This window comes from Pipistrellus hanaki, assembly GCF_964339955.1.
Source record: "Pipistrellus hanaki genome assembly, chromosome: 15".
Lineage (NCBI taxonomy): Eukaryota > Metazoa > Chordata > Mammalia > Chiroptera > Vespertilionidae > Pipistrellus > Pipistrellus hanaki.
Window position 1 is genome coordinate 27,456,423 of NC_140517.1, and position 122,136 is coordinate 27,578,558.

Genomic DNA, 122,136 nt, shown 5'->3' on the forward strand with positions numbered 1-122,136 from the left:
ACGCCTGGCCCCCCAGCCCTCAAGGCTGCCCAGGGAGAAGTCTGGATGGAGCATGGCCAGCTTCTTCCAAGGATTCCATGCTGGATCTGGAAATGGGGTATTGATCCCAAAGTGACCCGCATTCAAAAATCAATCTGGCCGAAACCGGTTTGGCTCAGTGGATAGAGCATCGGCCTGTGGACTGAAAGGTCCCGGGTTCGATTCCGGTTAAGGGCATGTACCTTGGTTGCGGGCACATCCCCAGTATGGGGTGTGCAGGAGGCAGCTGATTGATGTTTCTAACTATCTATCCCTCTCTCTTTCTCTCTGTTAAAAATAAATTTTAAAAAAAAATTTTTTTAACTTAATAGAAAGGATCCAGTGTGTACACACACTCTCTCTAGGGCACACCTGTGACTTCTCCCGCTTCTTTCCTGAGACACCCCGTCTTTGCTTTCTTTCTCCGAGGGCCCTTCTTTTGTCCTGGTAACTTGTTTCCTGAGTCCACACAGCCCAGCTGGCTCACTGCTTCTGCCTCTGTGACTTCCTACAGGGGCAAGGGAGCCACGCCTAGGCTTCACTCTTCCTCACATTGCCAAAGGCCACGGCAGCTCCGTCTGGGCTCGGTCCGTTGCAATGATCTTGCTTCTATCTGAAGCCCTTCCTTTCACTGCCCAGCTTTAATAACGTACACTCACCATCACTGGGACTCGTGAAATCTTTCCTGCATGAAGCCAAGAATTTAGAGCCCACATCGCTGCCAACGCATCTTCATCCTTCCCCTCCCCCGACCCCCACACATTGGTTAGAGGGAAGAATGAATGAATGAGCGTCTTACTTTTCAGACACGCCAAACTCAGCCAGACTGTGGCTCATAGGATTGGTCGCTGTGAACAGACAGGCCCCGCACCCTCCCCTGGCACTCCTTTCTCAGGCCTTTTGTGGAGATGGCAGTAATTCTGAATGCTGCGAAGATCGATTCTAGTGGCTCAGCATCTGGGAAAGAGCTTTGTAAATTGGAAAGTGCCAAGTGAGGACACGTTCTGCTCGTCTCTGGGGCTAAGGGGCCATCTGGTTTGCACAACCAAGACTCCCAGGAACTTCCCTCTTGTCACTTGGCTCCGGGTTTTCCATTCAAGTCCAGATTTTCCTTGGTTCAGAAAGAGCCTTTTGATTTTGCAAATTTTCCTTTCTCAATAAGCATTTCCGGATCCTCAGGAGCACAGGTTCCCTCAGCCTTGCAGCACCTGCTGTCCTCTCTTTGGGGGTAAAACGTGCTCGGGGGCCCCAGCACCGCGAGGCAGACAGTGCGGCGGCCCGGAGCCCTTGCAGGAGCCCATGTCTGCCTCGGTGGGTGCTCCTGGTCCTGTGCAGTGAGAGGCACGGGGGATGTGTTGGGGTCGGGTGGGGGCTCAAGGGTGACAGCAGAGGAAGGAGAGAGGGCCTGAGGAGGGGGAGGAGCATGGTAGGAGGAAGGAGGGTTTGGAAACAGATTCAATTCCCATTTGCCAGAAAACTCATCTCTAAGCCACAGGTAGCTGCTGAAGTAGTGGCCACATCCCAACTAGCACCCTGGCTTGGGCCAAGGACCCTCTTAAAGTGCTTCCAAAGCCAGCTGCTGTGCCATAAGCCAGCACTGGGCAGCCGGCAGCGCTGGTGGTTTCACCTCCCCTGGCCCTGTGGAGGGAGGCTCTGCCAGCAGGGAGCTGGGGCTGTGGCACAGCCATGCTGGGGGCTGCTTTGTCCCGCGGGGCCTTCCCCGGGGCAGCGGGGCAGTGTATCTTCTGTACTGGATCTACTGATTCAAATGCTAATCTGTTCTAGAAACAGCCTCATGGAGACCACAGAAGTCAAGTTTGCCAGCCAGTTGGGCAGCCCTGAGCCCCGTCAGATAGACACATGCAATCAGCCTCCAGAGCAGAATGGTTGGGGTGCGCTCCCCATTCTGTCACAGAAGACATTTAAGAAGGTGATTACTAGGGGTTGAGATTTAATGTAAACCGTCATTCTGCTGCCTCATCAAGGACCGTCTAGGAGAAGAGGCATTTCTTTGTATGTGTGAGCATGAAAGACAGTGACCTGGAGCGCAGTGTTGATTGGGCTCAGACAGCCAGTTTTGCCAACTTTGCGTCTACGCCGTCAGTGCAAAGGTCAACTTGTGGAAAAAGCCAGTGATGCCTTAGTGCCATTGAGCAGCTGGTTTTGACCTCACCGACCCACAGAGAGAGCCCTGGGTCCTCGGGTTGGTAGACTGTGAGGAGCACTGGTGCAGAGGACCAAGTTCAAGCTCTCTGAGCGCCTCCCACATGCTGCACAGACCTTGAGAACCAGGCGTGGCCTTGCCAGGCAGTGCCATGCTTTGGGTTCCTTCCAGATTTCATGACCGACTCAGAATCCTCCAGTGGCTTCCCACTTCTCACAAAGCAAATCCCGGCTCCTTAATTCCAGCACTCCAACCTGACCTCAATCAGCTTTCACACTCTTCTCTCCCATTGCATATCGTCAAGCCCCAAGTTTCCACTGAGCGTGAACTGTCCACAGTGGGCACTACTGCCCTCTCCTCCCCTTTCTCCGTGTGCAAGTCCTGCTTATCCTTCAAGGACCAATTCAAATGTTGCTTTGTTCACAAAGCCTTCCTTGAACCCACCTGTCTGAATCAGATCAGATTTTCCTGATCCTTTCCTATCTTATGATATAGATATTTATATAGATGTTTTATAATAATCGGCAGGTGTGGGCTGTTCCAGCAGCTGGCAGAGGCCAGTGGATGGCAGGGTTGCTGGGCACTGGGCCCGGGACTTCCACAGGCGGTTTCTTGCAGCTCCCCATTTGCTAGATTCTAGATACCATGCTAACAGCTTTACATTAAATATCTTATTTAATTTTTATAACACCATCAGAAATAGGCATTCTTTTTTTTTTTTTTTTTTTTTTTTTTATCCCTAAGGGTGTGAGGTAATGGGGGTAACACAAATCTGGGAAAAATTATAATAACATTATAGAATAATATCATTGTAAGGAAATTCTTTGCTCTAGGCCATGGCAATTCCATTTCAAACTGGCTGTCCATTTCTTTTTGTATAGACAAGGTCTTAGTTACAATTTCTGCACCTCTCCCAGGGGCAAGTAGTGCTAGTTGTGACACCCTTTCTTTCGTGTCAACACAGGCCAGAAACCTCTCTTTAATTTTACACACAAAGGGGCAGTGTTTTGATTTTGTGTCATACAAAAAGGGAAGCTGGGTGGAGACCCGGTAGGCATTCTTTAGTTGAGAAAATGAGACTCAGTAAGATTAATTTGCTCCAAATCACACAACTATAACTTATAGATGTAGTGTATTGGGTCTTTATTGCTATTTGCCAATTACCCCCAAAATTTAGTGGTTTAAAATAACAAATATTTATTATCTCACAGTTTGTTTGGGTGGAGAATTTGGGCACAACCTCAGTTAGATTGAGAGGTCGCAGCTGGAATGTCAGCAGGGGCTGCTGTCTCATCTGAAGGCTCAGCTGGATCAGGGAGGAGCCACTTCCAAGGTGGGCAGGAGGCCTTAGTTCCTTCCAATCGGGGCTCTCCACAGAGCTGCTTGAGTGTCCTCACAACATGGCAGCTGGTACCACCAAAGCATGTGGTCCCAGTGAGAGCCAGAAGGAAGCTTAATGCCATTTATTACTTTACCCAAAAGCTATTCACCATTCCTCAAAATCCTGTTGTTGACACAGTCAGTCTTACCCAGTTTCTATGAGACTGTGGCACAGATTACCAGGAGGCAGGGTCCACCATGGCCATCTTGGAGACTGGCAGCCACAGGCAGGGTCAGAATCCAGATGTTGCCTGACTCTAACACAGGGGTCTGGAACTTCTACCCCAGGCTGCAGCTGACTAGAAAATTCCAAGTGCTTCCTGAGCTGACTCAGCGCCATCAAACCCCTTCTCAGTTAGCAGTGTGAGAGTCTGCAGCGGGAAGGTAATGTGTTCACAGTTTGCAGAAGCTCTCTTTGTGAGGAAATTGCTGCCAGCCAGATTTGTGTTTTGCTTTAATCGAGTGAAAAGGTGTGACCCAGACGCCCCCAGCAGCTTGAGCTCATTAAACTGGAGGTGTAAATGAAATTGAGGGAAGGGGGGGATGATTCCTACCCGCCGCTGTACCAGTTTCCAGGATGTTCAAGTGCAAGGATTCCCTCTGGAAAAGGTTGTGGGTTGGGAGTGGATGGGGGTCCTTGGGGCAAGGCTGAGCTGCACCAGAGCTCTGCCCAAGCTGTTGGGGCAGGCGGGAGCCATCCACCCCACCCAGAGGCAGAGACCACGGCTCCTCTTATCTGCCCCCGGAGAAACCGTGCCCATTCCTCAGCATTCATTCACCAACGCTTGCTCTGGATTCTCTGTTTGAGGGGCTGGCCACAAGGGTGCTGAGAATGCCAGCAGCAGTTACTGTTTATGAACAGCTCTAGGTGTCCTGGTCCTTGATCCTCACAGCAGGAGTAAGCTCGGACCTGAGGTGGGCGCGGTCATTGCCCCCTTTTGTAGATGGGAGCAGTCAGCCATCAACAAGGCTCCCGCACATTTGTGGGGGGCTCCCAGCTGGAAGCGTCTGCAGACTGAGAGGCAGCGCCGCGCAGCAGTGCAAAAGTCCTCCCCATGCAAGACTCCCTCCCAAGGGCACCTCTCCCCAAGTGCAGCTCAGGTCGGGAACAGATGGGACTCTCTCCGGGAGGGGGGAGGGGCAGTGAGGAGCCAGCCCCGTGGGCTCATCACCTCCAGGATGACAAGGGCTGCTCACCTCTAAGCTGCGGAGGTGCAAGGTGGCTGGCAGCACTTCTACATGCAGGGCAGCTCCCCACTACATTGAAGGGCCCTTGAGGCCATGCCGGCAACCTCACCACACGTGCAGCTGGCAGGGAGAATGTGTAGATTCAAGAGGCAGAGCTAGCAGCAATCTCGGAGTTTGTCTCTTGGGAAGATAACTGCTTCCATTTTTCACGTTTTCCTTTAGAACCTGTTCGCGTACACAGTGGGAAATCCCAGCGCACACAGTTTTGTATTCTAATTTTTAAATTGCAGAACTTGGGAAATTATTTTATGCTATTTTTAGTAACCACAGCTAGCTAGCAGCAATTCTAGTGTTTCTGTAGAGCTTCTCTATTATCCTTTTAATGGCTATGCTATCTTTCATTATTTTGCTCTCTCCTGATTTACTAAGCCTGCAGTAGGACACGTAGGTGGCTATAATAGAGAACACTGCCTTGAACACCTTTGAGGACACAGCTCATGGAAATGATTTGTTCTTTGTGGAAGGGGTTGCTCTGGTGTGTGTGGGGGGAGAGTGTGGTTTTAAGCACAGGGGCACATGTGTCTGTTCGTTTGGCCTCATAGCCATAGGAAGGTGAGGGGCATATAGCAGGGAGGCAGGACATGGAGTTCTGGGTTCCAGCCCCAGTTCTGTCACTTTGTAGGAGTGTGAGCGTAGGCATATGGCATAACTTATCTGAGCCTCTGTTCCCTCATTTTACAGCGAATACAATGCAGTCCTTTCCCAGGGAGTGCCATGGCTCATGGCCGCACTGCCCTCGGGCCCCTGCTCCTAGGGCTGCCCCTCCTCAGAGGAGCCCCGGGACCTCTGTGCCTGAAAGCCTTCCCCATCACTTTGCCTGGCTCCATTTTCCTTTATGGCACTTATCCTCTCTCTTAGTCAGCTAGGTGGCCAAAACAAAATGCCACGGATGGGACGGTGGGGGGTAAGGAGGTAAGAGGAGGGGATGGGCTTAGACAACAGACACTTATTTCTCACAGTTCTGGAGGCTGGATGTCTGGGGTGGACGTGGCAGTAGGTCTGGTGTCTGATGGAGCCCACTTCCTGGCCTGTAGTTGTCCCTCCGAGTGTGTCCTTGGGACTCTTATAAAGCCACTAATCCCACCCTGGGCCTCCACCCTCATGACCGCATCTATTCCTAATCGCCTCCCAGAGAACTCACCAGCACCATCACATTAAAGGGTTGAGTTTCAATGCGTGAATTTTGGGGGGACAGAAACATTCAGTCCATAACCTCATCACATGGCATATTACTTGTTTATTTGTCTATTCACTTTTCTTTTTCCCTCCAGTAGCATGTGAGCTACAGGAGGGGCACATTGCACCTGTGCAGACAGCTGCCTGTCTGTCTCACAAACTCTGGGAGGCCAAGGGGAGGCAGCAGGACCATGGGAGTCCTGTGGACTCTGTGGAGGTTGGAGGCAAGATGATAGGGTTTGCATGTAGATGGTAATCTGGTTCCTCTTCCCATTGTGTGTCTGGTGGACAGCAAATCCTTGGGATTCTCTGAAAGTGTTTAGGGAATCAGAGACAAGAATGCAGCCAAGGTGACAGTACTGGGCAGGGGCTGCCCGACAGCTGGGAGGAGCCACACTTACGTGGATACCTCTGAAGCACCTCCTCATCCCCTCTCCCTTAAATGTATTTCATGGTCTAGTTTAACTTTTACTTTATACACACGGCTATACATCCATCCACACAGTGTAAGGAACCACCCTCCCCTTCTGGATCACCAGAGGCATCTACTTTCAATGGATTCTTTTACTATTTATCACCACGTGCCTAAATATAATAGCCACCTCAGTCTCCCTTTAGATCTCTGTTTGCTCCTGTGATGGACAATCCGGGTTCACTCTCTCCCACCACACCCCTGTCCTCCACCCCACAGCCTTCCTGTGCCCCATCCCTCCCTCCCAGAGTCCACTATAAACTCGGTTAGATCAACATCCATGTTTGCATGTTCATGTTTACATTATAAATGTTGGCATTACTGTCATCCTGTAAACGTTATTGGGAATGGAGTCTCCTAAAACTTTGCCTTTGTTGCACATCTTCTGTTTTCCCAGTATTTCATCATCACCTCATTTTTTTTCTTGATCAGTTTTCTATGTAGTTCTGTCTTCTGTGCCCAACCTCTCCCTTAATTGTTTAAATTCCTCTCCATGGAGCAAATTAACCCAATATCTCATTAGAGTTGCCTTCCTGAGGATGACTATTCCCATCTGTCAGGTGGGGGTCCATCAGGAGTTGTAGGAGACCAGGCCAATAAGGAAGCTAAAATTTGACTCAGGTTTTAACTGGGCCACTCCAGCTGCCGTCCTAAGTACAGACTGGGGAGGGGCAATTAGGGAGACCAGGAGGAAGCTATGTTAGCAATCTGGGTGTGAGACAAGGGTTTTGTAGGGTCCCCTGGGGTGGTTGCAGTGGAGATGGTGGGAAGTGACTGATTCTGAAAGATTTTGAAGGAAAGGCCAACAGTACTGGATGTGAGGCGAGAAGGAAAGAGAGGAAGCAGTAAGACTGAGCACCGGGAATGAAGAACGAATGCAAAGGCTTAGGCAACTGTCTCAGTCCATGCAGCCTGCTGTAACAGACACTGCAGACAGGGAGTCTCATAAACAACAGATATTTTTCCCCATAGTTCTGGGCTGGAGGTTCAAGATCCAGGCGCTAGCAGATTCAGTGTCTGGTGAGAGCCGCATCTTCCTAGACGGCCATCTTTTCTCTGTGTCTGCCTCACATGGCAGAGGGATCAAGGGGGTTCTCTAGGGGCTCTTTTATAAGGACAATCATCCCATTCATGGCAGCTCTGCCCTCATGACTTAAGCTCCTCCTAATACCATCACATTGGGGGTTAGATTTTAACATATGAATTTAAGGAGACACAAATATTCAGACCATCTATATATATAAAAGCCAAAGCGACTGAACTCCCAAACGACTGGTCAGCTTGTCGCTATGACATGCACTGACCACCAGGGGGAAGATGCTCAATGCAGGAGCTGCCCCAGGTGGTCAGTACTCCCACAGCAGGGTGCCAGACACCAGGCTCATGACCGGCAAGCACAGCTGTGGCAGTGCTACCAAGCTGCAGTGTCAGCAGGCCCCGGGGCCCCTGCTCAGGCTCCTCCCTGGCTGTCTGCTACTTCGTGCACTACTATATCCCCCAAGGGGCCCCAGATTTCGAGAGGGTGCAGGCCAGGCTAAGGGACCTCACTGGTGCATGAGTCCATGCACTGGGCCTCTAGTAAGACCATAATAGGGAAGATCCTGAGTTCAGGTAGAGCCACATCAGGTGTTGGACTCCTTTGGACGTCCAAGTGAGATGTTGGGTGTACGGTTTAGGATCTTCAATAACCCCGTGTTCTGAAATATCCCAATGCTGTTTGCTCAGTTGCTATGGGCTCCCTTTTCCTCACTGCACAAGGCACTCTGCAGCCCTCATGCCCCTTGGTTCTGCTAATGTTCTTAAATTTGTTTAATTATTTCCTCCCCTCTGTCTTCTCTGCTTTCCCTTCCTAAAACTACTATATATTTCATTTGGGATCTCCTGGACAGACCCATTTGCCTTTCTTTCCTATCCTGTTTCCCATCTCAGTCCTTTGGTTCTGTTTCTAGATGTTTCATCCCTTCTTTACTTGGGCTATTGCATTCTTAATCTTCAAGAGCTGGAATGTTCTTTCTTAGAGCATCTTGTTGATTTATAACAGAGAATCACACTCGTTTCTTCTGCATGACATCTAGCAGTGTGGCAGCCAAGGCCCCCAAGTTCAAGTTTGGACCCATGTTCAATGCCACAAGATTCTCTGTGATCCAGCTTTTTCTCTCCCAACAAAACCATCCTCAGGCTCCTGAGGAATCTCAGGGGCTCGCCCAGGACAGGTCAGCTGCCTCTGCCACAACCACCAGGGAAGAAGAGGACACAGAGAAGATATATATGCTGCAACTGTGTGTACGTGGTTCTACAGATAATTTGTTTATTGTTTTTACAACAAAGTCGTCAAAGTTATTTTTATTTTAGAGAAGAAATAGAAACACACATTTCAGAAAACTGAATGGACTTTTATGTCTGGCTGTAAACGTTTTCTTTTGCTGTACCTGACGTTAAAACATCAGGATCCAGGTTCCAAGTCCTTTTCAAACCAGCAGGCTCTCCAATCCCAGGGAGGGCTGGGGGCCAAGATGTGTTTTAGATCGACCCGCTGTAAATTCTAATTTTGAGACGCTGTGGTCTAGAGCTGTGCTCTGCAATCGGGATAGTAAATTAAGTGAGATGCCTCGCTCAGAGCATACAGGGGACGAGGACAGGGGCGGGGTGGGGCAGGGCAGGGGGAGGGCGGGGGGAACGTTCGTGGTCGGAACCCGCCGCCGCGGAGTCGCGCCGCACCGGGGATGCACTTGGGCACCGGACGTGGGGTGCGCGAGCAGCTGCGGTTCCGGTTCCGACCCAGCGGGAGGAGGAGGAGCGGGAAACCGCGCAGGCAGAGGTAGAGCCCCTGCCCCGCCGCCAGCCCCGGCGTCTCCTCGCGTCCCCCAGACCCGCAGGCCTCCGCCGACCCGGCGGCTAGGGCCGCTGGCTCCGCGCCCAGCCCCTCCCCTTCCTCCTGCGGCCCGGCTGGCTGCCCTCTGCCTGACCGCGGGTGCCGGTCACGTGGACGGACTCTGCCCTTGGCGGGGTGCTGGCGGGCAGGGTCCCTCCCCGGGCAGGGGTCCCGGAAGGATGTTGGAATGAGTGGAGTCCAGGTGCAGCCATTGTTAGAGGAAAACTTGATCTGTTGTGTCTAAAATTCACTTCTGTTCTCATGGGGCCAGCAGGAATCATCCTAGAACCACCTTGAGTACGTAGGTGTATTTCTAAACAAACAGTGCAATATGTAAGTGCCAGGTATTTTGAAGGCCTTGTGAGCAGGCAACTTTCCGAAAAGAGGGGAGACTTTTCAAAGGAGGTGATATTGAGCCGAGCTTTGAAGGTTGAATAGGAGTTTGCCCAAAAGGGAAATGATGAGAACGTAAGATGTGGGAATCACCTGTTTGGGAAGTTGTTGATTCCCTCAAGAGGGGAGATGTTTGTGGTTGGGGGTTAGGCATAGACTGGTCATGGGGGGACAAAGTTGGGCCTAGGAGCACAGGATTCTCAGTGGGTTTCTGGGGGCAGTCTAGTGATCTTTCCATAGTCTCTGCTGTGGTTGTTGTAAAATGAGGCTTTGTTGCTCTCACCCCATATCCCAGAACCCGTCTTCAGGGCAGACTGAATTGGTGGATTGAACTGTGGGCCTGGGATAGCAGGCTTCCTGCCTCCAGGTGGCATTTTAAAAATAGTATTTTAGCCGAAACCGGTTTGGCTCAATGGATAGAGCGTCGGCTTGGGGACTGAGGGGACCCGGGTTCGATTCCGGTCAAGGGCATGTACCTTGGTTGCGGGCATATCCCCAGTAGGGGGTGTGCAAGAGGCAGCTGATCGATGACTCTCTCTCATCGATGTTTCTAACTCTCTATCTCTCTCCCGTCCTCTCTGTACAAAATCAATAAAATATATTTAAAAAAAAAAATAGTATTTTACTTGCTAATATGGATGGGGGTTTAAGTGTGTGTGTTCCCTTTTGGTTTTCTATTTGAATGCAGTACTCATGAATGCAGTGTGAATGTCTGTTACTTAAAAATGCAACATAGAAACAGCCTCCCCCAGACCGCAGGCTTTGTGTTGAAGCAAATGTCCTCCACCACAGGGAGAGTGAAGTTCACTTCTCCCACCCCACACCTCCCCAGGCCGCAGACAACAGGAAGTGCTGGGCTCTGCTTTAAACTCAGGGTCAGAGGGGTGAGGGGTTGGGTGATGTTAATCAGTCAGGTGCCATTTCATTCATTTTGAAACTAGCCACCTTCATTTGAATGCAAGTATCATTCTTATCAGGTAATTTTTGTCATGCAGCTCCATGGTGAGGATGGTGCAGCCACTTGCTCACCTCTTGGTGTGTGCCAGGTCATTCCCACAGAACTCTGTGAGCAGATCTTGTTTTTAGTCTGTCTATAGATGGAGCATTGAAGGCTTAGACAGGTGAAAAAAGCTAGGAAGAAGGAGGATGTTCCCGTCTGTGTCTGAGTTGATTGAAATCTGCCCTCTTACCCAAAAGATTGAACTTCCTGGTGTTGAGTGAGCGTTCTGAGAAGTCAGTGGACTGACTTGAGAAACTGGATGGTTAGAACACCCACTGGTCTCTGCTGGGTCTCCGGATGGGCTTCTGCCTCCCAGAGGAATCTAAGAACAACACGCCCTCTGGGAGAAGGCCGTCCTGGCTCACCAGAATGCAGGTTTCTGTGCTTTCCCATCAGTGCACAGCTGGCTAAGGTTGGATAGGGTACTAAGAGTAGTTTTATGAAGTTTGTTCATTGAAACAGAGAAAACTCTTGGTCAACTTGCATCTACTTGGTGGCAGCTGTGCCTCTAGGGGTGGAGAGCCTCATGACTAAAGGCTTGTGGTTGTAGGGTGGAGCTCTCTTCCTGGGGTCCAGAAAGGTCTGGACCTGGAGTGATGAAGACACAGACATCTTTCCTGAACCAATTTATTATTATTTTTTTTTTTTTTGCTTGTTCAGAGCAGTCCCCGATCCCCATGACTTTGAAGAGTTTAGCTCTGTATTGAAAGAATTATGACAGAGTGTTTCAGGGTCCCATACCTGCGGGACATAAAAGCTATTTTTAAAGGGTGGTGGCCCCGTGCTCCTAGTGTTTGGTGACAGAATAAATTAGTGCAACCTCTCTGGAGGCCACTCTGGCAATATTTACCCAAATTAAAATTAAATTTTCTTGTGAGGCTCATGTGGAGCACCGGGCAGGGTCACTTGTCAGCATCTGCTCCACGAACACCCAGATACGACCACAATTACAATTGGCCACCTCAGTCTCTGCTGCATATTTGCTTGCTGGCTCCTTCATCCTGAGCTCTAGCTCTGTTGCTCCTCCTAGGAGGGCCTGCCTGCAGGAGCACTCTGCTTAGAGACCAGGACTGTGCTGCCTGGCTCATGCCTGTCCCCATGCAGAACCCAACTAGGTATTGCCACCTCCCACTCAAGAGATTTGAAGGCAGGCAATGCAGGGTGGGAGGCATCCAGGTCTCTGGCTGCACAGATGCAAGTGCTCAGCATTAGCAAACCATGTATTTGAACTGCTTTTATCAAAACTTATGTTTTAATTGTCTGCATAGACCTTTTATGAACCAGTAGCTTTAATTGAGAGAAGAATGGTGTTGCCCAGGCCAGATGGCTCTGTTGGTTCTAGCGTCCCGTACATCAGGAAGGTTGCAGGTTTGATGCCTGGTCAGGGCACATACCTAGGTTGTGGGTTCCATTCCAGGTTAGGGTGTGTTTTGGAGGCAACTGATCAATGTTTCTCTTTTTTCCTCTTTCTCTAAAGTCAATAAAAAACATATCCTGGGTGAGGATTAAAAAGAAAAACTAAGAATGCTGTTATCACTTTTATTTACCTCTATCATTCTGAGAAGTCAAAGAGCTATATAGACAGTTACAAACACCCTATAGGTCCACCATCCAGAGCACATTTTTTATTTCTTTTTTTGTATAAAAGAAAAAAATAATGCTGAAGTTGAAGCATCTCCATTAAAAAAATAATAAATGGCATTTAGTAGACTTTTAAAGTCTGATTACAAAAGTCATGCATGCTAATTGTAAAAAGGCTGGAGACAGTTGAGAAGCACAAAGAAGAAAACAAAGGTCACCTGTAGCCCTGCAACCTTGTGACCACCTGGGTGTTTACTTTGAATCTTCTTTTTAACTCTGACCCTTGGCAGGATTGGGGAACCTCTCCCAGATAGCTTGTCCCACCCACAGTGGGGCTGTGGCCCCAACTCCTCACATGTATATGCCCTGATTTCCTCAGCCCTCTTCTGGGCCACTTGGTTCAGTTTCAGTTTTTCAGTATTAAATATCACACCGCGGTGAACATCCCATATGTGCATCTTCATGTTCATCTCTGCTTATTTTCTTAGGATACTTTTTAAGTACAACCATGGAATAAAGAACCCACGTTTTCTATTTTCATGTCTCATTTTTAAGTGATTGGGAAATGCCCTTTGGGATGGATGAGTCAGTGCCATGGGCATCACTACACTGGGACAGCCCTGAAGGTGAGGCACGGTTGAGTTAATAATATGTGATGTCCTCTCTCCCCATCACTGAGGACTCACCACTTAGGGCACGTGGCATCAGCCAAGTCGGGTTTGGAACACGTTTATCTCACATGTTTATCACACTTGTCTCTGTTCAAGCCTAGCTGTTTTCTTACAATATGTGAGGTTTCTTTATAGTAACGGAAATCCAGGGTATAGAACTAGATGTGAACCCGCCTCTGAGCCTTGTGTGGAGGGCAGAGAACAGAGAAGTCCTAGGGCACTCTCTCGTTTTTTCTTTCTATTTTTGTTTGCTAATCCTCACCCAAGGATATTCTTTCAATTGATTTTTATAGAGAGTGGAAGGGAGGGGGAGAGACAGAAAAAGAAAAACGTGAATGTGGGAGAGATACATCAATTGGTTACACGAACCCTAACTGGGGCTGAGGATGGAGCTTGCAACCCAGGTATGTGCCCTTGACCAGAATTGAACCTGTGACCCTTCACTCCCCAAGCCGATGCTCTGAGCACTGAGCCAAATCGGCTAGGGCCACTCTGGTTTTTAATAAATGGCCTCTTTCATCTGGAAACAGTATGGGCAAGTGTATTTGGAACTGAACTTTGCTAAAGGTCCTGAAGCCTTAAGGAATATTTGCACAGAACCTGGGAGCAGTCAGCCAGAGCTGCAAGGCCTCCTCATGAAGCCCCTCTGGGCAATGAGGGGTGTCTCTGAGGTGCAGGGTTTCCTCCCACCTGGTCTGGCTGGGAGACTATCTTACCAGGAGCCCCTGGCTGCTGGAGAAGCCAGCCAAGGAGGCTGATAGGCACAGGCCATTTCACATGTTTATCACACTACGTTTACCATACTAAGAGTGTCAGCATAGCTCGGCTCAGCCATTCTTATTGTTGAGGAGTTTGTTTTGTTATAAAGTACTAGAGGCCCGATGCACAAAATTTGTGCAAGAGTAGGCCTTCCTTCCCCTGACTGCCAGCACTGGCTTCCCTCTGGCCACCTGCAGGCACCCAGAGCCTGGGCTTCCCTATGGCCCCCAACTTCATCCAGATCTGTAAGGACATCTGATCTAATTAGCATATTTCTCTTTTATTATTATAGATTGTGAGAATCTGTTTTTTGAATTAAGAACAGAGAACAGATTGTTTTGTACATACATATAACAAACAATGGCACATTCCTTTTCCCTGGGTAACAAGTTAAGGACAGAGAGAAAAGTGTGGCTTTGTGAGGAAGAACGTGCTGAGCACGGAAGAAACAGATCCCTCCAACAGCTCTATGTGGGCAGGGTGTGGAAGACCGTAGAGAGAACTCTGAGGGGGGCAGTGCCAGCCTTGAGACAGCCTGGGCACCTCCTGCTGGGCAGGGCCACCTGCTGGGTGATTCCTGACCTTCCTAGATTTTCAGGGCCTGTCTGAAGGGGGTGTGTGTGTGAAATTTACGGCTTTTATTTTATAATGTTACTGGATGGCCCATGGGAAGGCATCGTGTCAGCCCCTGGCATTCAGAAGCACCCTCGGGGTTTCCTGTGCCTGCCCCACCCTTCAGGAAAAACTCAGCTAGGCCACCCCTCAGCCCCCTGTCCTGGGTGCTGCTCTGATCCAGAGCCACCATTGAAGCTGGGAGGGGAGCAGAGGCCAGACGGTGCGTGGGGAGGGTGGAACAGAGACCCTTCTTAGCTCCAGAGGCTATAATGGGAGGAGTGACTCCTGAAGGAGCTGTGAAATTGGGGCTTTCAAACCAGGGCAAATGGTTATTAACCTTAATAGGCTGCACTGGCACTGGGAAGGACGCATTTCCAATTACACTGTAGTGAGGAGTGTAGGGCAGCGGGTGGGCTCCTGACCTCTTGAACTGAGCTGAACTTCGGTTATAAACTGCCATCAGGGCACAAGCAATCGGAAAGCTCACTCACGGGACTGCCGTGTGGGGAAGTGTCCTAAGCGGAACGTGAGCCGGTCAGACGGGATCTTGAAGACTGCTCTTTGGACTGACTAGGGCCCTTGCCAGGTCTCTTCTTTCCGACTCCAAAGAATTCTAGTTGAAAGTCAGCTGATCACAGCCCCTTCCAGCGACTTCTCACTGACCATTTTGGTCGTTTTTTAGTAGTTATGTTTTAGGAGAGAGAGGGAAGAATTACGTTTCAGCTAAAAAAAAAAAACACGAAAATAGACTTCAGACACGTGAACTTTAAGACCTTGCTCATCACCAAGTTCCTGTATGTTCACCGTTTTGAGAGGAGAATCAAGCCCTGAGTCTGTGTGGGGGTGCTTGGAGTCCTCTGACCTCTGACCTCGCCTGCTGATGGAGAGGACATTTGCTTAGTGGCCCTCGGTATTTATTCCTCTTAGCTCGTCTTTTTTTCCAGGCTCAGACTTTTAAAAACCATTATTCAGAATTTACCTTAAGTATGTGGGGGTTCAGAAGGAGCCACCCCAAGATGTGCCTCATTGGTACATGGATTATTTTGAGCTAAAGGCAACTCAGACCCTGGGGGCTCAAGAAAAACTGCCCCTCTCCCCCTTAACTATCTAAAGGACTTTAATTTCCTAATTGCCCAGGAGGGATTTTCAGGGATAGCGTTTCTTGACCTGCCTATATGACAGGGCAAACTTCTAATTACTGCCCCTCTGCTCTCCCTACCCTCCTGCAGTGACCTTCCTCTCCTCTGAAGCCCACAGCTGCCTTACCTCATCCCTAGCTCAGAACGCCCTAGACACCCGACTAGCCCTTTCTACCTGAGCCTCTTCTATTGGCGGGGGGGGGGGGGGGGGGGGGGGGGTCTCTGATCTGCTCATGTCTGTGGGGCTCCCCTGCACATGAAATTAAATTTGGTTTTCCCCTTTCAATCTCTCTTGTTGATTGGATTATCATTTTAGCCAAAAGAGCCAGAGGAGGGAAAGGGGAATTTTTTCCTCTTCCCCACAAGTGCATTGGATTCTATGTGCTTCTCCTCAGTTATGCCTAGTTTAGTTCATTGTTTAAAAATCTTGTGTATTTTTGAAACCCTTAAACTAATGAGATTAAATGTTGGCTATTTAAATTTCAAAGGCAGTGTATTGTGAGAGTCATTGTTTCCTTCTTAGAATGTTACCTTAGGATGGAAAGTTAGGCCCACGTGGCCTGGTTGGGTCTTTTAAATCTGTGGGTGAGTTAGGACGGGGTCAGGCACAGTAACATGTGGTGCTCTCTCTTCCTCTTCCAGCCCCGCCCCACGGAAGCCAAGGTGTTGTTTGTCGATGCAGCAGTGCCACCCCGCGTGGTGATGACCTTCCAGCGCCTGGTATGTGCACTGGCCTCCCGCCAGCTGGCTCCCATAAGACATGGAGGAGGCCGCCCTCTGCACGTGGCCCATGCAGCTCGCGCTGACAAGAGCGCCCCCGTGTTCACCCGCGCCCTGGCCTTTGGAGACAGAGTTGCCCTCGTTGACCAGCATGGCCTCCACACGTACAAGGACCTTTACTGCCGCAGCCTCCGCCTGTCCCAGGAGATCTGCCGGCTCCTTGAGTGTGCCGGCCAGGACCTGCGGGAGGAGAGGATCTCTTTTATGTGCTCCAATGACGTCTCCTACGTGGTTGCACAGTGGGCCTCGTGGATGAGTGGCGGCATTGCCGTCCCTCTCTTCAGGAAGCACCCCCAGGCCGACCTGGAGTACTTCATCCAGGACTCCCGGAGCTCCGTGGTCCTGGCTGGCCAGGAGTACGTGGAGCTCCTGAGTCCAGTGGTCAGGAAGCTAGGGGTCCCACTCCTGCCTCTCCCACCTACAGTCTACAATGGGGCGGCTGAGGAGCACGGGGTGGGGGAGTTGCCGGAACGAGAATGGAGAGACCGGGGTGCCATGATCATCTATACCAGCGGGACCACGGGGAGGCCCAAGGGTGTCCTGAGCACCCATCACAACATCAGGGCTGTGGTGAGTGCTTGTGTGGGCCACCACTATTGGGAGGGGTCAGGCAATTGCAGACACAGTTATGACATGGCCGGTGGGGATGGTGTGGTGTTCGTGTACTTTTCTGTAGGGCATTTCATAGCTGACACCATCTTACCACCGTTTCTTGTGTGTTATTTTTGTGTTCTGTAGCCTTAGTTATCATCTTTGCAAAACTCCCCAGCTATGTTATTTATCTGTAATTTATACCTTTCTTCCTTTCAAAAAACTCTTCAATGCGCAATAAAGGCAGTTGCACAGTAGGAGAAATAAAACAGAAACTCAAACCACAAGAGGAAGGAGGTCAGTGCCATAGAGTCTAGGCTAACTCAGTCCCCTAAGTCAGTGGTAAACTGAATCCAGGCTGGCTGCAAGGGAGCACGATTGATATATCACCTAGACCTCCTAAAAAGATGTCCTTCTCACCTGGAGAGCTGCCTCTTGACTTGTATTTCTAAGGGGAGTGATTATCTCACATGTGTCTCCCCATAGTGGTCACGAGATAAGCAGGACAGTGTGCTCAGTGGTGACTTCAGGTGATTCGAATGGACGAGCCTCACACCGCTTCTCAGTAAAAGCTGAGGATATGCCTGGAACACCCAGCTCTGGGTTCCTTCACGGCCGAGCTGAGGATGGTGCTGGAAGTGCCAGGGAGCTCAGACAGCTGTCAGAGGTTGGGCAGCTGGATACAACACTGGCCTCTGGTGAGGCCCCAAGTCCCAGGGCCTGTCAGAGCTGAAATTGCACCTCTGACTTCCCCCAAGTGAGGGGGAAGCCACCAAGAGTGCAACTCTGAGCACCTGGGAGGAAGTCACCAAAAATGTTTGCAGAGGCCTTGGGGCACCAAATCGGAGACCCTTTCATAATGACTACAGCCCCTGACTGTGACTGTTCAACATGGGTAACCAAGTAAACCACAGTCCCTCAGTCAGACCCTCGTCATTCCGTTATCATCTCCTGTAGATGCCATTACGGGTGCAGTGACAAAGAACGAGCTTTCTGCCCCACCCCTCCTCTCCGCTGGGGAAGCCCCCGCTGCATTCCTCCACCTGCGGGGTGGCTTCCCTCCTGCCTGAGGCTGTGCTGTTGTCTTGCAGGTGACGGGGCTGGTCCACAAGTGGGCGTGGACTAAAGACGATGTGATCCTTCATGTCCTCCCTTTGCACCATGTCCATGGCGTGGTCAACAAGCTGCTCTGTCCACTCTGGGTGGGAGCCACCTGTGTGATGCTCCCGGAGTTCAATGCCCAGCTGGTAAGTGGTGACAAGCTCTCACCGTGGCCAAATTGGGCACCAGAGGACCAGGCATCTTCCTCTGGTGTAAGCTTTGCCAGCAGTTCAAGTTTTCTTACCATATCAAATGATCCCAATGTGGGGGTTTGTAACAGCCCACGTTTTATCATCTTACCGCCTGAAAGTCAGTGTCCAGAATGAGTCTTATGGAGCTAAAATCAAGGGGTCAGCAGAGTTGATTCCATCTGGAGGCTCCAGGGGAGAATCTCTTCTTGCCTCTTCCATTTTCTAGAGGCACCACAGTCCTTGCCTTGTGAGTGTGTCACTTCAGGCTCTGCTCCTGTGGTCACCTCTCCCTCTCTCTTAAAGATCCTCTGATCACAGTGGGCCCACCCAGCTACAGGGCCACCTCCTCATCTCGAGATCCTTAGCTTAATCACATCTACAAAGTCCCTTCTGCAACATGAGGTACCACATCCCTGGAGATGAGGGCATTTGGGAGCCATTTTTGAGCCAATTTCACTCGCTTTCAGCAGTTCTGGAGCAGATGGTTTAGCTGGGGGCTCTTTATTAGTTTCCTTGATTGTCCCCTTTTCTACACACTGTTCCTTCTGAACATGCCATGAGGTCACAGGTCACAGGGGAGGGACATGGGGTGTGGCCGTGTGGAGAAGGGAGTGGGAGCGGAGCCCTCACTACTGAGCAGGGCAGAGCCATGAAGGACACTGCTTTGAAGGGGAAAGGACGGATCTGACCTGCCGCTTGACACTTGTGACCTGTGTGCAGCTCCCTGGAGCTCTCACACCCTGTCCCGGGAGCCCGGCTCAGCTGTGGGGTGGTTGCTGGCAGGCAGGGCTCTGGGACTCCCTCCCCTCCTTTGGCCTTTGAGCTTGCCTTCATCTTTTTTGTGTTGTATTTTTCAGCTGCAGGACTCTTAATGGTTTACATGGTTTTACAGAAAGTCTGCAGCTTAAATATGCCCTTCAGGGCACGGTGCTGAGGCACTGTTTGCCTTCAAGCATAAAGACCTACCTGTGGCCTCTTAGCCCAGGGGTCAGGCCACTTCCTTCATCCCCCAACCCCCAACCCCGCTTTCATTGTGGGCCTCTGACTGAGGGCCCTTCCCAGTCTGTGATTCTTAGCACTGCTCCCTCCAGCGGCACTGAAGGGAAGTATGGGGGTGAGGAGTAGGCATCATCCGAGGCTGTTTGCGTAGTAGGATTTTTTTTTTTAATAAATTTTTATTGTTCATATTATTACAAATGTTCCTTTCCCCCCCCCTTCTCACCCCACCCTTTGCCCTTTCCCCACCCCCCATTGTCCTCATCCATAGGTGCACAGTTTATGTTCAGTCTCTTCCCACATCCCCCTCTCCCCTTTTCCCCAAGAATCATCAGTTCACTCCCTTTCCATACCTCTGATTCTATTATATTCAACAGTTAATATTGTTCCTCAGATTTTTTTTTTAGTTTCCTTGGTTTTTAGATTCACTTGTTGATAGTTACGTATTTGTTGTTCATAATTTTTATCTTTATCTACTTTCTCTTCTGAAAGAACCCCCTTCAGCAATTCATATAATTCTGGTTTGGTGGTGATGAACTCCTTTAGCTTTTTTTTATTAGTGAAGCTCTTTATCTGACCTTCGAATCTGAGTGATAGCTCTGCTGGATAGATTATCTTTGGCTGTAGGTTCTTACTATTCATCACCTTGAATATTTCTTGCCATTCCCGTCTGGCCTGCATGGTTTCTGTTGAGAAATCAGCTGACAATCATATAGGTGCTCCTTTATAGGTAACTATCTGCTTAGCTCTTGCTGCTTTTAATATTCTCTCTTTGTCTTTTGCTCTTGGAATCTTAATTATGATTTGTCTTGGTGTGGTCCTCTTTGGATTCCTTTTATTTGGAGTTCTGTGTGCTTCCTGGACTTGTAAGTCCAATTCTTTCCCCAGGTGGGGGAAGTTTTCTGTCACTATTTCTTTCAGTATGTTTTCGATATCTTGCTCTCTCTCATCTTCTGGGACCCCCATAATTCTGATGTTGGATTGTTTGAAGTTGTCCCAGAGGTTTCTTACATCATCTTCAATTTTCTGGATTCTCTTGCCTTCTAGCTTCTGCAGAGGAGTGTCTTCTGGCTCTTTATGTTCCAAATCTTTGACTTGATTCTTGCGATCTTCTATTCTGTTTTTAGGACTCTGTATAATATTTTTTATTTCAGACAGAAGGATTTGTTGATCCCTTTCATATCCTCATATGTCTCATTTATTTTATCGGCCTTTTCTAGGAAACTCTTGAAAAACCTTATAAGTGTGGTTTTGAACTCTATATCCAGTCGCTTTTTGTCCATTTCTTTCGTTTGTGATCTATTTGGTTTAGGCATTTTCGCAGGCAGCTTTCCTGATGGGGCGGGGTTTCAGGGTGGAGCCTACAGCCTTGGCTTCCGTCAGCCCCGCCCTATGCGACTCCTGAGACTCAGGGTCCTTCAGTACTTGTTGCAAGCACCGCTGAGAGAAAGGTGCCCTCGATTTTCGCCTGCTGCCAAACTGTCTATGCTCTCCCCCAGTGAGTCCGGTATTGGGGTTCAGTTCAGTTGGAAGTGGGATTGGTGGTGGAGTTCAGAGCAGTCTGGAGCCCCTGTCTCCTTCCCACCGGGGCAATCCTGCGGCACAGCTGGCTGCCCCTTCTCTGCGCGCTATGTGCGCGCCTCCGGGACCTCCTTTCGCCGCTCGCCCGGGGTTCCGCCTTACAGCCCAGCTCCCTATGGATGAGCCTGGGTCCCCAGGGTCTGGCCTAGAATTGGGGTTCAGAGCAGTTGGAGCTGGGCCCAGTACAGTCAGAGCTTTTCTCTCCTTCCCGCTTGGGAACGCCAGCCACGCACTCAGCCTCCCTCCTCTCTGGCTCCGTCCTCTCTGCGCACTGCGTGTCTCCGTACCTTGGGCTTTTACAGCTCCTCTGCGCTTCCTTCTGGTTTTCTCCTTGCTTCTTGTTGTAGAATTTCCAGTCAGTCGACCCTCCTGTAGTTCTGGGTAATGTCCATTTTATATTTTAGTTGTATTTTATTGAAATTGTGTGCGGCTGCGGCTAGTTGCCTACCCGAGCAGCCATCTTGGATTCTCTCGCGTAGTAGGATTGACTGGTAAGACGTGGGGATGGCAGCAGATGTGAGAAAAAGCTCACCTCAGGCAGGGGAAGCTTCACCTGACTGGGAAGCTTGTGCATAAGAATGCACCAGTACTTTGGGCTCTCCAAGACCCCCTAATTCTTCGTCCACTTGGAAGACCTCCCCCAGACAAGGGCGCATGGGAAGCCTCCTCCTTGTGTAAGTTACTGTGCGCTGCTCCCCCAGCACAGCCCACTCTGCTCCACCGAGGTTTCTCAGGAGCCAGAGCTGTGCTTGTGGGTTCCGTCTGTCCACACTTCAGCGCTGGTTAACTATAGGGGCAAAGGAGGGAGAGCTGAGTCTCCAGAATCCCGTAAGCAGAGGGAGAGCAGGTCCACCCTGACTTGGAGCCCCAGAAAGCCTGGATCAGGAACCTAGCAGCCCAGCCTGTCACTGATGGGCTTCTCAAGGGGACTTGCCAGAGTCCGCATTTCCTAGTTCTGCTTCAGGGGCGACGTGAGTGCCCAGGAGGCCTGGCAAAGATGTGTCAGGCCAGCACAGCAGTGGAAAACACAAAAATCGAGGAGGCTGTTTCTTCCCCAAACACAGAGACCCTGGAATGAGAAGGAAAAAAGCAGGAAGAAAGCATGGCTGGCCTTCCTCCTGGCTGTGCTGGGACTTGTACCCTTCTCTTCTCTTCCATCCCCACCATTTTGCTCCAGCTGCATTGGCTGCCCTGCTGTCCATACACTCCGCCCTCCCATCTCAGTCAGCACTCTGCCCACCCTCGATTTGCTCACCTGTTCGTTAGTCAGCACTCTGCCTACCCTCGATTTGCTCACCTGTTCGTAAGTCTTTGCCCATGCGTCACTCAACAAGGCCCCGGTCACTCTAATCATCACTGCAGCTGTCCTTCCTCCCCACCACCCCCGCCCCAGCCCCCAAACCATCCTGGCCCTGCCTCTGCAATTTATCATAGCACTTACCACCTTGAAGCCCATAGAATCATCCCTCTCCTCCTAGAAGGTCCAGCCCAAAGGCACAGGTTTGCCTTCAGTACACAGTGTGTCCCCAGGGCCTAGAGCATCGGAGGGTCAGAGTATTAGTGAACAGATGGGTGAATGGATGGTTACCAACATTATACATGGGCTCCTGGGCTTCTCACTTTCCCACTGGCTGTGTGGACCATGAGGACATGCTGCTAGACAGCAGGTTTATACCCCTCTACAAACTGTCTTGCTTTATTTCAGTACTAGAGGCCCGGTGCACAAAATTCATGCACTGGGGGCGGGGGGGGGGGGGGTCACTTGGCCCAGCCTGCACCCTCTTGCAGTCCAGGAGCCCTCGGGGGATGTCTAACTGATGGCATAGGCCGGCAGTCAGACATCCTTAGCACTGCTGCGGAGGCGGGAGAGGCTCCCGCCACTGCTGCGGCACTCACCAGCTGTGAGCCTGACTTCTGGCTGAGTGGCACTCCCCCTGTGGGAGCACACTGACCACCAGGAGGCAGCTCCTGCATTGAGCATCTGCCCCCTGGTGGTCAGTGCACATCATAGCAACGGTCGTTCCACCATTCAGTAGGTTTGCATATTTGCCTTTTATTATATAGTATCGTGACTGGCTGGATTTGTCCATCAGGTATATGGGGATAAAGTCCCTTAAATCACTTAGGGAAGAGGTTATTTGTTTGATGAAATTTTACTGTATCAACTCCTTTGAAATCAGAGCATAAATAGATACAATGTAACATAATCATCTACTTAAAATCTATTACCAGAGTCCCTTAAAACAGTAAACTTCTCTGCAAAGCTCTGGGCTGTGCATGTTCATAAAAGGCCAGGATAGTAGGACTTGGCCTCTTGTGCTCATGGCCTATGGCCTATGGCCATGGATAGTGTGATGCATGGATGTGGGAGATTTCACATGGAAACATGACAAAGAGCCTCATCCTTGGCGAGCAGGAGGCCCCACCCACCGGCCATCCTTGGTGTTCCACCCTCTGAAAAGTTTAAAGCTTGATGGAACTGATTTTGTTGAATAGATACCTAGATGTTGTGAAAATGAGAATACATTTTGGATAAGTAAACCCTCAGCAGGAAAGAACCCACAAGGTTTTCATATCTGTTCCAAGAGCTCCGGGTTTGGTGTATTCTTTGGCTTCCTGGGCACTCTCCCATCTCTCCACAGGGGCCTGGCAGCGAACGGGTGCCTTAACCACCAAGCAGGGAGGGCCACTGTCTGTCATTAGGATGCTCCTTTCTCCTGGTGAGGTGCTGGGATGAGAGGCCACCAGGGGAACTCACAAGAAGGGTCGAATCTCAGACCTTTGTGGTTTTTTGCCCTCACTTGGGATTTCAGAACTGTGCAGCAGAGATAAATATGGAAACAAGTTTGATAAAAGATTGCAACTGCAACCTTGAGTTTCAGAATTTTGTGGATTTAGACATTTATTTTAGCAAAATCCTTTTACTAAATAATGGGGTTTTGTTTAAGCTTGTAGTTAAGCAGTAGTGTGGGGTGATAAAAAACCTATAGTGGTGTTTAAGTCATAGATCCCAGGATCCTCAGGTCATCCTACTAACAGTGGGGTGGCAGGCTGTCACGTCCTGCGAAGCTAACTGATGAGGTGACAGTGACTTGGAGGACAGGCAGAAAGATGGATGGGCGAACTGCCTGATGTCACCCCTGAAGAACAAAGTCTGGCTGTTGATGAGCTGTCCAGAGTCTCAATTGATTTCTTGTCTCAGATGACTTGGCTCTGGCCGACTTCCTCAGGATCCAGCAGCAGGAGCACTAAATCAGGGGCGGACATGGGGCTGGCACTCCCTCCTCTGCTGACCTGCTGGGTACCTGCTCAAGGGCAGGGGCTGTGCCATGCCAGAGGCTGGGGAAGCTACCCATGCATTCTGTTGAGGCCAGCACCTTGCCCAGGACACCATTTCCTATGTTTAAACATGCTGACCTTTGGCCCCAGACAAAGTTCATTCTGTGCTCTGAGAAACTGGATCTTGTTGAAAGGGGGTTCAGACAATGTGTGTATCAAGGTGCAGGGAGAGTTTGGGGAAGAGAAGCAAAGAACATTATGCTACACTGGCCCCATAAATCCAATCACAGAGTGGGGATACTACTGGGCAGGGGTGTTCACATTAAGATCTGCTCTAAAGTGTAGAGTCACTGGAATGGGGGCTCATACCTCAGATCTGCTCCACAGTGTGGGGTCACTGGGATGGGGGCTCACACTTCAGATCTGCTCCACAGTGTGGGGTCAGTAGGATGGTGTGCTCACACCTCAGATCTGCTCCACAGTGTGGGGTCAGTAGGATGGTGTGCTCACACCTCAGATCTGCTCCACAGTGTGAGGTCAGTAGGACAGGGTGCTCATACTCAGGTCTGCTCCACAGTGTGGGGTCACTAGGATGGGGTGCTCACAGTGTGGGTCTCTAGGGAAGGGTGCTCACACCTCAGATATGCTCCACAGTGTGGGGTCACTAGAATGGGGTGCTCACAGTGTGGGTCTCTAGGGCAGGGTGCTCACACTCAGATCTGCTCCACAGTGTGGGGTCAGAGGATGGGTGCTCACACTCAGATCTGCTCCACAGTGTGGGGTCACTAGAATGGGGTGCTCACAGTGTGGGTCTCTAGGGCAGGGTGCTCACACCTCAGATACGCTCTACAGTGTGGGGTCAGTAGGATGGGATGCTCACACTCAGATCTGCTCCATAGTGTGGGGTCAATAGGCAGGGGTGCTCCACAATGTGTGGGTCCCTAGGACAGGAGGTGCTCATAGGTCTTAGGAGCCAGGGAGGCAGCTATTTGCCCATCTCCAGTCCATTATGGAGTGTCCTTGTTGCCAGATTTTAGCCAGAGCACCTTAAAAACACCAAGAACCCCTTCCTGTGTGTGGTGTAAAGTTACCAAAAATTGGGTGATGGCTTCATGTGTGGGGGTTGTTGCTTTAAGCTGGTTCAGTGTTGCAGTTTCTCACCTGCAGTCAGTCCTGTCCTTGTTTTTGCTCGGCATGGCAGTACTGCTGGTTGGGATCTGACCCCAGGTTTCCTGTCCTGCCTGCATAGCAGGGTCACCTTGGGGAGATGGTGAGTAAAAGCGGGGCCTGGAGCCCTCACAGTTGATGCCTGGAAGAACCTAGACTACCTGCAGCCTGATTTGGGAACTGTTCTTTGGTCTGCTATGACAGCTCCCATCTGAGCAGGTAGAAGTGTTTTCACAGGTGAAATGCAGTGTATAGAGAGGGATCCCTCAGAGCTATGGTTCTTAAGTTATGAATGTGTCACACAACATGGAGAAGGAATATTGTGTCAGTACAGCTGCTGCCCTCCTTACTGACTTGGGTGAATCTAACATGGCGAGGCCTCTCCAGTGGTGGGTTCTCGTGTGGATGTCTCGGTGCTGAGGGGAAGGTGTTGTCAGGACTTGATAGTGGTGGAGTCTACGCACAGGTCAGCCACACTAAGCACAACCAGGTGGTTCACCTCTAAAAGCACGATGCGTGAGAAGGAAATGGGCCCCCGTGGCTGCTCCTCAGACAGCTCAGCATACCAGCGCTCTCTGGAAGCCTGAGTGTGCCTAGTGTGTCCACTTGGCCACGCTCCTCCCAGGCCCCACACCTTCCCTGGTGGCAGGTGGCAGCGACCTGCATTTCTTTATAAGCCAGTGGGAAGTAGGATGCCACACAGAGTTTCCAGCAGCTCTGCATTCTAGAGCTTGGAAGGGACTTGAGGGATTTAGTCACAATTAATATCATGTTGTGAGAAGACAGAAGCTGAAGGGCTTGGTCAGGGTCATAGCTGCTCCTGGGCCAGTGAGGTAGCCTGTCTGTGGTTTTGTCCCCGTAGATTTGCTAAGGTCTGGATTTCTAGCACTTTGTTCTCACTGCTGGACCACTGCTTAGTGTGCAGTGATTCTGAGCCATTAGGTTTTATTTCCTCTCTATTCAGCGTAGGAAAAAGTACAATTGTAGGAAAGGGCTCCTCATGACCACTTTTTTTTAAATCTCCACTTCTCATTTCTATACACATTTATTTCCTACCTACTCAACAATAGAGAAATGGGAGTGGTTTAACATAGAACTCCCTCAGTCATACCAAAGGTGGATTGTTTTAACATGAGTAGTTAATATTTCTATCGTAAAGTAGAGGTCCAGTGCATGAATTCGTGCACTGTTGGGGTTGCCTCGACCTGGCTGGCGATTGGGGCTGGCTTTCCCAGTCCCAATTGGGGCCCATCAGGGCTGGCTGGCCTGGGGGAGGGACTGCAGGAGGCTAACTATGGGAGCGCACTGACCACCAATTGAGCATCTGCTCCCTGGTGGTCATTGCACATCATAGCAACCAGTTGTAAAGGTTGCTTAGGTTTTTATATATATACTTCAGGCCTGGTGCATGAAATTTGTGCATGGAGAAGGAGGTGTCTTTCAGCTCAGCCTACACTACACCTTCTTCAATCTGGGTCCCCTCTAGGGATGTCCAACTGCCCTCTCACAATCCAGGACTGCTGGCTCCCAACTGCTCACCTGCCTGCCTTCCTGATTGCCCCTAACTGCTTCTGCCTGCCAGCCTGATCACACCCTAACCACTCCCATGCCAGCCTGATTGATGTCTAACTGCTCCCCTGCTAGCCTGTTTGCCCCCAGCTTCCCTCCTCCACCAGCCTGGTCACCCGTAACTGCCCTCCCCTGCAGGCTTGACCACCCCCAACTGCCCTCCCTTGCATTCCTGGTCTCTCCCAACTGCCCTCCCCTGCTGGCCATCTTGTGTCCACATGGGGGCAGGATCTTTGACCATATGGGGGCAGGCACTATGTGTGTTGGAGTGATGGTCAATCTGCATATTACACTTTTATTAGATAGGATAGAGGCCTGGTGCATAGGTGGGGGCCAGCTGGTTTTCCCTGAATGGTGTCTGGATCAGGGTGGAGGTTCCCTTGAGGCATGGGGCTGCCTGGGCGAGGGGCTTGTGATGGTTTTCAGGCTGGCCACACCCCTGGTGACCCAAGGGGAAGCCCTGGTATCTGGAATTTATTTACCTTCTACAATTGAAACTTTGTAGCCTGGAGCAGAGCCAAGCCTCCTGCTGGCTCCCTGGCCAGCAGCCATTTCTGTTGGAGTTTATTATCCTTCTATAATTGAAACTCTGTAGCCTTAAGTAGAGGCCTGGGTGGGCCAAGGTGTGCAGAAAGCTTTGCTTCCTCCATTGCTGAGGGCAACCCTAGCCTCCTGCTCTTTCCAGCTCTGTGGCTGACGCCATTTCTGTTTAGATTTGTTTACCTTCTATAATTCAAACTTTGTAGCCTTGAGTGGAAGCTTAGGCTGGCAAGGGCAGGTGGAAATCTTGGCTTCCTCTGTTGCCTGGGAAACCCAAGCCTCCCTCCTGCTCTCTGTGGCTGTAGCCATCTTGGTTGGGTTTATTTGCATACTCTCTCTGATTGGCTGGTGGGTGTGGCTCATGGGCATGACATGTGGGTGTGCCAGAGTGATGATTAATTTGCATATTACTCTTTTATCAGGTAGGATGTTTTAAAAAACTACCAAACAATACACAAGTGCTGTATTGTCTACATTTGTGCCAACAATGTATGAGCGGCACATTTTCTCCACATCCTCACCAACCCTTGTTTGTTTGTTTTTAATTATTATTATAGCGGATATAAAGTATCTCATTGTGGTTTTACTTTGTATTTCCCTAATGACTAATGATATTGAGCATTTTCATGGTCTTATTTGCATCCATAGGTCTTTAATGAACTATATATTCAGATCTTTGGCCCATTTTTAAAAAAAAAAATTTTTTTTCTTTTTATGTCTTCTTGTGAGTCATAAGTGTTCTTTACAGATTCTGGATCCAAGTCCTTTATCAAATGTATGGTTTGTAAATATTTTCTCCCAATATGGCTTGTCTTTTTATTTTTTAATGGTATTTTTTAAAACATACATGTTTTTTAATTTAATGAAATCTATTTTTCTTTTGCTCATTGAAGTGACTTGGCTCCTTTGTCAAAAATCAGTTGGCCATCAATGTATTGGTTTATTTCTGGAACCTTGTCTGTTCCATTGATCTTTGTGTCCCATCTTACTCCAGCATAACACTGTGTTGATTACTGTTGCTTTATTTTATTTATTTTTTTTATTTTTAAATATATTTTATTGATTTTTTTACAGAGAGGAGGAGAGAGGGATAGAGAGCTAGAAACGTCGATGAGAGAGAAACATTGACCAGCTGCCTCTTCTCTTGCACACCCCCTACCGGGGATGTGCCCGCAACCAATGTACATGCCCTTGACCGGAATCGAACCTGGGACCTTTCAGTCCGCAGACCGACGCTCTACCACTGAGCCAAACCGGTTTCGGCCATTGCTTTAAAGTAAATTTTGGTGTTGGAAGTCGGAGTCCTCCACCTTTATTCTTCCTTTCCACATTTGTTTTAATTCCTCTGGCTCCTTTGCATATCCATGTAAATTGTAGAGTCAGCTTGTCAATTTCTGCAAAACAGTTTGCTAGGGTACAATTTGGGGAGAATTGCCATCTTAGCAATATTGAGTCTTTTGATCCATAGACATGGAGTATCTCTCCATTTATTTAGCTCTCCTCTCTTTTCCTCTTCTAGGACTATAGTTATAGTATGTCAGATTGTTTCATGTTGTCCCACACATAACTCATACTCTCTTTTTTTCTTTTCTTTGTTGTTTATACTTCAGTTTAGATTATTTCCATTCACTCATGTTTCACTTCTTTTATCTTCTGCTGCATCTAGTCTCTTAAGTCTATTCACTGAATTCTTAATTTCAGGTAATATATTTTCCAGTATTATAATGGTTCTTTTTTGCAGTTCTACTTCTCTGATGAAATCCTTGATTATCCCTCATTTTGTTCACCTTTTCTTCTAAATTCATTAGCCTATTTATTATAATCATTTTGAATTTCTTGTCAGATAATTACAACATTTAGGTCTTCTAAGAGTCTGCTTCTATTGACTCCCCCTGGCCTCCTTGATCATGGGTCACATTTTTCTTTGGCATCCCATTGTCTTTAAAAGAATTTATCCCCCCCCCCCCCCCAGAGGACTTTTCTTTTCCTCTGTCTAAAACAGATAAATTGAGGAGCTAATTACTATCATCCAGTCAGGAATTGGGATGGGTTCGGGGTGGACTACAGCATTAGTTTCCATTTATCCCAGGTTTCAAATGCCTTAGGAGAGAGCTCTGTCTGTGGTCAGTCTACTGGGCTCCCAGCACCAGGAACTCTCTGCTGTCCATCCTGACCATGGGCTTGCACAGCGATGCTGCTGTGAGAGAACCACAGAGTGAGCTTAACATGCCATCTTTTCTTTTTTTCTTCTTTTTATCCTCACCCAAGGATATGTTTTTATTGATTTGAGAGAGAGAGGAAGAGAGAAACATTGATCAGTTGCCTCCTGTGCACACCCTGACTAAGGATTGAACTTGCAACTTAGGTATATATGCCCTGACCTTTTGTTTTATGTGACAATACTTCAGCCAGCTGAGTCACCTGGCAGGGCACACCGGCTTTTCTTAGAGAGTAGGGGTAACATACAAGCACTTCACCTGGTGAGAAACTTGAAGCATCTTTATATTAAAACAAGAAACATTTATTGCAGAGTAAACTACAAAATTCACTTGACTTTTTCAATAAACAGAAGATGTCATTCGTTCAACATCTGTCACATGCTCATCTGTGCCAGGTACTCGTGCTGACTCTCAGGCTCACTGGTGGCCACTTGGAAGAGTCTCAGGGGCCAGGTGCCACATATCTCCTGATGGAAAATTGAGGCTGGAACCTTGTCTGTCTCTGGACTTCTTTCTCAATCCTCTCCCTCCTTACAGGTCACTCTGAAGACGAGATACGAGTGTCCCTGGCACAGGGCCATTTCCAAGGGAATGGCCAGAGGCATTGTCATCCCATAAAAGTGAGATGCCCTTTTAGGTGGGAGCTACTTACAGACCCTTTAACGCTTCAGGAAAGGAGAGCCCTCCATTAAGAACACTGTCTCTGGGACCAGAGACATTCGTACATTTGGCATGTTTTCCAGTCCTTTTGCTATGTGTTTCCTTTTTTCTTTTTAGGTTTGGGAAAAGTTCTTAAGTTCTGAGACTCCGCGGATTAATGTGTTTATGGCAGTGCCTACAATATACTCCAAATTGATGGATTATTATGATAAGCATTTTACCCAACCGCACGTCCAGGATTTCGTGCGTGCCATTTGTGAAGAAAAGATCAGGTAAATGAAAACAGTTCATCTTCCCATCCAGAAAGTATTAGATATCAGCAAGTAAGACTTATTTCTAACAAATCAGTTCTGCTAAGTTTTAGGAAGCAGTGTTTCCCACTTTGTTTAAAATACACATCTACATATTTAAACCTACATTCTCTATATATCTGAGTGTATTCTGTATCTCTGTGTCTATCCTATCCTTCTGTAGGTCTATCTATATGTATATCTCTATCTGTATTCTATCCATCTTTGTCTATTTGTCTTGTGGCAGACTTTGAAGGACGAGGATTAGGACAGTGAACTGACCATCTTGCTTTCATCCTTTCTGACCCACATTTGCATGCCCCCCAGCTCCTGCTGTATTATTTCTATCCAGCAGTCTGTGGCCCTTTGAAACTCTCCCTGCTGGGGCCCATCACACTTTTCCTGACAGAAGTGCACCAAGACTTTTGGGTCTTTCGGTGGCAAGAAGTGTGCTCTGCACTCTCGTAGGAGCTGGTGGACATGGGAGGCTCCTCTCCGTGTTACACTGAAGAGGGACCCACTCAGAGTGCACTGAATGGGCAGCTTGGTGGGTTTTCACAGACCCGATAGACACATGTTGCAGACAGACACGACAAGCTATGTCTGTGGTGTGCACAACCTCTCAACACCTCAGTGAGTGAGCTACTAGGCAAATGTGAATTTTAAATTCCAATGTATTTGTGTGTGTGTTTCTGTGGCCTCTGGGCCGCTCTGTGCATCTGATTCCTAGTCCTTAAGAACAAAGGAAGGGCAACTCTGTTTCCCTAAGAGAGTTCTGGATTATCCAAGACAAATATTTGATAATGTTATGATTTTGCTCCCACCATTCCTTTGCTCCTCTTCTATAAAGACATTTTCGTGGAACTACAGCTCTTGTCTGATGTTGCCTGCTACCTGTCACCTAATGGCCCATCCTGTCACAAGCCATTGTGGGGTTGGGCAGCTATTGATGGAGGTGTCCATTGCTCAGCCACCAATACAGAAGCAGGATTAGGAGCGCCCAACCCCATAGAGCTCATGGCAGAAATGATACTAGTGAGGGGAAAACAGGGTGATTTCTGGTGACAGAGGTCCTGGGACCTCCCCTATTTAGGCTCATGGTGGGGGAGGTACTTGTGAGTTGTACACTTTGTGAGGAAACAGAGCAGTTGTTTCTTCTCTAGCTTGAACCCAAAACTTCTTCCTTTCCCCACATAATGCTTACATGACATGCTATCCACCAGAGCAGTTAGGAGCTCTCAGATGTTAAATAATGTCATTGTCACCATCTGAGCCCGTTAGCACATTTCCGTGTGCAGGACCTCCGTACGTCCCTTGGCCGTGGACTGTATCCTCTCATCTATCCTTCTTACCCCTCAGACTTGGTAGCAGTTTACCCATAATCTAAATTCTGTCATAATCATCTTATTATTGCTGTTATTTAGGATTGTTTGTGAACAGCATATTAATTATTTGCAAAAAGTGTCGCCAAAGACCCTAAAATTATTTTTCTTTTACCTTGATTATTCATTCCTTTTGAAGACCTATTTACATTCTAAAATATACCCAACAAATTCTTTTCAAAGAACATAGTTAAATTCTAGCTTCCAACTATGGTTTTTATCATGAATCTTAAAATAGCGACTTTTTTGTTGTACTGAAGATGGTTGCATCAGAAGCTAAGGCTGCCTCTGGTTTGCCGGGTAGGTTGATGGTTTCGGGATCAGCTGCTCTGCCACTGCCTGTCCTGGAGAAGTGGAAGAAGATCACAGGCCACACCCTGCTGGAGAGGTATGGGATGACGGAGATCGGCATGGCCCTGTCCAACCCCCTGACCGTAGCAGCTCGCTTGCCAGGTACACCAAGTGCCTTCTTAGGGTGCTGGCAGGGTGGCCCTGGCCTGTTCCCTCTGGGCACTCACTTCATCCCACGTGGCCAGTTAAGGATAGGATAGAAAGGTGTTCTTTATACCAGTGTCTTTTCCAGGTTACCTTGGGGGGGGTGGGGGGAGGTGGGAAGAATGTGAACCACCAGAACCCATGTGCTCATCAGAGTGCCTCGTAGCGTGGGTGCTGCTTATGTCCAAACCAAGTTTGCCACTGGTGAGAGCCTCCTGTCCAGGTGCCCTGAGCCACACGAGGCCAGTGGCAGCAGGAGACATGACAGGTGTTGGGGGAAGTGGGGAGAGAACCACCACCTGTGCTTGGTGACCTGTACATGTCTGGATGGCCTGCTGCTCTAGACGGGAATTGTTGCCTTTTGGTCCTCCAGCCCAGCCTTCTCTAAGATGTTTGTTTGTTTGTTTGTTTGTTTGTTTTTTGTAAGCTTCACCTGAGGATATGTTTCTATTGACTTTTACAGAGAGAGGATGGGGGGAGAGAAGAGGGAAGATGAGGGGGAGGGAGAGAGAGAGAAACATCTATGTGACAGAAAAACATTGATTAGTTTCCTCCCATAATGCACCCTGACCAAGGATCAAACTGCAACATAGGTATGTGCCTTGATATGGAATGGAACCTGTGACCTTTTGGTGCATGGGACAACGCTCCAACCAACTGATCTACCCTGGCCATGGCCACTCTGACTTTCATTTAATAGACCTTTCCATCCTGGGTCCTTAACAGGGAATCTACAAACAGAGCCCAAGGCCTAAGATAGCAACATGTTCTGTTCTGTTCTTGGCCCTTTTCTATAACTCAAAAGAAGTCACCTCCAGTGTGTCCAGAACACAGCAATATCTCATTCACAGGAAAAGTAAAATAATCCTACATCAGTACATCCATTTAGCTTGCACATGCAGTGAAATTCACCCCTCACGTTCAGTTACGTGAGTAGCCACGTACCTGCTAACACACTCAAGATAGAGAAGTGTTTAATCACCTCAAAACCTTTCCCTTTGTGTGGTCAGCACCTCCTCCACCCCAGGGCCAGGTAGGCTTTCTCCACCTGTAATTGTGCTCTTTCTAGAATGTCATATTAATGAATTCCTACAGGATATGACCTTTTTTAGTCTGGCTTTTCTCACTTAGCACAATGCATGTGCAACTTGTCCGTGTCATCACATGTCCTTTTCCATTGCCACATGGTATTTGTGGTGTGGAGAGGTCACTGTTTATTAACCTGTTCACCAGCTGCAGGACATCCGGTTATATCTAGTTCTGGACAGTTACCAGCAAAGCTGTTGTAAATGTGGGTGTGCAAGTTTCTGTGTGAGTGTATATCTTTATTTCTTAACTTGGAATGGAATTGTTGAGTCAGGAGGTAGGTCTGTGCTCTACTTATAAGAAATTGCCAAACTGTCCCCAGAATAGCCCCTGATATAGGGACCACCTTTCCCACAGGTAGACATAAATAAAAAAGAATGAGGTCTACACAGAGAAGAGACTGAAAACAGGGACGAGGCAGCCCTGGAGCCCCAGAAACTCACTGCCCCACCTCTGGGCTGGCCCTGGCACAGCAGGATCAACTGGGCAATGGCCATCCTCCTAGCACCACGTGCACAGTGCTGCCCTCCTAGCATCCATCTGGCCATAGTCAGAAGTGGCATGGCATTTTTTGATCTCTCTTTAAAGTTGTCTGTTCTTCCTAAATAACTTTAATTGGTTTGCAACTTGGTCCAACATCTGGGGAACTGGACCCTTGTCTTTTGTATTTATTTCCCACTGTAATCTGCCCAAAGCCACAGAGCAGGTACCTGACCAAACAGACATTCCCACCATTACACAGGGACACCCATTTACTAAAGCACAGCAGCACAGCAGACAGCCCTGTTTGAAGAAAGAGAGATGAGGCAAAGAAATGGACAGGAGACTTTCTAGGCCTTAATTATAGGAGCAAACACAAGGCCAAGAAGCCAAGACCAGGAACCAGGACAAGAGAGAGAGAGCAAATGGCAATATGGGGACCACATGTAGGAAGGAGATGTGGAAACTCTGCAATCTGGTGTTAAAGTGCAGGTCGGAGGCCTTGAGACCCAGAGGCCCAGCTCAAGGCTCACCTTCGGACAGTAGAGGGACCAGGAAATCAGCTGCCCTGGACAGAGATACAACAAGGGTCCCCCACTGAATTGGCCTTCAGTTCCCTCTGAGAAGGTAGAATCCAAAGACTCTGAAACCAAGGTTTATTAGCCATAAATTTCTGAATCTGAAGTTATGGCTAAAGCTCTTACTCGCCTCAAAGACTGTGTGGAACATCAGAATATGGTATAGTCTCTCTACACTGGAATCAAATATCTGTGATTGTTTTCTCGTCTGTAAAGCAAACCTCTAACAATCAAGTGTAGTGCCAGTTCTGTGGTTTGGAAAAAAAAGTAAACAAAATAATCTGCAACCTTAAATTCAAGAGTGCTACATGAAAATCCCTAAAACTTCATCTCTGAGCTTCATATCTGGAGAAATCAGGTTGAGAAGGTTTTTTTCAGTCTTTTCTGTGCACTGTGTCTCCTGGGCTGGGGCACATTACAGCTGAAGGCCATGAACTTGTGTTGGAGCCCCAGCCTGTGTCCCTTTCACACTTGGGACATAGCTGTGCTACCTCTCCTGGCTTTCCCATGCCTCCCAGAGGGGGTTCGTTTCTGGAGGTTCCTTCCTTTCTGCTCCTGCACAGCCTCTTAATGTTGTTACTACAGTTTCTTGAATGACCACCAGGATTTATTTAAAGGTTCTCAAAACCTGTTGGAGGCATGGAAGGGCATGGTCAGCCTCAAAGGAGGGCACACTGTGTGGGGTGGATGTTTGCCGTGTGTTAAGCTCTGGGTCGGATCTAATCATTCATTCCCTGTGTCCCATGCGGTTATCGTGAAGGAGGATGAATAATTCATGGCCAAGCGCTGCTGAGTCTAATGATGCTCTAATTGGAGGTTGAGATCAGAGGCGCTAATGGCTTCTGCAATGGGACTCTGTGGAGCGTTGACAGGAGGTCCAGGACCTTATCGACCTGTTTCCATTCTCTCGGGACTAGCTGCAGAGCAGCCTCGCTCCCCAGATGCTGGACCAAGCTGCAGGCCAATTAAAGTTATCTAGGAAGAACAGGCAACTGTTTTAAAGAGAGACAGAAAAATGACATGCCACTTCTGACTATGGCCAGTGTTGCTGCCAGATGGATGCTAGGAGGGCAGCACTGTCCACGAGGTGCTAGGAGAGGGCACAGTCCATGTGCTAGGAGGACGGCCATTGCCCAGTTGATCCTGCTGTGCCAGGGCCAGCTCAGAGGTGGTGCAGGGTGTTTCTGGGACTCCAGGGCTGCCCCGTCCCTGTTTTCAGTCTCTTCTCAGTGTGGACTTCACTTTCATTTATCAACATGACTGTGAAACTCAAGTCAGTGTCTCTGCCTTGAGAGTTTAACTCTATTGTTGTGTTTGTGATGCCATATAGAATTAAAATTCTGTCAGCATTTTCATTATAGATTTTCTTAATGGTTTGTAACTTTCACTTTGTGAGGAGAGATGAGGCCTTACTAAACAAAGCAGAGAGGAACCAGTGGAGTGTGTGTGTGGTGGGGGGCAGTTTCTTCCTTTTAAAAAATATTCAAAATAGAAATGAGTTGATTGAAAGATGGAAGTCAGAGGGTAGTGGACGGGGAAGCTGGCCTTTTGAAGAAGAAAGCTCTTCAGATAAGAAATATAAATTTGGGCTGGTTCAAGATGGTAGCCGAGTAGGTGGATCTTACAATGCCTCCTAGAACCAAACTGAAAATTACAGCTAAATTGGGCAACAGTCACCCTGAAATACTAACTGGAGACTATCTGAAGAGGAGACTTAACCAAGGACTGCAGAAGCCACAATGAGATTGCACCTGTACAATAACTTTCACAACATACTGCTACTTGAAGTTGGGCCTCACAGTCAACCAGCCCATAGGCTGATCCCACACACAAACAGGCCAACAGCAATCAAGACCCAATTACAACAGGAGGGTCCACATAATCCAAACAAGGGACATTCTTAGAGCATTCAGCTCAGAACATAAAGGACACTGTGCCACTGAGTCCCACAGGACACTTAACTACATAAGGTCACCACATGAAGATATGGAGGTATAGCAATTCTTTTTTTTTAATATATATATATATATATATATATATATATATATATATATACTTTTATTGATTTTTTACAGAGAGGAAGAGAGAGGGATAGAGAGTTAGAAACATCAATGAGAGAGAATCATCAATCAGCTGCCTCTTGCACACCCCCTACTGGGGATGTGCCCACAACCAAGGTACATGGCCCTTGACCAGATTCGAACCTGGGACTTTTCAGTCCATAGACCGACGCTCTATCCACTGAGCAAACTGGTTTTGGCTGGAGGTATAGCAATTCTACCTAGTACATGAAACAAAACAAACACAAAGAGACAGATAAAATGGGGAGACAAAGAAACAGCTTCCAAATGAAAGAAAAGGAGGAATCTCTAGAAAAAGAGCTAAATGAAATGGAGGCAAGCAATTTATCAATTCAAAGTTAAAAGGATGCTCAGGAACTTAGTAAGAATTACAAGGACCCTCATGGGAACTACAATGGCATGAAAAAGGAAATAGAAACCATGAACAATAACCAATCAGAAATGAAGAATACCATATCTGATATCAAGAATACATTGGAAGGAATTAAAAGTACTGGTATATTAAATGAAGCTGACTTTGAGGACAAGATAGAAAAAACACCCAATTAGATCAGCAAAGAAAAAATTAAAAAGCAGAAGCATAGTTTAAGAGAACTTTGGAATAGCATGAAACCTAATAGCATCTGTATTATAGGGGTACTAGAAGAAGAATAAAATGAGCAAGGACTAGGGAATCTGTTTAAAGAAATAATCAGAAAACTTCTCAAACGTGGTAAAGAAAAAAGTTACACAAGTTTAGGAAACACAGAGACCCAATCAAAATGAACACAAAGAGACCCACACCAAGACATAAAATTAAAATTATAAATATTAAAGATAAAGAGAGAATCTTGAAGGCAGCAAGAGAGAGACAGAAAGTTACCTACAAGGGAGTATCATTAAGTTGACATCAGAAACACTTCCCACAGAAGGGATTGGCATGAAGTATTCAAGTAATGAAAAGAAGGACCTGAATCCAAGATTATTTTATCCAGCAAGTCTATCATTTAAAACAGAGGGTGAAATAAAGAGCTTCCCAGTATTGTTTTATGGTGTTTTTTGTTGTTGTTGTTGTTTTTTGTTTTTGGGTTTTGTTTTTTTTTTTAAGGCTAAAGGATTCCTAGTTAGTGTCAACCTGCAGACTGAAAGGTCCTGGGTTTGATTCTGGTCAAGGTCACATGCCTGGGTTGCAGGCTCGATCCCCAGTAGGGGGAATGCAGGAGGCAGCTGATCAATGATTCTCTGTCATCATTGATGTTTCTGTCTCTCTCCCTCTCTGAAATCAATGAAAATAATAAAATTTTAAAAAGATTGAAGGAGTACATTTCCACCAAACCAACATTGCAATTAAAGGGACTGCTTTAAGAAAAAGAAGAAATCAAGAGAGAGAAACATAGGCAGAAAGAAAAAAAAATGGCAATAAATAAATACATATTAATAGTAACCTTAAATGTAAATTGATTAAGTGCTCCAATAAGAAGACATAAGGAAGTTTAAGGCGTAAGAAAACATAATTCATTTATGTGCTGTCTATAAGAGATCCACCTCAGAGCAAAGATTCACACAGACAGAAAGTGAAAGGATGGAAAAAAATATTCCATGCAAATGGTAACAAACAAACAAAAAGCTGGGGAAGCAATACTTATATCTGACAAAATAGACTTAAAAAAAAAAAAAAGATCGTAAAAAGAGTCAATGAAAGTCACTACATAATACTAAAGTGATTGATCCTACAAGAGGATATAACCCTGGTAAACATATATGCACCAAATATAGGAGCACCTAAGTATATTTAAAAAAAAAAAAAAAAAAACTTTTGGTGGACTTTAAGAGAGACATTGGCAGCAATGCAGTCATAGCAGGGGACTTGAAGAGCCCACTGACATCACTGAATAGATTCTCCAGACAAAGAAATCAACAAGGAAACAGGCCATAAATAACACACTAGGTCTGATGGACTTAATTAATATTTTCAGAACATTTAATCATAAAGCTGAAAATACACATTCTTCTCAAGCACACATGGAACATTCTCAAAGAACCACATGTTATGACACAAAATAAGTATTAAAAATTTCAAGAAGACAAATAATATCAAGCATCTTCTCAAATCACAATGGCATAAAACTAGAAATTGACTACAATTTTAAAAAAACCTCAGAAACACTCAAACACATGAAGGTTAAATAGCATGTTATTAAACAATGAATGAGTTACCAATGAGATCAAGGAAGAAATCAAAAACTTCTTGGAAACAAATGAAAATGAACACACAACAACTCAAAATCTATGGGATACAGTGAATTCTATAGACTCAAGCAGTCCTGAGAGGGAAATTCATAGCAGTACAGGCCTACCTCAAGAAATAAGAAAAGGGCTCAAAAAAACAATCTAACTCTACAACTAAAAGAAAAGCAGAGTCCCTGGCAGGTTTTGCTTAGTGGTTAGAGTGTCAGTCCATGGACCAAAGGGTTGCAGGTTTGATTTCCAGTTAAGGGCACATACCTCAGTTGCAGATTTTCTCCCCGTCTCCCTGTCAGGAGGCATGTGGGAGGCAACCAGTAGATGTGTCTCACATCAATGTTTCTGTCTCTCTCCCTCCTTTCACTTCTACCACCCTTTCACTCTCTCTAAAAATCAATGGAAAATACATCTTTGGTGAGGATTTAAAAAAAAAAAAGAATTACAAAGAAAACAGCAATAAAAGCCCAGAGGAAGTAAAAGGAAGTAAATAAAAAAGATCAGGGCAGAAATAAATGACACAGACTAAAAAAGTAATGCATAGATCAATGAAATTAAAATCTGGTTCTTTGAAAAGATAAACAAGATTGATGAACCTTTAGTCACACTCATCAAAAACAAAGAGGACCCAAATAAATAAAATCAGAAATGAAAGAGGAAAAAGTGACATCACAGAAATGCACAACTATATGCCAACAAATTGGACAACCTTAGTGAAATGGACAAATTCCTAGAAACATACAATCTTCCAAAATTCATCAGGAAGCATCAGGAAACTTGAGTAGGCCTATAACAACTGATGAATTTGAACCAGTATTCAAAAAACTCCTAGCAAACAGAAGTTCTGGGCCAGATGGCTTCACAGGCGAGTTTTACCAAACAGTCAAAGAACTAACAACTGCTCTTCAAACTATTCCAAATATTCAAGAGGAGGGAAGACTTCCAAGCTCTTTTTATGAGGCCAGCATTATCCTAATTTCAAAATCAGACAATGACACTACAAAGAAAGAAAATTACAGGCCAATATCCCTGATGAAAATAGATGCTAAAATTCTCAACAAAATATTAGCAAATCAGATCCAGCAATATATTAAAAAGATTATACACCATGACCAAGTGGGATTTATTTCAGAGATGCAAGGCAAATCAATAAATATTCGCAAATCAATAAATATGATACATCACATAAACAAAATAAAGGATAAAAAACATATCAATAGACACAAAAAAGCATTTGACAAAATCCAGCTCCCATTTATGATATAGGCTCTCAGCAAAGTGGGAATAGAATGATCATACCTCAACATAATAAAGGCCATACATGACAAGCCTACAGCCAACTTCATACTCAATGGGCAAAAACTAAAAGCATTTAAGTAACAGGATACAAAATTAACATCCACAAATCAATGGTATTTTTATACACCAATAATGAGCTCTCATAAAGAGAAACTAAAAAAGCAATCCCATTTACTATTGCAATAATAACAAAACAGAGATACCTAAGTGTAAACTTAACCAAGGAGGTCAAATTCTTGTATTTAGAAAAGTATGGGACATTGCAAAAAAGAAATAGAGGAAATTACAGACAATTGGAAGCATACACTGTATTCATGGATTAGAAGAAATAATATTAAAATATCCATACTACCCAAAATAATCAGCACAATCCCTATTAAAATACCGACAGCATATTTCACAGATCTAGAACAAATATTGCAAAAATGTATATGGAACAAAAAAAGACCCAGAATAGCCTCAACAATCTTGAGAAAGAAGAACAAAGTTAGAGGGATCATAATGCCAGATACTACAAAGCCATTGTAATCAAAACAGTCTGGAATTGGCACAAGAATATAGACCAGTGGAACAGAACAGAGACCAAGAAATCAACTCACACCATTATGGTCAATAAATATTTTATAAAGGAGGCAAAAGCATACAATGGAGTAAAGATAGTCTGTTCAATAAATGGTGTTGGGAAAATTGGATGGGTATATGCAAAAAAATGAAATTAGACTATCAACTTACACCATACATAATAATAAACTCAAAAAGGTTAAAAGACGTAAATGTAAGTCCAAAACCATAAAAATCTTAAAAGAAAATATAGGCAGTAAAATCTCAGACATCTCACATAGTAGTATTTTCATCAATACATCTCCTAGGTCAGTGGTCGGCAAACTCATTAGTCAACAGAGCTAAATATCAACAGCACGACGATTGAAATTTCTCTTGAGAACCAAATTTTTTAAACGTAAACTTATTCTAATGCCACTGCTTCAAAATAGACTCATCCAGGCCATGGTATTTTGTGGAAGAGCCACACTTAAGGGGCCATAGAGCCATATGTGAATCGTGAGCTGCAGTTTGCCGACCATAGTCCTCGGGCAAAAGAAACAAAGGGAAAAATAAACAAATGGGACTATATCAAACTAAAAAGCTTCTACACAGAAAGAAAGAAAAAAAAAAAAAAAGCAACAGAAAAGGGAATCCAATGTATGGAATAGAGCACATGTGTCAAACACAAGGCCCGCGGGCCAAATCCAGCCCGCCAGGCCTTGCAATGTGGCCCGCACTGCGCTGTCATCACTGTACTCCACTGTCAGTTTATGACATTGTCAGTTTATGACTGTTCAGTAAACCATTCGGCCCGCGATTTAGGCTGGATTTTAGATTTTGGCCCCTTCTCTGATTGAGTTCGACACCCCTAGTATAGAGGAATATATTTGCCAGGGATATCTCTGGTAAGGTATTAGTTTCCAAAATATATAAGAAACTTATACAACTCAACACCAGGAAGACAACCCAACTAAAAATGGGCAGAGAACCTGAATAGACACTTCTCCAAATTGGACAGTAGACATGAAAAACTGTCCGGCCAGCATGGCTCAGTGGTTGAGCATTGATCTATGAACCAGGAGGTTACAGTTCGATTCCCAGTCAGAGCTTATGCCTGGGTTGCAGGCTTGATCCCTAATGTGGGGCATGCAGGAGGTAGCTGATCAATTATTCTCTCTTATCAGTGATGTTTCTATCTCTCTCCCTCTCCCATCCTCTCTGAAATCAATAAAAATATGTATTTTTTTAAATGCTTAACATCACTAATCATCAGGAAATGTAAATTAAAACTACAGTGAGGTATCACCTCACAGGTCAGAATGGCTACCACCAACAAATCAACAAACAACAAATGCTGATGAGGATGTAGAGAAAAGGGAACCTTAATACACTGCTGGTGGGAATGCAGACTGGTGCAACCACTATGGAAAACAGTAGATTATTTCCCCAAAATTTAAAAAATGGAACTGTCATTTGACCCAGCCACCTCACTTCTAGGAATCCTGAAACACACTTATTAAAAAGAATAAATGCACTCCTATGCATTCCGAACTGTTTTTTTACAATAGCTAAGATCTGGAAATAGCCCAAGTAAGTACCCATCAGTAGATGAGTGGATAAAAAAGCTGTGGTATATTTACTCAATGAAATACTGTGTGTGTGTGTGTGTGTGTGTGTGTGTGTGTGTGTGTGCGCGCGTGCGCGCGCGTGCATGCAAATTGTCCCTACCGGAGTTTAATCAGGAGACCAATCGCTCACTATGACATGCGCTGACCACCAGGGGGTGGCATGGAACAAAGGAAGGCCCTAGCCAGCAGCTGGGAAAGAGAGGCCCCAGCCAGCAGCCAGTAGGCTCCGATTGGCCTTGATTGCCAGCCAGGCCTAGGGATCCAACCCATGCACAAATTTCGTACACTGAGCCTCTAGTGTGGCTATTAAAAAGATCTTTCTCTCTCTCTCTCTCCCTCCCTATCTTTCTCTCCCTCCTTCTCTCTCTCTCTCTCTCTCTCTCTCTCTCTCTCTCTCTCTCTCTCTCTCTCTCTTTCTCTCCTTCCCTCCCTCCCTCTCTTTTGGTTTCCAAGTTTTACTTAAGAACTCATACAAAATTTGCCAGAAAAATGAGCTTTAATCCTCATCTTCCTCCTCTTCTTCATCCTGGTTTATCTGGAAGTAAAGCAATTCGTATCTCTCTTTGTTGTTTGCAGCTACAAGCAAGCAGTCATGTAGGTTATTCTTCAAATATTTTTGGTGAGATATTTCAAATATCTTTTGGAAAAAGACACTTCAGATGGACGTTACAGTGATCTTACTCTTGCTTCTTTCAATGGTTACAACCCCTTCGCCAAGATTCTCAGCTTTTCCATTCATTTGTATTCTCTCCTGAAGAAACTGCTCAAAGATGGCAGTATCCGTGATTCCATCTTCTACAGCAGTGTTTCCCAAACTTTTGACATATGTGTACCCCTTCTGTAATTTTCAAAATGCTGAGTACCCCTCGTACTCATGAGAACGTAGAATTAGGCACAGCTAAGCACGGTGCAGTGCATATCCCCACCAAACTCCGGTGCAACGTGTACCCCCACCAAACTCTTCCCGTACCCCTGGGGGTACACGTACCACACTTTGGGAAACACTGTTCTACAGGGTGGGGGCAGTCAAGGGTAACTTCAGAACCTGCTTCTTTTTTTGGCCCCTCCTTCGCCACATGATTTTTCATGGGAGCCATAGCAGTTGCCGAGGCAGAAAGAAAACCTCTTAACTTTTGTGACAGCATGGATAGACCTGGGGATTATTATGCTAAGCACCTGGAAAGCAGGGAAGCTCATGCCCTAGGCATCTCTTCCATCTGGCCATTCAGAGGTTGTATACTTTATAACAAACTGGTCTTTTAGTAAGCAAACTGTTCTCCAGGGTTCTAGGAGCTGCTCTAGCAAATTATTGAACCCCCAGGAGGAGGTTGTGGAAACCTCTGATTTGTAGCCAAGTTGGACAGAAGCTGTGGGTACCACTGATCACTAGAAGTCACTGAAGTGACCCACTAATAGTTGTGGGACTGAGCCCTTAACCGTCTCCACATGTGCCCCCAACAGCTTCTGCAGATGGTCGCAAATGGCTGAGGTGACACACGCCTCCCCTGTCCTGGGCAGACCCAGGAGGACTCCCTCGTCCACACACCTCTCTGGTCTCAGGGCCTGTATGGAGCCTCTGCTTTCTTCCTTCTGGGGAGATGAGCTCCCAGCTCACAATTGAAGAGGCAGCACTGTCTGAGCGCACTCAGTCAGGCTGATCCAGCTGCACACTGCTGCTCAGTCAGGCTCCTCGGAAGGAAGGAGATGAGAAGCAGGCTTTCATTTCTGAGTGAGGCGGTTGGTCCTGCTTCAGATTCTGCACTTAAGTTGACGAAATGCCTCCTGATGATATAACCACATTCTGCCTGACTCCTTGAGGTGTGTTTATGGAACTCTTTATCTCTGGCAGGTACTAGAAGAAATCATATCTGACCAGTCTCAGAGGGCAATCAATCATTTCCCAGTATCTGATGTTTTCTTCTTATCTGGGCTAATCACCCTGCCCAGCCCTGTATCACCCTTGTTCAAGCAGCAAGAAAGATCTTATTGGTACAGATTAAGAGAGCATTGGCAGCTCCATACGGCTTGTGGCAGTGCCGGGGGCTTGGGGTCAGTGTGCCTGAGTGTCCTCCTGCGTGGCCTCAGCCTGCCCCTCACACACAGCCTTTGTCTTCTGCATATTATTTGCCCAATTTCTCCCTTGAACCCTTTTACACACACACTTATTGTAAATTATGACCAACACTCCGGTCACTAAGGGCTAAAACCAAGGTCAGCCTACTGAAGTTTGACCATGAAATACAAGTGCCTGGGAGCATCTGGAGACCAGTGATCCCCGGCCCAGGTGAGTGTCCCAGCAGTCCGGGCTGTGGCCCTTGCTGGTCACTCTGCCAGTGTGTCTGTCAGTCCTCATCAAACCATGAGGTCCAGGGAGGAGCAGTGTAAATTACAGTCACTTTCTTGTCACTGAAACAAGAGATCAACAAAGAAAGGCATTATTTAATCTAGAAAAGATAATGACTTTGGAGTCAACTGGAAACCAAATTTAGTGTGCAAAATGGCAGCTGGTCTTGACTGTGCCCAGAGGCAGGCTGAGCCATTAGCAGAAGCATAGCTTGTGATGTCAGAGCAGGCTGGGCTTGGACCCACTTCCACATTCACAAGCTAGTGAGTCCTGAATGTCCTTAATGCCTGTGTAACCACAGACTCCAAGTATATGTGCAACTAAGAAGAGAGGAGGGCACATGTACAATTTCTTTTATATGAAACTAGAGGCTCTTGCAGCCCCATCTGTCTTGCGGCCCTGCCTTCCCCATCCCCCACCCCCCACTGGTCCTTCTGGAAGGTCGTTCCTGCTGTCTAGTCTAATTAGCATATTAGCCCTTTATTATATAGGATTTCCAGAGCAGGCAAATTCATAGAGACAGAAAGCAGATTAGTGGTTACTGGGGTTAGGGGGCTAGAGGTTGGAAGTGACTACTGATGGACACAGGTTTCTGGGGTGATGAAAATATCTGGAACTAGATGGTGATGATGATTGCTAAATGCCACTAATTGCCACTCTATAATGATCAATTTGATCTTATATAGATTTCACTTTAATTTGAAAATCTTTGGAAACCAAAATAAAAGGGGTGGGATGGGGAGAGGATGCTGGGACCTGACACAGAGTAGAGCTCATCATAGCCATAGGGCCCAGGCCTCGCCCCCAGACCTCAGGTGCAGGAGACAGGCCAAGGAGGATAGGACGGTGCTGTTTACAGAAGAAGACTGATACAGCCAACCTTGTGAAGAGTTTGGATGTGGGACATGAAACAAATTACAGAGTTTGCTGACCTGACTTTTGGGGACATTTATCCACTGACAAATCCTCATTGATTTCAGTGGTTATAATAAAGGCCTTAAAACCTTGGAGTGAATTTGCATAGATGCTGGGAGTTTGGTTTGGAACCTCCGTTATGCCTTAGTCATTTATTACAGTGGCTGTGGGACACATTCAAGCCACCTGCCTTACCTCTGTAGGTTTGAAGTTTGATTGTAAGCTGGCCCACTATGCTGGGGCCTTGGAGTGGGATGAAGACACTGAACAAACCATGGTGCCTAATGAATAAACCAGAATGCCAGCAATATTATCCCACTGCTGTGAGGATCCTTGCTCACCGCCTAACTTTCAGCATCGGTGCCTCTTGGGACCTGTTCTGGACAGGTGCGCTTCAGTGCCCTTACTGCTCAGCCAGGTACAAGTAGAAGCTGTGCCTGTATCCCGCCTGGGTAAAGGGGCCTTCCTAGGATGAACTGAATGCTCTGGAGCAGCGGTCGCCAATCTTTCGGACCTCACGGACCACCAGTGGTCCACAGACCACCAGTGGTGACGGCTGCTCTGGAGCATTCAGAGCCTCGCCTGCACACTCTTGGCAACTGCGAGCACTGGCTGCTGCTGTGGCGGGATGGGCGCCCACTGCATGCTCCCAGGTCTTCTCTCCCCGGTGAGTGATGTCCAGGCAGGATCTGAGAGCCACAGGTGATAGCCCTCTCCTTTGAAATCCCTCTGACTCCATCTCCTTTCTCTTATATTTCTCCTCTCTGCAGGTTCTGTGGGGACCCCGCTGCCAGGCGTTGAGGTGCGAATTGTCTCAGAAAATCCACAGAAGGAGGGCTGCCCCTACATCCTCCACGTGGAAGGAAACGAGAAGGACACCAGGGTGAGCCACTCTCTTTTCCATGGTGGTACATGGGCACTACACGGTCATGACCACCCAGCAGGCCAGTCACAGAAGTTTGGGTCTCTGTGCTTTGGAGGTGGAATCCCCACTGCTTGGAGATGGCCCTCCTGGATGGTGGGGATGGTGGGGATGCTGGCTGGTATTTACTAAAGGTGCCACTGTGGACAGTGTGAGGGCAACCAAGGCCCCGCTGTGCCCCGATCTCCAGTGCTCTACCTGGCTTCTCACTGCGCTCCAGGTGGGTCATGACAGCACTGGCTAAGGACAACCCAAGTTAAAACAGAAGTCACTGTAGGTGGGATCTGGTTAAAAATTCTGCACTGGCAGGACCTTGGTGCCCACTCCTAGTGATGTCAACACACATTCCAGGGCAGGTGTGGCCATGCCAGCAGCCTCGCTAAGGCTCTTTGGGCAGGTCCACAGGACCCTTTGAATTAAGGTTACCCATTTCTATTGAAGTCACTAATGGCTCTCTTAGTTTGTATTGATTCTAAAATTCACAAGAGTGAAACAGAAACACTGTCCATTGTCTTATTTCAGTGAAGATTTTAATAGCTACAAATGTGTTGGTCATAAGTGAAGGGGAGTCACAGAAAAGTTTAGGATTAGTGGGAAGTGGAATTTTTATTAAAAGGAATTGATGTTCCCCGTGGCTGGTTTGGCTCAGTGGGTAGAGCTTTGGCCCTTGGACTGAAGGGTTGCAGGTTTGATTCTGGTTAAGGCACGTTACCTCGGTTGGAGGTTTGATCCCCAGCACCAGTTGGGGCACGTGCATGAGGCAAATAATTGATGTGTCTCTCATCAGTGTTCCTCTCTGTGTCCCTCCCTGCCCCTCCCACTCTCCCTAAAAAATCAATGGAAAAATATCCTCAGGTGAGAATTAACAAAAGAAAAAGAAGGAAATGATTTTCTCTATAGCTGATATCCATACTAGATATCACCTGTGATTGGTTTCTGTTACTCGGGTTTCAAAAAATGACAGTAGTGAGTCCTTATTCCAGCTTATCCTTCTTCGTGAGCACTGCTGGGATGGTCAGTCCCTGCTCTGGACCTCAGGTTCCAAGAGGGGCTGGGTACAGGCCATGCTCTATGGGCCCCAGTTTCCACATCTGAAATGGGAGGCTGAGGAGATTGTTGTTGAGTGTTTTTGTGGGCACAAATAAGTGGAACTTGGATGCTTTAAAGTGTAATTTTATGAAAATTTTAGAATGATGTCAAAAAGTAGGCATTCTGTTTACCAAGACCACCTCTTACCTGGGCCCTCACTAGGTTCTCACTCTCTCAGCCTCTGTTCCCAGATGTGATAACATCTGGACACAGCCTTGCTCCTCCACTGCCACCCTGAGGTGGGTCATGCCAGCATTGGCTAAGAACAGTGCTGTCCTAGAGCCATTGCTGTCACTCCCTGACCACCCTCTGCCAGGGCTCTTGCCTCTGCCCTGCTGGTCCAGGGCGTCAGCCACACCCATACCATGGGGACCTTTTCTGGCTCTCAGTCTGTGCCCTGCACTGCCTCCCAATACCGCCGCCTTCTCGTGGACTCCCGCTATCCCCCGGTCACCAGCCCTCCTGCATTTGATGACTGCCTCCCCCATGGATGCTTAGCCTGTGTGCCAGGTCAGGGATGCCAACGGAGAATGCAGGCCAGGCTGTGGGTTCCAGGGACACTGCTCATCAGGAGGTCCCCAACAGAGGAACTGTGTGGGTTTGTGGACCCATCAGATGCTAGTGGCACAGCAGCAGGCTCCATGACTGCTGCCTCCGCCAGGTGCGGATCACCTGATGGCTCGGCCTCCGTGTGCACCTGTTCCGCTGGAAGTGGCAGGATGCTGCCAGAGAGAAAGGGTGGGGCCGGGAGCATCTCCCTCCTAAATGACGATACAATTTGAGTAGCTCGCACCTGTGGTGGCAAGCAGCTGGCCATCCACAGCTCCTCTCCCGTCTTTGATTGTTTCCATCTACAGAGAGTTGTGCACAGAAACTTGCTTAAAATAGAAAAAGCTGCAGCCCTGGCCCAGAGTGCTTGACAGCCAGGGGGAAGGAAGCAATTGTTATGCAGGTTGGGGGCTCCAGGGGAATGGGTACCACTGGCTAGGCCTCTGAGGGGCCATGGAGATAGGAGGGGGCATAAGGGAGCTGGGTCTGGTCCTCCCTGCATGGTGAGTTCTGTACAGGTACACCCCAGCTGTCTAAATGTGAACATAAGGCTATTTGGCTCTCGTGAGGGTGTGTTCTAGAACATTTTCAACTCATTGAAGGGATTGGAGGACAGACAGTCCAGACTGCAGCCGCCCTGATGGCCGCACAGTCTGATGGCCACTCCATGGGAAGACACACCAGGGGACCTGTTGTCCCACACAGGAGTTTGGTCCTGGACCTAGTGTTTAGTCTTGTGACCAGTGAGGCTGTGCTCGGCAAAGGCCACCTCTGGGGTAGCCAGCGTCACAGGAGGGACCCCTGGTTAAGTCCCAGCTGCAGGGACCTGCCTCTGTCTCCCTGTGTCTGTCTTAAAGGTAGCCCCGCCATGGCGCTGTTTGTCTGACCCCACCTCCCGTGCAGTAGGGCACTTGCTCTCGAGGTTGTTACCTTCAAGGGCCGCAGACCAGAAACAGGGCTTTGGGGTCTCACTCATGGGTAGAGTGACACCTCCCTCTTGTGTTTGATAGCATTTGTCATCTATCTTTAGCCTTCAAAAGTGGAGACTCAAAAGTTCCCCGTCCCCCCAATACTTTGTCGAGTACGAATGAAGCAGCACTCAGGCAGTTGCCTACATGGAACTTTCCATCTGGGCCTCCCACTCCGAGAGATGTAGCCTCAGCTCCAAGCAGATCGCTGCTGTGTTTCTGTGCCTGTCCCAGCCCATCAGCACCGCGGCATGCAGGACAGGCCCAGCCATCCTGGAGGAACTCGTTTCGGTCCGTTTCAGTGGCGTGTTGCAGCAGAAACAGGAACTAGCACTGGCCTCGTTGGGGACCATGGTTACTAATAAGAAAAGGAGGAAGCTACCATACCCATGGACTGTCGGTGTAGGATGGCCTCATGCTGCAGGAGGCTGCAGTCTGCTCAGTTCCTACACAATTGTGAACCTGCAGCTGAAAATTGTTGATACTGTCTCTGAAACAGATTTGTCAAGCAAAACCTTCCAGTACCTGTCTGATACACCATAAATTCCCAGTTAGTGCAGCCAGACTGGTAAAGCCTTACTCTTTAATGTTCATAAGTTAGGATGGCTGAGGTGATTTGTTTCAAGTGGTGTGTTTTTTTTACTTTTACTTGGTAATAAATTTATAGAAAAATTGCAAAAATAGCAGTACAAAGAACACCTGCACACCCCTCACCCAGATCACTTACCGTTAACACCCACTGTTCTTTCTCCACACACGGGATTCCTCTGCGCCGTGTGCCGTGGCCCTTTACCCAAAACACCCACAGTGCAGCAGCCGTGGCACAAGGCCAGCATCTTAGCAAACCTCTCCCACACTGTGGTGCTCCCCTGGCCTACTGACCTCATGATGTCACATGTAGCATCTTTCTCCACTGCGGGTTCCAGCTGGCGGCAGCTGTTTCCTTGGCTTGTCTGAGGACAGGTCTTGAAGCAGGCCCATACACCTGAGTGACAGGCATGATGTCAGTGCAGGCAGCAGTTATCAAAGAGAAAAGTGCCTACTGAGCAGAAGTGTGCCGAGTGGTGATGGTGAGCATAGAACGAACGTGGAGGTTCAGGGTGGACATCACTGAGAAGCTCCCTGGAGCCAGCGTGCTGTGGGAACTGTGGCCTCAGCCTCTCCCAGCCACTCTGTCCTTTCATCCAACTAGCACACGAGGAAACCTCTCTGGGCTGGACAGCAAGCCTCATGTTGCTGCCAAGATCCGCAGAGAGGTGTCAGCAGTAAGGGCACCCATCATGGCAAACGCAGTGCGGGGTAGGTGTCCCGCAGGCCATGCAGAACTTCCCAGACAACAGGAGATCCCTGTTAACTCCTGCAGGCCCACATCAGCCAGTAGCTGTGGTGCCTGAGGGCAGATATATATGGGTCAGGAGAGTAACTTGCCCTGGTGCCCCACAGAATACAGACTGGGCTCACAGTGGGTTGTTATGCAGTGACAACATCGTGTCTCTATGCCCCTGAGTGTGTGGCTGCTCTGGCTGACCAGCACCCCAAGGGTTCAGTGGTCTGTGGCTCTGCTACCAGCACTTCCTGATCCTTGCAACTTTGGTGGGACTTCAGGCACTGGTAAAGCGGGTGCCGTCCTGCACTGGGAGGTTCTCTGGCACCATTTGAAGTAGTTCCACCTTCAAGGCTGCCTCTGGCTGCGCCCTCCCTGCTGGGCTGGGTTAACGCATGGCTTTGTTTGCTGCCATGCATCTTTCATGGGCTGCAGCCTCCAGCTGGCTCCTGCCTGTAAACTCTGCACGTCGCACTCTCTTTATTTATTTATTTATTTTTTGAAATTGCTTGCTTACATGGGAGCCGAGCACCAGCCAGCAACAATGGAGTCCATCAGCAGATAAAGTACTTCACAGCTGTATGTAACACAGAGGATAACCAGGCCTCACACAGAAGCTTCTCCACTTGCTGAGGAAGCAGAGACCCATGTGGGATGTGCATTGGCTAGAGCAGGACAGGTGCTATGAGTTCTGCTTCCTTTTATTTCTTCTTAAAAATTAATTATCTCATATCTTTTCCATATGCAGGCTGTCACTCTGGACAGCACACTGCTCTGTTGCCTCTCCTCCCCACGCCACCAGCATCTCCAGTCCCCTCCCCTGCCACAGCCATCTGTCACTACGTGTGCCACCTACCGCTGCACGTGACCCATAGTGGGGCCTGGAACGCTCTGCCCCACGATGGTAATGGTGCCTTCCCCACAGACGCACTCACTTCAGACAAACAGCTGACAGTTCCATCCTACCTGAGTTGTGGTGGAGTCTGCCACCTCTATCCAGGGCCAGGTAGGAGGCAGCATGACCCTAACGAGAAAGTCTCGTATTTGTCACCCTGATGTGCCAGGTGACTGCCTGAGAGCACTCAGCCCTGTGCCTTTCTTTCCAGCTGTCAACCAGAGCCTGTCTCCAAGTACCCTTTGCTCTGAAATACAAGGCAAGAAGTCCCGACTTCCTCCCATTGGCTCATCCCTATGTGAATGGCCAGTTCTTTCTGGTCCAAGCAGTGGGCAGTGCTTGACTGGGCGACCCTTCATCGGGATACAAGGGGAGCCCACAGTCAAGGAGGGGCCATAGGGACAAGTGCTGCACCTGCTCACCTGCCTGGATTCTGGCACCTTCTTCTAGTATGCCCTCCACCACAGAGGGGCAGAGCTGTCTTCTCATCATGAATCGGGCAGGTATCAGGGCTTCCACCTGTTTGCAGCAACACCTGCCACTAATAGAGGGAAGTACAGTGCTGCTTCCAGCAGGTCACTAGGCCAGTGGAACATGGGTCAGAGTTGGGGCAGGCACTGCAGTCTGTGAGAGTAGGATTGAGGCTGCTTCAGATGAAGTGTTCATTCTTGTGTTGGCAGCTCTCAGGCATGGCACTGGTCATAGTAAGTGGAGAGGCCCTCACTCAACCAATGTTCCTGTAGGCAGGGAGTCCTTTGTGCACACAGCCCAGATTTTTATTGCCATGTGGAAAGCAGGTGTGGCATGAAGTTATGTGAGACTGCCAGGCACCCAGGGTCTGGCTGCGTGCCCATCCAACCTGCACCCAAAATACCCTCAGGAACAGCTGGTCCCCAGAGCATGGGGAGTGGGCCCACTGACCACCCACCCAGCCATACTTCTCGTCCTAGCTGGTGAGGATGTGAACCCTGAGTGGTTCTGAGGAATCCCAGCAGAAACCTCTGCAGGGCTCTGGCTCTGTGCATGGCCTGGTGACATGAGTGATAGATTTTAGTTGAAGACAGTGTTTGCTATTATACACTGCTAGAGGCCCAGTGCACAAAATTCATGCACAGGTGCAGTCCCTAGGCCTGGTTGGCAATCAAAATACGAGTATCTGGAGTGTAAGGGTAGGTGCCAGCTGACTTCTGGGCCCTGGACAGCCCCCACACGCTCACCTCTGCCTGAGTCATTGCTCCTGAGTTTCCACACGGAGATGTGAGCGTGGCCAGACACCTCGGGCTGGGGCACAGGGTGGGCCTCTGAGCCAGCCTCACACACTGGCTCCTGCGTGAACCCACAGGGAGCCCAACTTGTGGACTAGCTCACCAGGAAGAGGCTGAGCAGGGGCAGGGGGAGGGGCGTGCTTCCCCAGCTTTGGAGCCCTGGCATCCCAGGGGAGGGAAGCAGGAAGCAGGGAGAGTGAGAGCAAGCTCAGGGACACCCGCATTCTCACCACATCTCCGTTCCTGTCACCCTGGCCTCCAGGTAGCCAGTGAGAATTGCAGTCCCCCTGCCCGGGTGCCTCAGGAAGTTGATCACCACCACCCACCCCCAGTTCCCTGTCTAAGCCCGGGGCTTGGCCCCGACTGGGCTTTCAGGGCCTGCTGGCCACTGGTCACCATCTACAGGGCGATCGGGCCCCTGCTTACACCTGCCTTGGCCTGGCATTGCCCATTTACCTGCTCCACCATCCTGCCACAGTCTCATCGGGGCCCATTGGGGCTGGCAGTGCCACATCACGACACCCGCCATGTTCTGCACCTCACCCTGGTGGTCAGTGCATGTCATAGGGAGCGGTCAAACTCCCGGTAGAACAATTTGCATATTAGGCTTTTATTATATAGAATTTTAGATTATTTGTTATTTCTTTTTTTCTTTTTTTTTTCTTTTTTAAATATATTTTATTGATTTTTCACAGAGAGGAAGAGAGAGGGATAGAGAGTTAGAAACATCGATGAGAGAGAATCATCGATCAGCTGCCCCTTGCACACCCCCTACTGGGGATGTGCCCGCAACCAAGGTACATGCCCTTGACCGGAATCGAACCCGGGACCTTTCAGTCCCCAGGCCGACGCTCTATCCACTTGAGCCAAACCGGTCCCAGCAGATTATTTGTTATTTCTCTCTGATATTTACCTCTGGCCATTCTCCTGGTTTATCTTCACTCTTGATATTCCATCATACCCTTGTCTCTAAAATTTACATCAACCACCAAAATTAATTTGGCCTTACTGTCAAGGTCTGTCCAATAGTTATTATGATATAAGCAAATGTATAATAGGTACGTGTGTACTTAGAGCTCTATCTGGTGGTTAATTTTTCCCTCTCCCCCAAGAAATGAAAAGGCCTTGTCTTTTTTAGCATAAAGAAAATGATGACACCCATAAATGCCCTCCCCTGCAGGCCTGGGTCACCCCCAACTGCCCTCCCCTGCTAGCCATCTTGTGGCAGCCATCTTGTGTCCAAATGGGGGCAGCCATCTTGTGTGTTGGAGTGATAGTCAATTTGCATAATACTCTTATTAGATCAGATAGAGGCATACTCTCTCCTGATTGGCTGGTGGGCATGGCTTGTGGGTGTGGCAGAGTGATAGTTAATTTGCATGTTTCTCTTTTATTATTGTAGATTAAAAATAAGTTCCTGAAAAATCTTAATTTGAACAAATATGAAACAATTTTAAAAACCTTTAAATGTATATTAAGAAAAACCGGGCTTTGAAGAAATAAAAACCTCGTTTGTCATTACCAAAATGAAATTTTTATAGGTAAAAATAACAAAAACCCCATGCTGCATAGTAGATAATGCAGATAGTTCTAGTTGTCTGGTTAACAGGCAAAAAGCAAGCACTGAAGGCAGAGGTAGGGAACATCCAGCCCATGTAAGGTCTGCGAAGTCATTTGGTCTGGCCCTGCCGAGGCATTAGGGGTGAGGTAATTAAATGTTTGACCAAATATAGCAGGCGAATGTTTAAGTTGGTAATTTTGTATGGCCTGCAAATGATGTTATAAATATCCAAATGGCCTTTCGCAGAAAACAGGTTCCTCACCCCTAACTTAAGGTCTTCAGTTCCAATCTTTTATTCATTTCTTATTGCTGAATTTTATATTCATTTCTTGTTGGATGACTAAACTGAATGATGGTAGAGATGGTAAGCTAGCTTTTATTCACCCCCACCCTGCTCAGCCTTGGGAGCAGATGAATTCTGGCCAGTGGATCAGCTGCTTTTGTTTCTTTGCCATCTTGTGGTTTAGCTTTTTCTGGGCATCTGCGTTGGTGATTAAAGCTGTGGCAGTACCGATATTGAGATAGCTGCTGACCTTGGGTCTCACCTCCTTGATTATCCTTATCTTCTTCATTGTTGTTCTCTCGGGGCTGTTTTGGTGAGGAGGACCCCAGTTAATCATGGTCTGTAGCTCAAATACATATTCCATCTCACTGGCCTACCTTGTTCTCCTGTACTCTGGTTGTCAGTACCCTCCATCGTTTATCCTTGCATCTGAGGGTTGGAATACTGTGGTCGAAGCCCATAGGGTGTCTGCTCACAATAAGGTGGGAACTGTTGCCTGCAGTAGGGAGGTGCTGTTGGGCCTGGCCTTCGGGAGCACTCTTGGATCTCTCCCTCTTTCCCCCACTCTCACTACTCGGGTAGTTCTGGTGTTTGCACGGAGGACCTCTGCAAGGCGGATAGTGTCTAGAATGGTTACCGTCTGCTGCATGTTTACTGGAACTCCACCAGGGCCTGTAACATTTGCTGCCTCCACACCCTGTTCTCCTTCAACAACATCAAACTCCACAAGAACACTGCAAAGGTACTTCCTGGGGTCATTCTTCTTTATGGCAGTCTGGTGTGCAAATACATCTTCCTTGGTGTCATTCCTGGTGATGAAACCATATCTGTTTCTTACATTGAATTATTTTACTGTTCCCAAAATTTTTATTATTATTGTTGAAAGTATTACATATGTCCCTCCTTTTCCCCCATTGACCTCCTCCAGACCACCCCCACCCCAGGCCTTCACCACCCCACTGTCTGTGTCCATGAGTTATGCATATATGGAATAACTCCACACACCCACCCTCCCCCACCTTTCGTCTGAGATTTCATACTCTGTTCCACGCTTTCGTGTCTCTGGATCTACTCCATTCATCAGTTTATTTTGTTAATTAGATTTAACATATGAGTGCAATCATGTGATACTTGTCTTTCTCTGACTGACTTATTTCACTTAGAATACTCTCCAGGTCCCTCCATGCTATCTCAGAGGGTAATAGAGTCTTCTTTTTTACTGCTGCATAGTATTCCATGGTGTAAATATACCACAGCTTTTTTATTTACTCATCTGCTGATGGGAACTTGGGCTATTTACAGAACTTAACTATTATAAATTGTGCTGCTATGAACATAGGGATGCATACATTCTTTCTGATTGGTGTTTCAGGTTTCTTAGGATATATTTCTGGAAGTGGAATTACTGGGTCTAATGGCAGATCCATATTTAATTTTTTGAGGAAACTCCATACTGTTTTCCATAGAGGCTGCACCAGTCTGCATTCCCACCAGCAGTGTACTAGGCTTCCCTTTTCTCCATATCCTCACCAGCACTTGTGATTTGTTGATGGTAGCCATTCTGACACGTGTGAGGTGATACCTCATTGTCATTTTAATTTGCATCTCTCTGATGATTAGTGACTGAGCATTTTTTCATATGTCTCTTGGTTATCTGAATGTCCTCTTTGGAGAAATGTCTATTTAGGTCCTTTGTCCATTTTTAATTGGATTGTTTATCTGCCTTTTGTGAAGTTGTATGAGTTCCTTACACATTTTGGAGATTAACCCTTTATCAGATGTATCATTGCCAAATATACTCTCCCATAGAGTGGGCTCCCTTTTCATTTTCCAAAACCTTCTTGTCCCTGCCAGCAGGCACCGCTGACGTGAGGCCGCCAAGACTGCCAGTCCCTGCACCACTGCTCGTCCTGCCAAGCTTGGTGTGGGCAGCCCTGAGGTGGTGGCGGCAGGCTGCAGCAGCCGCAGCTCTTCCCGGGTGTGATGGCAGCTAGGCCGGCAGCACTGGGGCTGCTCACAGCTCTCTGGGGTCCACTCTCTGCTCCTAGTACCCATTGAACTGCTGGTTTCTTAAGTTGAAACTTTAGGTTGTTGATTGGAGATCTTTTCTCCAATTTAATTATATAATTTTCCCTTTAAACACTGCTTTAGTTGTATTCCCCCCTTGTTGATGTGTTGTATTTTCATTCAGTTCAAAATGTTTTGATTTTCCTTAAGACATCCCCCTTTGACTCATAGATTATTTATAAGTGTGATATTTATTTTCCAAGGGTTTAGAGATTTTTCTGTTATTAGATAGCTAGCTTTTGGTCAGAAAACATGCTTGATAAGATTTTAGGGGTTTTTTTGTTTTTGTTTTTAATTTGTTAAGGAATGTTTTATGGCCCAGAATATGTGTTCCTGCTTGTTGATGGTCTGCTTGTTTGGGCTGGAGTGTAAGTGTCAATTCGATGCAGATGGTTAAGTTCTTCCACAGCCTTGCTGGTTTTCTGACTACTAGTTCTCATACTAGGTGGGGAGTGTTGAGTTCTCCAATAGGCCAGGGGTGGCTAACCAGAGGAATGGACCTGTGACCTCACAGGTGCCTCCTCTGCAGATGCTTTTCCTGGCACTATGCAAGCCCCTGCTCAGTTCCTTATAAAACCCAATCGCCCTGCCACCCTTCACTGTGTCACACTAGAGAAACACTGAGCTTCCCTGCCTTCCATGACCATGTGAATTCCAGTGCCAGTGTCTCCTGGCACCCAGGTCTTCCTCCTGGAGCCACCCTCTCCGGTGACTGCTGTCAGCTGCCTTTCACCAAGCAAAGTAGCACCTCAAAGGCTCTCCAGCAGGTGCTCCCACCTCGGGCTGCTCCAGTTGCCACAGGCAGGGTGCGGGCTGCTTGCTTCTCCTGGGTTCCGTGGTTTGTCTGAGAAATGCCCTGGACACAGGATTTCATGGGAAGCCAAGAACATGGCTTTTAGAAGCTGACAGCTAATCCATCCAGGTCCAAGCTCTGAGACCTGGCCACTTACTCACATCTGCAATCTACAGGATGGAGCTGTTTGAGGATGAAGAGAATATCCACAGCTCCACCCAGGGCAGGGTGAGCTCAGGGAGCAGCTCTGATTGAGTTTCCATGTTGAAAGCTGTGTTTTTCCTTCACCCAACAAAATGTTCGAAAGCATGGTGGTCCTCAGGTCGGGCAGGGCACAGTGAAGGCAGGCGGAGACCCATCTTGGGAGGTGTTGCTCTGATGTGCACATTTCTCTCCCACGCCACAGGTGACCCCAGGGTTCAAGGAGAAGGAAGGGGAGCTCTTGGTCAGGGGACCCACTGTGTTCCGTGAATACTGGGGCAAGCCAGAAGAAACGAAGAAAGCGTTCACCTCAGATGGCTGGTTTAAAACAGGTAGGGGCTGGGGCAGAGAGGGAGAGCCACCGGAGGAGGGGGCCCGAGGGGAGAGGAGGTGTCGTGGCCACCCCAGGTTGTCACCACCCCTGGACACTCCAGAATCTTCTGTCAGGGGCAGAGACGGGGCTGGGGGGTGCACTTTGTGTCTCACATCTTGTGAGATGTATCCCTTTGTGGCTGTATCCCTTTCAGCCTCTGAAAGGAGGCTCCTGAGGCCACAGCCCTCAGTAGGACCAGCAGCCCCTCCCGGTGGTCCCATTGCCCATCTTGGGTCAGGATACGTACACCCCTTCCCAGTCACCACTGCACGCTAAGTAAGAGATCCTCCTCACCCTCTCCCACCCACCCTCCCTCTTAGCCCATCATGCTTTGAAAATTTCCCATCCTCCACTCAGGACCAAGTTGTTTGATGAATGTGGTTTATTTGTGGTGTGGGTCATTCCTTTCCCTCTTCCCTGCTAAAGTCTGCACTCTGTGTCACCTGCCCAAGTGAGCAAGAGAGAGAGACAGGTATTAAAGCAGATGTTTATAGGTAAACCAAATGGGCGTGTGTTAATATACTGACTACATCCTGTCAAAGGCAGAGATAGGAGGGCCCAAAACAGATAGCCTGGACTCCTGAGTGATTTGAAAATTTCCGACCCAGCGCTGGGTGGAAAAAAGCAGCACTGCTGGAATGTTCTGGTGGGGCTTCTTCTCCTCCCCACCCCCATACTGGCCTCCTGTCTCCTGGGACAGACACCCAGAGCCTGATCTGGGGCACTTTCCACCCTCTGCCCCTGCCCGTCCCACATCCCTCCACCCTCTGTCCCTCACCCTGTCCCCTGCTGTCCCTCCCTCTCCCCACCTCCTTGGGCCTGGCAGACTCTGGGATGTTTAGGTTTGCTCTGCATGATTCCCTAGTGTGTGTGCTCGTCTAAGCACACACTAGAACATCGGTTCCCGACACCTAGATGGGGGGTTCTGGGGGTTTCTCCTTTTCTTTTTGCCTATTTGTATTTCTAAAACCTTTGTCTTGAACACACATCAGTTCATAACAGTCTCAAGGAAGTATTTTCTAAAAGAAAGGCCTGTTTTCACATGTTATCAGATGTGGCCTATGATCAGAAACATGTCTTGATCCTTCTGAGAGCGGAGCTCAGAAGGAAGGAAGCCGCCGCAGGTGGTGTGGGATGTCGCTGTGCAAATATGACGGGAGAGAGGGGTGTAAGAGATGGCCATGGCCATGGCCCTTAGCCTGGTGACCCTTGTGCCATGTGCTGCCTGGGGCTGACACACGCATGTCATCTCAACAGTCTCAGGTCAGCGTGGATCTGTAGGGGGTGGATTCCATGTCCACTCTGCAGTCCGCCACTGTCATGGGCCCGAGGTCACCAAATGACAGAGCAGTGAGCCGCGTGGGCCCCTCGAGTGGGGCCTAGAGGCTGAAGGGGCAGATAGGAAGTCCTGCTAGGAGGTATCAATGGCCCCCTTTCTACCCCCGTGCAGGTGGCACTTAGGGCTGGACTTGCTGATCCCAGCCAGTTCTATGTCCACCTGTGGTCCCACAGCCATCATGGTTTTCTCTCTCACATACCCTCAGAAGTGTATTTCCTTGGACACAAAACTCTGGGGAGGGAGGGTATGTATGGGAGCGGGGGGGTGGGGGGGGAGAGAATGGTAAGATTTACACACATAATAATTTAATTTAAAAATAATAAGGAGCCGGGATCGGTTTGGCTCAGTGGATAGAGCGTCGGCCTGCGGACTGAAAGGTCCCGGGTTCGATTCCGGTCCAGGGGCATGTACCTTGGTTGCGGGCACATCCCCTGTGGGGGGTGTGCAGGAGGCGGCTGGTCGATGTTTCTCTCTCATCGACGTTTCTGACTCTCTGTCCCTCTCAATTCCTCTCTGTGTAAAATCAATAAAATATTTTTTTAAAAAAAAAATAAAATAAATAATAAGGAAAAATAAATTAAAAATTAAAAAAATTAAATTAAAAAAAGAAGTGTATTTTCTAGCAGCTGTGGTTGGCATGCCCTGTCCCCTGGTCCCTCCACAGTGGGCAGAGAGCAGATTGGTTGAGGGTTCCGAAGGGTTTGCAGATCAAATGTGTGTTTGGCCCCCAGAACAGAGACCAGAGCCCAGGAGCCCTGGCAGGAGAATCTGGGGTGCTGGTCGGTAGAGGGCCCCATTTTGAGGACTCGGGAGTCCAGGTGACCTGTTTGGGCCCTCCTATCTCTGCCTGTGACAGGATGTAGTCAGTATATTAACACACGCCCATTTGGTTTACCTATAAACATCTGCTTTAATACCTGTCTCTCTCTCTCTATAATTGTCCTTCAAATGCAGATATTTAGGAAATACTACTTTTGAACTAATCGTGCTTTTTATGCATCCCTTCTTTAGCCATCTAAATGGTCCCAATTTGGAAACCAGACTTACTTTGTAGCCATCTTCTTTTATTTTAAAATTCAGATAAAAAGATGCAGATATTTTTTCTTTAAAAGCACAGGAACCAAACCCTGTGGATTTTGCCTATAGCAGGGCTGACTGAGCATGGGGTGGCAGCCATGCAAAATGTGGGGCAGTCAGCGTTCAGACATTTTAGTCACTGCTCCTGATGAATATTTCAGTTGAAAAGGAATAGTATGCATTAATTATTGTAAAGAGATGTCTTTAGGAGAAAATGATTTTGAAATTCAGTTTAATTTCATTGTAATGCACTGCAAACAGGAAGGGAGTATGTGTGTTTAATTGGCTCTCGGGGGTGAGGCCTGGAAGCCGCATGCCTTTGTCACAGGCCATTAGCGATACAGACTGCATAATGAGAGCGCGCAATCAGCTCACAGCTGCCGGCTCCTACGGGGAGAGCATGATATTAAATAGAAATCAGGATAAATTAAACTTAACCCTTTCCCTGGCCAGCCCCTCCTGCCATTCAAATTTGAATTCTGGCAGGAGCTGGCAGGTCCTCCTCCGGCCAGTTCCTCTCAGTGGCCTCTTCCATGTCTAGATGACAGGAGACAAGCTGGCCACTTCCATTCCAGCCACTGTGGCCCTTCCTGCCCTGTGTGTGCCAGCCTCCCTCCCTGCAGCCAGCTCTGCCAGGGAGAACACGTGGGGAGCTCCTTGTAAGCCCCCAAGGCTCCCAGCTGCCTCTCAGGGAAGAAATCAAAGCGCCCTCCGCCCGACCCCAACCCCGACACTTCCCTGTCAGCCACAGTGCCTTCGGACTCTCTGAGTCCACCGAGCACTCCCACACCCTCAGAGGAGTTGGTCCACACACAGGCGATCCTAGGACCAGGCACCCTCGGGGCTTTCCATTGACCCTGCTGTCGGAGCTGAGGACCTGGGCATAAAGACCGATGTGAGACAGGGCTGGAGATGAGGACGGGGCTGAGAGCACAGGCTGCACCTGAGAATACAGAGATGAGGCGCAGATGAGGCGCAGGGCCCAGGTGAGGACACGGGGGTGAGGATGTGGGGAAACGTGGGAAAATACGGGCACGGGAGGGAAGTAAGGACAAAGATGACAACATAGGGATATGGGATGGTGCTGGGACACGGGGGCAGAGCTGAGCAAACACATGGCTCCTATTGCCTTCTCGGTGCTTTTTCCTGAGCAGTTTTGTCGTTTTAAAGAGACTGATAACTGAACATGAGAAAACAAAAATGGCATCGCTGATTACGTCAAAGAATACCCATCATACACCATTAATGTTGAAAAGTGACATAGTAAACAGTCAACTCCGTTTACCTAATTTTAGATAAATACATGTGTAGAAGGTACGTAGGTACCTGGGAGAAAGAACCATGGGAAAATCACCAGGGTGTCTGGGGGTGCCTCTTCCCTTTTTGTTCTGCAATGAGCACCTGATATTATTATCAGAGACAAACATTAAAAGCTATTGATTTAAGAAAACACGTCTCCAGGAGGAGAGAGCGCCTGACATGCATTGGCTGGGCTGCCCGAGGTTTGCAGCCTCAGTGGAGCGTGGAAATTCTCTGAGGTGTCGTTCTCATCGAGAATGCGGGCTGACCATGCAGCCCAGGGAGTCAATTGCTCACAGAGTCGGTGAGCTAAGATGATGGGCAGGTCACAGAAAAGAAACACAGCTATCTAAAAAATACAGGAAATGTCTCTCTTCCTAATGATAAAAGAGATAAATGTGAAAACAAAGATTGAATCCTTTTGACTAAAATGGCAGATTCTTAAAGAGCTGATGCTCAATGTAGTAAGGCCAGTGGGATTGTGTGGCCAGTATTTCTATGAATCTATTTAAAGAAAAAAATTAGAGGTGAATGCCCAACGATATCTGTTGCAGAATTACTCACAGTGTGAGAAATTGGAACCACTTGCTCAGTGATGGGGAATGGTATATACATTGTGATCCATCCAAACAGCAGAATAATGTGAGGCCTTAGAAACCTTATTTTCCAGATCAATGGCATGAGGGAACTCTGTTGGTGTGTGTCATATATACATGTGTGCATGGGTGTCACATGTGGGCATGTCTGGCACAGAATTCTGATTCTTGCTATCGCTGCATGATCTCATGTCCTCTTCTGTTTTCTCTCTTCTGGTACTTCCGCAGTAAGCTCGTTACTCTTACAAGCAGCACAGATAAGTGTAAGTGGTTTTTAAGTTTTACACTGAAGTTTAAGCCTTCTCGCGTTAAGAAGGCCCCAGGATAGCACTCAGGAGTGACATTTGCTGCACTCGCATCTTGCCAAGGCCACTCACTCATAGCTGCTGTGAGCTCTGATGGGTTTCTCCTCAAGGAGTCCTTGTATTTTGACCAGTGAACCATAGTTAGGAATTAGGCACAGGATGGATATCAGGGACCAGTGTCTCATGCTAGTGAGTGTGATAGCACATGTAGCTGCAGTCTCACCACCTTCATATGTGGCTGACCAAAAATGACCGTCTCGTACCCAAGTCTCCTGGAAGACAGGTCCCTCCCTGTTCCAAAGACCAGGCTGTTCATCCTGCAGCTGTCCGGGGGTTTCCCTGCCTGTGCAATGCTGAGCCCTGCTGTGACACCCATGGGCCCTTTGTTGGTGGCACCTCCTGTGTGCGGACACTTTCGCTGTGGTATAGTCCTATCTGCAGCCATATCCTGTGTGTGTGCTTCATTTTTTTATGTCGCTTAAAAATCCCTTGTTCCCAGTGGTCATCAAGATGCTCTCCTTTATTTTCTTCTGAAACATATCAGACTGCTTTCACGAAGTTGAGTCTTCAATCCACCTGGAAGTGGCTTTCGAGTGAAGGGAGAAGACCGCCCTGGCCTTGTTGTGTGTTGGGCTCCGCTGCCTGTGGCTGCTCCTGGGCCTCAGTCTGTCCCTTTGGCCTTTTTTGTCTGAGCTGGTCAGTCCCAGACCTCTGGGCAGAGGGTGAATGTTTTGAGTTTTTGTTTTTCTTCAAAGCTGTACATCAGGGCTCAAAGGTGCCATTGGTTTCACCAGTTTGGGAACAATAACCAGTGGCCCCCAAGCTGTGTTAGCTGTTTCTTTGCTATTGATCTCCATGTCCTAACTGACTGCGGATACCGCCCACCCCGCGGCCACAGCACTCCCATCAGCGGTTGGTGTGCAGTGTCGGCCCATGAGGCCCTGCACATTCCCTTCAGGGTTGAGCAGTGGGGGAACTGAGGCTGCTCCCCAGCTCGGGAAGAGCTCATTTGTTCGTCTGTGTCACATCCCCAGGCCTGGATGGCCACCCTCTCTCCTCGGGAAAAAACCCTTCAATGTCCTGCTGCCCCCACTGGGCCTCCACTGCCCGCGGTCCCCTCCTCCCTCCTGTTCCCGCACCCATGGCTTCCTCCTTCCGCTCCCTCCTCGGGTTGCAGCCCACGCCCCCCAGAGGCCTACTGAGAATGGGCACGTGTCTGGCCGTGTCTTCGTTCGGGTTGGACGGGGTGCGGAATAGTGGGTTAGAAGTCGTCCCTTTATTGGTTTCTAGCTCCCGTGTTTGCTGCCAGCTGCAGCCATTGCTCTGGTACCTTGTGACCTTCCCCTGTGGAGTCCTAGAGGGTCTGTGTGTCCCCAGAGCGCACAGTCTGACTGGCCATGCGCTGTGGGTGCCCTGACGTTCCTGGTCTGCCAGCACTCCAAGCCCTGTAGTTCTGGGAACGGCTTGGCTGATCTTCTCCCCTCTGATGCCCAGCGACCTCTGGTGGCTGACAGTGAGAAGGGTGGTGGGGCGGCCAAGCCCTGGGCGCTCACAGGCCCATTACCTCCTGGTGCCGGCCAGACGCACCTTCTATCCCCGGAGAACACCACGTGCTGCGAGGCAGGGCTCCTCCACCTGCTTCTCACTGTCCGTCCTGCTCCTCCTCCCCTCCACCTCCCGCCAGGGGCCCTGCCCACGCCTGGGGTGACACTTGTTCTCAGCCATAAACTTCGCTAATACCAATTCTTCCTTGAAGGAATTACTGTTCATTATAATGTGCTGCAGATGCTGCATGTGACTTGCATAGGAGTGAGGCCGGGGGGTGGGGGAGGGGGAAACCATGGTGGGGGCTCTCCCCTGGGGTTTGAGGAGGGGGATTTCTCCATAAGCCAGCAGTTTCTTTAAAAAGTCTAATTTTGAAATGCTTAAGGGCTCACAGGAGATCACAAGTAATGTGCAAAGGTCCTTGCCCAGTTTCCCCAGGTGACGGTGTTTAGCGTTACTGGCGTATCGCCAAAGCCAGCTCCGGACACTGTTACTGCTCCATGTGCGTGTTCCGGCGTGAACACCAGGGCACCGTCTGGCCTCGCGCCCTCTCACCGGGCGGGTCCGCCCTCTCTCAGTGTGGCTGCGCTGAGGCTCTGGGAGGACTGTCTCTGCTCCCAGCTGCAGAAATCCCCCGCCACACTTCCTTCTCTCCTTAGTCTGTCTGTCCCGGGCTCTCGGGGGTTTGGAGACTTGCTTTGTTCCTTAACTCTTTCCCTCCTGGACACCGCCCAGTGCAGGTGCTTCATGCCCAGAGTGGGGGCCAAGAGAGGCACACCTTGTCCTGCTCCTCTGTGTGCCTGACGGGCTGGCACGGTGGTGCAGCGAGCGGGCGCAGCACTCAGCAGTCTTACTGTGCAAATAATGGTGCTGTGGGGCTGCCCTGTAAGCAGATGGCTCCCAGCCTCCAGGCTTCTGTGCTGCATCATCTCCCCATTCCCTCAAAGGCCAAGGACCCCTTTTTCTGAAACCACTTTCGTCAGCACCACTGAGCACACATGTCACCGGCCTGCAGGCAGGCCTCATGCTCAGGAAGAGTGCCGTGGGACAGAGGCTCTCTGGAGCCATACAGAGGACATGTCCTTTGCCGGGATTTAGCACTGTCCCAGACCGTATCTGAGGCAATTGTTGAGGGATGTTCAGGGTCCCCGTTTAGAGCCTCAAGGAGCCACATGGGCCTCGCCTCTCAATTCTGAGCATGCCTTTTGGGTTCATTGCCTGATCATTCTGCCCCCCAGTCCAGCCAGCACCTCCGGGTCTCTAGGCAGCACAGGGGTACCCTGAGAGCAGAGTGGTACTGACATCCAGTGGACCTGCCCTCCGCACACCCTCCATGCTCACCCCTAGTCCCTCCTCTCTTTACAATTGCCCTCAACCCAGAGAAGGAGGGTTCGGCAACCCGGCCCCCTCCCACCTTCCCTGAGTCTGGCAACTCCTCTCCCTCTCCAGGGCCCCCTCAAAGATAGAATCCTTAAAAGTACTTAAAAGTACACGGTCTCAGACCTTCATGCCACAGTAGCACCTCCTCCACCGCCGGTCCCATGCCCTCCGCTCTCTGAGAGCAGTGCTAGTCTCCGTGCTGTCTCCCAGGCAGCCCCCTCTGGGAGCCTGTGCCCACAGGCCTCTGGTTGGCTCCCTCACTCTGGCCTCTGCTCCTGCACGGTGAGCTGAGCATCAGAGCAGGCGGCTTTGAGGAAGCTCTGGGAGGGCTGGGCTTGGTGGGCCTCACTCCTGTCTGTCGCTCATTGGCCATAGCCACTCCCACAGGCCAGAGGCTGTCTCTGCAGCTTTCCCAGCATTTAGAAAACCCCGCCCAAGTTCCAGAAGGGTCCTTAGGAGACAGGCTTTCTCAGAACTGTTCACCTTTGCCCCCTCAGGTTCCATGCCCATCCTCATAAAGCCCCCACTGGCCAAGCTTTCCCCAGGCCCCAGTGCCCCCACCCAAGAGGAGGGCCAGAGAGCTCGGACTCTTTTTTCCTTCACCTGTTGGTCCTAATCCAGGCCTGCCCTCCCGTGCTCGGGTGCCCTTGCGCCGCCTGCTGCCCCTCCCATCCTGTCTCCCACCTGGGCCTGGCTGCAGCCACAGCCCAGTCAGCCCACTGCCCTCCAGTTCCCACAGGGCAGCGGAGGGGCTTCCACACGCAAATGTCCCTTCACCCCATGCCAGGCTTTCCCACAGCCTCCAGGGCTCTCGGTACAGTGTCCCTGCACACCCTGCACTGTCCACCCCTGCCCCCTCCAGGCTCCTCACACCCTGCACTGTCCACCCCTGCCCCCTCCAGGCTCCTCACACCCTGCACTGTCCACCCCTGCCCCCTCCAGGCTCCTCACACCCTGCACTGTCCACCCCTGCCCCCTCCAGGCTCCTCACAGCCTGCACTGTCCACCCCTGCCCCCTCCAGGCTCCTTACACCCTGCACTGTCCACCCCTGCCCCCTCCAGGCTCCTCACACCCTGCACTGTCCACCCCTGCCCCCTCCAGGCTCCTCACACCCTGCACTGTCCACCCCTGCCCCATCCAGGCTCCTCACACCCTGCACTGTCCACCCCTGCCCCCTCCAGGCTCCTCACAGCCTGCACTGTCCACCCCTGCCCCCTCCAGGCTCCTCACACCCTGCACTGTCCACCCCTGCCCCCTCCAGGCTCCTCACACCCTGCACTGTCCACCCCTGCCCCCTCCAGGCTCCTCACACCCTGCACTGTCCACCCCTGCCCCCTCCAGGCTCCTCACACCCTGCACTGTCCACCCCTGCCCCCTCCAGGCTCCTCACAGCCTGCACTGTCCACCCCTGCCCCCTCCAGGCTCCTTACACCCTGCACTGTCCACCCCTGCCCCCTCCAGGCTCCTCACACCCTGCACTGTCCACCCCTGCCCCCTCCAGGCTCCTCACACCCTGCACTGTCCACCCCTGCCCCATCCAGGCTCCTCACACCCTGCACTGTCCACCCCTGCCCCCTCCAGGCTCCTCACAGCCTGCACTGTCCACCCCTGCCCCCTCCAGGCTCCTCACACCCTGCACTGTCCACCCCTGCCCCCTCCAGGCTCCTCACACCCTGCACTGTCCACCCCTGCCCCCTCCAGGCTCCTCACACCCTGCACTGTCCACCCCTGCCCCCTCCAGGCTCCTCACACCCTGCACTGTCCACCCCTGCCCCCTCCAGGCTCCTCACACCCTGCACTGTCCACCCCTGCCCCCTCCAGGCTCCTCACACCCTGCACTGTCCACCCCTGCCCCCTCCAGGCTCCTCACACCCTGCACTGTCCACCCCTGCCCCCTCCAGGCTCCTCACACCCTGCACTGTCCACCCCTGCCCCCTCCAGGCTCCTCACACCCTGCACTGTCCACCCCTGCCCCCTCCAGGCTCCTGCCGCTCCCACAGGACCACACCACATGGCCCTCACACACTGAGCCTCAGCCCCCTCACGTGCTGCTTCCCCTCCCCGGCCGGCCTCCGCGGGCCAGCCTGGATAGAAGCCACAGGCCATGTTCCCTCCAGAGGCTCCCCTGCCTCTCCAGCTCCTGGGCGCTCCAGGTGTTCCTGGCTTGTGGCTGCGTCACCTCAACCTCTGCCTCTGTCCCTACATGGCCTTCTCTGTGTCGTATCTGCCGCTGCCTCCCTCTTAAGGACGTGTGATCACATGGGAAGCCCACGGGGGAATCCAGCATGATCTGAACTACCTGTCATCGTGTGTTGGTTTTGCTGACAGTGAAACAAATAAGTGACCGGGACTCTCCCGAGTGTGCACCTGTCCTCACTTGGCATGCAAACCCCCAGATCCCTCCATGATACAGCTTCCATATGTTCCAGCACCATCCCCTCCGTTTCGGTGCCTGGCTTCTCTCGGAGGAGACCCTCGTTCTCACTGCTCTGCCTCAGGCTGCTGACAGGAGACAGGTGCCGGGGAAGCCACCTTCCCCCGCGAGCTGGCGTGCGGGAAGGGGACACCTGGAGGTGCCAGAGAAGTGATGTCTGAATAGGCTGAAGGGAGGAGAGGCAGCAGATGGAGGACTAGAATATTGCAGGCCTGAGCCGTCTTCCTGCTCCAGGGCAAGAGGCTATGTCAGGGGCTGCGGAGTGGCCACGTGGGTGCAGTTATAAGGGTCTCACACCCTGGCTTCAGCTGCATTTACACAGAGCGGGCTGAGAGCAGTTCAGAGGGTGCAGGTGACATCGACAGAGGCCCTGAAGCCACGATGGCTGTGCTCCGGGCAGCGGGGACAGGCAGGGCCCGGGGCAGGCGGCTTGCAGTACCTCTCGGCTGAGCCCTGGGCTCATGGAGGCCAGCAGGCTCAGGTCCGGAAGCCCCTGGAAGGACCCGCCGGGGCAGGGACAGGATGATGGCATTTACATGGCAGGCAGCTGGCAGCCATGGAAACATGGAAGACCGTGCAGATGTTTAATGCAGAGAAGACAGGGCCAGGCCAGGGAAGGGAGAGAGGTCACGGAGGCCGTGTGGATTAAACAGGCTGTGTCCACCCAGTCCCTGCAGCCACTCCTGTCACTGCACACCCGCGCCTCAGGCCCCATGACGCAGCTTTCTAACGCCTCTCATTGCTCATGCTCCCTGCCGGGCGGTGAGCACCGCCTCACTGCCCCGTGCTGGGAGTCCGGCCTTCCCGCTGCACTATAAATAAGCCAGCAGCCGCCCAAGCACACCCATCCGTCTTGTTTAATAGACTGGAGAGCGCCCCGCTCCCCGGCAGGTCTCAAGGAGTGGCGCAGTGATGGATGGCTCCTTCCGCGTCGGACGCATGATGTATAATGAAATATTTATGATTTATTTCAGCTAATAACCCAGCATGAAGAGCAGGGTGTGAGAGCAGGCGGGTGAAACAGCACTCCTTGCTGGATGGGAGTGTCCCCAGGTGCACATGCCACACATTCACACATGTATGCACACTGACACACATGTGTGCACGCACACAGCCTGCCTCACCACACCTTCAATGCCCCAGGCTGGAGTGCAGACCTCCGGCTCCTGGTTGTCCTCCATCCCACCCCCTCTCATGCTCGGTGAGAAAGGACACTGGATCCTTAGCTGGGAGGGTGATGCGCAAGAGAAGCAAGATGGGAAAGCAGGCAGTGAGCCACCGGAGCAGGAAGTCCCTTTTCTCCTCTCAGAGGCCCACATGGCACAGGAGCGCCCCACCGGAAAGGGCCGCAGTGATACCCAGCTCTACCAGGGCCCTGCCGAGGCTAAGGGCATTGACAGACAGCGATCCTCTTTCCTCTCTGTTTTCAGGGGCCCTAGAGACAGCAGGTACCCTGGGCAGTGACAGTGTGGCCCCTCCATCACACCTGCACAGGGTCACAGCCAGAGGGCTGTTCCGTGTCAGCACCACAGATTGAGGGCACAGCCATCAAACTTGGCCCAAAACTTTGATGGGCACAGGTGCAGGCGTCCACCCATGTCCGTGTGTCCTCTGTGCCTGCCCCAGCACACCTCCTAGTGACCAGGCCCCTTTCCTCAGGCGACACAGCCGTGTTTAAGGACGGCAGCTACTGGATCCGGGGACGCACGTCAGTGGACATCATCAAGACCGGTGGCTACAAGGTCAGCGCCCTGGAGGTGGAGCGGCTGCTGCTGGGGCACCCCAGCATCAAGGGTGAGTGGCTGGGGTGCTGCCAGCACCTGTTTCCCAGGACTTGCTCCAGGGACCCCACATCCCGGCATTTCCTGCACGTTCTTGCTGCTCATGGTTTCAGCCTGCAGTGATCACTTGGCGTTTAAGGTGCCCACCTGTTCTGTGCACAGATGTGGCTGTGATCGGTGTCCCGGACATGACGTGGGGCCAGCGGGTTACTGCAGTGGTGACACTGGAAGAGGGACACTCCCTGTCCCACGGGGAGCTCAAAGAGTGGGCCAGGTAAGGGCAGGCAGGGCCGGCGGCCCTCGTGGGGTCGGGGGAGGGAACTTCCCCTCCTCAGAGGAATGGATGGGCAGGAAGTGGACTGTCCCATGGCCTGGAGAGGCCGGCGGAGGGGGAGGAAGGGGCTTGGGCCTTGCTGTCATTGGTCTTGGGAAGGTCAGGCAACGGTACTCACATGAGGCTGCCCCAATAGGGGGCTCCAGGGTCGCCCTGTAATGATGGCAGAAGCAGATGTAGAACCCGTGCGTGCCCATCAGCAGGGCCGGGAACCCTCGCAGGGAAATGGGAGCCCCCACTCCCCACCATACGACTCAGATGAGGTTCCAGGAAGGTTCTGCGGTGGCAGGAACACTTGCTCCAGGACAGTGTCCCCTGTGGTGAGCGAGCAGGTTCTCTCCTGGGTTTAGGAAGTCTTGTCAGGGGGACATCCGGTTAACCTGGAGCCAGATCCAGAGCACCCAGCCTGGCCCCAGGGCGCTGGGGTGAGCCAGCTCGGAGGGCCTTCCTGCACCTCTCCTGCCTCAGCCATGGCACCCACCTCTCGGCTGTGTTCTAAACCAGCGGTCGCCAGCTGGTGGTCCGTTGAGCAAGGCCATTTCCCCATGCCCACTGGGTGCTCACTGCCCACCCCCAGCCAGAGCTCCCCCATCTCCAACAGCGCAGTCCCTGCCCCTCACCCTGCATCTTGGCCCGTTTGCCTTCGCCTAACCCTAGCCCCTCCCTCAGGAGCCTTTCTGTCATCTGCCTGGTCCCGTGGTTTCTCTGTCCCAAGGCTTATAGGCCCCTTCCCTGGGCCCTATGGTCAGTCCCAGGGCCCACCCCAAACCCCTGCCCCATCCTTGTCAAAGCCAGGCAGAACTGGACAGGACAGGACAGGGAGGGTGTAATGGAACCACGGAGCAGTGGCCCTGCGAGCTCAGAAAGGAGGCAGTTAGTAATCTCCTTTCCTCGTATCTCTCTCTTCTCCCCACACCCTCCTCCTCCACCCCAGCTTGCTTCCTTCTCGGTGCTAAAGATATTTTTGGCTTGTCCAACATGATTTCACAAACAGTAGGAATCCTGGTTTCATCAGGGGCAGCACAGCTGGGCAATTAGATCCCCGGGATTTGCAGAAGCACAGTCGGAGCACTGCCATTTAACAAGAGGAGAGGCAGCTTTGATTAAACAATTATTCTGCTAACAATTACATGTGTGCATGTGAGTGTGGGTGGATATGCGTTCATGTGTGTGTGCGTGTGTGCACTTGTGCATGTGTGTATCCTATCCCGAGAGCTCCCAGAGAGTTTTCGGTCCAAGTCTGCAGTTGCACATTAACCTAGGGCTGTCCTCAGGCAGTGCCCGCATGCCCCTTCACCCTCAGCTCTGCTCCACGCCTCTCAAATTCAGCTCAGGCTTCTGGCCCAGCCCCCAGCAGGGGCCTGTCCTGATGGTCGTGGCTTGTGACTGTGGGTGTGCGAAGACCCTAAAATGGGCTCTTTGTGCAGAGGATCTGGGGTGCTTTGGGAGATGCTCCTAGGAGAACAGGACTGGGCGGAGCAGTGGCTAGCCTGCCGTGTGTCTCCATGAGGACTGTCAGGCTGAGGCTGGTGTCGGCCTTTGTGTCCTCAAACTGGGGAGTCACTGGGTGTGGACACAGAGGCTGTCCACCCCGTGGAGGGAGAAGAGGTTCTTCCTTTCGGAGCCACCCTCTGCGTACCCCGGGTGGGTGCAGGGATGGGAAGAGGAGTCTCCCTCCGACTCTTTCGGACACTGACTTTTTAGTAAGGTTGTGTCTGTGTTCGCTACCATTTGGAGTCTTTTAAAAACTTTTTTTAAATAATGTTTTCTCTTTTGCTATTTTTTTTTTTTTTCTGAAGATTCTTGCCGTCCTCTCAGTCTCTGCTCCCGGGTAAAGAGCTGCCTGCCTCCCCCATGCAGCACTTTTAGCAGGAGTCGCAGGGAAGCTGGCAGCCCCAGCTCAGGCAGCGCATCTCCGTGGGGCATGGTCTCAGAGCTGGGTAACACTGCCATGTGTGCGGGGTCTAGGGCATGGACAGCCTACCACCCTTCCATCCCCCAGACTGCCAGGAGAAGTGGGCCAGGCGGGACTTACACACCCGGGAAGAATCCTCAGTGCCACACACAGCCAGACCATGATGAGTCGGGATGGCGGCTAAAGTGCTGTCCCCGCTGGGCCCCGTCATCCATCCTGCAAGGAGACGTGTTTGGGAGGCGTTAGGCAGTATCTCCACTGTCCATGTGGACTTTTTCACAGGGAAACTTGCTCTTAACAAACAGCTCAGCTTTGCTGGATTCCTATGTGAGATCTCACTTTGCCTTGAAGCAGTCCTGAGCGCTTTATATTAGACCAGTTGCTAAGCTGGGACCCTTGGAGGAAAGCAGGCCCCACTTACAGACTGTCCTGCAATGAAGGGATCACTGTTCTTGGAAATGCAGAGGCTGCAGATTTTAAGCCTGTGTTCTTCACAACACTTTTAAATCATTTTAATTTTTATACTTTCCCCCCTTTTTTAGCGGTTGCTAAGTTAGGATTTATGCTGTGCATCTTTAACTCTCCACAGTCTCTCTCCCGTGACATCGGCCTCTTCATGCATAGACAGCTTGTGGCTATTATTGCCGTGCATCTACTTTTATATTTGTCACACACCCACACTGCCGCCTTTTATTTTTGTTAGGCGGTTACTCCTAAAGAGAAGTCAATAATAAGGAAATGGTATCCGTTTCCCTGCTCTGCTGCTCTCCCTGCCTTGGCTCGCCCTCAGCTCTGTCGGCAGCATTTCCTCCTGCCTGCAGACACGCTCCCATCTGGTGCTGGTCTGCTGGCGAGGAACCTCGTCAGCGTCTGTGTGTCTAAAAACGTCTTTAATTTCACTTTCATTCTTGAAAGATGCTTTTGCTGGACATGGGATTCTAGATTGACTGGTTTTTCTTTTGGTTCCTGGGAAATGGTGCTCTACTACCTTCTCACCTGCACTGTTCCTCTAGAGCAGTGTTTCCCAAACTTTTGACATATGTGCACCCCTTCTATAATTTTCGTAACGCTGAGTACCCCTCGTACTCATGAGAACGTAGAATTAGGCGCAGCTAAGCACGGTGCAGTGCATATCCCCCCAAACTCCGGTGCAATGCGTACCCCCACCAAACCCTTCCCGTACCCCTGGGGGTACGCGTACCACACTTTGGGAAACACTGATCTAGGGAATCTGCCATCAACTCAGGCCACACACCCAGACCCTCCTGAGCCCTGGCACCCAGCTCAGTGCTAGCATGGTAAAGAAAAGTGGAGGCCACAAAGCACGGACTGGAGACACTGACTTGTGGCAGCCAGGCTGCAGAGCAGTGGGCAGCTATGTTTCAGGAACAAGTTGTAGTGTTCCCCCTGGTGGCTTATTCCAGTGAAGTCCAGCCTGGCCCCACATGTCCTCCAACCCGTGGGCAGCCCCGGTCATCACCTACAGCTGCCAGGATGGTGGCACTGTCACTCCTCATGAGCCAGCAGCAGCCTGTACTCAAGTACCCTGGAGGGGGAGCCACACCGTAGCCTGGCCTGCAGCAGTCTGTTTAAGGAAGGAGCCGCCCCGAGATAGTAGTGTGTTCAGGGCTATATTGCTGATGCTTTCTGCCTGTGGGCAGATGGACCCAGCCTGCAAGGGTGATTGGGCTCATGTTTATTCATAAGCACCAGGCTGTTTAGGCAAGAATTTGGGTTTCTCGTCCACCCCCACCACCAGCTCCTTGCTACTAATCCTTAGTGGCCAAGGCCTCATGGCTACAGAGGAGGGCCACGGCCACCTTTTGGCCCTGGGCAGACACTGGGGCCATGTGTCCTGCAGCCCGCTTTCTGCAATACTCCAGCCTGGCCTGAAGGTTGTTGTCAGCAGATTGGAGTCCTTGTGTCCCAGGAGACGGGGAGCTGCCACTCCAGGCAGCATCCGGTGCTTCTGCAGTTTCCTTACAAAGGGGCACGTGGCCCGGGTGTGGCTATCAGAGACCAGGAAAGGGCTCCAGAAAGGGCCTTAGGAGGGAGAGTGTGGGTCTGCGGCCTAAGGAGGAGTTCCTGAGCAGAGCCTGTGGTGCGGGACCCCAGCATGTGGCCACACACAGGCGGACACGCCATGTAATGGGGTGCCCCTCATGGGAGTGGGGCTGCAGGTCAGAGCCATCCCTGGACTAACGCTGGTGCTGCTCGGGTGCTGGGCTCTGGTGCAGGGAGGCCGCCTCTCCGCCTTCTGGCTACGGCTGCTGCAGTGACCAGGCGCAGGGTGGGCTTATCCTCACCCCACCCCCTGGGCAGAGGGGCATCTCTGTGTCAGCGTGGCCTGCAGGAGGGCATCCTCCTGGAACAAGCACGGTATGGCCAGGCCGTGAGGTGGGTGCCATCTGGCCTGGACTTCCTGCCACTCAGGTCACGCTTGTCTCTGCAGAGGCGTCCTGCCCCCGTATGCCGCGCCCTCGGAGCTCCTGCTGGTGGAGGAGATCCCAAGGAACCAGATGGGGAAGATCAACAAGAAGGACCTGGTCAGGCAGTTCTACCCGCACAGCCAGGGAGCACCGGAGACCAGGCACTCATGAGCCAGCATCTACTTTACACCAAAACCCCCAACTTGGGTGGAACAGAGTCCAGCCCGATGGAGTAAGATCACAGCCAGAGGCCTCCTCTGTCCGTCCTGTGGCCACATCCACGCCTTTGCCTGCTCAGGCCCCAGCAGGGTCCAGGGATGCAGGTCTCCACAGGAAATTCAGTAAAGCTTCTCAGAGAAAAACGCCTGTGCTGTGCTGTCTACCCGGGGCTGGGCGGAGGCTGTGCGGCAGGGACAAAGAATGCACTGTCTGCACACATGTGCGTGCACACAGCCCAGGGTGTCCCCATCGTCTAGATGCCCATGCCGCTGCCTCAGGTGGCCTCACCCTCTACAGAGCCTCCTGATTGAACCCTGACTGCTCTGAGGAGCCCACCTGGAGGACATCCAGGTGAGGGGGTTTGGGCGTACCATCATCCCTTCTGTCCTCCCTGGGGTTTCCCAGTGTGGCTCCAGGACAGTCCACGTGACAAGAGTGGCCTCACTGAGCCCCAGAGAGTCTGGCAGAGGCTCATGTAGGCCTCAGGCCAAGCTGACCACTGTAGGGACAAAGCTCAGGCAACCACAAAGACTGAAAGGAGGGCTTATGGTAGTATAAGGGTATGTGGTGCGGACAGCATGGAGGGGGTGGGGTTAAGGATCAAGGGGAGCAGCTGCAGGGCCACTAGTGGTCAGAGGGCCAGGGAAGCTGCAGGTCTGGACCCCCTGCTGAGCAGCTGGGTGCAATCCCTCCGCCCCCACAAAGGGCCCACATACTTCTGGGGTGGGCCAGGTGGCCGTATTTCAGTCTCTGTGGCTACATGGTCCCTGCGGAGCCGCTCCCCTCCATGGCTGTGGTGTAGGTCCCGCTGTTCTGTGGAGTCCAAATCCTCTCAGTAGCCACAGGCTGACCGCTGGTGGCCCTGCAGCTGCTCCACCTTGACCCTTAACCCCCACCCCCTCCAAGCTGTCCCCACCACATACCTCTGTACGCCCTCAGCCCCTCATTTCAGTCTTTGTCTAAATGCTACCTTCTCCTTCCCAGACCCTCCCCCGAGGCAGCCCTGCCCTCCACACTCCGGGCCACAGTTGCACAGACCTCAGCGCCCCCACTTCCCGCTCTTGGCCGTGTTGATTGCTACGCATGGGTGCCCTTTGTGCGCTCCGAGCAGAGAATCCAGAGGCTTCTGGGCAGGTGACCAGAGGCCAGGACAGCTCCTCTGCCCACAGCTGTGGGAAGTGGCCCTCGCAGCACCGCAGGAGTCTGGCCTTGACTTTTCCAGAACCTGTCTCCAAAATGTGTGTCTGAAAGAGCAGCAAACTGTGGGAACTGGAGGAGCCACCCCAGCCTGTGCAGGGCCGCAGTGCCTTACTGAGAGGCTGTGGCTGGTGAGAGGGCGGGGCTGGGACCACCCTCCGGCCCTCAGCTCCGCCTGTGGCCTGTGACTCCCCAAGGCCTGACCCTGGGTGTGGCATTTGCTCAGGAACATCCAGCCCAGGCTCCCTCCTACATGAACACCAGTCACCCACCTACCAGGCAGGCCTTTGAGGGGCTCTGCCGCTGTGCCCACAGCTGGCTCCTCGTGAGGGCAGCCCTCCACACCATGACGGACGCCGGCTTCCCCCGCCCTGGGGCTGCCCCTGTGGTAACTAGGGAACCACATAGCCACGTGCTGCTGAGAGAAGTCAGACTCAACACTGCAGGGTCTCCCCTAATCCCAGTGATTTGACACTAATTCTTAAAAATGTGTACATAATTATTTGCTTTATGCTATAATCTATGTCAAATATTTTCAAAAAATAAGTCCCCTTCGGCTAGCAGCAAGAGGATAGAGGATGATGATTTGTCCTTGGAACAGGGCCCTCTAAGGACACGGAACGCTGGGCCCACTTGTTACGTCAGCATGATGGAGGGTCACAGGCTTCCAGGACGTTCCCCTTGCTAAAGTGCCCCCTGCACACCTGGGCAGCCCCCCATCCCACACTCAGCCCCACAGCAAGGCCAGCAGCAGGCGCCCGGGGAGCAGAGCTGTGCCGGCCTCACTGACAGCCCATCTGCCTTCAGCCTCCCTGGGAGGGGCTGAGCTGGGTCTGAACTCACTGGAAGGCAGCCTCAGCAGAGGCAGGGCCAGCCTGTGCCTCCAGGATCCCTCAGGACCCCGAGTGGAGGGAGCACACCTGGCTCAGCTGGTCCCCAAGTCCTACCATGTCCCTCCTGGACACACGCATTCGCGGTCCGGGGAAGCCCGGCTGCCTTCGCGTCCATCCAGCATCTGTGTTTGCGGGCACGAGGCCAGCCAAGTAAGAGGGCACCCCGGCCCATCCCCTCAGCCTGCGTCTGCCTGTCTGTGATCTGAGGCTGGTGCTTCCCCTGGCTGAGGGCTTCGCTTCCTCAGAAGCTGAGTCTGGGGCTGGCGGCTGCACATGGTCTCCACCTAGGAGCTCCCCAGCCCTCCTGGCTCCCCAGAGGAGGCCACAGCAGGAAGTCAGGGCCGCACGGGCCAGGCCACACGCACCCACTGCCCAGGCACCAGGCACTTCCGTGTCCACCAGTCTCAGCCACGGCCAAACCTTGGTCTACTCGCCACGCTGGCCCTGATGCCACACCTACAGCACGAGGTTCCGGGTGGTGAGGAATGGCCAGGCCGGCAGCAGCCACAGCCCTGTGTTCACATCCGGTCCTCTGTCTCCCTCTGAGGCATGGCCTCGCCCGGCCACCTTCACACTTGGGACCTAAGAATGTCATCCTGGACCAGGCTTCCCTGCACATTTCTCCCGAGTGCCCCCCAGAGCAGGGGCCACAGCAGAAAGTCACAGCCGCAAACAACCCCGCAGTGCTGGGCCCTAGGACCAACACAGATGCGCCTCATGCCCTGGAGTGAGTCCTGACCCCCAGAGGGCCAGGGGATCGGACTCTCCAGGTGTGTCCATAAGCAGAACTGCCTGCCACCCTGGTCCCCAGCCAACACAGGCGGGACTGGGACCCACTGGCAGCCCAGGCCCCCAGGGAGCAAGATCCCAAGTCTGCCTGCTCGGAGAACCAGCAGCACCCTGAGAACCAGGGCAGGGAGCGCTAAGCCGGGCATTCTGTCTATAAGGGGATCTGGAGACAGCCCCTGCTCCAGCCCACGGGGAGACAATGTGAGACTGTCGTGCAGAAAACGGCAGCTCACTGCCCATTTTAGAGGAGGTAACTATAAAAATAGGTACAGTGCCGGGTTGATTTTAAGCAACAATGAAGAGGTATTACCTACAGGTGTATATACCACACACATATACCTGCATATGTGTGTGTGCTCACACACCTGCTTACACATGTGCTCGGACACTCCTGCATACGTGTGCCCACATGTCTGTATACATGTGTGTTCTCTGACAGTCCCACATACATGTGTGTTCATATACATACACACATGTGTGCCCACAGGCATTCTGGCATGTATACCTATGCATGTGCAGTTTCCCAGAGTCCCTGGAATCACCTTAAACTCTGGAAGTCCCAACTCTTCTTGTTTTATGTTGAGTTTTTGAAGACAAATTCTAGCACTAAACAGTAAATTTGAAAACTATAGCTCAGTTCTTAAAATGGTCCTATGATGTCATCAACAAACGATAGGTGTTGGCGAGGATGAGGAGAAAGGGAACCCTCTTGCACTGCTGGTGGGGATGCAGATTGGTGCGGCCACTGTGGAGAACAGTATAGAGTTTCCTCAAAAAATTAAATATGGAACTGCCATTTGACCCAGAAAATATCCTAAGAAACCTGAACACCAATCAGAAAAAAAAAATGTATGCACCCCTAGGTTCATAGCAGCGCAATTTACATGTGTGTATGCATGTGAACATAGCTAAGATCTGGAAACAGCCCAAGTGCCCATCGGTAGAGGCGTGGATAAAAAGGCTGTGGTACATTTATGCCCTGGAATACTATGCAGTTGTAAACAAAAAAGAACTCTTACCATCTGTAACAGCATGGATGGACATGGAGAGCATCACGCTAGCGAAATAAGTCAGAGAAAGACATATCACATGATCTCACTCATATGTGGAATCTAAGTAACAAACATGAATGGAGTGGATCAGAGACATGGAGGCCTGGAACAGACTGTCGAACCTCAGTGGGAAGGGAGGGTGGGTGGAAAGAGATCAACCAAAGAACTTGGATGCATATATGCAAAACCCATGGACACAGACTATAGGGTGGTGAAGGTCGGGGGTGGGGCTAGAAGAGGTCAATGCGGTGGGGAGGGGGACACATGTAATACTTCCAACGATAAAGTTGTTTTTTCAATGGTCCTGTGCTGTGGCCTCCCTCTGGGGAGCCCTGGACCTCTGCATCAGCCCTGCCATTCCCGCCTCTTCCTCTCCTCTTTACTCTGTGCCCTTACCTCCAGCCACTGGATAATCTGTCAGGGTTCCCCATGGGACCCCTCACTCATTACCTCCCACCCCCTCGATCCCATTCCCTAGCAGTCCCCTCCCTGTCCCCTCACCTCCCCCTAGTCCCCTTGCCTCTCCTACCATCCCCCTGCCCCACCCAGCGTTCAGCCCATGTCCCCCGTCCCTGTGTCCTCGGTCGTGTTGGGGACTGTCTCTATGTGTGGACTCTGCATCTCTGGTCAGTCAATTGCTCAAGGTCACCTTTGCATTGTGGTCCTATGTGCACTGTTATGGCCTCTTGGTGCTTCTTCTAGAATCTTCCTGAGCCAGAGCAGCACCCCCTACTCCCTACGTTGGGCCCTGTGGGGCCAGCTGCCCTTTCCCACTGGACTGGGAGCAGCGGTCAGAGCAGCCTTTGACTGCCTGCAGGACTCAAGTGCATCCTTTGTTAAAACATCAACGATGCAGTAAATTCTTAGCTCACCAAATAGATCAATATCAAATTATCATGTCCCACATTCATAACTCTTACGCACGCAACAATGGGGGGACAGGGTCACTGGAGAATAAATAGCAGCAGAGGCGCTCCGTCATCCATCACCACAGACAGCTGCCGGCGTCCCGCGCGGCACTGACACGGCCATTAATAAGCTGGGAGACGGATGGCTGCAGGGAGTGGCCGGGCCACCTGCCTCACCCAGGGAGCCTGTCTGAGCTGCACTGCCCGCTGGGGAGGGCTCCCACACACCTGAATAGGAGGGAGAGGCGGGCTGTCCACTCCCGACCCCAACGTGTTCACATACCGATGGGACCAGCTGCTCTCCTGGCCACGGAGGCCAGGCAGGTGAGCACCTTGAGAGGAGTGCTTAGCCCATTTTACAGATGAGGAAACTGAGGGCCAGTGAGATGAGCAACTGTCCCAGGGTCCTTGGAAGAGAAAGGCTGTGATGCCACCCATGCTACTTGGGCTCAAAGCACTAGTTCTTCTGCCTTCAGGAACTGTCCGAGGAGTGAGGCCACACACACGAATAACTAACCAAGCACTGACAGACCTTACCAAAGTGCGTGGGCGCTGGAGGGCGTCCAGAGGAAGCAGTGCTTGAGCTGGTCTTGGCAGGTGGACTTGGGCAGCCCTGTAAGGAGGGGGTGCAGCACGACCCAGGGCACAGGCCTGGATGAAGTCGGCAGGCCTCTGGAGTTACCTGGGAGGAGAGGCTGATGGAGATGGGGAGCGGTGCTGGCTGCATGTGGCAGCAGCGTGCTGGAGGCCAGCTGGGCACAGGGAGGGGCCTGGCACAGCTGCAGCGGAGAAAAGGGAGTTGGCCCCCCACCAGCCTGGCAGGGCAGCCCATGCCCGGGGCGCCTGGTTCGGTCTTCCCAGCTGGGGGCTCCCCCGGGACTGGTCAGGAGCTGTGGGAGCTGCACGCTCACCCACCTCTGCCCAGCCCCTGTGGGTCCCCCAGCTGCCCTCAGAGGCTGGGACCACCCGTGAGGGCCCCCAAGTTGTCACATCCTGGTCCCGAGACTGGGCCTGTGAGTGTTACTTCATGAGGCAAAGGAGTCTTAAACGGAGGCGGATCCTGGGTCCCTGGGTGGGCCCAGTGTCACGCCGGTCCTGACATTTGGAGAGGGGCAGGAGGGGCAGGAGGGGCGGAGTCAGGGCCATGGGCTGACACCGCAGCCACTGCCGGCCTGGACGGCGGAGGAGGGGCCCCGGGCCAAGAAACCGGACAAGATGAGAAAACGGTTCTCCCCCAGAACCGCCAGGGGAGCCTGGCCTGACACATGGTTTTAGCCCCGGAGACGGTGCTGGGCTTCCGACCTCCAGGCTGAGAGCGGCGTGTTTCAGTCTCCAGAGCCTGGTGATGGCTCGGCACCTCCTGCTTCCCGCACCAGGCGCCCTTCAGCTGGCACTTTAAGACAGAAAAGGGGCTGTTGGAAGAATTCTCTTGGAACCTGGTCCAAGAGGTGGCTCCACGTCCTCTCCAACCAGCTTCAGCGTCCTGGGGGCTCAGCCAGATGATCGGAGGCCTCTGCTCCAAGAGGTAAACTGAGGCACCCGTCACAGGCTCACCGGTATGGAGAACGGCTCTTCGAGGGGCAGCTGCGTGGGGACGGAGGGGTTGGGACCGGGGGCTCTAGGGCAGCACGGGGAGGCTGGCTCGCCCGAGGCCACGGTGGGAGCCCCCTCCCTTTTCTCTCCCAGGTCCCCAGTTGGGGACAATTCCTCAGTCAAGCGCCTTAGGCCTCACCCCACCCCTCCCGCCAGCCGGGTGCCTCTCGGAGCCTGTCCCCTCATCTGTGAAGACAGGGCCCAGGGTGCCGTGCCCGAGGGCAGGCGAGGGACTCAGTGGAAATCACGTTCCAGAAGCCTCCGCCGAGCTCCCAGCACAAAGAGGGGAGGGTGGGGCGGCTTCTCAGCCCTCAGCCATAATCGGTGGAGTTCAAGGTCCTCCCCCAGCAGGGAAGTGTGGAGCTGGGTGCCAGCTGGCAGGGGCCTCCCAGACCCGGGAAGTAGGAGCAGGAGCACAGGACCGGGCAGAGGCCCCGGGGCCTGGGCCAGCAGGGCCGAGGCTGTGTCCGAGGGGCAGAAGCCCTTCCTGCAGCACAGCCACGTCAGCGCGCAGGGCGGTACGGGGGCGGCTCCCTCGGGCTGACCCCCAGTCCTGGCTTTCGGCAGCCTCCCTGTCCTCCCCTGAGGCCATGCAGCCCCTCAGCATGGGGCTGGGCCAGTGGTCAGTCAGCCTTTGCCAGAGCAGTGACCTCCACAAGCAGGTCATCTGCCGGCCTCTGACCCCTGAGTCCAGGCACCCCGAACCCTCCGCCCAGGGGCACAGGTGACTCCCTCGGGCCTCCAAAGGCGCCATCCCTCTGCACCTGCTGGAGCACGGGGCTTCACGTGGGCGTGTACAGTGTGCAGATGTGGGGAGCACTGCACGCTTTGTGAGAGGAGCGGGCACATGCATGGCTTGTGTGAGTAGCTGTGTTTGTGGGTTTGCATGCAGGCATGACCTAACTCTGTGGGAATACGCTGTTGGGCGTAGCACTTGACCCCGGCACAGCTGCACGTTCCTCACAGGGTGGCCCTTGCCCGCCCCAGGGTCTCTCCCAGGGCTGAGCTGTGCCCACCGGCAGCCCCTCTCGTCATCAGCTTGCGGTGCACGTAGCGTTGACAGTCTGATCATATATACACAGCCATTCAATTACTCCGTAATGGCTAAGGGCCATTAAGCCAACAATCTACTTCATTCCAGCCTGCCAGCCCTTTCCTCACCACCGAGCAATAAAACCATTAAAACAACAACGGCAACAAGCAGGCGCATCCTTAATGCAGCAGCCACACTCCCATTAGCTCTGCGTGACAGGGAGCCACTCCTCAGAAAGAGTGGGACACTGCACAGCCGGATTGGCTGCTCTGTACACATGCAAGCGCATGCATGCAGGCATACCTAGACACACAGATGTTCACAAATGTGCACGTGTGTACACATACATTGGATGTATGTGCATGCACACCGACATGCATGCTTGCCTGTGCCTCATAATACAATCATAGGATTACTTGTATGCGTGCAGGTATGGACTCATATGTGTGTTACATACACATGCATGCAGTCATGTGTGTAACCATATGCATGTATGTGAACATGTATGCATATAAAGTGCACATGCTTTGCATGCACACATACATAGACACATAAATGTTTGTAGACAGCATAGATCTGAGCTCTGAAGCCACCCACCAGGTGTCAGCTGCCTTCGCGCCCCTGGTGGCCAGTAGCAGCCAGGACAGGATAGAGGGAAGCGTGGGATGGGGCGGGAGCTGGCAGCCACTGACCACGCCCCATCCTTTCTAAAGAGGCTGCGCCTGTGCAGACGCCTCCAGCACACGTGGGACTCCAGTCTCACCTCCACGCCAACACGGACCAACAGACTTTTAGTTTCTGCCAGTGTGCTGGGTGTGGAATGGAATCTCTTTGTCTTAATTTGCATTTCCATAATTACTAGTTAAAAGGAATAATTTGAATATGTTTTATTGGCCATTTGCGTTTCTTATTCTGTGGATTGCCTATTCATGTTCTTTGCCCATTTCCTATTGGTTGTTGGTAATTTTTTTATTATGAATTAGTTATGTGGCTTATCTTTTACTTCGTTTAATGATATCTAAATATGCAAATTTAAAATTTTTAATGTACTCAAATGCATTAATATTTTTTATGGTTTGAGTTTTCTTGCTTATAAAAGCCTTTCCTACTCCAAGCTCTCAAGTACATTTTTCCTTATGTTGTTCTAAAAGTTACAAAGCTTTGCTTTTTTCATTTAAGCCTAATTCACTGGGAATTTATTTTCGCACACGTGTGGTATGAAGAGCCTGAGTTTTCCAACATGGAATAACGAATGTTTCCAGTGACGGAATCTTCCGTCCCCACCGCCCCTCCCCATGGACCGCCCGCGGCCGGTTCACATCAGGTATCCGCGCTCTGCCCACCCGCTCTTTTCCAGACTGAGACTCCCGCCGCCTTCCTCCTCGCCGTGTCTGTTAGGGCAGGACACCCCTTCCCGGCTCCTTTCTCAAGACTGTCTTGGCTCTTCTTGTCCGTTAGCTCTTCCATCTGAATTTTAAGAGAAACTTAAAATTCCTCTTTTTTTAAAGCCTCATTGTAAATTTCATTGCAGGTGATTGAATTTGTGGCTCGATCTAGTGAGACTTGTCATGTCTACAAACTGTATCCTCCAGCCACGAGCTTGGCCCGTCCTGTGTAATAACTGCACATCTGAGAGGGCCAGTCACAGGGGCTCTAGTTTTTTCGTTGAAAACCTGAATGGGATTTTTTAATTTTATTCTTTAGTTGGTTATTGGAATAGTGTGTGTATTGACTTCCAACCTGCAGCCTTGCTGAATTTGTGAATTTCTTGTGTTACCAACATCAGCCCATTAGCACAGTTCTCTCTCCTCCTTTACAACTCTTAGCCTTCCTAACTTCCTTTTCTCTGCTGACTGCATTGCTGCAATCTTCCTTTTCTCTGCTGACTGCATTGCTGCAATCTTCATAAAATCAAAACTAGAAGAAGGTGGGTGGGGAAATGCCTCCAGAGCCACGTCCAGTGACACAAAGCAACTCATGCATTGCTGCCCCTGCTTGTGAGATGTTTGGCGAATGAGTGTGAAATTTATTGAGTTTTTTTCTAACCTATGAAATTGACGGCCCTTTCTGTCTTTAATATGTTAATGTGGATGATTTTCTGACATTATACTTCTGTTCCTGGGATAAACCCTACTTGATCACAATGTGGGGGGCAGGAAGCTAAATTAGACTCTGTTTAATGTGACCCTAAACTAGCTGCATGGTTTCTAATTTACAATTCCAAAATCAAAACTCTGAAAACCAAAGTTTTTTGTATGTTTGTGGTAAACTCATCTGACAGATACTAGAACCTAAGATTTTGTGTCCACTGAAATTTCGTATGTTGAACCTACCCCCCAATGTATTGGTGTTGGGAGATAGGCACTTTGGGAGACAATTGGGTCGTGAGGGTGGGACCACCACGATGGAATTGGTGCCCTTATAAAGGGACTCTGAGAGCTCCCTGCTCCCTGCTCCTCCCACATGTGAGCACTCAAGGAGAAACGCCATCACTGAACCGGAACCCCTCACCTGACATCAGGTTTGCTGGAGTCCACATCTTGGACCTCCAGCCTCCAGAGCTGTGAGAAATCAGTTTGTTATTTGTAATGCACCCAGTTGTTTTGTCATAGCAACCTGAAGGGAGTGAGGCAGCAGGCAAACCTGGGCAGAAGGGACATGGGGCTGCATCAGTATTTGCGTATTGGTTGTAGATCCCGGGGAAATAACTCATTATTCCTTTCAAACATCTAAAAAATTCTGAATCCAACACCCTTTTGCCCAGGACTTGGGTGCAGGACTGGGGCCTGCACTTTTTTAAAATATACTTTTATTGATTTCAGAGAGGAAGGAAGAGAGAGATAGAAACATCAATGATGAGAGAAAATCATTGAGTGGCTGCTTCCTACATGCCCCCTGCTGGGGATCAAGCCCACAACAGGGACATGTGCCCTTGTCCAGAATGGAACCCTGGACCCTTCAGTCCACAAGCTGACACTTTATCCACTGAGCCAAACTGGCTAGGGCTTGGGCCTGCATTTTACTTAAGATTTTGAAGGGGAACAAATGGCCCCCGAGAGCATCCAGGCATGCTATCATGGGCAGAGTATCTTTAATTACTGATTTAGTCTCTTGAATGGTTACTGGTTTGTTCAAAATTGCCACTTCTTCATGAGTCCATTTGATTACCTATATCTTCTATAAAACCGTACACTTCATCTAGTTCCAGCTTTATTGGCATGAAGTTGTGCTCAGCCTTCTCTTATGACCTAGAACCTCTGTCCTGTCCTCAGAAACCTTGTTGCACTTGTCTATTTAACTTTCTCTTTCGTTTGCTAAAACACTGTGTCTCTTTCGTTTCATCAACTTCCCATCATCGCTCTTCCTTTCCTGGTGGCTCCCGTTGGCTTCTGGCTGGCTTGTTCTTATAAATAAATCCCAGGTCCTTAGGCACCACCAGTCCCAGACACTCTGTCATCTCCACTTTCATTTAATCTCATTTTCAATCCACATTTTCTCCTGCTCTCCATATTATTCTGCAAGAACACGGACTATGTGATTCCAGTTCTTTGCAATCTGAGGCATCTTTTGTGTTCTTCTACGCAGCTGGGTTTTGTTTCAGAGCCCAGAGATTGAAAAGAATCTGTTAGATTAAATTTGTTGATTTGGGTCATTTCAGAGCCTCTGGCCCCCCCGTATAAGACATGTTCAAATCTCCACCATGCACAGCTGTTTGTTTTTCCCTATCACTCTGTCAAGTTGCCCTGCATATATTTCAACATTATGTTCTTTGGCCCATATTATATTTGACTAGAAGCCTGATGCATGAAATTCCCCACAGCCCAGCCTGCACCCTCTCCAATCTGGGACCCTTCAGGGGATATCCAACTGCCAGTTTAAGCCTGATCCCAGGAATCGGGCCTTAACTGGCAGTTGGACATCCCTCTCACATCTGATACTGCTGGCTTCTAACTGCTCACCTGCCTGCCAGCCTGATCGCCCCTAACTGCCCTCCTGCCAGCCTAGTCACCCCCAACTGCTCCCCTGCCAGCCTGGTCACCCCACCCAGCCTGTTGATTGTTACTGTTAATGTGATGGTATCCTGGACAATTTGCATATTCCTCTATTATTAGGTAAACTAGAGGCCCAATGCATGAAGATTTGTGCAAGAATGGGCCTTCCTTCCCCTGGCTGCCAGCACTTCACTCTGGCCAGCTGCCTTTCTGCCCACACTGCCCAGTAGCCCAGAGCAGCTGGGGTGGTGCCAAACACCTGCATCATCACCTGTGCATGCAAATTAACCTGCAATCTTTGTTGGGTTAATTTGCATACTCACTCCTGATTGACTGGTGGGTGTTGTGAAGATATGGTCAATGTGCATCTTTCTGTTTTATTAGTATAGGTTATTATATTTTTTGGTGGATGTCATTTAGCATCTCTTTCCCCTATTTATGTTTTTTCCTTAAATTGTATTTGTCTAGAGCCCTGGCTGGTGTGGCTCAGTTGGTAGGAGCATCATTCATGCACCAAAAGGTCACAGGTTCAATCCCGGCCTCTCTCACTTTCTCCCTCCCTCTCACTCTCTCTCCTCCCCCCCCCCCTCTCTAAAAATCAATGAAAAATGTCCTTGGGTGAGAGTTAAAAAATAAAAATTATATTTGAGGTTAATGTTGCTATTCTGGGGGGGCTGGTATGTCAGTGGCCATCTTTGGAGTCTTTCATCACCAATTTGGTGTGGTGTGTGTTGTGTCTCTTGAGCGGCATCGCTAGATCTGATGCAGCCCGTTTACTGTTGCGGATGTATGAGACTTATTTCTGCAATCTTATTCTGTGTGTCCTGCCTACCATCCTAGGGATGTTTGCTTTGTTGTTTTTGCCTCCTCTTTTGTTGTGTGAATAACCTTCTCAACTTTTTTCTCTTTGATTATTAGGAAATTATAAATTATGTTTCTATTCCTTGAAAACCCTTAAAAATTTTAAATACCCACTATAAGGTCTATAGTTCTTCTTCCAACCAATTTTATGGTTTAGCAACACAGGGCCACCCCTGGCCAGACAAGGCTGTCCCATGTTGAACCTTCCTCTAACACCTGCCCCGCTATCATCCTGGTATTTCTTCAGAGTTTCCATTTTGTTTTTGGTTTTGGACACAAAAATTAATAGGTTCTGTTTTTATACAATCATTAAGTTTCTGACATTTTACCAACTTCTTGGCTCAACAGATTTCATTTTACTAAAGAATTCTCTGTAATAGTTCTCTTAAAAGCCTCTGAGTGGGAACTCGCTTAACCTTTGTACACGGAGTCTTTATGTTTTCCCTCCTCTTGAGTGACAGGCAGTGTGGTACCAGATGTAAGCCATTTTCCTCTGCATCTCTGCTTGCTGGCATCTTGGCCTTTGTGGCTTTCAAGTTCACTGGTCTTTTCCCTCTGATGCTCTTAAGGTTTTCTTGTCCTCCACCCAACACGCTGTCTACACAGGTGGTAGCTCAGCGTCCTGCAGACGAGCTGCCCTGGTCCCCGTGTTCTCAGCACGGCTCCTGGGCCCTCCTGTTCCCCGAGCGTCCTCGGGGCGAGATGCTCCCCTCTGGACGGAAACCCACACTGAGGTGCGCTCAGCCCTGAGGGAACGCACCTTCTGTGAGTGCAGCTGGAGAACCTCCTCACCGCAGCCAGGCCGCTCTGGTCCACACTGACCGCAGCGTTCTGACTGTCGCTTTGTCCGCTGTCACAGAGCCTCGGCACCGATGGGCTTGCTGACCGGGGCAGGCGGAGGGTGGCCCCTGCACCCTTCCTCCGGGGAAGGCACTGCTCAGTGGCGGCTGCCAGTTCCCTCAGCCCCTGTGCACACCATCGCTGTGAAGGGGGGCCGGCACATCCCAGAGGAGCTTCACCAAGTCCTGCTTCTTCAGAGTCCCCTCCCGTACTCTCCCCTTCCCCTCATCCCCCTTCCCCCCCGCCGGAGCTCGGGCATATCTGTCCGGTACCGTAACTCATTAAACCCAGGATTAACTAGACACAGTCCAGTCCTGTCCCAGGGAGCCCCCTCTGGGGGACAAGGCCCAGTGGGCATGTCTGCTGGACCCCAGCTGGCCACACCCCCCTTGGCGGGGAGAACAGGACTCCTGCAGGGTGCGGGGAAGCGGTGCCTGAAATGAAATCTGGGTCCTCTCTGGCAGGGAGGAGGGTGCTGGGCAGGGGCGGGGCAGGGCACAGTCTGGAGAAGTCACAGGATGCAGAGGGCCGCTGGCTGGCAGGAGGGGGAGCCAGGAGGAGAGTGCTGGCTCTGAGGGGAAGCGGGTGGAGCAGGAGGAGTCTGGGACGGTCCAGGTTCCAGCCCAGCAGCCTGGATGGAGGTCCAGGAGAAGGAGTGGCAGGACAGAGAGGAGGGACAGTGGGGGCTTACGCTTGCTTGGCTGAGCTTGAACTCCAGAGGGTGCTAGACACAGCCTGGAGCCACCAAACACTTCCAGGGGAGAGGACTTGGGAGAGGGGTGGGTGCTCCCAACACTCAGGAGAGCAGGGGGCATCCGGAACCAGGAGAATGGCTGGCACAGGCTGATTCTCTCCCAAGAGGCGAGGAGGCTGCTGGCCAGGCGCGCTCACCGTGGCCTCGATGCCCTTGCCTGGCGGCTGAGTTGGCCCGGCCATGCCGCTGGCCTGAGTCCTGGCCGTGGGAGGCTTCTGTGCCACCCACCAGCTCTTGCACCAGCATGGGCATAGCCTCCCGGGCCTTCCTGCCGGGTTCACCTGTCTGGAGGAGAAAGGCCAGCAGGGAGGGCCCGTGGCCCAGACCCAGGTGTCCAGTACCTTCCTCCTGGCCCGTCAGTGGAGAGGGGAACACAGCAGCCCCCACGGAGACCCTGCGCCTGGGTGAGCCCGCCTCCCACCAGTGGCCCCAGAATAGAGGGCGAGATTAAATGCAGCAACGATGTCGTCAGACTAAATTGATTTCATTACAGCAATTGATTTCATCTGAATGGTCATTAATGTGATTTATACGGCTGTTTGGGATTCTTTGCTCCCAAATCTGTCAGCAGTCCACTTGCTATTGATTGAAAGACGATGGTGCCGGTGCCCAGTGGAGCAGGCTGGGGTGGGCGGGGCTCTGGTGGAGGAGGTGCTGTGCCAGTGGCCTCCCCGGGCCCCGTGGGAAGAACAGTGAGGCAGGAGAGGGGCCCCATGCCCTGCAGACCCCCAGGCAGCCCATAGTGCCAAAGCCCTGGCCTCCCCTCTCTTTCCCTCCCCCGGGCCCGGAAGCACCAGCCACCAAGTGTCCCACCTGCCTGGAGCCCATCGCCAGCTTCCTCCAGGGACCCCAGCCCTCTGTGCACCGAGGGTCCTCTGAGTCGGCCGGTGGTGACTGAGCGGGAGACAAACGCTCTGAGGCTGCTCCGAGGAGCTGAGAGCTGCCAGGGCCCAGGCGGCTTTGGGAGCAGAGCCCCCTGGTCTTTCAGGAAGATCCGCTCCTGGCCTGCTGTGTGAGGCCAGGCTGGGCGTTCACTGCCAGGCCCAGGCCAGGCAGCCAGGGCGTGTCACCGCGATGGAGGCCCAGCCTGGTGTGCAGCGCTGAGCGGCTCTCACACTGCCTTTGTCCCACCCCCGCTTCATCCAACATCTCACCCAGGCCTGTGCCACTCCTCCTGCCCACCACGCCCTCCTGCCCAGCTCAGAGGGCAGCCATCACACCTGCCCCTCTCCTGGTCCTCCGCACCCTGAGGCTCTGCAGGTGAAGGGCGGGGGTGCAAGAGTCTTGGGATGAAGGGTCTTGGATGCATGCTGGCCCCAGCCTTGGCCCTGGCATGTGTTGGTGATGGTTTTTCCCACAAAACCAAGTTGGGGTTTGGGGTTGGAAACGGCTTTTATGACTTGCAAATTGCTTTAAAGCTCAAGCCTCTGAGCCCAGCCTGTTCTCTGGCCTGCCCGCCACCTAGTCCTCTCTGCACCGCCCCTATCACTGTGGCCAGGCCTGCTCCCCGAACCTCACTGGTCCTCCCGCCCTTCCGGGCAAGGCAGGGGCTGGGCTGACCCGGCTCAGCCCACAACAGAGCCCCTTGGCAGAGGTCATGCCCCCAGAGCACCTGCACGGGGAGCAGGCTGGCTGGCTGCAGGGCCAACACCAGCAGGGTGAGACCTGAGGCAGCCCAAGGCCCCCCTGGGTGGGTGTGTGTAGGAGTCTGTGTGACCCCGTGGCCAGCAGCCCTTTGATCCCACTTGGGAAAACAAGGGTCCATTCAGAGGGGGAGGGACACGGGGTGCAGGGTCACATGGAGGCTGCATTTCTGGAGGAGTGTGTAGGGGACAGATGTGTCCAGGGTGGGGGTGAGAAGGGCCCATTACCCTCCCCACTGACCCCTAAGCAGAGATCCAGCAAGATGGAGGACCATTCCTGGCCATTGTTCTCACTGGTTAGAGCCTCAGCCCATACACCGAAGGGTCAGAGGTACTGTTCCCGGTCAAGGGTGGGTACCTGGGTTGCAAGGTTGATCCCAGACCCAGGTCAGAGCATGTGCAATGTGTCTCTTTCTCAATGTTTCTCTCTCTCTCCCCTTCATACCACCCTCCTCCCTCCCCCTTTCTTTAAAATCAATGTAAAAAAATGTCCTCGGGTGGGGATTAACAAAAATAAAATGAAAATGAAAAAAGAGGACCAGGCTGCTGGCTCCACCTGGCTTCCCTGGAGCCACACTGCCCTCTGCTGGTGCCAGCAAGCATGGAGGGAACCACTAGAACCCAGGCCCTCCCCTTGCCTAGCCGTGCCACCCTGGCTGAGCCCCTCCCCAGTGCCCAGTCCCCAGTGCCCAGGCAGGTCTGGCTGGGGCTGATTATCAGCCAAAAGACAGGGAAACCTGGCAGCTGACCAGATTCTCCATCTCTGTGTCTCGGTTGCTGTGCAGGTGACTGCTCAGCAGGACAGGGCCTCAGTGCCAGCAAACAGGGGCTTGGAGCTCAGGGAAAGCCCTGGAGGAGCCTGCTGTCCAGGGTCCCTCTGGCCCAGCTCCCTGTAGAGCCAGGACCACGGGTCACACGGCATCCACAGCTCCTGGCTCCTCAGGGCCACAGGCCCTGCAGCTTCTGTCTGCTGTCTGTCCATCTATATTTTCTGAGCACTCAAGAGGAAAAACATAGAATGGCGGTTCCGCATTTATTGGGGGTGTCATTGGTCTTCTGACAAAGACAATGCCCCCCAAACCTGACGGGTGCCGCCTGGACCCAGGAGGCCTCTGCCTGTATTGTGCCCTGTGGCCGCCAGAGGGCGCACAAGGACGAGAACTGGGGCAGTGACACCCTTGAGCTCCCCAGGCCAGAAGCTGCCTCCAAGAGCCACCAGCCTGGCCTCACCTGCCCCTCGTGTCTCTCCATGCCCAACACTCCAACCCACCCCTCCATCCTCTCTGTGGCACCTCACTGCCCTGTCTAGGCCAGGGGGGCCTAGGTGGGGTTCAGGGCCCTTCCAGATCTGTCCCACCCCTTCATCCCTCCAACTCCCCATCCATCTGCCCCCACCTTTACCAGCTCCACTACACCCTGCGTCACCATATTAGGGTTTGCTTATGCTTTAACTCTTCTGAGAGGGTCTTTCCTCAGCACTGAAGCCCCAGAGCCTGGCACAGAAGAAGGAAGGGAGGAACGAAGGGAGAAAGGGAAGGAACGAAGAAGGGAGGGAGGGAGGGAGGGAGGGAGGGAGGGAGGGAGGGAGGGAGGGAGGGAGGGAACCAAGCTGTGACCGAGGTCTGAGGTTCAACCTCTCTCCCAGACCTCAGACCAGGTTTGAATATGGAAGGGCATGGGCCTGGGTTCCCAGTCTGGTCCTACATACATCCGCCTCCTCCAGCCTCCAGGTCCTTGTCACATGTGGGGTCCAGAGGGTCCAGCCACATGTGGGGTGGGAAAGGTGCCTGAAGTAACTTTAGCCTTCACTGTGATGTGCATACACTTTTAAAAAATATTTTTAAAAAATATATTAGGGTTCAGAGCCCTTCCAAATCTGTCCCACCCCTTCATCCCTCCAACTCCCTGTCCACGGGGAGCTGTCCTCTGCCCAGCCGCCTGGTGTCAGGATCACCTCCTTGTCCAGCTTCTCCCGAATGTCCTCCCCCGCCCCATGTGCACCCTCTCTCTACCCCGCCCCCCGCCATGGCAGCCGGACCCGGGGCGAGCAGGTGCCCAAGGAGCTCGGTCACACCTGGCTCTCCCCTTGCTGCGCAGTCCTGCCCGGGCCCCTCGCAGAGTGGACCCGTGGACACCGGAGCCCCGGGCGGCTGAGGCCGTGTGGGCTCTCCGTTTCCCCCAGGCCAGGAGCCAAGCCCACGCTCGGTTAGCACCAGCTGGTGCTGCCAAGTTACTCAACCCGAGTGCTCGTCGTCTCTGTTCACCAGAACAAGTTCCTGCAAAATCAGTGGCTGACACAACGTGGAGTTATCGTCTCACTGTGTTTTAGATCTGCGCGGGCGTCTACGGGGCTGGACCAGGTCGCCTGTTCCTGCCACAGAGGCTAACGCTGGTGTCCGCTGGGCAGAGCAGGGAGGGGTGGCGGTGGGACCTGCTGCAGACTCCTCCGGTCCTTGGCAGGACCAGGTCCTTGTGGTTGTAACTCAGAGGGCGTTTCCTCAGGCTGCGGGCTGGGCCATCCTGAGCTCCCAGAGCCCTGCCCGCGGCCCTGCACCGCCAGACCCGCGCCCACCTGCCGGTCCTGTGCACCGGAAGCTCCCTGCTGCCACCCTCCCGCCAATGTCTCTGCCACCGGCCAACCGCTCTCTGCTCTAAGAGCTCATGTGACTGTGTTAGATCTGCCCAGACAATCCGGGATCATCTCCCACTCCTGGGTGCAGGTTTGATCCCAAGTCAGGGCATATGCAATGTGTCTCTCTCATTCAGTCTTTCTCTCTTTCTCTCTCTCTCTCTCCCTCTCTCTGAAAAGTCATGGAAGATGACTTTTCACAGGTCCTGTCTTCAGGGCAGGCACATTTTGTCCATCTCAAGCACCTGCTAAGTAAGCTGCAGTGTCCTTACCTGCCCTGAGAGGCCCCTGCTTCAGAGGGCTGTGTGTGTGTGTGTGTGTGTGTGTGTGTTGTGTTATAATTGTGTTTAACTTCATATAAAGCTGCATACTATACATGATCATAATTCTTACTCCAAAGTAAATAATCACATTATTATTCTAAAGTTGTAATAGCTTCATCTGCTGTTGAGGACAGTCAGTGCCCCCCGCCCCCGCTTATCATAAAAAAAGTTGAAAACCCCACAACAGAGAAGTGAGCCCCAGGGTTGGCCCCTGCCACTCTGGCCCCCTGCCTTCCACCAGGCACAGCTGGCTGCCCTCTGGGCCTCTCCAGACTCTGCACCCGCCCGACCTGCCTCCTGCCAGCGCCAAGCGCCCCTCGGAGGAGTGGAGCTCCCTGCACCCTGCCTGGTAGGCACTGGTGGGCGGTGAGGTCAGTCCTGCCTAAGAGGCACTGCCAGGAGGGGTCACCCAGCAGAGCAGGGATGGGCGGCCTGACCTTCCTCAGGGCTCTCACAGCCCAGCTCCGCTCTGGCCGAGCACCTCACACACCAAGGCTCCGGGCCAATAGTGAACTGGGGGGGGGAATGTAGCTGCCACGACCCCCCCTGGCACCTGGCGGGGAGGGCGATCTGAAGCCTCCAGCCCCCCAGGCCTGCGCCCCGCCCACAGGCCCGCCTCTGGGCACCCAGCCCAAGGCTCCTCCCTCCTAGGAAGTCCCTAAGGCGGGAGGAGGGAGGGTTGGGTCCTGGAGATGACAGCCCGGAGGCCTGGGACATCTGAGGGCAGCTGCGGAGCTGAGAAAGGAGGGGGCGGGCCAGAGTGTGGGTCAGGGCTGCAGTCCTGGGGTACTGGAGGGGGGGAGGGGAGCTTAGAGGGCCAGCTGCCCCTAGCGAACCGTCCCTTTGTGACTTGGGGTGGGCCAGCGCCCAACAGGACCCCCTGGCTCATGGAACCCAACCCCAGCCCTTGGACGAGGAAGAAGCAGCTGGTGGAGAGAAAGACTGCCCTGGCCCAGGGTGGGGCTTCTCGCCAGGAGCTCCTGCCCAGCCTGGCACCACACCCCTCCCCCGTGACCCCTGCACTTGGGTCTCACTCATGGCGGAACCCAGCTTCCCTCCAACCAGAGGCTGGGGGGAGGAGGGGGGTTGTTGGGTGGAAGATAAGGCCGGCAGCTGAGAGAAGCAGAGGGAAGATGGGAAAGCAGTGGGGTGGGGAGGGGCGGCTATCAGAGGGCCGGCTCCTGCTTGTTACCCAGGGGAACAAGGGCTGCGGCTTCCCGGTGGTTCAGCCACTTCCCTCCCGCCCCGCCCCCACTCCTGCGCTGGTACCAGGAGGCAGCCACCCAGAGCACTGAGGGCTTCTCCTGTGTCTGAGGGCTTCTCCTCCTCAGGCAGGACGGTGGCCCCAGGGTTTGCTCCCCAGCCCCAGGGCCTCAGCGCCCGGAGGTGGAGGGGCTCCCGCTCCCCACCTTGGCGCAGTGAATGCCAGGGATCCAGTCACTGCCAACGCCTCCCCCAGGTGGCCTGGCCTCCATCCAGCGAGGCCAAGGGCACAGATGGAGCTGCACCTGCTCGGCAGCCCAGCAATCTGGAGAGAAAAGCAAGAAGCCCTTGCCTGCTCCTGTGACAGACCCAGACAGGGCTCCCCAGGCTGGGCCAGGGCTGGTCAGCAGCCCACTCCCCACTGCTCTTGCTCCTCAGATGCATGTCACCCCCAGGGCCCTCCCGCCCCTGCTGCCCTCTCCCCACTGCTCGGCACACGCTGGGCCTGAGAGGCCGGCAGGGCTTGGAAGAGCCCTGTGACCCTAACCGGGTAACTGCCGGCAGAGGAGACCAGAGACGGAGGGCTCTGGCGGGGTGGGAGGGCCGGCTGGGTGCCTGGCCTTCCTCTGGGCTCGCCCCGGGGGTCTGCCCAGGAGAGCTCCCCAGCAGACAGCGACTCACTGGCACATGCGATTCAAGAGGAGCGATGCCAGTGCAGGGCAGTGACAAGCCTAACTGGGTGGTGAGGGGGCGCCATGAGGCAAAGCCCTTGAGGCGGGAAGAGCCTTCCAAGCAGAGGGAACGGCTAGTGCGAAGGCCCTGCCGAAGCAGGAGTGTGCCTGGGCGGTCTGGGGGCCAGAAAGAAAAGAAAATGAGCCAAAACTGGTTTGGCTCAGTAGATAGAGCGTCGGCCTGTGGACTGAAAAGTCCCAGGTTCGATTCCGGTCAAGGGCATGTACCTTGGTTGCGGGCACATCCCCAGAAGGGGGTGTGCAAGAGGCAGCTGATCAATGATTCTCTCTCATCGATGTTTCTAGCTCTTTATCCCTCTCTCTTCCTCTCTGTAAAAAAATCAATAAAATATATTTTGAAAAAGAAAATGAGTGAATGGATCCACTCTGGTACCCTAGCGGCTAGCCCACCTTCACGACCGCCGCCGTTTCAGGCAGCCTTGGCTCCACCGTCTGACCCTGGGAGCGAGCGGCCCAGAATAGCCGCCCGGCTCCCCTCCCTCCAGGGCCTGCCATCGGCCTCCCCAGCGCTGTCACGGCCCGCCCCCCAGTCCCAACCTGGGTGCACGCAGTCCTGTCACTCAGCCCCTGAGTACCCCACCCCCACCTGAACCCTCATCCCGCCAATCCCTGCAATGCTGCCACTCGGCGCCAGACCTTGCCCACACAGTGCTGTCACTCATTCCTGACCCCGCTCTCCATCCCGGGCACCCGGCTGTCACTCAGCCCAGGCCCCGCCCCCCCGTCCTGGCCCGGCCCTCCGCCCCCACCCCTCCCAGCACTCAGGCTGTCACTCACTTGGCCCCGCCCAGCCCCGCCACACACTTGCGCTGCCACTCGCGCCAGGCCCCGCCCCCGTCCCGCCCCAACACACGCGCTGTCACTCACTAGGTCCCCAGCCTGCACACTTGTGCTGTCATTCACCCAGGCCCCGCCCCGCCCACGTGCAGCACTCACCCTGCCCTCCACCCCGCACTTGTGCTGTCACTTAGTGGTTCTGTCTGAGCGGGAGGCGCACTCTGCCCGCAGGCGGACACTCAGCCCGCGGCCGCCCCATGGACACTGTGCTCCTCTTCGCCCTCGGGCTGCTGGCCCAGGTAAGGCCCAGGCGCTGCCCGGGGTCCCCGCCCCCCTGCACTGCCCGGCAGAGTCTTAGAGGAAGGCGCCGGGCCACCCCGGGACTCCTGGCCCTGGCTGCCTTTGTGGGCCTGTGAGCTGAGGGTCCTGGGTGAGGGTCCGGGAGTGAGGGGGGTCCCGATGTCAGAGGTACTGCCTCCGCCTGGACGGGAGCCAAGCTGGGGGACTGCCAGGAGGCCACCTCGCAGGCCAGCCCCTCCCTTTGAGGGGTGCCCTCAGCCCTGGGGTGGTCAGTCTGGTGGTGGAGGGCAGGGAGCGGGCAGGGAGCGGGCAGGCGGCAGGAGCACCCCCAGCTGGAGGAGCTGGAAGGCCAGGTTTTTGTCGGGACCCTGCAAGGTTTGGGGGAAGTCTGAGGCCCTCTCCCAGAGCCCTGCCAGCAGGAGCAGCTGCAGCTCCGCCCTCCAGGAACTCACTCTCCCTTGGAGGACCCTGTGCCCGGGAAGCCAGGTCCAGCAGCATCCCCAGCCTGGGAGCAGGACAGGCTGAAGGAAGCACAGACTGCCCCTTTCCTCCCCCCGCCCCCACGGGCGCCCCCTGCGCAGGGCCACATCTCCTCAGGCCCCCGGCTGCTGGGCGGGCGCGAGGTGGTGCTGAGAATGGAGCGTGACCTCGTGGCCTCCTGCCTTCAGAGGTGGGCTGAGCCAGGGTCACAGGCCAAAGGCCAGGGGCCAGGGCCGGGCAGTGGTAGAGTTATTGTTGAGGTTACAGTCCCAGGCCCTTTAGGCAGCACGGGATGCTGATGAGAGGCGGGCTTCCCAGCACCCACCACAGGGGCTTCCTGCGGCCCCCTCATTCCCACAGACCGCCCAGATCCGGCTGGCCAGCTCAGATTTCAGCCTGGCAGCTGACCAGGTGCCTGCCAGCCCGACCCTCCACGGCAGCTGGCCCCTCCGGGCACCTAGTAGCAGGCTCCAACCACCTCCTCCCCTGCCTTTAGGTCCTCTCACTGTCCCTCCCCCTCCTCTCCCCGCCAGTCAGTGTGCCTAAGCCTAGGCCGCAGCTGCCGTGCCCAGCTGGCTCAGCACAGCGGTGGTCACCTAAGCCAGGAGGCCTCTGCCCTCCCAGCCCTCTGCTGGGAGACCACCCCTGTAGGCCCGGATGCCTCACACTCCCATGCTCCCTCCCCACTTGATCTAGGAACAGCATTTCTGCCCCAGCAACCCCCCGGGTGTCATAGCATCGCATCATCGGGGGCACATTCCCACAGACCTGCTCCTCTGGGTCTGGGGTATCCGCCGTCCACTCTGAGAGGGGAGGGGAGTAGAAACCTCTCAGATTCCTTGCCCCTCCCCCAACGGGACTGCAGAATGCCCTCCCCAGACAGCTGGGACTCAGGTGGGGGAGAGGGGCCAGACAATGGGGGCCTGGCTGCTCAAGTTCCTGCACACAGTGGCTTAAATTAGTTCCATTGTCAGGGGAAGGAGGCCCAGCCCACCCTCCCCCTGCCCAGCTCAGCTTTCAGACTTCAGTCCTCCCAGTCCAGCCACGTGGGTTCTGTGGCCGCCCTTGGACACTCTTTCCTCCACCTCCATGAACCCCCAAGGCAGGTTGGCCTCAGGCCCTGCAAGGCTGTCGGGTGGGCCCCTGGCTGGGGATGAGGGTCCTGGAGACCAGGCTGGGCAGGTCCTTTGCTCTGGATGAGGCATGCCCCTCCCCTGCCTGGGTCCCCTAGAAATCTCAACCAGGGGGCTTAGAGTGTGTTTTCATCCTCTGCCCACAGCGGCTCCAATAGCTGAGCTTACCCTGGGAGCGGCAGAGGGACTGGGGTAGCAGGGATGATTCAGGACAGGTCCATGCCCTGCGGGGAGGGGCCTCAGCCTGTGTCTGGCCAGTGAGCCACATGGTTTCTGAAATAAAGAGGCTCCACCCGCACTGCTGGGGGCTTGGCACAGTGGGAAAGTGCTAGAACAAGATGGCACCCACAGCAGATGCTCATCGTTTCCAGTGCAGAGTGGGGCTGTCAGCCACTCGTTACCATGACCATTGGGGAGTGGCTCTCCAGGGTGGCTGGGTGGCTGGGTGGCTGGGTGGCTGGGTGGGGAGTGGCAGTTGGCCACAGCCGCGGGAACAGGCGGAGGAAACGGCAGCTTTTCCCACGGCCCTTTGCCTGACCATCCTCATTCCTTCCCTAAAGCCTGCAGCAGCTGGAGGGGAGCTCAGGGGAGCTCGGGGCCAGGCCGACAGCTGGGCCCATTCCTGGCATGCCTGATGCTTGCCGGGCCATCCAGGAATGGGGTGGCCTGGATTCCAGCCTGGGGCTAGGGGCTCAGGCTTGTGGGGCGTGCAGAGCAGGGATTCTTGACCTCCATGGCACCCGCGCCATCCCCCCCACTCCCCCCCACCCCCCGCCCAGCCCAGGCTCCTCCAGGCTGCAGGCCTCCCGCTTGGTTCTTTGAATCTGAGAAGCCCAGGGCCTGGGCCGTGGTGGAGGAATGTCCCTGCACCCAGACACACACACACACACACACACACACACACACACACACACACACCAAGCTGCTGCTGCATCCTGTTTTCTTAGGTTTGTCCACTATCCCAGAAGGGGTTGGAATAGAAAATGAGTGCTCCCTTTTATCCAACCAAGACACACAGCTGTGGGCAGGACTCGGGGAGCCGGACTCCAGTCAGCAAACATCCTGCCCAAGCCCAGGTCCCCTGCTCCCGCTCACCAGGGGCCACAGAAGCCCCCGTGCCAGGAGGGGTGGGGTGGGTGTCTGCTCACTCTCCATCCAACCTTAGCCCAGGGTGGTGAGCATCCAGCCACGCGCCCAGCTTTCTCCCAGGCTCTGAGAGAGCGGCTGTGCCTTACGATTCCCGGTTTGGAGGCGCCTGGGCTGATGGAGAGCAGCAGAGCCCTTGGGGCCGCCCCAGGCCCGCAGGCAGGACGGACACTGGCAAAGGGCGGGAGGCCTCTGGCGGGCACTGTCTCTTCGCTGCTTCTGAACGGAATTGATGTTGGCAGATGATCTGCTCACCCAGCGCTCACCACAGGCTCCAGGTCACCCCACACACAGCCCCCGAGAAGTGGAGGGCCTTGCCTGTAGGGCTGAAGCCACATCAGGGCTGTTTGACCCTGAAGTCCCGCCTTTCAGCTCAGTGCTGCCCAGTTTCCCCAGTGTTTCCAAGAATCACATGGGCTTCGTGACCACCTGGGTGTCCTCATGCAGTAGGCCTGGGGTACACTCACGGAATCCCTATCCACACACACACACACACACACACACCCCGTGAGGTGGTTAGTCAGGTTTTGGAACGCTGGCCTGAGCTTCGTGCCTCTGCCCCAGAGCATGTCCGTGTTGTCTGACCAGGAAGGAGACGGGAACTTCCCTGAAGCCAGAGAAGCATCGGGGCAGGCGGTGCCCAGCTGCTCACAGGCCAGTGCCCTGGCGGAGTCTGGGTGGGTGGCACCATTCTGGCCTCCGCAGGAGTGTTTGTAAGGCGCTCGCACAGCCTGGTCACAGCAAGGGCTCTGCTCAGTGGGAGCTCTGCACTTGGCAGCCCTTGGGTTGGGTGCCAGTGCTGGGTGGACCCCAGTGAGGGGCAATGGCCTCAGTGTCTCTAGGGCTTCCAGAGTGTTCTCTCGGGTCCTTGGTTAAAGGCAGTGTCAAGGGTGAACATGGGGGTGTTATTGGGCACCCACTTGAGAGCAGGGGGTCCATGACACCCTTTGGTACTGGCTTGGCATGGGAGACAGCAAGATGGGGGGCATATGTGAGCACATGTCACTCAATGGTGTTGCCTGCGTCTGGGGGTCTGTGTGAGCTGGCTTTGTCCACGTGACTTTGTTCCACGGTCCCCCCGCCAGCACATGGTCTGGAAGGGGGTGCGGGAGGACAGAGGACACTCTGAGAAGTCAGCACAGCCACGCCCCCCACAGCCTCTGACCTGGGTGAGGGGCCCGTGCCAAGGCTCCGGGCTTCTGCTGACCTCACAGACAGCTAGCACCCAGGATTCCCAGGCTCTGCCTCCACCGCCCTGGCCCCACACCAAGCTGGTGGGCATCGTGGCGTGTCAGAGGCCCCGGCAGGGAGGGACAGACAGGCTCTCTGGTGGGCGTGGGGGGTTAGGGCCGGCCCAGATGTGGCCACAGCTGGACAGGGCTGAGTGTGCCCCCAGGGTCCTGCCAAGAGCCTGAGGACAAGGAGCACCTGTGGACGGTGCCCAGCCCTGGCCCGCCCCATCCATGCTGGAGGCTGGGCAGGGAGGGCGCTGCGGCGAGCGCTGGGCTCCTTGCCGAGCCTGCTCCTGAGCGAGGTTCCCTGCAGCTCCGGGCTCTGCTGCGCTCTGGCCTCCAGCAATGGGGCCTCGGCCTGTGGGAGCCTCCCTCTGGGGAGCTGTGGAATGAGGTGATCCCCCCATTCCTAGGGGCTGTGAGGGCTGAGAGAGGGTCCAGGGAGGAGGAGGGAGGGAAAGAAAGGAAAGGGGCAAGGGAGGGTTCGAGCGTGGTGCTCAGAAAGCAAACGCTGTCCCCACCAGCACGGTGACGCGGGCAGCCGTCTCCGCGTGGTGGGAACACTACGCTAACCTGGAGGTGGCCTGTGCTCGGGTGGTTCTGGCAAGAAGCCCCGCAGGCTCAGAGGCCAGCGCTGCCATCTGTCCGGCTGCAGGGAGCTCAGAGCCTGGCCAGCCGCCTGTTCCTTCTGGAACCAGCTTTCTGCTCCCTGGACTCCGGGCTCCGTGGGTGACCAGCTGCTGGCATTTTAGATGAGGCAGGGGGAGGAGGGCTCCCAAACGGAGGAGATGGCTGGGGCCATCCGAGAGGCTGGCTTCAGTTTGGATGTAACTGCCATTCTGTCAGCAAAGTGTCCGGCCTGGGGCGGGAGGGGCAGTGAGGGGGGCGCGGCGAGGATTGAAGACAAGAGAATTACACAGCCCAGCAGCCTTCTGCCCCTGCCCCCCCCTAAGCACCCGCCACTCACCGACACTGCCCCTACTCCCCTGAGGCCACAGCCCACAGCTCCCATGCTGTCCCTCTGCTGGCTGCATGGCTGGGAGGGAGAGAAAGCGAAGTCAGCAGGATCAAGGAGCCGGTAGGGGGTCTTGGGGGCTTGGAGGGGCTGTGGGAGCCAGCTGGTCTGCCTGACTAGAAGGGAGCCCCCTTCAGAAGGGCCCGGGGGCCTAGAGACCCTGGGAGGGGCAGACATCCCCCGGGCCTGTGGTGGGGGTAGCGGTCCCGTCACCTGCTGGGCTCCAGCTGGGTTTGGCTGCAGGAGAATGTAAGAAATGCACCCTCCCATGGCCTGGCCTATCCGGGAGCTGCTCCAGCATCAGCCTCACCCATGATTTGGGGTGCAAGAGGGGTCCCCAGCACTTCCACTCAAGCCCACCAGCACCGGGCCGGGGAGCCGGTGCAGGGCCCTCATAGGTGAGCCAGGGCCGGCCGTTCTGAGGAGTGCGGTTTGTGGGGCTGCTGCCAGCTCTAGCCTTGACTCAGGATGGGACTTTCTCCTGAGCCTCAGTTTCCCCATCTGAGCGGCAGGGTGGGGCCGTCTGAGTGGCAGAGAGCTGGCATTTGGGCCCCTCTCCGATGCTGGCCCACCTGGTTTTGATCCCAGCCTAACCATGGGGCAGGACCTGGGACCCTGTCTGCTGGCCCCCACCCCGGGCAGAGCGGGGAGCACGCTGCCACGTGTGCCTCAACCCCCGCTGCTGCCCCACAGGCTGGGCACTGGGCGTGTGTGGGGGGAGGGAGGAGCGTCCCAGGGTCCCCAGGTGCTAGGAACTAAGGGGTGAAAAGGGCACCTGGGTCCGCAGGTCTGGGAGAAAGCCGGCCCAGAATGGCGGGCGCTCTGGCCCCAGCCGGTCCTTCCTGTCGCTGGGCCTCTCCTGACGAAAGCGTTAGTCAGGTTGACCTCACAGTCCTCAGGGATCCAAGCTCTGAGCAGCCTGGAAGGCCACGTGTCACCTCCCATTGCCCCAGCCTGCAGCCAGGAGCCCCCACCTCCACCTCCCGCCACGTGGAGGGCGCAGGCATGCCCGGGCCCCGGCTCTCCTGCCTGCTCTCCGCCCCTTATCCACATTCTTCACAAGGTCCTCCCCGCGAGGCCAGCTGCTGTCACCATTCCCCATCACTCCCTCCCGCCCAGCCCTCCTCTCCCAGCCCCAGGTCCTCCCCCGTCCCCAGTGAACCGTGTCTCCCAGGCCCGGGCCCTGAGTCCCCCCTGGGCCGCGCTGGGGGAGCGGTGCCTGGCCCTCAGGAAGCTGGGGTGGGGGTACAGCGTGGTCAGTTCCCCTCAGTCCTCGAGGCCTGTGGTCACTCCTGGCCCCTCGTTCCCAGGCTCCCGGAGAAGGCTAGAGACAGACTGGGCTCAGGGGCCCGGCTCGGGGCCTGCGGGGGGCCTGAGCTCGGTGTTTGATGTGGGGCGAGGTGCTCCCTGCCTCCCAGGGAGGAGAGCCCCCTGCCCAGAGCCCACCACCGGTGGGAGAGAAGCTCCCCAGGCTCCCGGGGTGACGGCTTCGGACGGCTGTTTGTGTCTTCGTTGCAGAGCTTGGACCTCTCGCTGGGGGTTCCGGGGCTGAGGAGGCCCAGCCTCCTGTTCCCCTGGCACCGGGCGCCCTCGCCAGGCCGCGTGCGCAGAGCCTGGGTCATCCCTCCCATCAGTGTGTCTGAGAACTACAAGCGCCTCCCCTACCCGCTGGTGCAGGTGAGGGCGGGGGGGGGGGGGGGGGGGAGGGCAGAGCGGGTCCCCCGAGGTGTGCGCTTTAGGGCGGGAATGCCATCCGGGGCCACAGGCTGAGCGGCCTGCCCCAGCGGGGGGAGGGGCCGAGGCTGCGGGGGGGCGGGGAGGGGACCCCGCCGGGGTGCCGCCCCCAGCCCTGTCCTGCCCCCGCAGATCAAGTCTGACAAGCAGCAGCTGGGCAGCGTCATCTACAGCATCCAGGGGCCTGGCGTGGACGAGGAGCCCCGGGGCGTGTTCTCCATCGACAAGTTCACGGGGAAGGTGTTCCTGAACGCCCTGCTGGACCGCGAGAAGATGGACCGCTTCCGGGTGGGCACTTCAGGCCGGGCCGCTTCCCCAGCAAGGTCTGGCGGCCTTCGCGGCGGCCAGGGGCGGGACCCCAAGGAACCGCCCATTTAGCGAAGGAGCGCACGGAGGCCCCTGGAGGAGTGGCCTGGTCCCTGTGGGAGGACTGGGCAGCCTGCAGCAAGGGAAGCAGCACCCCATCCTGGTGACGCCCTGGTCACCCCAGCCGGTTCCCCCAGCGGGCTGCCTTTGGTGGGGACGGGATGTTGGAAGAATCCCACAGAACTGCCAGACCCCACTGGCAGGTGCCTCTTGATCCACGGGGGTGGCACCCCGGGGAAGGCACCCTGGACCCTTGGAAGGTTAGAGACTGGGAGATCCGAGAGAAAAGGCAGTGGGGTAAGGAGCCACATAAGCGAGAGGGGGAGGGGGAGCCAGGCCCTCATAGAAGCCCCTGCAGAGTGACCTGCCCAGCCCCCTCCTGGTCTGTCGTGCGGACCTGACTTGGGGAAGGGTCCTCTGCCTTTGCCTCGTGTGCCTGGGATCTTCCTTCAGACTGTGTCTCCTTACACAGGAAGTCAGTAGAGGGATGGAAATTATATCATGGCCATGCTCCGAAAGAATAAAAGGTGGTTTACTTAAAAATTTTCATGTGCACAGAGGAATTAAAACAACCTTCCAGAGGAGCCAAACCGTCTAGAAAAGGGGAGAGAGGCCAGGAATGCTAGTGAGAGCATTACCGCCGTAATGCTACGTAACCACCAGTCCTTACGTAGAGAGCATCACCGGCCACGTGAAACAGACGTGGGCTGGGAGCTTCCTGGTGGCCAGGGCAAGCGGGGCAGCAGGGGGCACTGCCCGCTGGGGGGAAGCAGTGTCCTCTGCAGGGGGAGTCAGTTTGCTGCAGCGCATGCCCCACCCCGCACCGCTCCTCATCTGTCTGAGTTGGTGTTTCCAGCAGAACACAAAGTCTGCGCGTGCTGTCCCTCCGCATGGCCCCGGGGGGCCACGGGCATGTGGGGACCACAGTGCCAGCCCTTGCTCTCTGCTCCACTAGCTCAGGGCCTTTGCTCTGGACCTGGGAGGATCCACCCTGGAGGAGCCCACGGACCTGGAGATCGTGGTTGTGGATCAGAACGACAACCGGCCTGTCTTCCTGCAGGAGGTGTTCGCCGGCCGCGTGCTGGAGGGCGCTGTGCCGGGTGAGCGCGCCAGCCCCCACAGGCGGAGGAGGGGCTGCGTGGAGGGGCCCTGGCAGGTCAGAAGTCCGGGGCTTCCCCTTAGCAGGATGTCAGCGGTCTTTCAAAGAGTCTAAAAATCAGTAAAATGGTCTCCAGTACTGATGGAATTTCCACAAGTCAACCCAAGTCACTTCCTATTTCAATGTTAATTTCAAACCCCCACGTCTTCCAAAATGCATTGAGAGGACTCATAGATGGCAAAGCTCTGCTGCTGCTGCTGCTGCTGCTGCTGCTTTTAAATGGAGGTGAAATTCACATAACAGAAAATTAGCCATTTTAAAATGAACACTTCAGTGGCACTTAGTACATTCACAGGGTCGAGCAACCAACACCTTATCTAGTTCCAGAACATTGTCGTCCCCCCAAGAGGGAGCCCCATGCCCACGAAGCAGTCATGCAGCCCTCGGTCCTTTACGAGTCTTCACAGGACGCCTTGCGTGTCTGAGTCTGTTCCAGGGCAGGCAGACTTCATTCCGGACAGACCCCCTCCTCCTTTCCCATCCTGCTCTCAGGGGCGTGGTCAGATCCAGGCAAGTCGTGCTTCAGATGGCCTGTGGGGAGGATGAGGTCAGACCTCACGCTCACCGGAGGGAAATGGGTGTGAGGACAGCATCCTGGCCCCTGCCTGGCCCCACCTCTTCCTGAGATTTGGTGGTTTGCTTGCCCCAGAGCACAGGTCCAGCCCTGGCCACTGCTTCTCTCCGCTGGTGGGGCTGAGGACAGCGCCTGCCCCGGGTGCTGGCCACCCTCTGACTCCCAGGCGGCTGGGGCTCAGGGCCAGCCCAGCGTTCTCCTGCTGGTTCGCCTCATCTGACCCAGTGCTCTCGGCCCCTGCCGGGCTGTCCCACTATTTTGTGGGATCCCAGATATCAGCTGTTGATTGAACTTGTATCATACGCTTCTGCTTTCTCCCCCTCCAACAACACAGGCAATGGCTCGAACATTCGCGTTTGCACAGGCCTAACCGGGAGCCCGGGCCTGGCAGGGTGGGCCACGGGGGAGGGGGAGTTAGGGCCTGGCGCTCATGGGCGTCTGCTCACAGGCCCTCATCCTTCCCAGGCACCTTTGTGACCAGAGCCGAGGCCACCGATGCCGACGACCCGGAGACAGACAACGCGGCCCTGCGGTACTCCATCCTGGAGCAGGGCAGCCCCCAGCTCTTCAGCATCGACGAGCACACCGGGGAGATACGCACCGTGCAAGTGGGCCTGGACCGCGAGGTGAGCCGCCAGCACGCCGCTGTGAACGCTGGGCGCAGGGGAGCCAGGGTCCTGTCTGATCGCTCTTGACCCACCTTGTCGGTGCTTTTGGATGCTCAGGCAGCTGGTGTAGGCGGGCCCTCTGACCCAGCGCCGCTCAGCCAGCCTTGCCTCCCCTGCCGATGAGGGAGGCTCCCGGTTGCTGCAAATGGTCGTGGTGGCCCCGGGCTCTGGGCACAGACTCGGCCTGGGGTGCACCTGCCTGCTGGGTGGTTGCAGGGTTAGGTCGAGAGGGTGTGAAAGGCCCTCAATACAGTGCCTGGCCCTGACTCGGCCTCGGTGTTTTTTCTGCCAAAAATACCCACTGCCTACGAGGCAGTTGGGCATGTCACCTCTGGGGCCCCACAGTGACCACTCATGCTCTGGAGTGATGGCCACCCCCTGTCAGGACCACCGCTGCCTCTCGCTGCCGGGCGTCTGTGCCGCGCCCGCACCTCCAGGAAGCCCCTCTTGGTTCCTCCACAGCCCCGTGTGGCTCCGCCTGGCCACTTGCTGTGTTAGGGGACCCTCACCCATCTCTCTCTCGATGGCAGGCACCGGCACCCAGCAGCAGCCTGGTAATTGACTTCTTGCCCACCCCCACCCCCCCACGGCTGGGCAGAGTCTAGGGTGGACAGCGCTGCCATCGGACACAGGCTTGGAAGCAGGCAGGGCTCCTGGAGTCACGTGGGGCCCTGCCACCCACAGGGCTCTCCTGGGTGACTCAGCCTGCAGGCACCCGCTCCTTCCCGGGGCCTGTGCCCGCTCAGCGTCCCGCCCCCATGCTCTCGTCCCCAGGTCGTCGCCGTGTACAACCTGACCCTGCAGGTGGCGGACATGTCTGGAGACGGCCTGACCAGCACTGCCTCCGCCATCATCACTCTCGAGGACGTCAATGACAACGCCCCCGGGTTCACCAGGGCCGAGGTGCCACCACCGCCCCCACACCACCACCCCTGCCAGCTGCCCGCCCCTCCCCAGGCCCAGTGGGACCAGGGCTTCGTGGAGGGTTGGGGCTGGTGCTTTGGAGCAGGCGTCCTGCACAGGGAGCACAGAGACCTGAATTGGGGGCAACAGAGACGGTGCTTGTGAGCAGCAAACCATCGGAAGGCGTCAGGAGGGGGGCCCTGGGAGAAGCAGCCCAGACATCCCCGTTTCCCCCAAATGTGTGTGCAGTTGAGCCCACAGAGAGGGCTCCTGGGACCTCTGGAGGGGGTGGGTGACTCTGGGAGGACCGCAGTGGGGGCAGCACTTAGCTGGGAGGCCTGAGGGAGGGAGGCCCCACCCCTGACAACCTGGCAGGTAACTGGAGCGGCTCCCACAGTTCTTCATGGAGGCCGCGGAGGCCATGAGTGGAGTCGATGTGGGGCGGCTGGAGGTGGAGGACAAGGACCTGCCAGGCTCCCCCAACTGGGCAGCCAGGTTCACCATCCTGGAGGGTGACCCCGACGGGCATTTTGCTGTCCGCACAGACCCCAAGACCAACGAAGGCGTGCTGTCTGTGGTGAAGGTGAGGGCGCACGACTCCCCCAGCACCAGCGCCCATGCAGGGCGCCTCTCCCCAACCCCTGGGATCCTGGGCCCTCTGTGCACCCTCAGGAGAGAGCGGAGGGAGGGGATGGAGCCAGAGGACCGGAAATGTGTGAGCGCAGGTCCCGCTGACCACAGGGCCTGTGCGTTGTCCACAGTGTGCTGCCACTCTGTGTAAGAATCGTGTGAATGCAGACTTTACCTGCATCAGCCAGATAGGAGCCTGAGAAACAGCAGGAAACCCGTGTGTACACACACATGTGCATATTCACACATGTGAAGGTAGAGATATATTTAGATATTGCTATCTGAAGAGATTTATTGCAAGAAATTGGCTCCCGTATTATGGGGCTGGCAGGGCAAGTCTGGAGTTTGCAGGGTCAGCTCAGAGCGGGGCTGCCTTCTTGAGGTGGAATTCCTTCTTCCTCAGAAATCTGTTTCGCTCTTAACGACTTTCCACAGTGGGTGAGGCCCGCCCAGATGGTCAGGATGACCTTCTTTCCTTAAGCCAATCGATTGTAGACGTTACTGTGACCACATCTACCAATTGTCTCCGTCAATACCCAGAGGAGTGTTCCCTTGATTCGCTGGGAGGACCGCCCGGCTAAATAACACTGAACCGATCACACAGCACCCGACAAATGCATTCTGAGGGACGAGTACTGATTTGATCACTTTTACATTATGTTTGTGCCTTTTTCTGTCCTGCATAAGCTTTCCTTTTCCAAGGCTGAAAAGGAGAAGGAGGGCGGGGGCTGGAGGACAGACCTGGGGCAGCAGCCTGCAGGCCTTCTCCGGCCGCACCTGCCTCCGGGGCCCGGAGTCCTGAGCAAGCTCTCGGCTCTGCTTCCTCCCCACAGCCCCTGGACTATGAGAGCTGTGACCAGTATGACCTCACAGTGGAGGTGCAGAACGAGGTCCCGCTGCAGGCGGCTGCCCCCAGGGCGGAGCGGGATCAGGCCCGAGTCAGCGTGCAGGTGCGGGATGTCAACGAGGCCCCCGTGTTCCCGGAGAATCCTCTGAGGACCAGCCTGGCGGAGGGGGCGGCCCCAGGGACCCCTGTGGCCACCTTCTCTGCCCGAGACCCCGACACGCAGCAGCTGCAGAGGCTCAGGTGCCTTCCCGGGATCCTCGGGGGGAAGCAGAGGGAGCTAATAGCCCGTCCCCCCATTTCCCTGCCAGGGCCAGAGGCACAGCGGAGGGTTCCCATCAGGGCATAGGTTAGAGGGGCAGGGCTCATCTGTGCGTTCCCTGACCGTCCAGGGGTCTCCAGTCCCACGTGTGCACATATTGGTGTGACTTGTTCTGAGGGCAGGACTGGGCCACACCTGGCACGTCTATCCTGACCAGCCTGTCTAGCCCTGTCCAGCCTGGCGAGCAGTGCTCCCATGGGACTGGTCCTGGGACTTCCCCTCAGCCCGGCCCTGTGTATCTGTGTCTGTCTCCACCGAGTCCATGATTGAATCCTATAGATGAGATGCTGTGTCACTCAGTTGCCACAGGGCCCTGGTCAGTGCACCTGCCTTCCTGAGCCTCAGTCTCCTCATCTGTGAAATGGGATAGAAAACACCAGCTTAGGGCCTCAAAAGCTAGTGTGTGTGTGTGAGTGTGTGTGTTTGTGTTTGTGTGTGAGTGAGTGAATGTGTGTATGTGACTGTATGTGACTGTGTGTGAATGTGTGTGTGTGCATGCACAGTGTGAGGATGCTTGTGTGTCTATATGCAACCACACCTTGAGAGGGCCCCATGTAGCTCAGGGGCACCCTGTTCCCATTTTCCCTCCTTGGCCAACAGATACTCTAAGGACTATGACCCTGAGGACTGGCTGCAAGTGGATGGAGCCACAGGCTGGGTCCAGACCCAGAGTGTGCTCAGCCCAGCGTCGCCCTTCCTCAAGGACGGCTGGTACAGGGCCATCATCCTGGCCTACGACGACGGTGAGCACCGGGTCCAGGCTGGACGCCATGGCTCTCTGCCCCAGGCTGGGAGGCCCTGCTGCTGGCCCGGGGGCTGGGAGCCAGGCCCTCGAGTGAGCAATGGGAGGGTGGGCAGTGGCTCTGGCAGGGCAAGAAGCCCACAGCTCTTCTGTCTGCAGCCTCCCCGCCCTGCACGGCCACCGGGACCTTGTCCATTGAGATCCTGGAGGTCAATGACCACGCCCCCGAGCTGTCCCCCTCATCTGGAAGCCTGTGCAGTGAGCCAGACCAGGGCTCTGGCCTCCTCCTGGGTGCCACGGACGAGGACCTGCCCCCCCACGGGGCCCCCTTCCACTTCCAGCTGAGCCCCAGGGTCCCAGAGCTGGCCCGGAACTGGAGCCTCAGCCAGATTAACAGTGAGCTCTGCCCCCGCCCGGGGGTGGTGTCCAGACCTGGGACCTGGGGGCACTCAAGACGTGGTCCTGCTGGTTCCGCCTCAGGGCACCCTCAGGTGGGGCAAGGGTTAGTTATCACACTCGGTGGGCAGATGGAAACAGGCCCAGCGTCTCGTGATCCCCGTGGGGCACCGAGGGGCCTGCTGACCTCAGGTGCCCCCCACAGTGAGCCACGCGCGCCTGCGGCTGCGGCACCAGGTGCAGGAGGGGCTGCACCACCTCAGCCTGCTGCTCCGGGACTCAGGGCAGCCACCCCAGCACCGCGAGCAGCTCCTCAACGTGACCGTGTGCCACTGTGGCCAGGATGGCGTCTGCCTGCAGGGGGCCGCTGCGCTGAGGGCGAAGGGCACAGGCATCAGCCTGGGCGCCCTGGTCATCATGCTGGCCAGCGTCGTCCTGCTGCTCTGTGAGTGCCCACGCCCTGGGTCCACTGCCCTCAGAGCCCCGCCCCCACCCCCGCGGCCCACGCCTCTGTCTCGGGGGCCAACCTCACCTTGTCTGCCTGCCAGTGCTCGCCCTGCCGGCGGCCCTCCTCTCACGGTTCCGGCAGCGGCCATGGGACAAGGAGCTTCTGCAGGGGCTGCAGGATGACCTCCGGGACAACATCCTCAACTACGATGAGCAGGGGGGCGGGGAAGAAGACCAGGTGAGGGCAGGGGTGGGGGTGGCGTGGTGGCTCAGGATGTTCCGCTGTGGCTGTGGGCCAGCACCCAGGCTCCAAGGGTAGGGGGCTCCCCAGATCCTTGTCCCAAACCCCCAAACCTATCGCTCTCAGAAAGGTGCCTGGGATGGAAACCCCACCCTGCCATGGACCCAGGCTCAAGCCCACGCACTCTGTCTGCAGGACGCCTACGACATCAGCCAGCTGCGCCACCCGTCCGAGCTGGCAGCCCTGAGCGCCCCGCTGGGCCGGCCGCTGCTGCGCCGCGACACCCCGTTCAGCTGGGCGCGCCCCCCGCCCTCCCGCGTGCTGCCCACCAGCCCCGCCGACATGGCAGACTTCATCAACGACGTAGGTCCCCCGGGGCGGGGAGGGCAGGGGGCACACACACACACCACATGCAAGTGCATCCGTGTACCCCGTACACGCGCAGCCGCAGGGAGTGGGCTCCCTCCTGGGGACCCGGGCCGAGCTGCGAGCTGAGCGGGGCTGTGGAACAGGGGCCACAGCCACGTAAGCCCCAGGGAGAGGGGGCTGGTGACCCCGCACTAGCCTGTGGGAGACCTAGTGGAGCCGGGCTGGTTGTAGGCTGCCCTGCAGCGCGGGGCACAGCGCGGGCAGAGGGAACGCAATGACCGCAGGTAGAAGTGCAGCTGGCGGTTGAGCCCAGGCGTCCATCGCCGCTCCTCTGGACACAGCATCACTGACGTCCTCAGGTCCACACGGGAGATGCCCAGAACCTGGGAAATCCAACTGAGTGGGCAACAGAGGAGCACGCAGGTATTCTCAGTAGCGTGCCAGGGGCCACACCTGCCTGCACACTTAGTGCCCTGGCTCTTTTTTTATTTTTTTATTTTTATTTTTATTTTATTGATTTTTTACAGAGAGGAAGAGAGAGGGATAGAGAGTTAGAAACATCGATGAGAGATGAACATCGATTGGCTGCCTCTTGCACACCTCCCACTGGGGATGTGCCCGCAACCAAGGTACATGCCCTTAACCGGAATCAAACCCGGGACCTTTCAGTCCGCAGACCTACGCTCTACCACTGAGCCAAACCGGTTTTGGCAATATGCCCTGGCTCTTTAGGTGCCCCTGACAGCTGCCTGGCCAGGGGCAGGCCCAGGTTCAGGTATGCAACCTGCAGCAGCCAGTGTGTATATTACCAGGTGGAGGCACAGACCGCAGCCAAACCTTTAAGAGGCAGGACCAGCTGTTCTCCCAGATGGGGTGTCGGGCAGCCTCAGGCAGGACACAGTCTTCAGGGAGGGCTGGGCCCAGGGAAGGAGGGCCAGAGGGAACCTTCTTTTTTCAAATCTGAATCCTGGGTCTGGGGCTCCCAGTGGTGCCCGCACACTCAGGGCTGCTCCTCAACCCCCCGGTAACCCCCAGACCTCCTCTGCCCTTCCTGGTGCCATACCTTGGTTGGCCTCACCCTGCACTGCCGCTGGGGCGTGTGCTGGTGTGCTGAGCCCCTCGGGCCTCTCCGTAGGGCTTGGAAGCTGCGGACAGTGACCTCAGCGTCCCGCCCTACGACACCGCTCTCATCTATGACTACGAAGGCGATGGGTCCATGGCAGGGACACTGAGCTCCATCCTCTCCAGCCTGGGCGACGAGGACCAAGACTACAGCTGCCTCCGGGACTGGGGCCCTCGCTTCGCCCGGCTCGCCGACCTGTACGGGCCTCTCTGAGGGCCGGGTGCAGTGGCCACTCGGGACAGGGCAGAGAGCTTTCTGATGGGGACCACGCCCACCCTGCTGAGGGCACAGCAGTTGGACACAGAGGATGGACATCCTTCCCAGGATGGACAGCCTGACCACAGAGGTCTGACTGCACATGCCAACAGCTGGCCGTGCAGCGGGAGGACTAGCTGACCTACGCAGAGACGGCCACAGGGACCTGGTCCCACACCCAAGGTGCTTTGGGCAGCCTGCTCCCCCCGGGGAAGACAGTCCCGGGGGCAGAGCCCGGAGAGGAGCTGTGGGGAGGAGGTGCCTCCCCCCCTGAGAGCCCCACGAGCACTGCTCTGTCACCCTCACTCCCAGCTCTGCCACCCCATGCACATCCCCTCTTTGTATGAAAGGAAGCAGCCCTCGGGCAAATGTGAATTAAAAGTGGTCTTTCCGGTACAGGGTCTGCACAATGACCTGCTGAGGGGACTGGCCTCCCAAGGGGAGCGGTGGGAGGGGCTGCAGGCACCGGGTGTGGGCGAGCCTGGAGTGGGGACCCCCCCCCCAGGATGAAGCCCAAAGGAAGAACCAGTAGGATGCCAAGTTCCATGGACGCTTTTATCCTTCCCAAGTGGTGGTTGGGGTGAGGAGGCCAGGGCCCCCAGGAACAAGGGGCCCAACCGAGGACTCCGCCTTCACAGTGAGCCCACAGCTCCTCCCTGAGACCCCCGCCCACACTGACACGCGGCCATCTGAGGGGAGGTGTGTCTGTCCAGCCAGTCACCCCTCCTGGGCCAGCCGTGTCTGAGCCCAGCACTGGGCGGGGGGCAGCAGGGGCATGTAGTCCTGGCGGGGACGGACGCGGAGGAGCGGCGCTCGGCGCAGGCGGTCGGCGTCCTGCAGCGACTGGGGCAGCCCGCGCCCCCGGCTCTCGGGCAGCAGCAGGACGCACACCAGGGCGAGGATGGCGAAGGAGGCGAAGACCACGTGCAGCAGGAAGAAGCCCCGCCGGCCGTGCATGTCGGCGATGGGGGCGGCTGCCTGGCCCAGGAACCCGGCGCCCAGCACGAGGCCCAGGCCCGCCGCCCTGAGGAGAGCGCGCAGTGTGACCGCCTGGGCAGGCGCCGTCCTCCGTTCCTGCCCCTTCTGAGCCGTGTCCCCCGTGCCACCCGGGAGAGACCATCTGGACTCCAGATGTGACTGAATGAAGAAGTCTTGGGTGAACGCCGGGGAGGGAGTGGTATGGGGTGTCCAACCCCGAGAGGGCCCTGGGGGCTCGGCTGGCAGGACCCAGGATGTCGGGCAGGGCAGCCCACGCTCACCTGATCACCGTGGGGAAGAGCTCAGCGGCAAAGAGGCTGCTGAGGGTGGACACGGCCTGGGCGGCCAGGAGCCCCAGGACAGAGAGGGACAGCACCGTCCAGCCCGGCAGGTCTGGGGGTGAAGAGAGGGGTCCCCTGCTGCCCAGGCCCGAGGTGCTAGGCTCCCCCCTTGTCCATGTCTCAAGGGGTCCTGCCGGGCCTGTCTCCCCCCCCAACCCCTCACCCCTGCACCTGCACTCTGGGTTTGGCACCAGCGTTCCAGGCGCCCCCGTCCAGACCAGACCCTTACAGTTAGCCCCTTCGTGTATATCCCTGTAGGCCCTTAACTCCGTGGGCCTCAGTTTCTCTGGGTGCACAGTGGGAGATGAACAAGGTAAAACGAACAGTAGCCTCATCCCAACACACATGCTTCTCTCTTATGGCCCCAGAGGGGGCTGATCCCAGGACACACGTGTTTCTCTCTTATGGCCCCAGAGGGGGCTGATCCCAGGACACACGTGTTTCTCTCTTATGGCCCCAGAGGGGGCTGATCCCAGGACCCTCCCTCTCCATCGGGCTGACCTCAGCCAAACAGGGTGACCCTGTTCGCCCGCAGGGCCCTGCACTCACACTGGACCCCCGAGAGAATCAGCAGGGACGCCAGGCCCATGACCAGCATGCCCAGCAGCAGGACCAGGCGGCGCCCCCAGCGGTCCACCGTCAGCAGCAGGAACACGGTGGCCACCGCCTCCAGGCCAGCCCCCAGGAAGTAGGGTCCGTAGAAGGCCAGCTCGTGAAGGGCCAGTCTTCGGGAAAAGCTGGCTCTCATGCCCCCACCGACCAACCTGGGGGAGAGGGCAAAGCTATGCATTCAGCCAGAACTGAGGACTCCGGCGACTGAACCCCCAAAAGGGGTGGGGGGGGCACACATCCCTCTCAGCCCACCCACACCCTCCTCTCCTCACGAACTGAAGCCCAGGATGAGTCCGTTTCTCCAGGCGACGCGCGTGTGCAGCAGCTCCAGGACCCAGTGGCGCTGGGGCTGGGGGTTCTCGGCAGACAGCACCTCTAGCTCTACGGACATGAGAGAGCAGGAGAAGGTGTGTGGTGGGGTGATGCCCTCCCTCCTCCCGCACCAGGCCTCCCTCCTCCCGGCCGGAGCGTTACCCGCAGCCAGGGAGCTCTCCTCCTCACAGCTGCTCTCAGGGTCCACGCCACTGGCTTCCGCGAAGAGCCACAGGATCTTCCTGGCTCGGGCCAGCTGCCCCGTGGCCAGCAGCCAGCAGGGAGACTCGGGGAACAGGGCTGGGAACCTGCAGGGGTGGGGTAAGGGTGCCTGCAGGTCCTCCGCACAGAGGGTAACGAGGGCCAGTGCCAGGACAGGACGTGGCTTCCCGTGTCCCCAGCCCACACCCTCCCGCCTCACGCTGGCCTCCGAGGAGGCTGCCGGCCGTCTCCTGCCGTACGTACCCCCAGAAGAGCAGCAGGAGTCCCGTTGCCAGGGCACTCAGCCCCTGCAGAAGGTGCCAGTCCTGTGCGAGCAGGGCCAGGCCAGGCGACAGCAGGGCGCCCGCCACCGAGAAGAGGCCGGCTGCCATGGAGAACGCCAGGCGGTGCGGGGGGTCACACAGCTCCAGGCCTGAGCAGACACAGCCGCCTGAGGCCGAGGCCGCTAGAGCGCGCTGCTCTGTCCGGGGCTGTGGGCACCACTGCTGACCTGCCCAGGAGTGGGCATCTGAGCCAACTCACTGCCCACTCCAGCACCTGAGCCCGCCCGCAAACAGCAGACAGCAAACAGCGCCCTCCATTGTCCCAAGAAGAGCCCTCATGCAGCTGACGTCCCCTCCAGTGGGGTGGGAGGCTGAGCCTGAGTGGGTGCCCCTCTGCAGTCCCCCCCCCCCAGTACTCACGAGTCACGTAGAGGGCCAGAGAGGCCCCTGCCAAGGCCCCCCCGTGCAGCAGCCGCAGGGCCAGCAGGGCCGGAAAGCTGGCAGCCAGGGCCTCTCCGGCCCCCAGGCCTGTGGCCAGCACCAGGGAGGCCACAAACACAGCTCTGCGGCCAAACCTGGTGGGCGGTGGGGGACACACACGGGAGCCAGTCAGGGCAGCTCAGGGGTTCGGCTGGACCCTGAGGGGCTCCAGGGAGGGGCAGCACCTCACCAGTCGCAGCCCATGCCCAGGATGACACAGCCCAACAGCCAGCCCAGGAGGTGGCTCGTCTGCTCCAGCGGCACCTTCCAGCCATTCTCACACACGAGGTTCCACTGCAGGGGACACCGTCACTGTCAGCCAGCCAGCCCCCCCCCCCTTGCTGAAGTCCCCGGAGTATCAGGCTGGAGGGGGACTTAGACATCCTGCTCCAATCCTCCCTTGATAGAAGGGGAAATGGGGGCACAGGGAGGGAAGGGACCTGCTCGAGGTCACACAGTGTGGTTTCCTGACTCTGGTGGGCCTCGCATGGAATCAGAAAGATGTCTGGGCTGAGCCCCTAAGGGGTGATGACCTGTGGTCCCCAGAGTACCCACATGGAGCCCCAAGGCTGGATTCTGTTTTTCTGGATGGAGTTTCATTCACCTCTTTCCAGCCCTCACTCTCCCCAGAGCCTGGACCTTGGCTGACCTTGGTTCCTACCTGCTGTGCCCAGGGCCTCCCGGGCCTTACCCTCACTCCGCCCCTGCCCTGCTCAAGAGCAGCTCCCGGAACCGCCTGCAGAGCTGTGCTCACCTGCTTTTCCTGGCAAGCGCACTTGACCTCCGTTTTGCACCTCCCACCTTCCCACTAAGGTCCTGTGCCTCTTGTACAAGCTTAACATACTGTGTGGAGTCACGGTGTGTCAGAGTTTTAATTTTAAAATCCAGCTGCCTGGTCGCTACACCAGCAGGAAGCAGGTGTGTGGTGGAACAGAATGGGGGGGAGGGGGCGAGTCCTGCTGGTTGGAGGGCCAAAGACAGGACCGGCAGGGATGTGGCAACCTCACTCCAGTTTCCACACGGCCGAACCTCCCAGGGCTGGGGCGCAGCTGTGGGGCCGAGGCTGCCAAAGGGAGCTAGGTCAGGAGGTACTAGCTGCCCTCTCCCCCATTTCTTCTCGCCCAGACCCCCAAGTTGCCCCCTCGGGCGCCCCTGCCTCTAGTCCATCCTGCACACGCCTCACAGGTGGGAGGTCTGCCTTTCCCAAACTGAACTGCCGGTATCGCTCCCTGGATTCAAAGCCTTCTGTTCTGGAAACCCAGTCTGGACATCGCCCTAAGCTACAGGTTGCTCAAAGTGTTCCTGGCACTGAACTCCTGGTGCCGCCTACCTGGTCATACCTTCAGCTCAACTCCTCCTCTTCCTCCCCCAGGCTGCCTGCCCACCTGGGCAGCCTCTGGGCCTTGGACTCTACCTGGCACCCCAATCACCTGGGCACCAGCTGCCCCATCAGAGAGGGGGGCAGCACGCCCAAATGAGAGCCTCAGGAGACCAAGGGCAGACATAGGAGTGAAGGAGGGGAGACAAAGAAAAGGGGTAGTGGAGGAAGGGGGATAGAGCAAAGTGGGAGAAAGAAGGGGAAAAGAGAAGAGGGACAGACGGGAAAGAAAGGAGGGGGCACAGAAAAAATGGGAGGAAGGAGGGGGAGAGAGGAAGAGAGAGAAAGGAGGTGAACAGATGGGGGAACAGAAAGTGGAGGGGGAAAGGGGAAGGAAGAAGGGGGAACAGAGGAGAGGGGATAAAGGAAGGAGAACAGAGAAATGGGGGAAGAGGGACAGGGGGGTAGAGGAATGGGGAATAACAAGGGGGTTAGGAAGGAGAGGAGCAGAGGCGGGTGGCAGGGGGCAGAAGAGCAGCCCTCTCGCACCTGGGTGACCGGGCTGCGCAGCAGGCCGGCGGCGGGCAGCGCGTAGTGCCAGCCTCGCGTGCAGGACCGCGTGCCGTTGGGGCGGGCGCCGGGCGAGGGCTCGGGGTAGCGCAGGAGCAGGCAGGGGCTGCGGGCGCGCGCGGGGCCCAGGCGGGGCACGCTGGCGTCCAGCAGCGCGGGCCCGCTCAGGGAGCGCAGCGCGGGGGGCAGCAGCGCAGGGTCCGGCTGGCAGTGGTGCGCGGGCAGCGCGGTGAGCAGGGGCTCCGAGCCCAGCGCCAGCCCCAGCGCCACGCACGGCAGCCACGAAGCTGCGGCCAGGAGGCGCCGCGCCCGGCCGAAGCCTCCCGCCGCGCGCAGCACCCGCACCTCCTGCTCCATGGACGCCTCTGCGAGACTGGTGAGGGAGGAACCTGCCCGGAGAGCCTGCGGCTGGCGGGGCCTAATGGGCGGGGTCGGCAGGTGGCCTGGGGGAGGGGCCTAATGGGCGGGATCAGCAGGTGGCCTAGGGGCGGGGTCGTCGGGGGCGGGATCTGCAGGTGGCCTGGGGGCGGGGCTATAGAGGCGGGGTCGTCGGGGCGGGGTCCGCAGGTGGGTCTGGGGGCGGGGCTATAGGAGCGGAGTCCGCAGGGGCGGGGGCGGCAGGTGGCCTGGGGGCGGGGCTATAGGAGCGGAGTCCGCAGGGGCGGGGTCGGCAGGTGGGTCTGGGGGCGGGGCTATCGGGGCGGGGTCGTAGGGCGTGGTCATAGGGGCGGACACGGGGCCAGGGGGCGGAGACTGGGGCGGGGCTGCGGGCGAAGCCGGAGGGCAAAGCTAGGCCTGGGGCCACGGAGCTGGGGCCCGCGGGCTGCGAAGGTGTGGCCAGCGGGACTCGGGCCGCCCTGGAGGCCGAGCCTGGGCTGTCCTCCGGGCCCCGGGCGGACGCTGTCAGGTGGCTTCGGGGTCCGGGGTTTCGGCGTCGGCCTGAGAGCCCGACGGCCGCGGGGTGACTGGGGGTCGCGGACCAGACGCGCACTGGAGCCCTCACGGCCTGGCGTCGGCCTACGGAGCACGGGAACCGACCCTCCCATCTCCCTCCAAAATCCCCACCCCGCCCGGCAGCCAGGGGGCTGCCCAGCAGCCGCGGGAGGGAGCGGCTCGGACCTTCCGTTCCCGGGTCCAGCCGGCCCTTCCCTGTGGCCGCCGTTGCTGCAGCCCTGGCGGAGTGTGGTGTCCAGTGAGTCTGCTTGGTGCTCCATTCTCAGAAGTTTGAAGAGTATCGTCATTATATTTTGTAAAACCAGCTTCAGTTACTTTGTCCAGCTCTGGGTCCTTGTGCGAACCAGACTCGGAATGGCATTGCGTTTGTGAATTAAGTAGGGGCACCGACACCAGCACCCTAGCGGAGGCTTCCCTTCCCAGGAGCAACGCAGCGCAGGTCGCGTTTGTTTTCAACTTCTGTTTTTCCTCTGGAGCACATGTGTCAAACACAAGGCCCGCGGGCCAAATCCAGCCCACCAGGCCTTGCAATGTGGCCCGCACCGCGCTGTCATCACTGCACTCCGCTGTCAGTTTATGACACTGTCAGTTTATGACTGTTCAGTAAACCATTTGGCCCGCGATTTAGGCTGGATTTTAGATTTTGGCCCCTTCTCTGATTGAGTTCGACACCCCTACGGAGGAACCTTGCAATAGGTCCTAAAGGTTACACCTGAATGTTCCTAAGTAGTTTGCTTCCTGTTGTTTTGGGAAGGGAGTGTGGATTTGCATTGTATTTTCTTTTTTTCTTTCTTTTCTTTTTTTTTTTTTTAAGGGAGATGAATATTTTTTAAATATATTTTTTTATTGATTTTTTACAGAGAGGAAGAGAGAGGGATAGAGTCAGAAACATCAATGAGAGAGAATCATCGATCAGCTGCCTCTTGCACAACCCCCACCTGGGAGGTGTCCGCAACCAATGTATTGTACATGCCCTTGACAGGAATCGAACCTGGGACCCTTCAGTCCGCAGACCGACGCTCTATCCACTGAGCCAAACCAGTTTCGGCAGGTGGCCTGGGGGCGGGGCTATCGGGGCGGGGCTATCGGGGCGGGGTCGTAGGGGCATTGTATTTTCTAACTGGCAATGTTTAAGGATGTTATTGATTTTAAAAATATTTTACTGAGGTGAAATACACATAACATAAAACTTACCATTTTATGCTACCACCACCTTTATCGAGTTCCAAAATATTTTCATCACCACCAAAGAAAACCCAGTAATCGTTTAAGTAATCAGTTCCTATTCCCAACAGCCACACCATTTGTGGCCTTTTGGTGTGGCTTCTTTGACTTAGAAGAATGTTTTCAAGGTTCACTTACTTTGCAGTGCCTGCCAGGGCTTCATTTCCTTTTATGGCTGAGTATTATTCCTTTATATAAATCTGTCACATTTTGTTTTCTGTTGATGGACATTAGGTTTCCACTTTTTGCCTGTTGTGTGAATAGTGCTGTGAATATTTGTGTACAGCATATTCTCCAAAAACATCATTCAAAGTTGTTTGTTATACGTTGATGGTTTGCTGTAGGAACTTCACTCTTGTTTATATATGAACTAGAGGCCCAGTGCACGAAATTCATGCACAGGTAGGGTCCCTAATGGCTGCCGGCTGCCAGCTGCCAGCTGCTGGCTGCCAGCCAGGGCCTCCCTTCCCACCTGCCTTGGCCTGGCACCGCCCACTCACCTGCTCCACCAACCCGTCCCAGTCCCACTCTCATTGGGCCCCATCTGGGCAGTAGCACCTCCATTGCCACCTGCTGCCAGCGCTGCATCACTGACCCCCACCATGTTCTGCACCACCCCCTGGTGGTCAGCGCACATCTAACTCCCAGGCCGGTTGAACTCCCACAGTAGGACAATTTACATAGCCTTTTATTATATAGGACGAGCCTGTGGTAAAATTGGTTTTGTTATATGTCATTTCCCTTAGTGGCAAAACTGTTGATGTTAAATGAGCGTTAACTATACAGTATTTGATTACCTGTTTTCAGAACTTTCAGATGTATGTGTAGAAGCGAAATTGCTGGGTCAAGTAGTGATTCTGTTTAACTTTTTGAGGAACCACCAAACGATTTTCCACAACAGCTGCCCATTTTTACATTCCCACCAGCAATGTACGGAGATTCCAATTCCTCTGTATCCAGTAGTTTGCTTGCTTCCATTTTGCACATTTATGACATGTTTCTTTGTCTCCACATTTTGGCTGCTTCCCTGTGTTTATTTCTTTGTATTAGGTAGAGCTGATATGTCTCCTAAAATTGGTAGAGTGACCTTGTATAGTAGATGTCCTGTAGGGCCTAATGGTTCAGCCTCCCAGTCACCTGAGCTGGGCACTCTAGGTATGCTAATGTGTGGGCTGTGTGCACAGTCTCATAGTTGAGACTTCACCGCTGTTTGTGTCACTAGGAGGAGTTGACCTCTTGACCATTTGGCTGTGCGGACCAGCTATGACTACAGAGGGAAAACAGCTGTGCAGGAGATATCCCTCTGGTGCAGGACTTGCTTCAGTGAAGCTTTGGTGCTCACTGAGTCTGCCCCTTGAGTGTGTCACTTGTAGATACGTAGAATTGTGATCTGGTATGGTCTGAAGCTGTCCACCAGATGCATTGGCTCTAATGCCTCCTGGGAGGTACAATGTCAGCCACTGCGGTGGTCCAACCAGCAGGAGCTACAGAGAGATCTGCAGATGGCTGCTTCCTGTATTGGGCTTGTAAAATGCCCAGGCAAGGCCCAGCTGTGAAGCAAAGCAGGCTGTTGCTAGTGCCAGATTTTGGATCTTTCATTGATAGTTTTTGGGCATGCTGATGCCTGATGCTTCTTGTTTGAGGGATTTTAGCAAAGTCTGAAGCCTGAACAAGGAGAGGCTGTTCATAAGGAAAAGCCGATGCAAACAGTTGAAAACTCAGATATGGCTGCCAATAGCTCCTCAATGCAAGAGGTCCCAGCACAGAAACAATGACCCCTGTGAGCACCCCCATCTGGGAGAAAGCTGCCCCTGAGTTCTTGCTCTGATGCCAAACAATCCAGTTCCCTGATGAATGTCCCTGGGTCCCCCAAAGTCACCTGCACTGAAGCTCAGAGGGATTGAGTCCAAGTAAGTTTGTGTGCCAGCCCTTTCAGAGGAGCACTTGGTTCTCTAGCAGTCTCTGTGTCACTCAGCCACAGACCCACTGATTTTCATAGCCCGAAATTACAGGGACTTCTCTTCCTAGATATGGGAGCCTGGTGTGAAGGTGGGACCCCACTTCTGCAGCTGAGACATCCCTCCTGATTAAAAAAAAAAAAAGGCACATGTGGGTGTTGGACCAGCCTGTTCCACGCCTCCAGCTCTTCTACTAATATCAATGTGCTTCTTTACTTCTCTAGTTGTAGGCTTCCATTCAGCTAACTTTCAGGTGGTTCTGAATGATGGTTGTTTTTTATTTTGCTTTATTATTATTATTTTTATAATATTATTTTCAGTTTTTTCTTTTAGTAATTATTGTTGGAAGTATTACATATGTCCTCTTTTTCCCCCCATTAACTCCCTCCAACCACCCCTACACCTTGCCCGTGTCCCAGGCCTTCGGCACCGTATAATCTGTGTCCATGGGTTATGCATGTTTGCATACACTGTCTTTGGTTAATTACCTCCCACCCACCCACCCACCATCCCCCATCTTCCCTTTGAGATTCTGCACTCTGTTCTATGCTTCCACATCTCTGGATCCACTCTTTTCATCAGTTTATTTTGTTAATTAGATTCCACATATGAGTGAGATCATGTGATACTTGCCTTATTTCTCTTACATAATACTGACTTATTTCTCTTAGCATAATACTCTCCAGGTCCCTCCATGCTGTCTCAAAGGGTAAGAGATTCTTCTTTTTTGCTGCTGCATAGTATTCCATGGCATAAATGTACCACAGCTTTTTATCCACTCATCATTGATGGGCATCTAGGCTGTTTCCAGATCTTAGCTATGGTAAACTGTGCTGCTATGAACATTGGGGTGCACACATTCTTTCTGATTGGTGTTTCTGGTTTCTTAGGATGTATTCCTAGAAGTGAGATCTCAGGGTCAAATGGAAGTTCCATATTTAAATTTTTTAAAAACATATTTTTATTTCAGAGAGGAAGGGAGAGAGAGAGAGAGAAACATCAATGATGAAAGAAAAATTATTGATTGGCTGCCTCCTGCACACCCCCTACTGAGGAGTGAGCCCACAACCCGGGCATGTGCCCTTGACCAGAATTGAACCTGGGACCTCTCATTCTGCAGGCTGACACTATGCAATGAT

General features: G+C 53.5%; 3 protein-coding genes and 1 pseudogene across 12 annotated transcripts; 2 read left to right on the forward strand and 2 right to left on the reverse strand.

Moving 5' to 3' along the window:
* The first annotated feature begins 9,191 nt into the window (after positions 1–9,191).
* Positions 9,192–74,606, forward strand: ACSF3 (acyl-CoA synthetase family member 3). 8 transcript variants are annotated; one of them, XM_084905713.1, is made up of 11 exons: positions 9,285–9,627; positions 15,165–15,259; positions 16,131–16,838; positions 17,951–18,106; positions 30,280–30,434; positions 32,139–32,287; positions 46,274–46,386; positions 57,626–57,752; positions 69,429–69,563; positions 69,713–69,824; positions 74,252–74,605. In XM_084905713.1, the coding sequence occupies exons 3-11, from the start codon at positions 16,191–16,193 to the stop codon at positions 74,397–74,399; spliced, it is 1,743 nt and encodes a 580-aa protein (XP_084761839.1). In that variant the 5' UTR covers positions 9,285–9,627; positions 15,165–15,259; positions 16,131–16,190; the 3' UTR covers positions 74,400–74,605. The 8 variants fall into 8 exon arrangements, with proteins under 8 accessions (XP_084761838.1, XP_084761843.1, XP_084761839.1 ...); XM_084905711.1 differs by lacking the exons at positions 9,285–9,627; positions 15,165–15,259 and adding exons at positions 12,793–12,930; positions 13,269–13,379 and having other exon boundaries at positions 74,252–74,606; XM_084905712.1 differs by lacking the exons at positions 9,285–9,627; positions 15,165–15,259 and adding an exon at positions 9,192–9,276.
* Positions 54,453–55,397, reverse strand: LOC311633769 (Y-box-binding protein 1-like; annotated as a pseudogene). Its single transcript has 2 exons — positions 55,379–55,397; positions 54,453–55,262 (listed from the first exon to the last, which is right to left on the reverse strand). The product of its transcript is annotated as a Y-box-binding protein 1-like (transcript).
* Positions 74,607–95,840: 21,234 nt separating the features above from the next.
* On the forward strand, positions 95,841–112,160 carry CDH15 (cadherin 15). Its single transcript, XM_084906791.1, has 14 exons — positions 95,841–95,985; positions 102,511–102,669; positions 102,859–103,014; positions 104,048–104,192; positions 105,291–105,451; positions 106,268–106,396; positions 106,794–106,979; positions 107,860–108,113; positions 108,793–108,935; positions 109,094–109,330; positions 109,536–109,775; positions 109,879–110,015; positions 110,214–110,381; positions 111,523–112,160. Exons 1-14 carry the CDS (start codon positions 95,944–95,946, stop codon positions 111,721–111,723), a joined length of 2,358 nt encoding a protein of 785 aa, XP_084762917.1. The 5' UTR covers positions 95,841–95,943; the 3' UTR covers positions 111,724–112,160.
* Positions 112,161–112,301: 141 nt separating this feature from the next.
* On the reverse strand, positions 112,302–117,218 carry SLC22A31 (solute carrier family 22 member 31; the record flags this gene model as incomplete). 2 transcript variants are annotated; one of them, XM_084905344.1, is made up of 9 exons in its annotated part: positions 112,302–112,789; positions 113,025–113,136; positions 113,634–113,848; positions 113,969–114,077; positions 114,171–114,316; positions 114,474–114,642; positions 114,914–115,068; positions 115,164–115,267; positions 116,841–117,218. In XM_084905344.1, the coding sequence occupies 9 exons, from the start codon at positions 117,216–117,218 to the stop codon at positions 112,483–112,485; spliced, it is 1,695 nt and encodes a 564-aa protein (XP_084761470.1). In that variant the 3' UTR covers positions 112,302–112,482. The 2 variants fall into 2 exon arrangements, with proteins under 2 accessions (XP_084761470.1, XP_084761469.1); XM_084905343.1 differs by having other exon boundaries at positions 112,303–112,789; positions 113,969–114,316.
* Between the last annotated feature and the right edge of the window lie 4,918 nt (positions 117,219–122,136).

Excerpts from the sequence above, each read along its gene's own strand:
- ACSF3 (XM_084905711.1), top strand. Across the intron at positions 30,435-32,138 it reads ATTTGTGAAGAAAAGATCAG|GTTGATGGTTTCGGGATCAG; the intron begins GTAAATGAAAAC and ends TTTGCCGGGTAG. Across the intron at positions 57,753-69,428 it reads AGATGGCTGGTTTAAAACAG|GCGACACAGCCGTGTTTAAG; the intron begins GTAGGGGCTGGG and ends CCCTTTCCTCAG.
- CDH15 (XM_084906791.1), top strand. The coding sequence starts at position 95,944 with ATGGACACTGTGCTCCTCTTCGCCCTCGGGCTGCTGGCCCAG. Across the intron at positions 102,670-102,858 it reads TCCCCTACCCGCTGGTGCAG|ATCAAGTCTGACAAGCAGCA; the intron begins GTGAGGGCGGGG and ends CTGCCCCCGCAG. Across the intron at positions 103,015-104,047 it reads AGAAGATGGACCGCTTCCGG|CTCAGGGCCTTTGCTCTGGA; the intron begins GTGGGCACTTCA and ends CTGCTCCACTAG.